This window comes from Pezoporus occidentalis, unplaced genomic scaffold (genome assembly GCF_034315485.1).
Source record: "Pezoporus occidentalis ecotype Australia unplaced genomic scaffold, CSIRO_AGI_Poc_V1 ctg318, whole genome shotgun sequence".
Lineage (NCBI taxonomy): Eukaryota > Metazoa > Chordata > Aves > Psittaciformes > Psittacidae > Pezoporus > Pezoporus occidentalis.
This window is the reverse complement of record NW_026915137.1, coordinates 154,834-299,012: the sequence shown is the minus strand read 5'-3', so window position 1 is coordinate 299,012 and position 144,179 is coordinate 154,834. Positions and strand designations below refer to the sequence as shown.

Genomic DNA, 144,179 nt, shown 5'->3' with positions numbered 1-144,179 from the left:
ATTCTTTTGGTTCATATTTAATTCATCCAATTCATTGTCATGTGGTCATTTGTCTTGGAGCAGCTTACATGGAGAACTGTGCTGTGGTGTTTTTATCTTCAAAATTTCCTGTATTCAGACAAGAAACTAAATAAAGGTGCTTCTTTTATCTTTTTTTTTTTTTTTTCCCCCAATACTTCAAAATACAAGTACTTTTTTTAGGGTTGTTTTTTTTTTTCCTGACACTCTTAAGATTCTGATTCAGGGGCAGGGGCACCTTCCTTTAAGATAACTTCAGTAGTTTCCACTGGGTTGCTGGAGGGTTGGTTTGACAGCAGCAGAGAGCAACAGTTGAACTGCTGTATTTTTCAGGCTAATGTGTTAATTGACTTTATGATAGGCTGTAATTTACATCAGTAGCTGCAGGTGGCTCAACCCCACAGCGAAGCAGAGACACGGAGATGTTGTGAAGAGGCATGGCAACGTGTGGACTGTAAGAGCAAAGCCAGGGGAGTCTCTCCACTCTTCCCATCCACCCAGAGCCAGAGGGGAGAGATGGGCAAAGTGAGGCAGCTCCATGAATTAACCTGGAAGGTTTTAAGGTAAAATGTTTGTTAATCTTTTGCATCCATTGGCTTCTTAGCAGAACCCAAATATAAAGACTAGTGCTAAATTTTAAAGCTTGCTTGTTCATTTTATGTGTGTTTTATGGGTCCAGAGTCTGGTAAGCATCCCATGAGATTACAGCCTCATGACCACAAAAACATAGCAAACAACATAACAAATGTTTTTGCAACATTTCTGATATCAAAGTATTTTTGATAACAGATTTATATGTTGTCATCCGTCACGGAGAAAGGATTGAAAATGAGAATGGAGCATAAATTGCTGGCTGCATGGGAAGGTTTGTCCTGCATTACCAAATTTTGCATTTGAAACTTTCTGCTTATTATGGTGTTGATTTTGGAATTAGACTGCCTGTGTTGGCTGAAGAAGGGCTGAGGTTACACCAGAAGCTCATCACTGTCCCACCAATATGGTACTATCTTTGGGGGATAGCAGGGGAATTAAGCTTTTCCCAGAACATCTAGCTCTGCTTCTTCCTGGGCTATAGACCAGGCAGGCAGTGAGACTGAGTCTCTTGCTGCGGTCACCATTGCCCTCCTCTGTGCTGCCTCTTTGCTCTCCTCTGCCAGGGGAGATGCGGTTTTGGACAACCAGGGAAGCTGTGGGCATCATCATAGAGGAGACGATGACAGTCAAAGAATCATAGAATCAATCAGGTTGGAACAGAACTTTAAGATCATCACATTCAACCTTTATTATAGCACTGTCAAGGCCACCACTAAACCAGGTCACTAAGGGTCTTGTCTATATGGTTTGTGAACACTTTCAGGGACAGTGACACCACCACTGCCCCGGGCAGCCTGTCCAATGCCTGGTCACCCTTTTAGGGAAGAAATTGTGCCTAATTTCCAATCTAAACCTTCCCTGGGGCGTTTTGGGGCCATTGCCTTTTGTCCTATCACTTGCTACTTGGGAGAAGAGACCAGCCACCTCCTGGCTCCATCCTCCTTTCCGGTATTTGTAGGGAGAGATAAGGTCCTCCCTGAGCCTTCTCTTCTCCAGACTAAATCCCCCAGTTCCCTCAGCTGAGATGGTAAATCCCAGTTGTACATAGAATGAGAAATGTATGGTTTGCAACCCTGTGTACATGGGATGAGAGATGTAGGGTTTGCAAGCTTAGTACAGGGCATCCTGGGATGGGCAGCAGCCCTAAGTGTGGTATCTTTGTGATGTTGCAGCCTGACTGAGAGTGGTTCTGCTTAAAAGCACCTCAAGATTCTTTACCCCTGGGGCATGCAAGAGCAAGGGGTGAAGCTTCATTATATCAGCGGTAAAACGTGGCACTATGGAGGGTCGCCAGCACTGCCTCCGTTTCCATTGGGAGACATGAGACAGCTTCTGGCAATGTTTTCTGTTGTGGTGCAGCTTTCTCCCAGCGTGGACAAGATACAGATTACCAATCTGCCAAAATTTCTTTTTCCAGGCGTGTTGCTGCTGTCCTCCTAGTTTTGTCCTCCTGAGGCCACTTATGAAAGAACATGTTGAAAACATGTGGATTTGTGCTCCTCTTTGTGTGTTATATACTTTTTTTTTTTTTTTAAGACTTCTTGTAGGTTTATTTTTCATCTAAAATCTCTGAAGGAAGGTTGCTGGTGTTAGTTCTGTTTGCCATTGCTGAAGTACCTGGAGGTGGAGGGGAGAGGAATGTCAGAGATCTGCCTGGAGGACTGCAGAGAATGGGAGGTCTTCAAAGGTAAAATAACTATCTGGCTTTTTCTCCTTGGTTTTGTCCAAATAATCCAGTAGGCATTAGGGTTTAATATGTGCTAGAGAGAAAGGTTGAGATGAAAACAGCAACTGAAAGTCTTCCTTTGAACTAACAAACTTTTATCAACCATCTCTGGGGGTGTTCTGCAGATTCAACTCTTGTCCTGTTGTTTCTAAGACAGCTGACAGGTCTGCAGTTGGTGAGCAGACTCTAAGCATTATGAAAAAGCTGGTTATCTTTTGAAGATTTTTCTTTTTCTTCTCCTTCTTCCCAGCTTGCCCTTTTGCTGTGTAAAACTGAAATGTTGCTTTACAGAGCATCTGGTTTCCACTGGTTACCAAGGATGCTGAAGAGTCTGGGCTATGATAAGCACATCCTTTGGTCTTATATACCTGAAAAAATTAATTGATCACCATGGCATCAGAGCCAGTGTGTGCCTGCATACTTGGCACTGTCAGCCAGCCTTTTATTTCTAAGGCTTAACATGCAAAGTGGGGCTCAAAATACGTAATTTCCTTTAATGCATGAGGTGCCTTCTGCCTTTCTCAAATTCATTATTCAAAATGAGGCAAATGCTCACCTGTCAGAAACCCAAGTGTCTTTGACTTCGAGTGCCCTTATTTGTGGCAGAACTTCCCACCTGTAACATCTGGCAGATTTCAAAGAGTTGTATGTCCTTCCTGTGCAAGTAGGGTGTGTAGAACAACATGTTTATTTATCAGGTGGCAAGACTGCAGCAGGAATTAGTAAGTTTTTTTAGTAACAGAAACTCTTATCTGCCATTGTCTGCCTTGCTTATACAGTCTGCAGGGGGAAAATTGATCTGGACAAGCAAGTAGTCACATACAGCTGGGTTCCAATATTAGCTGCTTTGTACGTCTGTTACAGCTGAGTTACAGGCTGTGCACAAGACTAAGTATTTCATTATGCTTTTACAGTATTTGTTGGTTCTTCATATGACAGAGCTATGTTAATTTTAATACAATTTATGAAACTCTCAGCTGAGGCTAGTTTCCCAAAAAAGGACACCTAGTACAGATGTGGAAAGTTACATCAAGCTTGAGCATGCTCTTTAATTAATTGCTCTGTCATATGTTTCAATAGTCTAATAAACCCAGGGACCTGTCAGCCAGGATACTCTCACGGTTTTTTTTCAGCTTTCTGAAGAAATTCCTGCTGTCTCCCACCCCTCTGTTTTATTTCTTAGTGTTTTAATGTCAGGCCTAGCTGACTTGATAGGAAATTATTTTGCATTCTGTACATTTTTAGAGCCCAAAGTGTATTATCATGAATGAATTATTTGTGATGCTGGTAAAAGCTTTGAAGCTGATGCCTCTCTGTCTTCCTCTGGGAGTGAAGGTGATGGAAAGGTGAGAATGTGATTCCATGTGGGTCTTCTGCAGACCAAGCTGATCTTGGTCTTGCAGTGCTAGTAAAGCCTGGTTAAATAAATAGGTAGACAGATAGATAGATAATAAAAAAAGAATCAAATAGTATTTCTGCTTATGAGGAAGGGAAAGGACCGTCAAACAGTTTGGACTTGTGCTAAAGAAGAAAATCTCAACCACAAAAGCTGAAATTCCCGGAAACTGCCAATTTCTAGTGGTGTTTCTAGAATTGTAAGGCTTGTGACCTTGCACATACCCAGAAGGTATATAAAGATCTTCATACTGAAGCTGAAAGTTAAACTCAAAGATTACAGGATCAGAAAACCCTGGAGTCATGCTGCTCTGCCTTCCAGGACTGTGAAGGACTTTCAGCGCTTGAAACTGCAGGACCAGTAGTCCACAGTGCTGAGACAGATGTGAAACGAAAAGTGATGCTTTTTGGCTGGAAAAAAACTTCTGCCTGTCCCTCTTTCCAAGCAACTGCAGGCACACTGTTCTGGTAGTGTGCCAGACCCTAGGAAATAAAGTAGCAGGACATGGAATTCAATGAAAAATTACACAAGCAGTATGTTTGTTCCCTAAGACAGACTGTGCCAATCTTGACAGCTTTGTTCTAAGTAAAAGATGTGCAGTTGATTTAATCTGTTCTGGCTTGAATAAAATGCTGGCTATCATAATACATTGAAAATCAGACATAATAAATATGCAACAAACTGTAAACTTGTAAAATGGAAAGGAAGAGGGCACAAAAGAGAAGACAATGCTTTGTGTGGAAGAAACTACCGAGTTGAAGACTTACCACTGACACTGTTTTTGGAAGTGCTGTTATGTAATACTTTCATTAATGATCTCGACACACTTGTGAAGTGGGCTGATGCCAACCTCATGAAGTTTAACCATGCCAAGTGCAAGGTCCTACACCTGGGTGGGAGCAATCCCAGACACAGCTACAGGTTGGGCAGAGAAGAGATTCAGAGCAGCCCTGTGGAGAAGGACTTGGGGGCGTTGGTTGATGAGAAAATGAACATGCGCAGGCAGCGTGTGCTTGCAGCCCAGAAAGCCAACCGTATCCTGGGCTGCATCAAAAGGAGCGTGACCAGCAGGTCAAAGGAGGTGATCCTGCCCCTCTACTCTGCTCTTGTGAGACCTCACCTAGAGTATTACATACAGTTCTGGTGTCCTCAACATAAAAAGGACATGGAGCAAGTTCAGAGGAGGGCTACGAGGATGATCAGGGCACTGGAGCACCTCCCGTATGAAGGCAGGCTGAGAAAGTTGGGTCTGTTCAGCCTGGAGAAGAGAAGGCTGCGTGGAGACCTCATAGCAGCCTTCCAGTATCTGAAGGGGGCCTGTAGGGATGCTGGAGAGGGACTCTTCATTAGGGACTGTAGTGATAGGACAAGGGGTAACAGGTTAAATCTTAAGCAGGGGAAATTTAGATTGGATATAAGGAGGAAATTCTTTCCTATTAGGGTGGTGAGGCACCGGAATGGGTTGCCCAGGGAGGTTGTGAATGCTCCATCCCTGGCAGTGTTCAAGCCCAGGTTGGACAAGGCCTTGGGTGAGATGATTTAGTGTGAGGTGCCCCTGCCCATGGCAGGGGGGTTGAAACTAGATGATCTTAAGGTCCTTTCCAACCCTAACTATTCTATGATTCTATGATCTTGCCACAAAATGATCTTGGCACCAAAAAAAAAAAAAAAACCAAGAAAAAAAAAAAAAAAACAAAACAAAGAAAAAAAAAAGAGAAAAAAAAGGAGTGAAATAATGAAATCTGGTGATAATGATACTGTAAATTGGAAGCCATTACAATTTTGGAGAGCAATGCTATAAATATCATGCAGGTGAAGTGAATGGAGCAATAGGAACAGGAAAGTGCCCTGAACAAAACTAGTTGCCCATAGTGAAAGGATAAAAATGTCATGTCAGGACAGATGCATGGAAAGGTTTGGTATAGAATGGTAGTTATTTCCTTGAAGCAAAGTAATAGCCTAATGAAAGCAAGGGCTTGCGTAGCTGAGCACAGTGTGAGGGGATCTTGACCTGTAAATTCATCAGGAAGAAGAGCAAATAGGTATTTTTAACAAATGAACAAATGACTTTTAATTAGTTTGATACATTTCATTTGGAAAGGTTGAGAGAGTGGAAAAAACAATTTGTGTCTTCTTCGGGGTCAGCTTGGACCATAAACATGCAGAAAAAACTTTTCTGATGACCTCAGATACTAAAAAATAAACCGGGCTCAGCTGTAGATGCATCATGCTGTATTCTTATTGCTCTTATTGTTCCCTGAAGTAGCTCAAATAATTGCAGGAGTGGAGTTCAGTTCCTGGTCTAAGCCTTAAATGGTCTGCTAAAACCAAGTAAAAGTTATGAAACATACCTTGGCTTAAGTAAAAGTGAATATAAAAAAGCCTCTCTGAGGAGCTCATGCATGTTTTGGTCTGGGTTGCCCAAGGAGCTTTGGCAGTGGGGCTGTAGCAGCCACATCCATTGATTCTAGCTGCATGTCTTGTCAGTGAGCCCAGCGTTCAAAGCCAGCAGCAGTAGCAGGCTGTGTTGGCTGGCCTTAGAGGTTCAGGAGAACATGCTGGGATTTTGCCCATGTGGGGCAAACTGTCTGGACAAACAGCTGATTTAGCTGGGCTTGCCTTGGGAGCAGGAAGTTGGACCATAAGACCTCCAAAGGTCTCTTCCAACCTAAATTAATCTGTGATTTTAAACTGGTTTGGTTTTTGCACGTGGGAACTGTACATTTTTTCTGTGCTGATGCCTTTTTCCCTTGAGTACAGATAAACACTGGTTTGAATAAAAGTATTTGTATATGCCAAACAAGATACTGTACTTATGTAAAATGCTGCAGCTTAAAAAACAAATCATTCTGTTTTCCTAAATAATTGTGTTTGTACAAATGTGGACATGAGTTGTTCCTCATGCACTGTGAGGGTTTTTTGCAAATTCCAGCCTTAAGCTGCTCCTTTTCTTTCTCTGATCTGCATTGATGACACCACAATGATGTTCCCCATCTCCGTAGTTACTATTATCAGCCAAGGCTGCCCAGAAACTAAAAGATAATTTTAGTTGTGGCTAAGGACAAATCTTTGCAATTAATTGCTTTGATTACAGAGAGTTTTGGCCAGTAAATAGTTGTTTCTAGAGCCAAAAGCTTCTTAGTCATGCCCCTGTGAGTCTTGTGCTTATTTTTGTCATTTGGTTCAAGATAACTCTCAGAGACAGCCCAGTCAATGCTAAGTGATTTCTGACAAGACCTTCAGAAACAATTTATGGAATGCCACAGGTTTTGATTTTTTTGCTGCCTCCAGAATTGTATTTCATGACACAAGGACAGAAGTAGATGCATGGTAGAAATCAGTTGCTGTTGTGACAAGATGAATATGCTTTGCAGCAGTAAACTGGAATTGTGGCCATGATGCCTTTTCAGGTTTTTCACTACATGGCAGACACTATTGAGTTGTGAAACTAAGGAGATGTAATCAGAAGTTGCATTTATGTACAGATGCACAAATAGAAGGATTCAGAAACAAAGAATTTGCTTGCAACTTAATTAGGCAGTCTGCAGTGTATCTATCTTAGATACAGTGTATCTAAACTGTATTTCAAAGTGTGTTTTAACTTGGAGATTTTTATGACCATTTACCGCCTCTGAGTGATCAAAAATGTGTCAGGTGACCATGGCTAACCTATTGAGAGCCTTGTAAAAATCAGTTAAATTAGGAAAAGAGACTAAATTTCAGTTAGAGTAGTGAGCCATGGTTTTTCTTCAGTGTAGAATTCATAACCTATTATCCTAAGCTTAAATGATCATAGATAATACTGTCAGAGGAGCAGGCATAGTATCAAATACTGACTGTGCAGCCTCTGTTTTTCAGTGTTGGGCTCCCTGTGCCTCTTCTGCAGCCAGACCCTGTGGCACAAGAGCTGCTCTGCTTCTTTGAGCAGCTCTGGGCCCTGCCTGCCTCCACTGAGGGTGCAGGATGGGTTTTATCTGTGGCTGGGCTGACCATGTCTGATCACAGGATAAAAAGCACAAGGCTATGGCAAGAAAGTACAGGCTTCAAGGGCTTGCAAAGAGCTGTCTGGTTGCTGTCATTTAGCCACAACTGCAAGGATGCAATGTAAATGCAGCAAATAAAAAACTGGAGTGATGAGGTGCAGAGGTGGAAGAAAGATACCTGCCTCATGGCTCCTCTGGAAGTGCCCACACTTGTGGAGGAGCACAGTGCATACCTGCTCATATCCACATGCTGGCGTTCACCAGGACTGTATATTTAGTGACTGCTGCCACAGTGGTCTGCCCTTCCCTCTCTTTCTAGGCATCTGCACCTGAGTTGAGTGCATGGATGTGACCTAGCATTTACCCAAACCCACTTGGCACTGCTGTGGGTCTGTGGGTACCAATGCTAAATCTGACAGCAACTTAAAACAGGGTGTTTCTTTTAAGTTCAATTAGAAAATACATTTCTTAATCTATTAAATCTTTGAAATGGTAGAGGTGCACCTTCTGCTTTGAACATGCCATATGAGGATGGTGGTGACAGGGAGTGTGAGCTGCTGTGCCTTAGACTCCAGTGGGTGTTTGCCAAATTTATACAAAACCAATCTGTAAGATGTGATGCAGTTTGAACTTGGTGCTAGTTAATGTCCAAAGTCATGACTCAGACTGAGTTAAATCCCCAGGTGAGGTCACAGCAGAAGATAGCAATCACAGACTTTACTAGTTAACAGGCTGTGAATAAATTTCTGCAGAGTTTAGCCAAGATCTGCTAAGCAGTGCTGAAATGACTTGTCCATTTCTCCTCTGAATGACAGGTTCACAATCAAAAGTGCATTAATTCGTAGCTCCTAAAGGAGGTATTTTTTCTGGTGAAAGTGAGTCCCTACACAAACAAAGATTATCTGATCAGAGGAGTCTTGTTACTTATGACTGTTTGCTCCCACCTTACTTTAGTTTTCTGCTTTCAGGCTGTTTGGATATATTAATACATCTAATGTGTGCCACATCTCCAGCAGTCACTATGGGAGGCTGTGGAAAGAGCTCCTCTTTAGCCCAATAGATATTATAGATATATGATTAAGAGATTGATATATGATATAGAAATATCAATGATATTATAGATATATGATTAAATACTAACTTGAAAGAACTGCTATTATTGTTCTCTCAGCCTGTATTTGTGCTTGCTATGTCCATGAAGTAGTTGCAGTGAGCTCTATTCCCATCATCTTTTAAACTGAAAGTGCAGCAGCACAGGACATGGTGTTCTTACCAGGGAGAAGCTGTGCTAAGAATGCTGTCTTTCTATAATGGCAGATTTCTTATCTGTGATTATGTCATTGTGAGGCATGTGTTTAAATACTGGCTTCTTGATGACTGATTGCTCTCAATCAGCACACAGTCTAGATATTAAAAACATCTTTTTTACTTGCTACTGCGAAGCGATGTAAGAAGTTCTTTTGGACAAAACTTTGCACTGCTTCTCAGTGGAATTGGCAGATACAGCTGAACAGCAATTAAACTGTTGATTTTAAGTAGCTAAAAGGGGGAGATTGTTTAGCAATCTGCTTAAATAAAGTTGAGATGAGAGCTGTGGTCTCACACAGACAAAAGCAAAACTGTCTTGAATTTCAAGTCTAATCACTGTTGCATCCACATGTTTACAGCTTATGTCTGCCTCAGCTCTCAGCAGTGAATTAAGTTTTTCTCTGCCTCATTCAATCAGCTGGTGTGACATCAGGGAAGAGCACAGCTTTATGAGGCCAGTTCTCATTTTCCTTCTCCTCATGTAATCCTGAACAGCTAGCAGGCAGATCCCGTTCATCTGTCTGCTGGCCATCTTCTGAACTGCTACATTGCAGTGTTCTTGCCAGTTTACCACGACACTGCCTGAAGCTTCAGTTATTTCACACACACAAAAAGAGTTTTGCATGGCAATTCAGAACAGCTGAGTTTTCTAGGCTCCTGATTTGTGAAATAAAATGGCCTGCCTGAATGCATTTTTCAGGAAGCAGCATCAGTTGCTGTTTAGAAGGGACTGAGAAGGGAATTGGGCATCAATTTTATGCAGCTATTCAGCTTTATTTCTAAACATTGCTGTATCCTGAGGCAGCTTTCATGTGTAGAGATGTCTGCAGGCTGTGGTGCCTGCTGCTCAGTGAGAATACTGGCACAGTGGTGGGTTGCTATTACGAAAGTCGCGGGTTCTAGCAAATAAGCTGCTCCAAAAATTGCTTACAGCATTCTCCTGCCTGTCATTATTTACAAGGTAGCTTGTACCTCTTTTCAGGGAGGGACTGTGCAACCGTGTGCTGCAATGCAAGGGCATCTGCAAGGGAAGCTGCAGCAGCACAGTTTTGGTGCAGAGCATCCATCCCCAGTTCACCTGAGAATAACCCATGCTGTGCTTCTAACCCCAGTGATTGTGGCACTGGAACCTTCTGCAGTTGTAGATCCACCCTCGCCAGAAAATGATTCACAACATATCTGGCCATCCATTGCCATGCAAATTGTGATGCACGCATGGGAGCAGTAACATCATTCATACCTGTCCACAAGGAGGGCAGGCAGGACTACATCAGTCAGCTGCTGTGTTCTGCCCATCTGTGGATGAACACTTCCTTCTGCAGCAAGATGGAATTAAAGAGTGTCTCCTTCTTCAAAAGGAACTCCTTTTGGTAGTTTCTGCCCCAGATCAGTGGTTTAGTTTTGCTAGTACAGTTTATGGGCTGCAGGTTGGAAAAGGTCAAGTAATTAGCCCTGTCCACTGGTAAAACTAGGTATTTTTATCCTAAATCAGCTGCTTGTATGGCCAAAACAATGGCTAAATAAGGAGATAGAATCTCCATGAGAAAAGTGTCAGACTTCACTCTTGCTTTGTCCTTATCAAAGTATCCCCAGAAAGCACAAAAGGGGAGAAAACCAGACCCTCCTTGGTGTGTCTATGCTACCAACCATGGCATGCACAGCCCAACAGCAGCGTGCAGGCAGATGGGAAGATATTTTGTGTTGACAAACGTTTGTTGAAATTCCTGCTGAGTTCTTCCTCTGAATGTAAGCCAGCCAGTTTAAAAATAGGTGGAAAAGGAAGCTGAAAGTCTGAAGAACTGTGGGGCTTCCAAGGATGCCGGGAACACATGATGCCTGCTTGAGCTATCAATAACAAGCACTCTCAGGCAGGATAACAATGATTTTCTTAAGAAAAAATCCTAAAAAGCAGGGTATGTGAAAGCTTCTCTTGTTTAAGGAAATGAAACCACAGTTAAAAATGTAATGTGCTAACTTACACTAGCATGGATTCAAAAGTCCTGCACAGGAATGCAGTCCCACTGTGCTACCTTTGCTGCTGCAGCAGAAGAGACTTTTTTACTGGCAGAGTTTCGTACTGTGACCTTGCAGCTGCAGTTTATTCCTGGGCTAGTCCCAGGCAGGAGGTGTAGGAGGAGCTGTGGCATCACCAAATATTAACTACAAGAGGGAGAAACGGAAAAAAAAAATAAGAGGTAAAAAACACCAGGGGTAGCACACAGCTGTACAGGCTTGCTACTTACATGAGCCCAGTGGTGTGGTTGAGTCTTTTTACATGTGCAATGCAAGACTAAAAAAATCCTTTCTAGCCATGTACAGAGTAATGGGAGAAGCTTAGATGTTGCCCAGTTTCCTCCCCAAAGGACTGACAGCCTGAGCAGTCTGATGGAGATTCCTCACCAAGCCCAGAGTATTCTGCCACAGTGGCTTTGTCTGAGATAAACCATTATCACTTGTGCCCTGCTGGTCCCCTTTGCACTGTCTAACAGGAGATACCAGCTCTGCAGAGCTATGGCCAACTTGTCACACACAGTCCATGCAAACAGGTCTGTGCAGGGTCCAAGCACAGCTACAGTTTGGGGGAGACTGGATTAGGAGCAGCCCTGAGGAGAAGGACTTGGGAGTGTTGGGTGATGAGATGCTCCCCATGACCTCAAGCTTCAGTGTGAGTTTGAGCCAAGAACCCCTCTGTGTGCTGGGTTGCATTGTCTGAGTGTGAGCAGCAGGTTGAGGGAAGGGATTCTGCCCCTCTGCTGTGCTCTGGGGAGAACCCCCTTCAGTCCTGTGTCCAGCTCTGGGGCAACAACACGCGAGGGACGTGGAGCTGTTGGAGTGAGTCTAGAGGAGTCCATGGAGATGAGGTGAGGGCTGAAGCAGCTCTGCTCTGGAGACAGGCTGAGAGAGCTGGGCTGGTTCAGCCTGGAGAAGAGAAGGATCCCGGGAGACCTTAGAGCAGCTCCAGTGCCTAAAGGGGATACAGGAAACCTGGAGAGGGGCTTTGGACAAGGGCCTGTAGGGACAGGACATGGGGGAATGGCTTTAACCTGACAGAGGGGAGATTGAGATGAGATCTTAGGCAGAAGTTCTTCCCTGTGAGGGTGCTGAGGCCCTGGCACAGGTTGCCCAGAGAAGCTGTGGCTGCCCCATCCCTGGCAGTGTTCAAGGCCAGTTGGATGGGGCTTGGAGCAACCTGGTCTAGTGGAAGGTGTCCCTGCCCATGGCAAGGGGTTGGAACTGGTTGATCCTTAAGGCTCCTTCCAACCCAAACAATTATGTGATTCTATGTTTCTATGAAACAGCAGCCCCTGTTCCTCAGCTGCTGCTGGGTGGATGAGTGCCACCCTGCAAGGAAGCCAGCCTTCATCCTTGATTCCCAATAATCATCCCCTGAACAGCCAAAATTTCAAGGCTGTTAACTTTTTTCTTTGACATTTTTGTATGGGCACAAGGACTCCAGCCCTTACCCGCAGCACAGTGCATGATGCAGCCACCCTGGACGGCCCAGCACAAGCATAATTTGCTCCTTCCCAAATGTGCCACTGGCCACGGACCATACGAGGTATGATCCCGGTGATGGCTGGCTTTAATGTGGATAACACAGGCTTAGTAAGATTATGCTTTCCTTTGAAAAAAATCTTTAAAACTCTCCACTTCAGCCATCTATTGTACTAATTCAAATGTTCCTTTTTTTTTCCTTGCCTTGCCTTGGCTTGCCTTGTCTTCTTTCCTTCTTCTTTCTTCTTTCCCCTTTGTGACTAGACATGGGTGACTATATATTTCAAATGTATTTGTTTTGGATATTGAGCTGCATGAGACATGACTCAATGCAGCTGAAACCCTTGCTATGTGCAAAGTGCCTATGAGCTGTTACTGTCAGATATGTTTGCAGCAGATTTATAGATGGGGTTTTGTTGCTGGTGTGCAGCTGAAGCAAGAGCAAGGATCTGAATGAAAATGTACAGCTGCAGTGAGTTAAATCGTGCTCAAAAAATGACCCATATCTTCCATGCGCTCTCAGTCACTGGCAGAAAGAAATGAAGTGCATATGCTTTGCTTTCATAACTGCAGAACTTTCTCTTTCACTTCAACAGATCCTTTGCCCAAAGAGGATTAGGTGTCCATTCATTACAGTAGCACTCAGAGATGCAAATCCACATCAGAGGCTCTTTGTGGCCAATGCTGCCATAGCCCCTGTGGGCCCATGGGTCAAGGCACTGGAGATAAACCTGTTCCATAAGCCCCAGTCTGCCACTTTTCAGCAAACAGTGTAGAACAACTCATAATTCACTTCAGCAAATACTGCTGCATTATAAAAAGGTAAAGTGTCCTCTTGTGTCAGGACCCTTACCTCCCTTGCCTGACAACCTTTCGTCCAAGCCAATTACACAAACAGTGTAGAAATGGTGTTAGTATCCCCCAAATTGTACTTTGGCATTGGAAAACTACTGATGGTTCAGTAAGAGCAAAGCCTTAAATAGTAATCTGAGAGCTAGTTTTAATACCTTGGGAATTGGCTTGGATGAAAGGGTGTCAGGCAAGGGAGGTAGAGCTTGATCACCACTTCATGTGTTCCTTTAATTAATTGCCAGCAACCCTGGAGCCAGCTACGCTTTTGTGCAGCAGGCCTACTGTAATGCAACTGGGACAACATGGTGCTGGCAACCAGCTCCCGCCTCTCCCTGATTGGTTCCCATCAGGGCTGCCACCTTTCTGTCTGTTAAATCAAAACGGTCCATCAAGTCCTCTCTCTTACACCAAACTACTTTACCAACTACCATGAGAGATAACCTCTTTCATACATTCCTTTTCTGGCTAGTTGATGCAGTTAAAAAAGAAATACCTATTTTCTTTGTTCCTCTGCATCTGGGATTGGGGAGAGATGCAGTATTTGCTAGGACAGCTGTTTGTGTGAATGCAGCACAAGGGTTCTGGTCCTTGCTGGCCATTCTTGTTGGCACTTCTGTCTCCTTCATTTCCCTTTAGCTGAGCAGGAGAATTAAGAGGGCAACAGCTGAGTGGTATGTTTGTTCTTTGTTGTCTTCCAGAAATTCAGCTGGAAATTTGGTTTAGGGTTTTCTCCAAAAATGTAGCTCAGCTCCTCAGTAATTCTGTGCTATGTTGTGTGTATTTTCTGTGTGATTCCTGTCTCATGTGTTTATCCCCTGTCACCCTCAACCACGTGTCATCTTTGGACTCCAACAAAAAGAAAAAAAAAAAAACAATTCACGTAAAAATGTCATTAAGATGGGAAGTGTGTGCATGCAGAAGATGTGGCAAAAAGGAGAGCATGTGTTTTAATATTTTGAAACTAGCCATAAACAGTTGCCAAAGGCTGAACTGGCAGATTCTGTGATTTAGTGACACCAAAGTAAAGCTCCACTGCCTCCACAATCCAGAACAAACAAGCATGCAAGAAAATTATTAACATAAGCTAGCCTTCAAACAATGCCACTTTGAAGTAATTTGTTCTGAACTTTATTACTGCATGTGCTTTGCCTTGGTCAGGCCTTCCTCAGGACTGCAAGAGGCCCTGGCAAAGAAACATCCCCCACATTAAACCCCTTACACTACTGACCACTCAAATTTAGTAAGAGCAGTCAGCAAGCACTTTCTCTAGAATTTCTTTAAATTTTTGAGATTGGTAACCTGCTTATAATACTTGCATAGATTCTGCAAAATATTATTGAGAATAGTCTAAAGTTTGTGGCATTTTGCTACTCTTTTTTGTAAGACAGTGTATTGCTTCATGGCTCTTGACATTTGCCCCATTCAACAATTGTTTGCCCACTGCCAAAGAGAAGCTGTGTGTGTCCAAATCTTATTCCTTCAATTGGAAAAGCCTTATTACTGTCTTCATGTGAAATGCTGCATCTGCATTAAAGGGATGCAATCATTCAATGTATCCTCCAGAGAGCTGTGGTGCAGGGAGCCAAGTCCTGCTTTTGTGCTCAGACCATGAACAAATGTTGAGACCAATAATGATCATAAAATCATAGAATCATAGAACCAACTAGGTTGGAAAAGAACTCTAAGATCATAAATTCCAACCATTGATGTCTTGCCCTGTAGAGTAACTGCATGTACTGGGTACTCTGGAGCTTCAGAAGGTGGCGGACAGGTCACCTCTATGTCCTACCCACTGAACTCTGAGAAGGGTGATAAGCCTCCATTACCATTTTGGGGAAGTCCTCATGAATGCTGTGAGGGGAAGGATGGAGCTAGCAGTTGTGTACGGACCTAGGGGAAGGTGGCCTGACATTTGTGATGGCTTTTCTAAACTTCATAGCCTTTGTTCTTTGGCTTCTGCTTAGGAGCAGGTATTTCCCAATAGCTCCCTGCAGCCTTTTGAAGATCTCCCAAAGATTGACTTGGCTGTTTTCTTCAACATATGTTTCAATTTTTCTTGTGTTTTTTTTTTGTTTTTGTTTTTGTTTTTGTTTGTTTGTTTGTTTGTTTGTTTTTTGGTTTTGTTGTTGTTTTGGTTTTTTTTTGATTTTTTTTTAATTCACATAAAAATTAACTTCTTTGAAAGTTTAAAGACTTGAAAGGAGGTAGCAGTGATCATCCTCTCAAAAACAATATCTCTAGTTAGCATATGTTAGCCTATAGCTAATAAGGCTAATATATAGTATGCTCTTTAATAAATGTTCTTTAGTTAGGCATAAAGCTTATATTTAGCCCTCACCAAATCTGAGGTTATTAATATCCAATTCTGGTAAAGCCTAGAGCAAGCAGAATGACCCCACCCTCACCTCCATCTTGTACAGCAGTGGTAATTTGTCTAGTAAGTAATAAAATAAAATCTATACAAAGGGACACAAGCACAGTCAATCATTTCTGTGTAGTGCAGCAGCATCTTCTAGAAGAACCCCCTTTAAGGTGCTTGCTAGGAGGCATTGCTACTGCAAAATACAGCTGTGACAGTTGAATATAGTGCAGCTCTGGGCAGAGTAGAAGTTGCAGTCCCCTCTAATGCAAAGCCAGATCACCCACCACTAATTCCATAAAGCATTTCAAATGCATAAAGAACAGGAACCAAGGGAGATTTAGCCTAGATGCACAGCTTTAACAAGAGCTAGGAAGAAAGGATCTTCATGAGTGAGGTTTTACCTGGACATGTAGCACAACAAAAACAGCATAGCATATGGCACACGGTCTATTTTTCACACGTTTCTGTCAAGCTAGTACTTGAATGCGGCTGCCACTTCTGTGAGAGTGCTCTGAAGCATAAAGGGAAACAAAATGTTTCAACTTCCTGGTGCTACGCTTTGTGCTCTGCTTGACAGCTGTGAAATGGCACTTGGCAATCAAACCCCTCCGCGGTTTTACAGCTGCTCAGGAAGAGCAAGGCACAAGATGCATATGTGTGAATGCAACACGTCTATGGAGGCTTTTGGTCACTCAGTGTTCAGTGTCACCAGCAGTGTTGTGGCTGCAGGAAAAGCATGGGGCAAGCATGGTACATACCACAGCAGTGCTACTGTTGGGGAGCCCAAGGCAGGAGAACCTGCAAGGGCCATGTCCCATTCATCTTTCTGCTTCTGGAGGGCCACCTCCAGTGAGTATGTTCAAGCGTATAGCACCAACCTTCCTCTCCATCAGGAGATGCAAGGAATAGGCAGATACTGCCTGTTGTAACAGCAGTCCTGCATTTGAGCTGCTGGAGATATGCTTTTATTGCTGTGTCTCTCTGGTGAGCATCATTGACTTTGCATATAGCAGCACTTCTTGAAGAAATGCATCCTTGCATCCTCATGTTTGTTTCTGGGCTTTCCTCGGTATTTTTCTTGGTGACCTTTACCACTGGGAGAGCAAGGACTGACTGGCTGTTGATACATCTGTAGGCAGAAGCAACATGCATGGAAAACAGAATGTATGTGCTTGCCGAATTGGGGAAAATACAGAGATAAAGTATAAAGCTAAAAACGATGGGCAGAGCTGCATTGTAGTATTCACCTGGCAAGAGCAAACTGCTTGTCATGCTTCAGTCTGCTTTGACCTTTTTTGCTTATCACTACAGATATGCCGACTTTTGCATTTGTCATTGTTGCTGTGAAATAATGATCTGCAGCTCTTGAGTAATACCATTTCTTCCATTCTTATAGCGCTTAACCCAGGTTAAGGTGCTCTCCTAACTCTTTCATGAATATTGACTTGGTGTCTGGCAAGGACTGCAGTTGGACCCAAAAACTTGAAAGCAATTTTTATCCAAGAATACAAATACAGGCAATGAATCTTCCTGGAAAGGACAGATACCACTGACTGATCCTACTTTTCTTGGGTGAGTATTCTGCTCAAAATATCTTTTAACAAACTTTATGACCTGTTTTTTGAAATCATATCCGAGTTAGTACAGCTGGAACCATGTGTTGTCTATAGCAGCAGTTTTTTAAGCTGGGATGAATATTCAAATAGACTGCTAATGCAGATTGATGTCCTGAAAGCGTTGCAATGCTTAAAATAAAGTTCCTTACATTCACTTTCCAGTTTCTTCTGTTGTCTTTTCCAGCATGTCTGCACAGGCCGGTAGCAGAAGAGCAAGGGCTGTAGCCAAGTTTAACAAGGGCATGAGAGAGCAATTTTCTCTACTTATCAGTAGACATCTCACAAAGAGTGAGTTTCTTGTCTCATCATCATGATGTGATAAAATGGAAAATAACCAGGGGGCAGGGCGTGTTGATGAAGGGTGGTGTCTATGGGTCAGGTCTTCTATAACTGTGCAGCAGCATTTCAGGCTCTTGTTCTCCTAATGAGGAACTACAGGACATCTCCTCTTCCTTCTCCTCCTTTTTGAGATCAGTAGACACACACACACATGTGCGTGCATATATATATATATATATATGTATATGCATGTGTGTGTATGTGTACATACCTCCCTTTGCCCAAGCTCACTGCCTCATTTTATCTCCTCTGAACATACATCTGCTGGTGTTTTCTTCGTTTTCTTACCTTTTCAATGACAAATCGCAGTGGCTGATGTTGAAGCCAAGTGCTAGTAAGTCTGTATTAAGTACAGCTCCAGGCATCTGTTGCACTGGCAATAGTCAGCATGTACTTCATCAGCTGGAGCACCTCTGAGGTTGCTGAAATATCCTTGGGGATTGGAGTGGTGGTGGCTGGGCCCATGCTACCAGTTAACTAGCTGCCTTGGGTGGCTGGACACTCACTGTATGGACTGAATTGTGTGTGACATGTCTACAAATTGTCTGCAGAGAAGCAGAACTACCAGGATGGGTAAAACAATAATCAGTTAAATTTGGTCTCCCACCTCAGATTATGATTTCCTGTCAGCTTCTTCAGGGGGAGGTGCAGGAAAACACACAGCAAGGGGTTGTAATCTATGAGACAACCTGCTTGCGAGCTGCTGCTGGACTGAACTGCAGCTGGATTGTCAGTAGGACCTGAGGAACAGCAAAATGCAGAATCTTCACATAGAAATCCCAGATTTGCATGAAAGCCAGGCGAGAACTTTCATTAACTTCTGATTTCTCTGTGTTACAGGACAGAACTGAGAAATTTCCCAAGAGACAATGTGAAATATTTCTACCTTCTTTCTTGAACGCTTTAACCACAAGATGTTTCTCTTCCTGCTTCTCTTTTAGCACTGCCCAGCTCTCACTGAGGTGCCTGGAAAGGATGGAAGACTCCTGCAGAGGCACCTGGAACCTGGGTGGGCTTCTACCTCTGCGTTTGAGAAGGCTCACTCTTTGCCTCTGGTGGCAGAGAAGGGCATTTGGTGTTTCTCCCCACTGGATACTTCTGACTGAACCAGCCAATGCTTGGTGAATTCTGGCTCACAATGATAGGAAGAGAAGACACCGAAGGATCAAAAAGCAATGTTGCTATGAACGCTTAGCAGCTCTAAGTCAGTTTTCCCTGTGGTAACTTTTCTGATACCTCCTGCTTAAAACACAAAAAGCCAGAAGGATCGCAAGGCCCTGCTTTCACGGTCTGTATTCATTTAGACCGTCGTAAGACAGGTTAGTTTTACCCTATTGATGTGTTGTTGCAATAGTAATCCTGCTCAGTACAAGAGGAACTGCAGGTTCAGACCCCTGGTGCGTGGGCTTGGCTGAGGAGCTATTGGAGAGGGGCTATCATCTGTGGGCTTATGATTGAACGCCTCTAAGTCAGAATCCCACCTAGATGTTTTACCCTACTGATGTGTTGTTGCAACATTGGTCACTCAAGATTGACCCAGGAGATGAAGGTCTTGTTCAGAATTTTCGTGAGCGTGGGTAAAGCCCTTCCCAAATCTTCATTTGCAAAGCCAAGCCATCTTCAATCAATCCTGCTCACTAGCCTTTGGGCAACCATCCTAGGAGAAGGAACACTCTAACTTCACACCCAGGCAGATGGAGCTCGTCTAGCCTTGTAAGGCTGTCCACCTACGACAAACCTACGACCTGAGGACTTTGCTGTCACCATCCAAACTCGCTAGGCCCTGGCAGATAAACCTCAGGTGTAAAGGGTGGGACCAGTTCTGCGCACACTGTGCCTCACCTAAAAAATCCACTGCGCAGGCCCGAAGGGTTTCCTCACACCTGCAAAGCCCTGTAGTGACAGGCAAGGGACAAAACAGCAGGTGATAAAGTGCACTGGAAGCCACAGACCCAGCCCTGCATGCAGGTGGTTCAGGACACTGGTCGCTAGAGATTGACCCAGGAGATGACAGTCATGTTTGGAAACACCCTGAATGGCCGAGCAGCCTTTTTTCCAACTGGATTTGCCTATCCCACATTGCCCTTTTAGTCCTCATCACGCTTGTAGTAAATGTTGGTAAACCCCTTCTCTTTGCTTGCGAAGCCAAGCCATCAATCAATACTTCTGAGTCCATGTTTATAATTAGCAGCATTTCTAAAGGCTTTGATCTCCTGCTTTCAGGCAACAGAAGTTTTGCAGAGGTGCAGCCACCCACGCTGTCCTCCATGGAAAGAGTCCTTCTGCTCTTTTGTCAGGCCAGGTCCTGCCCATCTGTCTCACAGGAGGAGAGATGAGAGCAGACCAGGTATCTTAGCACCACTTTGGATGAAGAACATTGACATGCCATTCCACACTCGACTCCAACCCTGATCCTGAGCAAATGTCTTCATCTCCTATGTTTTATGTGTCTGTCAAATACAGGTGTTGTTCTGCTGATTATATCAATGAGCAGTTTGAGGCAGGGACACTTGTGCATGGGAAAGTGTGGCATCTAGTACAATGTATTCTTGATCTTAGCTTTATGTGCTACAACACCATGCATACTAGCAATAATGCAGAGCAAAAGCCATCAGAGTACAGCTAAAGCTGCAGCTGCATTTTTTATCCACTTCCCTTGACAGAGTTTTTAAGGTGAAATATAGGTTTTTAACAGGTGACTTCTGATTTTATTGGTTATTCCGTGTGTGTAGACTTTTCTTTGCCACGGGGGGGGGGAAAACATGTTCTGCTTTATATAGCTGCTCCGTAGCAGCCAGCTCAGTATATCCCATGGCAGGAAGAGCTGCTGTGGCTGCATGCTCCTGTCTGCTTCAGGTACTTGTACCTTCCCATGCTCCCCATGCCTGCATGTGCCTCTCAGCTCATTCCACCAGCAACGGCTTACATGCCTGTGGAAGAGAAATGTCTGTGCCTTGTCTTTCAGTAGGGCTCTTTCTGAGAGGCACAGGCCCACATGCGGGTGTTTGGCAAAATAATGTGTAGGGTTTGCTTTTGCCCCACATGCATGTCCCCCATTTGACAGCAGTGAGGGACTCACCATCAGAGGGTATCCTGACCCTTCTCAGGTAGGTTCTGTAGGGGATCCCTGTCTGTAGGCATGGCTGTTGCTCTTTTGTTTTTTTTTTTTCCTCTGTCTTTCTGAGTTCCGTTGTTTCATAGAATTGATGTCTCAATGCTGCAGCTGCCTTTTGCTCATTCAGCTAGGGGTAGTGACTGAAGAGATTATTCTCACAGAAACACAGAATCACATACTGGTTTGGATTGGAAAGAACCTTAAAGCTCACCCATTTCCAACCCCCTGCCATGGGCAGGGACACCTCCCACTAGACCAGGTTGCTCGAAGCCCTGTCCAGCCTGGCCTTGAACACTGCCAGGGATGGGGCAGCCACAGCTTCTCTGGGCAACCTGTGCCAGGGCCTCAGCACCCTCACAGGGAAGAACTTCTGCCTAATGTCTAATCTAAATCTCCCCTCTGTCAGCATAAAGACATTCACCCTAGCCTATCACTACCTGCCCCTGTAGATCCTCCCAGCCTGCATCTCAGCCATCATGGCTGTGCAACCCATGGCCAGCCCTATGCGATGTGGCTGTCCTGAGGGTCCGGCCCTACCGGATCAGCACATCTCCAGCAGTGTCCTTGTTACATTCTTCAGTCAACACATTAAAAGTTATGAGGGCAGGGCATATTCTGCCCAGGTCCACGCATGTGAGCAGGTGAGTGGCACTGTGACAAATATAACCCCATAGTTTTGAACACCAGCCCTGTCAATTCTCAGCTAAAATACACTTAATATTATGGGCATCCCAACTCGTGTGGAACTGGCAGCACCTGGAAATTTTTTTAAGAACTTGTTCTCACAGGAGTTTCAGCTGTTTTGTGTTTGGTTTTTTGGTTTTGGTTTTTGGTGTTTTTTTTTCAATCTTAGTGGTGTTGCTGAATTTGGATATATTATTGGTAAGCACCTGTGTTGGTAGATGTATCTGAAGAGGACCTCTGAATCTGCTGAGTAGATGGCACCTCTGCTGAGTTTTCGCTGTAAAAGTGACACAGATCAGCATACTTCAAGCCATAAAAAGAGACAGGGTATTTTGTTACCAGCAGTCTGCAGAGAAGTTTTCTGCTGTTCATTTCAGAATGAAACATTGCGGAGATATTGCTTCCTTCTTTTCCCTTAACTCTGTCACATTTGTATGTTCTATGGGGTTTTTTTTTCCAATGAGTTCTCATAGTTGATGCTATAGATGTTGCATTTTAATAGAAATTAATGGCTTTGTATTAGATAGTTGGTCAGGAGACCTTAACAGGAAGAAAATCCAGCAGTAGATGTTTAGCCTAGGAAAAGGCAGACTGGAGGAAGTGCGCTTGAATTCTGTAAATACACAGGGTTGTATGCCAGGAGAGCTGAAGATCAGTGTGAGCCAAAGGGACATGCAGAGGCACTGGTGGCAGGAATACGTTTGGGCAGCAGTTCCTGAGTATCTGTCCACTGTGGCTCTGGGTACATGTTGCAGCAGGGATTCTAGAGGTGGGAGTTACAGATGTGGATGGTTCAAGATGGTTTCTGTCAGGGAGGGAAAGCACTTTTGCCATCTCAAGTGAAATCTTTGGGAATCATTTTACCATGGCTTTACTTTACTAATCATTACTTTACCATGGGTGCCATTGCAAGTGGAAATAACTGGGAGCTTGCTCAAAGACACATGAGCTGGGGACAGCTAAATCAGCCTCCAGGTTTTACCTGTAAATTAACAGAATGAATCTCACACCATAGTGTAAGAGACAGGGCTTGGCAATTATTTTATATTTCTGCCCTCTCAGCAGAAATCTGTACAAGTTTTTATTCTTTAATGACTTGAACTGATCTCTCAGAGTAAATTATGCAGCTGACACTTGATTACGCACCTCCTCAGCACTTCATTTGAGGAGAGTAAAAAAAAAAAACAGAAGAATATTTGGAAGTGGAGCTGCCTGACATGAGACTTACCTGCAGTGCCTGAAAATACTGACACTACGACAGAGCTGCCTGACTCACAAAACCCACAAAAACAAACCCCAAACAACCAAGGGTAGGATTAATTAAAAACAAAAATAAAATAAAGTGTGTCATCATTCAAAAGAAATATCAAAGTATCTGATTTTAATTCTCATTCATAAAACAATGTTCCTAAGACTGTAAAGGATCCAACTAGTATTAGTCATCATTCAGAATTCTAGCAGCCTCCTAAAGGACTAATAAAGTATATTTTGAGTATGGCTAAGTCTCTCTTCTCCCCACAGAGCAGCAGTTCTGGGGCATGGGGTATCCCACCTGGCTGCCCTTTGCTTTACAAAAGGACAAATCACAGGGGAGCAAGCAAGTGACAGGCTGAGGTGGAAGAGTTCCTGCCCAGGGAGCTGTTGTCGCCTCTCCCAAACTCCTTTCCTACTCATGCTGACAGTTTTTGTGTAGGAGCTCTCCTGTCCATGTGCAGGGCTTGAGCTATCAGAGATGGGCAACTCCTACTCAGGAGATGCAGCTGAGCCTGTATCAGAGGTACCTGTGGCTTCAACCTGCATAGCAGGGACACCCTGCTCCTGTGCCTTGCCAGTTCAGTGTCCCTGGGTTTCTGGTTAAATTTGGAGCTGCAAATTGCAGTTCATTCTTCTCAGAATGTGGGGATGGTTTTCAACCAGGCAGTTGGGATCAACACTGGCTGTGCTCCAAGGGTTTGTTTCCTCCAGGCACTGCCCCCTATGAAACTATGCTACAGTCTGGCTCAAAGTTAGCATTTTTAAGAGAGCTATTAAGAGAGGCATGGGGCTGAAGGAGATGTTGTACAGCTGCACGCCTTCTCTGAGGAGCTTGTGCAAAATCCCTTTTCAGATGCTGCATGTGGCTTATGAGCATCCATCCCACAGTTTCTATGCAAAGCAAGAGAGGAAAGACTTTGCTGAAGGTTGTGAGCTGCAGAAGGGGTGACCCATGCACCTTCTCTGCAGCAGACCTCTTCACAAGCTCAGGCAACTTATTCTAACTGAAGAAGTATTCCTGTGCCTTTTTTGACAGGGACGAGAGGGTCCTTTGAGACAAAATTCCCTGCCTGCAAACGGTAGGATCAGGCTCTGGCTGGTACCTCACAGAGTGATGAGACCCAACCTGCCCCACGGCAGCAGGCATTTTATCACACATCCATGCAGCCCTGGACAAGGTGTCTGTGATGTGGCCTTGAGTACCATGCCCTGCTGTCCCCGCAGTCACTTTTAAGTTTGCTCTTAAACACAGTGGGTTTTTTTTTAATCCACAAAGTGCAGATATAAATACATCAATTTTTCACAACATGCAGTGAGGAAAAAGTGGAAGCACTTACCCATCGGGCTAAGGCGCCCTTTGCAAGCACTGTAAAGGTGCTATTATGTCAAGCTGGTCAAGCTGTGTTGCATCTGTTCCCTGTCTATGCAGAGTAGCTACCCTACAATATAGGGTAACTGTGCTGGTATGGATGAGTGAGTCTTTCAAGATTGATGAACATGGTTATCTACCCAGCATTCAAAGACAATAACATAACTCACAAATAGTGATCTATATCAATTACTTTCTGTTTTTCAGTCCTGAGGAGACCACAGAGATGCTGCGAGGGCTGCAGCAGCTCTGTTCGAAAGACAGGCTGAGAGAGCTGGGCTTGTTCAGCCTGGAGAAGAGAAGGCTCCTTAAGGGGTGACTTAGAGCAGCTCCAGTGCCTAAAGGGGCTACAAGAAACCTGGAGAGGGGCTTTAGACAAGGGTCTGTAGGGACAGGACAAGGGGAAATGGCTTTAAGCTGACAGAAGGGAGATTGAAATGAGATCTTAGGCAGAAGTTCTTCCCTGTGAGGGTGCTGAGGCCCTGGCACAGGTTGCCCAGAGAAGCTGTGGTTGCCCCATCCCTGGCAGTGTTCAAGGCCAGCTTGGATGGGGCTTGGAGCAACCTGGTCTAGTGGAAGGTGTCCTGCCTGTTGGAGGAGGGGTTCAGAACTGGATGATCTTTAAGGTCCTTTCCAAACCAAACCAACCTAAGATTTGTCATTCTGTGATTGACTATTTGGCAGGTTGTTCCATGATACACTGCAAACTCCTGTCCCAGATTACATTCTGCATATCCTGATCTTAAATATTTTTAGGAATAGAGTGATGCTCTTTGTCGTTCCCATCTCCAGCCTGTGATACTGTCAAGAGGCGTAGAGGCTGCTCTGCTCTCTGCTGCCTGTCAACAGAGCTGGAAGGCAGAGAGGTGCTTGCTACAGGCTCCAGCTTTTCCTGCAAGTGCCCTGGATGGGTTCTCTCTGACTGATCAGTAAATATTTATCTTTCTTCATTATGGAATCTGTTTTTTCACTGCTATAGGCAAGTGCAAAAGCAGTTAAGCAAAGCAGAAAATCCTTTAAGATTTAGATTTAGATTAGATAGTAAGAAGTTTACACTGTGCAGGATGGCTGGTGGCCAGTGTTTCTGACCAAGATTCTTTAGAAATCTCTGCCAAGAAAAAACCCACAGCAACAGTTACTGAGGAAAGCATAGCATCATCTGAATAGGAACAAATTAATATCTTTAACACAATACTGGTTCATTGTAATAATACATTCGTGATAGATAATAGAATATGTGCGCAAGGTATGTACATTTATGTGATGGGTATTACCTTTTTAATTTAAGCATAACACTGGTCTTGTATGTGAATATGTAGTAACCTGCCAAATGTAAAGCTGATGTTCCCCAGGTGCATATTGCAGGCAGCTCAGTGTAGAGGGTTTGTGGCCACCATGGGGAACACAGGGGTGTAGTTCTCCAGTGCATGGAAGCTGGAAGTGATGGTGATTATCACAGGTTTGCAATGTGTTTATCAGAGTCCTCTTCATATCATATTATCATACCTCCCAAAAAGCCCTTCATTAATCTCCCCCTCAAATGCAAACCATACACACACACAAAAACAAAAAACAAAAAAATACCCCCCCCCAAAAAAAACCAAGTGCTTTGGCACTTCTGTGATATTCTGTTGTAAATATTCTGAATTTCTTCTCTTGATCAAGAGGTTTTTTTTTCCACTTCCTCTGTCTTTTAGGGGACTCTCAGTAAAGGCCTCATTGTAAAATCATCATGGAATTAAATGCCATTATTCACATTGAGGAATAATGCACATTGGGGGAATAATGTCTGTCCTGGGTTCATCAGTAGCAGCCATTTTTCTGCTTCTTGGTAGCTGGTGCAGTGCTGTGTTTTGACTTCCAGCCTGGGAACAGTGTTGGTGATACCGATGTTTTTGGTTGTTGCTAAGTGATGTTTACCCTGAACAAGGACTGTGAGGCTCATGCTCTGCCAGGGTGGAGGGGAAACCGGGAGGAAGCAGAGACAGGACACCTGACCCAAACTGACCAAAGAGGTATTCCATACCACAGCACGTCATGCCCAGGATGTAACTGGGAGTTAGCCGGAAGGGCTGGGAGACTGCAGGGTTGGAGGAGGTATCGGTCAGAGCTTGGTTGGGCTGGGGGGGGGTGAGTTATCGGTCAGCTGGTGGTGAGGTGTTGTATTCTCTTCCCTTGTTATTTCCTTTATCATTATTATCATTGGTGGTAGCAGTAGTGATCTGTGTTATACCTTAGTTACTAAACTGTTCTTATCTCAACCCGTGGGAGTTGCATTCTTTTTGATTCTCCTCTCCATCCCTCTGGGAGTAGGGGGAGGGAAAGAAGGGGGGGGAAGTGAGTGAACGAGTTGTCTGACTGGGTTTAAACCACGCCAACTTTGAGGAACGGCAATTATTTATCTCTGCTCATAACTTAGCGTTTTTAGTGCCTTTACCTGTGTCCTTTCCTGGAGCAGCACTATGTAAGAAACAAACCCAGAGAAGACAAGCAACCCTGAGAAATCCTGCAAAGATTTAACCCCAGATTTCTTTTCTTTTCATTCTTACCTACCGTTACCGAGCATGAATGAATGTCCAATGGACATTACAGTGATCCGAGGTTTAGGAAAACAAAACAATTTCTCAATGAAGTAAACCTGAGAAGATCCTCTAGACAGATTAAGTTTACATCAGTTTACTTTCAAGTGTAACTTCAACAGAATTGTATCACCTTATCAGTTATGATGTATCTCAAGTTTGTATAACATACATACAGCAGGATCATGCACACTCTGTCATCACACAAAGGAATATTCCAAAGCTGTCAGCAAATCCAGTATATCACACAGGTATTTTGCTGTACATGCAGTTTGCCCATTACTCACTGACAATTAATTTATATGACATGCAAGCAATGTGAAATATTTTGCCTCAGCATGGTTTGCAGCTGACAGGGCATTCTTCAGACAGAAGACTTCCTCGGAGACAAGAATATCTTTATCACAGGAGGGAATTACTTTCTGGCCCCTAGGTAGAAAATCATGCAAAGAAAAGACCAGTTAAAAATAGACCACTTCTTGACAGATGAACTTTCCTAGTTAATGTCCCCTCCTATCTTCCTGTGTGCATATACTATATACAAGCAAAATTATGTGTCCTATAGAAGTGTCTTCCTTTCTATCTCAGGCGCTTCAAAATAAGCCTAATGTAAAATATCTGGGTATGTGAGTGAAAGGAAGACATTTCTTTATTCTCTGTCATTCATAAATCATAAACACAAGCCAAGATTCTTTTTTCATGTTTTGTATGATGTAATTGACACACAAGTGTAGGTGAAGGGAATCACTCTGATTCACTGGCTGGATGAAGAAGCAGATGAGTCAAGGCAGACTTACCTGGGCTGTGTGTCAGGGCTGCACTCAGTGGAATGAGCTTGACGGACACATAGGGTGTTCAGCGAAGGGGATCATCACTCAGCTGGCTGAAGCAGCAGAGCTTCTTATCTCAGTGTCTGACTCACAGCTCAGGGTGGGAGAAAACAGCAAGGAAGGACAAAGGCAGAAATCCCTTCCTGCCTTCCAGCATCTTCCACCTGCACTTTGCAAATTCTGTGTGAACGTGGGATATGGAACTCAGTCTTAGCAAACTCCAGGTCCATCGCCTTGTCCAAAGCCCTTCTTCAGAAACGGGGCAATGTTTGAACTGGGTTGGAAGGTGTCACGTGGACTAACACTATGTTAAATGTAACATGTGCTCAGTATAATTATGAGTGATGTACACTCTAGGAAATGTGTGACATCTGTATGTCCTAAATTTAAACACTTAGCTTTGGGTTGAAATGTCTACTCTGCAGCTGGTGAGAGGAGTTCGGTTCCAAATGAACTGCTTTGGATCTCTTTACAGAGAGTGCAGCTGTCTAACCTCCAAATTCAGACACCTCATGTAGATGGCTGAGGCAGTGGTAATGCATCTCTATTCATCATCTGATCACCCTATATTTTTATAGTACCTGTGTTTTGGGGTTTCTTTAGTGAGAAGTAACTTGTAGCAGCAAATACTCAGAGCAATTTCTATATCACTTCTGAGCAGGACCTCTACACTGGCTCAGAGTAAGTAAAATCAAGTAGACTGTTGCGAATAGTGGAACCAGTGCATCAGAATTTCACATATTGTGGACTCAGTGGCCATGTGAAGGGCATACAGGGCCACCACACGAGCTCTCTGGGCTAGACTGGGACCTTTAGTACTCAGGTGGATTTTGTGAACATCCCCATTCACTTCACTGGGCTTCTGTAAGGAGGTATGTTATTTTTTCTCAGATGTCTTGCTGTGAGCACTACCTGTCCAACCTGAGGAGCAGATTTATTCATTCAAGTTTTTTTTTAAAGCATTCTTATCTTCTGGAAGCATCTAAGTTAAAGTTCCACAAAATAAAGTCTACCAGGAGAGACAAGTAATTGAAGGCTTCTCATGTACTTCTCCAGGATGATAAAAAATGCCACATGAAATAAATCATAGAATCATATAATAGTTAGGGTTGGAGTGGACCTTAAGATCATCTAGTTCCAGCCCCCCCGCCATAGGCAGGGACACCTCACACTAAACCATGTCACTCAAGGCTCTGTCCAACCTGGACTTTAACATCTCTAGCGATGGAGCATTCACAGCTTCCTTGGGCAACCAAAATAAGATCACAAGAAACAGAAGCAGAGCTTGATGACAGTTCTTGGTCAGTAGAATTCACTATATCCTGCTTTCCATCCAAGGCTATATGATTGCTCCTACAATTGGCCTTGGAAAGGTTAGCAACTTACGGCCTCAGCGGAGCAATAAGAACTCACACATCACAGTTAAGTTGCTCAGGAGCAATGAGAGGATCCTGTAGGAAGCTGTAATCCAACATCTTATACAATCTTTACTGTAAAGTGTGTATCTGCTGACAGAGCCCCTTGACTGCCCACTAAACCAAATTTGGCTCAGAACTGTAGGGATTGCCCCAGACAATCAACTGCACAATAAATTGTTTTTCACCCTTCAGCAAAACCTGAACATATATGTGGTTTGAAGCAAAGACCTGGAAAGTGAGATTTTTGGGGGTTGGTCTTGTCGCTGCCCTTGAATGGCATGGTATGCTTGTTGATGATATATTATTGCCTCTGGGACTAAATGTGATAATCTTCAAATAGTTTTGATACTGAAGGACTGCATTATTTCAAATTTCATAGAATCATATAATGGTTCAGGATGGAAAGGATTTTAAAGATCAACAGGTTCCAACCCATCTGCTACATGCATAGACACCTTCCAGGTGACACTAAGGACACTAGATTGCTCCAAGCCCCATTCAACCTGGCCTTGAACACTGCCAGGGATGGGGCAGCCACAGCTTCTCTGGGCAACCTGTGCCAGGGCCTCAGCACCCTCACAGGGAAGAACTTCTGCCTAAGATCTCATCTCAGTCTCCCCTCTGTCAGCTTAAAGCCATTTCCCCTTGTCCTGTCCCTACAGGCAGTCAAAAGCCCCTCTCCAGGGTTCTTGTAGCCCCTTTAGGCACTGGAGCTGGTCTAAGGTCTCCCTGGATCCTTCTCTTCTCCAGGCTGAACCAGCCCAGCTCTCTCAGCCTGTCTCCAGAGCAGAGCTGCTCCAGCCCTCACCTCATCTCTGTGGCCTCCTCTGGAGTCGCTCCAACAGCTCTACATCCCTCTTGTGTTGTTGCCCCACAGCTGGACTCAGGACTGCAGGGGGTTCTTCCCTCCCTCGACTCACTCATGCTCTGGGGATGCAGCCCAGGGACTCAAGGTCACACTGAAACCAAGTCATGGGCAGCTTCTCATCAATCAACACCCTCAAGTCCTTCTCCTCAGGGCTGATCCCAATCCAGCCTTTGCCCAGCCTGTAGCTGTGCTTGGGATTGCCCAAACCCCGGTGCAGTATAAATATAAAACATCTGATTTTCACACAAAAGATTTGTTAAAGCCTTCAGTCCGTATACCTTAGCTTATACCACTTGAGGAAATGGTTAATATATTGATGGCTTGGCTTCTCAAACGAAGGGAAGGGGTTTACCTATGCTTACTACAAGCGTGATGAGGACTAAAAGGGCAATGTGGGATAGGCAAATCCAGTTGGAAAAAAGGCTGCTCGGCCATTCAGGGTGTTTCCAAACATGACTGTCATCTCCTGGGTCAATCTCTAGCGACCAGTGTCCTGAACCACCTGCATGCAGGGCTGGGTCTGTGGCTTCCAGTGCACTTTATCACCTGCTGTTTTGTCCCTTGCCTGTCACTACAGGGCTTTGCAGGTGTGAGGAAACCCTTCGGGCCTGCGCAGTGGATTTTTTAGGTGAGGCACAGTGTGCGCAGAACTGGTCCCACCCTTTACACCTGAGGTTTATCTGCCAGGGCCTAGAGAGTTTGGATGGTGACAGCAAAGTCCTCAAGGTCGTAGGTTTTGTTAGAGTGTCCTTCTCTTAGGTGGACAGCCTTACAAGGCTAGACGAGCTCCATCTGCCTGGGTGTGAAGTTAGGAGTTTTCCTTCTGCTATTAGGACAGCTTGTCTTCACTAATGAAGATTTGGGAAGTGCTTTACCCACACATTCTGAACAAGACCGTCATCTCCTCGGTCAATCTGGAGCGACCAATGATGCAACAGCACAACATCAAACATCTAGGTGGGATTCTGACTTAGAGGCGTTCAGTCATAAGCTGGCAGATGGTAGCCTTGTGCCAGCGGCTCCTCAGCCAAGCACACACACTAGGGGTCTGAACCTGTGGTTCCTCTTGTACTGAGCAGGATTATTATTGAAACAACACATCATCAGTAGGGTAAAACTAACCTGTCTCACGATGGTCTAAACCCAGCTCCCATTCCCTATTAGTGGGTGAACAATCCAGCGCGTGGTGAATTCTGTTTCATAATGACAGGAAGAGCTGACATCGAAGGATCAAAAAGCGACATCACTATGAACGCTTGCCTGCCACAAGCCAGTTTTCCCTGTGGTAACTTTTCTGAGACCTCCTGCTTAAAACCCAAAAAGCCAGAAGGATCGTGAGGCCCCCCTTTCACGGTCTGGGTTAATACATTAATTCCTAATTATCACCTGTCCTCTGAAATATCAGAGCTAATGACTTGCTGAAAGAAGGCTGAGGAGTGAACAAGGCACCTCTGAGAAAGCCCTGCCACAACAAGGACAACACAGATTGTGCGTTTTCCTGATTCTCATCATCGCAACTGGCCAGTTAGGGAGCCTGGAGGTTTGTGCACTACCATGTAACACTTTCATGCTGCTTTAAATGATATGCTAAATGATAAATGACAGAAGAGGTTAAAAGCCCTTTCATCAGTATTGCAATGTCATAGCAGTTGTCTTCATCTGTCTACTTTCCTTTAATCTGTCTCCAAAATAACTATCGTTCCATGTGCATCAAAAGGTATACCTCTGCTTACCAAGGTGGGACATTTTTCAGTAGATTGACAGGGTGGACAGCAAAGGTACATGTGAGCAAAACTCATGGATTTTTACTGGTCTAAGTGAAGTAAATTTTTCAGTGAGAGCTCTGTTTTTGCTTGAAAGCGTTGGAAGAGTGGTCACAACAGGAAAAGGTTAAAACCGGTGGGAAATCAGCCCAGATTTCTTGCCATTTGAGAAAACAACAGTAAAAATCTGGTGAAGACAACCTGATGAGTGAAAATCACATTATTTGTTGTGACATAGTATTGTGTGTCCCCAGCCTCTGACAAGGACAGGGACCAAAGGGACATTCTGCATCAGCAGGTCCATCTCCCTCTCTCAGGCACCCAGGGGGCAGATGCTCAGTTCAAATAGCAATTACTATCAAACAGCCTGGATTGCACAGTGAGACTTGCTAACTGGGCATCATGGTACCTTCTTTTGGAGGTACTGCGCTTTAGAGGAAGACAAAGAAATCTTCAAGGAGAGGGAGACAGTAAATTATTTTTTGGCACCTGCAAAAAGCATAAAAGTCTGTCAGGGGAAAAACCTAATAATCATGTTTTCAGCACGTTTCCAGCAAACTTAATGGCCTTGACACAAAATGCATTCAATGGATTCGAAGGCAAACTCAGGACTCCATAATGGATTCAGTGTGGGAAAGGTCCTCAGCTCTTGTCTCTTATAACCTTCTACTTGTGCACAGTGTAGACAGACTTTTTTATCAAAAGATAGCTCCTGTCTGAACCCCCCTCCCTTCTGTCTCCTTTTCTTTACCTTTCTCTTTTAGGTTTTTTTTTTACATTTTAAATATGAACCCATTGTTAAAATAGAGATTACCTTGTACATAGTAGTTTCTGGGAAAAAAAAAAATTGTGTGCAGCTAAAGCAGCAAATATAACAAAACCTAGTTGCATTTTATATACGTATTTATAGCATTTCTGTTTTGCATGGTCTGTAATGGTAGAAAAAATATTCCCATTTTTTTCTGTTGAAATCTTTCCATATTGGGGGAATTCTTTCCTTGAATGACTTTGACCTTGTTTATAAATGGTGTGTCCTTTACTCTGGTTGTAATTACTTTTTGCCTCATGAGAACCCTGTTTTCTTTAAAGTAGGGAGAATTCAGTGACCACAGTTAAATTTATGTGCTGAAGGTAACTTGTACTCATATAAAAGGCACATTCTGTGTCACATCCACTCCTCATGAATGACAACAAAAGCTTTTTAAAGTAACAGAAGCTGACAAATGCTTTTTGCAGATAGGATTTTATCTTTAGTTTCATATTCAGATAGGTACCTGAGTAGATATAATTTTATGGATTCACTTTAAAACACTGGTGTTTGAAAATAAGGTTGATAACTCATTTCAGGAGCATGAGAAAGAGGCACTGCATTATGATAGAATCTTCTATTGTGAGTTTTCTAGCAGTTTTTTTTTCACTTGACTTCTGTCTCATGCTTAAGTTATTGGTGGTCATCCTTCAGAAGATAACACAAAAGCCTTCGAAAGATGCTGTTAATTTATTGAAGGTTGGGCACCCAGAAGATGGCAAACACAAACTCAATGCTTTGTAAAGTGTTTGGTGTCTGTGTCTTACATGGAATCACAAAGAAAATTTACTTTTGATGAAGGAGAGCAACCACTCAGACCCAGTCCCACCCCAGCACACGAGTGCCCTTCTAGCAAGTTACCGGTAACTTCAAAGAGCCCTTTCTCCCTTTATTCTCCAGATGTTCTGCTTATATTGATTAACATCTCCCATAACAGGTCTTGATAAGGTTTTTATATTTCTGCTTTTTTTTTTTTTTAAGAATCTGCATTCGTTACAGAAGCAAATTTCCCCACTAGCTTAATTCCTAAGTTTTATGAGAAAATAAGTAAACTTCTCTGAAGATAAAGCATATATATAGTATGAGTTACTAGTCATTCTGATACAAATAGGGACAGCAATATGCTATTTCCTTGCTTAATCTGTTAGTTATTAAATAATAGAGCAGAAGCAACACAATATATTGAATAGTCCACACTGAAGAAATAGAAAATGCTTAAAATAAAAGTAGCCTGGAAATAGAAAATTTGTTGTCCAAATTATTTCACGAAGTCCTATGACCAATGAATGCAGGATGTAAAATCACAGCACTTTTCTGAAGTACTTCAAAGTTAAAAAAAATATAATGACTAATGCTACTAAATCTGTTTGGCTTTCATCTGCACTTCTTTCAAATTAAAGCAAAGCAAACAGAAAGTACTTTGCACTTCTATATTTACATCTGGCAGAGAGGAAACATCATTAAAAACGTCAAGTGCCTGCTCTCCTGTTTTGCTCATTACTCTGTCTTCTGACATCACAGCCCTGGAAAGCCCAATCTGCAGCAAATTGTGCCTGAAGTTGATCTATCAGCAGCATAGATTTTGAATTTCCAAATATATCCTGCTGGCATCTGTATCGATGAAATGAGCTTCTCTCAAGCCTGGAGACAGACCTGTGTTTACAGCACAGCCAGGCTAGTGGAGTGATGCTCTTCAAGCATTCAGGGTTTGCCACTGAAAACAGCCCTGCCTTATGACTGAGAAACCTGTTTGCTGCAAAATACGGAAGGCCTTCTCCTCAGAACACATCTAATGATAAACATCTCATTTTAAATCCATTTTGAAGGAACAACAACAACAAAATGGAATTTGGCTCAGCTGCTTGTTTGTTGTACATGGAAATTTCCATTGTGGATTTTGGGCAGCAGCTGGTTGCAGGGTCAAAATTGTGAGGTCAAAATAACCATGTGCTTTTCATTTCTCCTTGAATGAAAGGATATATTTTTGTCTTATGTCTACTAAATAGCAAGATTTACAATTCTAGCAGTGAGATGGCTTCAACAAGTGCAACAGTCCAGCTTTGGCCTGCAGCAGCTTTCCTAGCTTCCTATATAGTTTTAATTGAGTGCTCTGGTAAGTGTCATAGGAAGCATCCTTATCTATAGTACTATCTGGAGCTGTGTTTCCATGGCAAATGGAGATAAAATTCCAGCAGTGAAATACAGAACATCAGCATGGAGGAACAAGAAAAACATCTGTCTGGGACAGGACACCAGCTATTTCTGTACTGCTTTTGTTACTATTATTACCTATATTGACAACATTAGAGTTGACTTGGGGTATGCTCACCTGTATGTCCGTCATACATACATACATTCTGCAGACATCCTGAAAAATGTGCTCACACGTGTAGGATAACTTACACTTCAATTACAAGTCACGCAAAGTCACAGAAAGTTGGGTTTGAGATTTTTATCAGTACAAATTCTTGGGTATTTCTAGGAGATGCACAGAAGTTGACCAGGCAAAGGGAGTTAGAAAAATAGTATGAATGTAACAGACGTCATTTAGCAACTTAAATATCCAAAATTGCACACTAGCATTATATGAGAATCAGCAGTCCCCCAAATGGAGATTGATCCAGTCCCACATTCTGGTGAAAACACACTTGGAAATGAAGACACCCCAAAATAGTAAACACAAAATAACAAGACTCTAACTCTATGCCCATCATCTAAGGGTAGCCCCCTTGGTTCCCCTTGGACATGCTTATTGACAACTAACAACCACCTTATAGTATGATCAAGCAGCTTGTAGTTTTCTTAGGAATGATGACTGTAATTTTTAGGATCACAGGATACAAGTATTTTTTTTATCTTTTGTTGTTAAAATGTAGGCTTATATTTTATTTTACGTCACAGAAACTATTTTCCTGTTTGAAAAAGAGACATTTCTAGAGATCTTTCTCAGCCTTAGTATTGTAGTTGCACTATAATAAATGCATTTCTGGAAAAAATTGGTGTCATGCACAAACCAGTATGTGGTAGAAGAGGCTAGGTTATTAGTGTGTTATAAGTGTATGTGCATGATAGGAACTTGCTGTGCCAACAACGTGTTTTACCAAGATTCAGCTTTCAAAATGGATTATTCACTTGAATTCTTTTACAATGTCTGTATTTGTCAAACAAATTGTTCTGCTGTTACTTCTGTTTCTGTTTCTGTTGCCACTGGGTGCATGGAGGATTTCAACATCTCCTTTTCCTGGAAGTGAGACAGCTTCTCTGCCAAATGTGCCATTGATGTCTCTGGACTGTACAGTCTAGGGGTACAGGACTGCCGGTGTAAGGAGAAAGCGGCCTTCACTTCATCCAATTCCACCGTTTCTTCTTAAATCTCTGTGTGCTTGTCCTTCAGATGGGACAAGTATCACCAGTATCACCATCTTACTTCCAGGGGATATGGGCCTGCAGAGCTTCAGACCCTCTGCCCACTCTCCAAAACATGATTCCACTGGCAACCCTTCACCATGTATTCATCAGATAAGGTTTCTCTTTACTTCTGTCAGTTTATTCTACATGAAGGAAATACTTTTTCCTTTAACAGCAGTTTGGGCATCATCATGCCACACTCTTTGCTTCAGTCCACACAAACATTTCTCTGCGGTTTAGAGCTCCTCTTTAAAACAAGGCTGGTAAAACAGACCTCTTTCTTTCCCATCTGATAGTCATTTGGAAGACCACCTTGATGGCTTCTCGGAAATCACTGTGAAGGGGCACCAAAGTCTACCACAACATCCACATGATGAGCAAAACATGGTGAGAGATGAATACTGAAGGAGTGCTCAGATAAGGGTTTCTGAGTTGGAGTTACTCAGAGCTTGTGGAAAAAAAAATAATTTTATGCGTATGCCTACAAATACTCTAGATAGCTTTGAAATATTGAGGCTTTCCCTCCCATGTCTGGCCTCAGTTTTTACAGATTCAGTAATCATAATTTAACAATGTAATTTAACCACCCAAATAGTTTGTTGAACACCTTTTAGACTGGAAGTAATTGACAAACTGACAAAAATATTCTAGGGTAGATACTGTTAAAAAAAAAAAGTTCTCTGAAATTGTTTGCTTTACACAGGCTCTATCATGTGCAAACCATTATAGGCATCACTTTTTTTGTTGTTTTGAATTTGTAATTAATTTTTTTCAAATTTGGAGCAAAAGCTACAGAAAACAATACTACTGAAAAACGAAATAAATATAATTAAAATTGGGAAACCCAGCATTGGTGATGGCCAAAAATGCAGCTGTGGACATGCTCAGGCTCCCAGTGAAACAGATGTTTGGGTCAGGTATTTGGTTACTGAGCCCATTCCTCACCATGGGCTGGAGGGCACCCAGGGCTTATGGAAGCATCTGGGCAGCCCACCGATGGGGCTTGCTCCTTGGCCCATTCCAGCTAGTGCCTAGGTGATCTGCAAGTATGCTTTTGACACCACCAGAGGTTTGCTAACCCAACAAACTGAAGTCCTTCTCTTCACTCCAGAAGACCATAAACTCCCCCAGGTATGCAAAACTGTGTTAGTCTATACATTTTTCAACAAAACCTTTCACCCTCTCCCATTTCCAAGAAGTGGTTCTCTGAAGCAGAGGTGATGTGATAACACAAGCACTTCTCAGGAAAAGGTGCACCCCTCAAGCGCCACCAGGAAAAGAGAAGAACTTTCTTTCTGAAAGCTCAGACGTGAAGTTATTTTTTCACTCCCGGAATACATGAATCAAACCATTCAAAATGGAACAGATGCCTTCAAATGCAGTTGAAGGTAAATATGTTCTTTATACTTAGGAATAATACTTGTTTTACTGCGGGTTTTTTGACTGCTAAGTACTGGGGCACGGGTTTACTGGTATTGTGGTCCTCACTGGGAAAATCACTGTAAAATTCCATGTATTTGGGCTACTGTAGCAGAAACAGTACTGAATATCACATGCTATTTGTCAGCTAGATATGGAACACTCTTATTCAAATTCTGATAAACTGCTTTCAAGGCTACATGGCATGAGTGGCCTACAGCTCATCTCCAGAACTGTTCTGCTGGGTTCCAGGAAATTGCACAGGTGTTGACAAGGCCACTCACCAACTTTAGCAGGCAAACTATGCTGAGCGCTAAACATTCCCCCTGACCCTGATGAGATTTGAATGGAGCTGTATCTCTGGCTTTTTTAGTCCTGTGATCTGAAGTTGTCAGTGATTAGAGTAATTCTGCCCATGAGTAAGTGAACTTGTTACTTTTAACCATACTGAATGGCTGCACCACAGCAAAAATTTGCACCTACAATGTATTTGATTTATATTTTCATTTGTTTAATGTATTGCAATTGCAGTGTCTCTCTCAGCTGGTGAGGCTTTATAATCTCCAGAATTCTGCTGCTTATGGATGGTATAAAAATCTGCTTGAGAGAGAAGATGTTAAATTTAATATTCTTCCTCTAGATTTTTCCTCTTTTTTGTATATGCTGACATACTTCCGTTTTGTTTTTCTCTGCTATCAGAATCCAACACAGCATTATGGTTAAAGAGGTTTTCGGCATCTGTAGTTTTTATTGGCATGATATATCTATACAATATTTGCTGTCACTTTCAAAGTTCAGTAAGGGGTCTTGAAAGAATCTGCACTGTTTTAAAAAGCTGCTTGTCTAATGGTAAAGTAAATTTGATACTGCAAGAGGTTAATGAGAAGGAGTTGGGTATAAAATGTGGAGGGATGGAAAACCATAGCCAGTGGGGAGAGTCATGGAGAGCTGAGCTTGTCGAACAGGGGCTGCAACAACAACAGTGGATGCGGGAGTCATGAAAAGACACTTATGGAATTAATTGTCCTTTAAATGGAGCTTTGTCCATATGCCGTTTACTGGCTATTTCATCACTTAATTTTGTGCATTACAGCTTGAGTACACTCCCTTCACAGGTTGCTTTAAAGCACTTTGCAGCATTACGAATTTTGACTGTACTTATTAACACTGTACACGTATACCAACGTCACTGCTGACGCTCTGGCAAACATCCATTTCCATTTATCACCTTGAGGCAAAAGGTAGCAGGTGTCAGAGGTCTTTATTCTCTTGGAGAGAAAAGAGTTACTCTCTGAGCCCCAGCAATCTGTAGCATTTTTCTTTATTCTTCCTTTTGAAGCCTGTGAATAACAACAGTCTCACATCACCCTAAAGAGTACTGGAAGTTCCCTGAGGAGTTTGAAACAAGATTACTGGTGAATGACAATGAATGACCAGCCAAATCACTTCATACCCATAGCTAGGCTGAGGATCAGTAAAGTCTGGGATTGTTCCTGGGTGGATCAAGATGCTTGGACTCTGTTGGAATAAATTCCCTATTCCTTCTCAAACAAGAGTAAAAAATACTGATAGTGTCCACACAATTCAAAATGTCTTCTTCATAATTAGTATTTTTGTAACCATATTGCACAGTCAGAATCATATAATGTCAGGCTCCAATCTGCTTCTTAGCATAGTTTAGTGTACAGAGATGTACTTAGAATCACAGAATAGTTAGGGTTGGAAAGGACCTTAAGATCATCAAGTTCCAACCCTCCTGCAATGGGCAGGGACACCTCACACTAAACCATGTCACCCAAGGCTCTGTCCAACCTGGACTTGAACACCGCCAGGGATGGAGCATTCATAACTTCACTGGGCAACCCATTCCAGTGCCTCACCACCCTTACAGTAAAGAACTTCTTCCTTATATTCAGTCTAAACTTCCCCTGTTCAAGTTTTAACCCGTTACCCCTTGTCCTGTCACTACAGTCCCTAAAGAAGAGTCTCCCTCAGCATCCTTGTAGGCCCCCTTCAGATACTGGAAGGCTGCTATGAGGTCTCCATGCAGCCTTCTCTTCTCCAGGCTGAACAGCCCCAACTTTCTCAGCCTGTCTTTATATAGCAGTTGGTCCAGTCCAATGACAATCCTTATGGCCCTTCTCTGGACTTGTTCCAACAGTTCCATGTCCTTTTTATGTTGAGGACACCAGAACTGCACACAATACTCTAGGTGAGGTCTCACGAGAGCAGAGTAGAGGGGCAGGATCACCTCCTTCGACCTGCTGGTCACGCTCCTTTTGATGCAGCCCAGGATACGGTTGGCTTTCTGGGCTGCAAACGCACAATGAAGCCGGCTCATGTTCATTTTCTCATTGACCAACGCCCCCAAGTCCTTCTCCACAGGGCTGCTCTGAATCTCTTCTCTGCCCAACCTGTAGCTGTGCCTGGGATTGCTCCCACCCAGGTGTAGGACCTTCCACTTGGCATGGTTAAACTTCATGAGGTTGCCATCAGCCCACCTCACAAGTGTGTCAAGGTCCCTCTGGATGGCATTCCTTCCCTCCAGCGTATCAACCGAACCACACAGCTTGGTGTCATCGGCAAACTTGCTGAGGGCGCACTCAATCCCACTGTCCATGTCAGTGATGAAGATGTTGAACAAGACCGGTCCCAACACCGATCCCTGAGGGACGCCACTCGTTACCGGTCTCCAGCTGGACATTGAGCCATTGACCACAACTCTTTGTGTGCGGCCATCCAGCCAGTTCTTTATCCACCGAGTGGTCCATCCATCAAATTGATGTCGCTCCAATTTAGAGACAAGGATGTCGTGTGGGACAGTGTCGAACGCTTTGCACAAGTCCAGGTAGATGACATCAACTGCTCTACCCCTGTCCATCAGTTCTGCAGCCCCATCATAGAAGGCCACCAAATTGGTCAGGCAGGATTTCCCCTTGATGAAGCCATGCTGGCTGTCACCAAGCACCTTGTTGATTTTCACTGGGACTGAAGAGCCATATTTTGAGCAGCAAATGCAAGAACGATATGGACCATAAGAGGAGACTTTTCACAAAACCAATGAGAATGATCAGAGGTTTGGAAAACACACAACGTTCCTATGCTTGTCTTGAGAGCACCATGTCCACAGCAGTCCCAGGAGAGTCATCCTGCTGGGACGCCAAGTTTGGGAGCATTCTCAAGGTTCCCCATACTGTGTCCACTAGTATTTCTCTAATTTGAGTGATAAAGCCATGAAGAGATGAATTCAGTCATTTATATGTTAAGACAGATACATCATTGTCTGACCTTTACTGTTCATAAAGGAAACACGTGTCAAAGGATATTCTGACACTGAATTTTTAGTTTGGGTGCCACAAAGGATCAGTCCTTGAATTGCAGCAGACCCCAGGAAATAATAGCTTTTGTTATGGTTTCTATAGTGGTAAAATTGTACTGAAGTGCCTTAGCTTATAAAGTACTAGTCTTACACAGAGGTTATACATTGAGAAACAAATGAAAATTAGAAAGTTTTCTTCAAAAAGTGTTAGCAGGTGGTGTAGATTTTTTAAAAGAAAGTCTCGTCATTCCCAAATAATTCATGCATTTGTGCATTAAAAACCTTTCCTCCCAATGTTACCTGTTTTTTCCAATATGGCTGTAGTTCTGGGCTAAATCCAAGTGAGGCACGAAATTTCTGACCCAAAATGCACAGAGAAATATCAGGATAAAATAATTCACAATTCAAGTCCCTTTTTAATTCTTTATCAGGAACTTCATGCTGGTTACAGACAGTACTCTTCAGGGAGTGATCCCCAAAAAAATTATTTAATAATTAAGCAATTTCCTGTGCAAAACTTGAGTTCTCTTTCAGGGGGCATGGAGGACTGTGTTTGCCTTTGGACACCTCCAATTTTGCAGACCCTTTGCACAAGGGTAGCACACCTAGCAGACTCCTGTACAACAGGTTTCCTTTTGCATGGTCACAGGTAGTGGAATAACCTCCCCAAGGACCAATTGCTGAAGAAGGAATAGCAATTATTAAATAATTAAGACATGTTTTCATGTTCATCCCTTCCTATTGATGTGAATTGCCTCAAACTGCAGTTTAAATTCCAATGCCAAAGTAAGTATAGTGCTCATAATAAATACACAATTTGATGGGAAAAGTAAATTTTGGTACATATCATTACTGAATAGAGAAGCTAAATCAGCTTAAATTGTTACAAACTTTCCTTTCAGGACTTTTCATCAGTTTGAAAATTATCATGCATAACAGAGAATCCCAGACTGGTTTGTGTTGGAAAGGACCTTAAAGCTCATTCAGTTCAACCCCCTGTCATGGGCAGGGACACCTTCCACTAGACCAGGCTGCTCCAAGCCTCTTCCAGTCTGCCCTTGGCCACTACCAGGGATGGGGCAGCCACAGCTTCTCTGGGCAACCTGTGCCAGGGCCTCAGCACCCTCACAGGGAAGAACTTCTGCCGAAGATCTCATCTCAGTCTCCCCTCTGTCAGGTTAAAGCCATTCCCTTTTGTCCTGTCCTTACAGACCTTTGTTCAAAGCCCCTCTCAGCTTTCCTGTAGCCCCTGGGAGCTGTTCTAAGGTCTCTCAGAGCCTTCTTTTCTGCAGGCTGAACAAGCCCAGCTCTCTCAGCCTGTCTCCAGAGCAGAGATGCTCCAGCTCTTGCAGAATCTTCATGGCCTCCTTTGGACTTGCTCCAACAGCTCCTCATCCCTCTTGTCTGGGGCCCCAGAGCTGACTGTATAACTTGTATCATCAGAAAACACAGATCTGGAGAAAGAACGGTGTTTTATCTCATGCCAGGAGATCGACATTTGTCATTTGCAGGGAGCAATGGAGTGTTGTGCTATGAGGAGCACATGCATTATACTAGGAGGTATGCACGTACCTCGCACATGTGTACATTCCCAGGTGTCTGCTTATGCTGTTGTTAAGTTAAATGATTTTTTTTCCAAATGAGTGAAGCATGGAGTGGGTTTTTCAATAAAGGAGGACGTCAGGGACTGGCAGGGGCCAACACACAGCAGAGTTTTTAACGACGGTGAAGCAGTGAGGCTCATGACATTTGCTTTTTGTGTTGGCTTCAAGCCAACATATGTTAAAAAACATCATTTATTTATTCATTCCTGAGGCAAAAATGACCTTGAAGTCGCTTAAAACTCTTGTTGGTACTTAAAGATGCACAACTTTTGCTGCAAAAGGATGGGTTGTGCAACACAGCTGGGAGCAACAGTGTGCTCCTTGCAGTGGGTTGCATGCTGCTCACCCTGTGGGAGATGTTTCGATGTGGAGCTCAAGCCGGGGTGCCACAGCACAATGACAGGGCAAACCAGAGGTCCCTTTTTTGGTGGGACAGTTTAGGGTGCAAGATATGATCCCTGTCTTTTACAGAAAGGCTTCTAGTGTTAATTCCTCATGGATTTTCAGTGGATTCAGTAAACAGAAATTGCCCTTCCTAAACTGGGGTTTGTGAAATTTTCTCATTCCTATTTCTCATGCCCTTGCACTGAAATGCTGTGAATCACCTTGACACTACAGCATGGCTCGGTGCAAAGAGCCATGAGCAGTACTGATGCTTTTTTTCTTTTCCTTTTAGCTGCCCATCACAGAGTGGTGGCTCACAGGCACCCCAGGGTGTCCCAATGAAAAAGGGAAAGGCTAACGGCCAACTTCATGCCACTCTGCAGTATGCACGGCAGCACATCCTGGGACAGAATACTGTCACTGGCGCAGAGGATTCACGGCAGCATAGAGCTGGCTTGTGCCATCCCTCACATGCTGCCGAACCCCAGGATCAAATGGCAATTTACTCAAAAGCACACCCAAAACATTGTCTCTCTGCCACACCAGCGCTAGTTGAGAAAGGCGGGAGGACAGGTTCACCAGCAGGTGTGTGCTTAACAATCTGGTTCTGCTAGCACAAGCTGTGAGCAACCCACAGAGGCTCCTTGCTGGAAAAGCAGATTGAGGCCTGACCTTCAACACTGTCCAGGAAAGATGCTGCAATGAGCAACTGCCATACTGTGTCCAGAGGGGATGGCAAAGGCTGTGTGTAGTAGGCATGTCTCTCCACACTGAGGCAGCTCTTCCTCCCCACACAAATAGAGGGAGGTTACCTGGCTACTTTCAGAAATATTTTCTAGTATCACATTCGATCATACTGCTTTTGATTGAGCATACCAGTTACCACTCACCAAAACGAAATAACAGTGCCAAGAGTTTGATCCCAAATTGCCTGTGTGATCTACTCACATCTTCCGGTGGTTTTGCCCTGGCCCTTCCAGTTGCCCATCACTAAATGAAAGCGTCACTATCCCACATGGAATACGTACCTACCTGGAACATGCTGACATCCTGGAACAACAGGGTGACCCACTTGTGCCATATATTTTAAAAGTATTTGTCAATTTATCTGTCTTTTGGGGGAGGATTTGGTGCAAAAAAGTCATTATTGAAGATGACCAGAGTTGCTAGGACTTTGACTAGTGAGAGCTGAAACTTCAAATAAATGTCACATAAAAAAATCAGCAGTGAAACATAAGAAAACCAGGCTGCAGACCCACCCAGTCCTGTATAGGACTTTCTGATATATTGGATTTTCTGTATCTGGGAAAGGTGCAGTACATCTACAGCTGGTGGCATGGAGCAGGAGATACTCTGGGAGTATTAGCACCTATCCAAAAGCTGCAGCACCCACAGAGAGCAAAGCTGAGTCTATGGACTGGATAGGAAGATGGGGCAAAGAAGGTACCATCTTGATGTCCCTGTTAAAGGACTGTTGGTTTGTTGCTTAATATATTCTTCATATAAGGTGTAGGTATTCTTTTGGCTGCGATTTTGCTTCAAGATTTCTCATGTTGTTGTTTCACCTTCATTATGCCTGTAATAACATTGTGTCTATGTCATCATAAGCTTGTATTTAAAGGATTACTTTTTTTCCACTCTAGTCCCTAACTTGGAGCATTGGGAGAGAAATTTAGCAGCTCAGGACTCTTAACTCCTGGATCCATAAGAGCAGGGTTTGTTCAGCACATGGAGAAAAAAAAATTGTGTGTGTACTCAAAGATATCAGCATTTGCTTTACATGCAATGAAAAAGACTAGGCAGCTAAAGAATGAGTGCTGCAACAGCTGATAATTTCATACCAGGAATGGGACAAACCTCCTCACACATGGCTTGGTCTGGGAGACATTGGCATGACTAGTTCAGCTTATGAAAGTCCTAACAAAAGGAATAAAGTGAAAAAAGTATCATTCATGAGCAGAAACATGATGCGTAATACTAATTTGAATATAGTGGAAGTTAATATAGTGAATATAGTGGAAGTTAATATAGGGAATATAGTGGAAGTGCTTAGAGACTGTAGCACTTAGGTTTAAATGACCCAACAGCTTTAAAAGCTCTGGAATAGATTGTTTTATGTTTAATGTAATAACTTATTTTCTTTTTTTCTGGCCTCTGTGGCTGAGGTATTCAATAGACTAGATGTTGCCTTTCATAAGTGCATTGTCAGACTGCAGCATATGCTGCATAGCTTAGGAAGTTTTCAAGTACAAATGCTCAATAATAGTAATCAGCTGGAGACTGCCTGCTGTGTATGGTCTGTGAAAACAAACAGCAGTGCACAAAACTAATAGAACAAATTGTGTTTGCTAAACTCAGCTGTTGGCAAACATACCTTGCTTTTCTCAGAGGAAAGCATACTCAAATAGAAAGATCTTCAGCCAATAGAGAACAAAATTAAATTCTTTGCAGCTTTTACTTTAAGAATGTTTGTTTTAATAATCAAGCAATTAGTCTGATTTAACAGTGACCTCCTATGTATACTAAAGCACCAAAGCTATACTTGTTAACACAGGAGAAGAGGCACAGGGAGCCACATTAATGGTAGCCTTAATGAGCCAACAGAAATGCAAGGTCCAGGGACGGTAGGGAAATGAAATACTGACTCCTTCAAACAGAAATCTGAAAGTTTATGTGAATGACAGCCTGCATTTCACTGTTCAGGTGCTGCTTTCTTGCTGTGAAAGACAGGGTCTGATTCCAAAAGGTTTTGTGTGTCCCTGCACCCACAGTCAGCTCAGAAGCCTCAGGTGTGGAGCATCTAGGCAAGAGCAAAGCTCCTGAAAACAGAGAAATTGTGGCTCCATTTGCTAAGGGCAAGTCCTTATTTTGATTTGGAAAATGAATCAGCCTGTAAGCATTTATTTCTAGGAGATAGCCCCATAAACATTACATAAGCAACTCATCATAAGCAGCCATCAACAGGATTTTCTAGCATTACCTGACACCTTTTGCTCCTTGTTGCCTATTGTTATCCCAACATACTGACAGCCAATGAGGAAGCAGTTGGTAAATACCCATCATCTCAAGGGGATGGGAATGAAAACCCTGTGCTGCAGAGGTGCATACTCTTTATAATGTGGAAAGCTGGAAAAAGGTCAAATGAATATCTTTGTGGAGCCATTGTGTGAATTATGATTCTGGTTCTATCATACTGGTTGTGGTTTTAAAAGGAGAAAGAGCTGTTTATCTTGGACCAGCTGTTCTACATTTGATAAAGATGTATTATGGGTGAGGGCTATGGTCTGCAAGTAGGCAAGTTTTGGTTATTGCTTTAAGTTTTTACTGAAATTGTCTATCAGATCAGAGAAGCAGAGAATTTTAGATACACGATAGCCAAAAAGATTATTTCCAAAAAAGCTGGCATTACCAGTAAGTGTTTAAAAATACCTGCCCAGCAAGTAATGCAAAGAAAAACCCTGAACTGGCATGTGAAACAGACCTGAAGACAGCATACATAATTACACAATAAAACCATGCAGGTCAGTCCCCAGGCTGTGACACTGGCTGGGGCAGAGCAGCTGCCCCTGTTGTTTTTGAAAATCATAGAACCATAGAATCATAGAATAGTTAGGGTTGGAAAGGACCTTAAGATCATCTAGTTCCAACCCTCCTGCAATGGGCAGGGACACCTTACTCTAAATCATCTCACCCAAGGCCTTGTCCAACCTGGTCTTGAACACTGCCAGGGATGGAGCATTCACAACCTCCCTGGGCAAACTATTCCAGTGCCTCACCACCCTAACAGGAAAGAATTTCCTCCTTATATCCAATCTAAATTTCCCCTAAGTTTTAACCCGTTACCCCTTGTCCTGTCACTACAGTCCCTAATGAAGAGTCCCTCCCCAGCATCCCTATAGGCCCCCTTCAGATACTGGAAGGCTGCTATGAGGTCTCCACGCAGCCTTCTCTTCTCCAGGCTGAACAGACCCAACTTCCTCAGCCTGTCTTCATACGGGAGGCGCTCCAGTCCCCTGATCATCCTCATGGCCCTTCTCTGGACTTGTTCCAACAGTTCCATGTCCTTTTTATGTTGAGGACACCAGAACTGCACACAATACTCCAGGTGAGGTCTCACGAGAGCAGAGTAGAGGGGCAGGATCACCTCCTTCGACCTGCTGGTCACGCTCCTTTTGATGCAGCCCAGGATACGGTTGGCTTTCTGGGCTGCAAGCGCACACTGAAGCTGGCTCATGTTCATTTTCTCATCAACCAACACCCCAAGTCCTTGTCCACAGGGCTGCTCTCAATCTCTTCTTTGCCCAACCTGTAGCTGTGCCTGGGATTGCTCCCACCCCGGTGTAGGACCTTGCACTTGGCATGGTTAAACTTCATGAGGTTGGCATCAGCCCACCTCACAAGCATGTCAAGGTCCCTCTGGATGGCATTCCTTCCCTCCAGCATATCAACCAAACCACACAGCTTGGTGTCATTGGCAAACTTGCTGAGGGCGCACTCAATCCCACTGTCCATGTCAGTGACGAAGATGTTAAGACCGGTCCCAACACCGATCCCTGAGGGATACCACCCGTTATTGGTCTCCAGCCGGACATTGAGCCATTGACCACAACTCTGCATGCAGTCATCCAGCCAGTTCTTTATCCACCGAATGGTCCATCCATCAAATTGATGTCTCTGGGCTGACACCCAATGACAGGAGCATTCCAGCCAGGATGATCTGGCTGTGCCTTGGGCAGCCCTTTGCCATGGGCAGTGGCAGCTTGAGCAGCTTCTCAGTGTTGGCAGTAGAGCCCCAGCAGACATCTGGAGTGCCAGAGAAGTGATAAGGGGCTATGTCCCCATCCATGGGGTGTCTGCTAGGTGGCTCTCAGCATGCACCAGCCTACAGCAGGCACAAGAAATGCTCAGCTTCTCCTGGTTTCATCTGCAGATCGGGGGTCTCCAGCTGCAATGTCACTTACACTCATATTTTGCACAAGATAGTAGAGCCATGTAAAGAATTTCTGCTGCCTGCTCCCTCATTCCATGCCTTCCACACAAACCCCAGGGTTGCTGTGGCCATAGAGCAAACCACCCAAAGGAGCAATACAAGCTATAATGGTTTGTTTTCTGCTTGACTGGTCTCTTTACCTAGTTGATTACATAGAGAGAGGCACAAAGGGAGGACAGGAGTGTGTCTTTTAATGGAAATGTTAGCTTGTGTTGTTTTCAAGTACAGAATGGTCAGAGCGACCTGGGCCACACACAAGGCTTTGTTGAGTTGCCATGGAAGTAAAAAGAACCAGGAGTTCTCTATTTACAATGCTTTCTTGTTTCCTGCCCAGTTTCAGCCCCAGGAGACACATCTGAAATCTCTCAAGGATGCTGCAGACAGCATCCTGCAATTTGAGATAGAATTTGGCCATGGAATTCTCCCTCTGTCTCCTTTGCTATCCTGCTGCATCTCTTCAATATGAGCACACTTTGAATCAGATGATGCACGTTTACTCAGAACTAAGTGAATTGGACTGCTACAGCCATGCAAAGCAGCTGGAGCATCACTACACCTATGAAATACTAATTTATGTGTTGCACAAGCTTTGTTTCAAAGTTTGCACAGTTAAACTTCAGTTTGCCTAAACTTCAGTGTACCTTCCTTCAGAAAGGCACTTCAGCCAGCTTCAGCTGCCTTCACGCACGGTCAGTACACACTCTTTATTAACAGAATGACCCTGGGAATAAAGGTCACTTTTCTGGATGGGTTGTGTGTTTTGCTGCAAAGCTGCATTTGCCGAGATGACAAATGACCCACAGTAAAATTGCAGACAACACCAAGTTAGGTGGGAGTGTTGATCTGCTGGAGGATAGGAAGACCCTGCAGAGGGATCTGGACAAGCTGCCTTGAAGAGCTTTGGCCAGTGGTATGAGGTTGAACAAGGTAAAGTGCCAGGTTACCACAACCCCATGCAACACTCCTGCCTTGGGGAAGAATGGCTGGAAAGCTGCTCATGGGAAAGGACCTGGGGCTGCTGATTGACAGAACTGAACATGAGCCAGTTTGTGCCCAGGCAACCAAGAAGGCCAACAGCATCCTGGCCTGTATCAGCAATGGCAGGGCCAGGGCAGTGATGATCCCCCTGTACTGGCATTGGTGAGGCCACACCTTGAAGCCTGTGTTCAGTTCTGGGCCCCTCACTACAAGAGAGACATTGAGGTGTTGGAGCGGGTCCAGAGAAGGGCGACGGAGCTGGTGAAGGGCCTGGAGCACAGGTGTGATGGGGAACAACCGGAGGAGCTGATGTTTAGTCTGGAGAAGAAAAGGCTTAGGGGCGACCTTATTGCTCTCTAGAACTGCCTGATGGGAGGATGGAGCCAGGAGGTGGCTGGTGTCTTCTCCAAAACAGGTGAAAGGACAAGCGATAATGGCCCCAAGCTGCACCAGGGGAGGTTTAGACTGGATATCAGGAAAAATTTCTTCACCAAGAGGACAATCAGGCATTGGAACAGGCTGCCCACGTCAGTGGTGGAGTCACTGTCCCTGGAAGTGTTCAAAAGCCGTGTTGACAAAGGCCCTTAGTGACACGGTTTAGTGGTGGCCTTGGCAGTGCCGGGGTAACAGCTGGACTTGAAGGTCTTTTCCAACATAGTTGATTCTATGATTCCATGTGTGAATCCCATCATGCTTGCTCAGTGATTCCGGTGAGGGGAGACCACATGAGATTCTCTGATGCAGTAACTCTGGTCATGGATGGCTTCTGCTAGAGATCTTGTTTGCTTCTGTGAACCTTTAAGCTGGAAACCATTTGTGTATTTAAACAGGCTAATTCCCCTTTTTAAAGTCACCCTCACTAATGAAGAGCCATGAGCCCCATGCCTCCTTGATGACCTTTTGTTGTGGCATACACAGTGTTTGCTGAACATTTCAAATGCACAGCATGATGCAAGACCCACTTCTTTCTTTTGGCAAATTTTCCACTGCTGATCCTTTAGTAAAACAGGAAAGATGCAACAAGGCTGTGTAATGACAGTGCAAAATTCAGTCTTTTGTTTCTGGAAGACTGCTAGACTTTGGAGGAAAAGGGGGAGAAAGCCAAAAAAAATAGTTCTGGTGGAGCCCTGTGCAATTAAATTGCTGGGGCACGGGAGGAACAAGCGCTGTGTGAACAATGACTCAGCAAAACCTCCTGTGGCAGAACGTGACTCAGCAACCCCCACCAAGGCACAGACCCCATGTTCATCCCACAGATAAACACTCTCTGTCTTCAGTTTCCAACACTGGTCCCAGTAGATGGATGTGCCTCACTAATATGGTTTTGCCTGCCATGGCAGCAGACATATTTCCCCATTCCCTTATTTCAGCTCTCCCATACGCAGATTTTTTGGTGCTGATGTCACCTACAGCATACGGCCTGTTTTCTGCCCTTGCTTTGTGCAACCTCCACTCAATAAAAGGAAAGCAGGCACAGAAACCATCACTGTGTACATATGCCTTGTGAAGTCAAATATGTAATCCTTTCTCCTTTTTCTTTGTTCATCTTTTTTCTTAAAGGCAAGAAGAGCTCCACATAAGAACAGCAGCTCAATACATCTTAGAGCAATTTCCTACCGCTGCAACAAGAATTCCAGAAATAGGAAGCTGGAGACATTTATCACCATACAGAGTTTGGGAAATGAAAACATAAGCAAACCTCAGGGAGACAACTAGCATCTTCTCTTTTCTAAATAAAAAACAAAGGTCTCTTTGATGAAGAGCAATGTGGTGATCTGCTTGTGGTGCAGTGGGAAGGCAGGGGCCTGGGTGTCTGGATATTTGGCTTCTTTTTCCATACTCTTGTTTCTCTGCTAAGAGCAAAGTCACTTTTGATCTTTCTTCTCTGTTATTTGCCTGCAAATAATATTTGGGACTTTCTTAATACATTGTGCCTTGCTCTCTGCCACGATGAAGGGACCATAATGGCAGGGACCTTATAAAACCAAGACTGTCATCAACTCTGCCAGTCTTATCTCTAAGCTCAAAACTCTCTTTTTTTCTGGACTAATGTGATTATAAAAAAAAAAATCTAACTCATTTTTTTTTATTTGACCTCAGGGTTACAAGCAAGTACTCTGGAAAAAGCAATGCCAGGAGATCCATAAAAGAGCTCCTACTTTCAAAGAAGGAAAGAAGAGCAGAGAAGGAGAAATACTAATCTTTCACCCAATATTTTGATGGTGGCATCTGGCTTCTGAGCACCAGGGGATGATGTCATTTTGTGCAGGGGAGATGCGTGCAACAGAGACCCCTTCTCTGGGCTCCCTGCCAGCACAGCCATTGCCAGAGATGGCAGGCAGACCTCCTGGTTGGCCTCCTAGAGTCCAGCCGAGCAGGAGCAGGCACATGAGGCTTCTCTGCCTGAGCTGCGGGAGAGACCAAGCTCCAAATGCCAGAGAAGGCAAACAGCCCCCAGATCACTTCTGCCTGGCATTCAGCACTACTGTGAGGGTGTTGAGGCTCTGACACAGGTTGCCCAGAGAAGCTGTGGCTGCCCCATCCCTGGCAGTGTTCAAGGCCAGGTTGGATGGGGCTTGGAGCAACCTGGTCTAGTGGAAGGTGTCCCTGCCTGTGGCAGGGGTTGGAACTGGATGAGCTTTAAGGTCCCTTTGAACCCAACCCATGCTATGATATGACTCTCTGAATTCAGCATGGAGATATTCCTCCTGTAGGAAGGTCCTCCCTTGAGCTGTCACCCTGAGAATCAGGTTATAGCTGGCCATCCTCACCCAGGCTAAATGAGCATGAAAGAAGTTGTAATTGAGCACTGGTTTTTAAGTCTAAAATGCAAGATTGTAGCAAAAATCACAGACACTTGTGTATTAAAAATTGAGAGGTGTGACTTGAGCTATGGGTAAAGCTCTCACCTTTGCTGGAAGGTGTCCATTGCTCCATGAGCACCATGCTCCTGTAAAGAGTGCGCTCTGCATGCCTTTTTCTTTGCAATACATCTTCATCAGGAGAATTAAGCATATAGAAAGTCAAAACTGTACAGAAAGAATTAAAACTCCAAGTTTTGGCTGAGAGGTAGGAAAACTTTACACTTAAATAAGTACAAAGTGGAGTGGAGGAGACACACTCGTGTGCTCACACACCGCTTTGGCCAAGTAATTGGGAACTGCACTGGGAAGCTTGACAAACCCATTGAGACAAAGCAGAGCTCTGGACAACCCACACTTCATACACCACAGACTGCTGCAACTCCAAAATATTCCCACACTAGTGGCCACTTGATCTGGCCTTACAAACCACTTTTGGGCGTCTTCTCCAAGCCCAAACTCTCCAACCTGGGGCAAACTTCATGCATCCCTGACACAGGACCAGAGACAAGTGAAATTACAGCATCATGCCAGGTCCCAACTCAGGAAAGTGTCCATCCGTGCTCTGAAATCTCACCCTGTGCAGAGTAGCACCTCAGCATCACCTTACTACAGTCCCAAACTTGGATGTTTCCCTGATTAAGTGCCAAGAGATTATTAATATGTCACTGGGTTGAAGTAGCAGTGATAGCACAGAAAAATTACTTTTCTGAATCAAAGGGTAAAAAGCCAAGGTATATTATATAATTTAATTAAATTTTATTTTATTATTCTTATTCTGTTATGATATTTTATGATGGTTTTTTTTTCTTGGTTTTACTGAACAGTTCTAGCAGTGTATTTTGATTTCAGCACCATATTCAATACAGATTCATGATGTTTCATTTTGTACCTTCCATTTATACTGTGTATACTCTTAGTAATATGCAGGTGTTTTTTAAAAGGATACTAAAGAGACGTAGAATCATGAAATCAACTGGATTGGAAAAAAACCTTTACGATCATGAAATCCAACCATTCAATTTCAAGACTTTTAAAAGGATAAAGTCACATTAAACCTCTCTTAGTAACTCCAATTTCAAAATATTTAAAGAATGGAGAAAGCCAGACCGAATCTGCCTTAATAACAACTCATTATGTATTGGGCTATCATTATACAGTCAGTCTGCTTGGCAGTTTGTCACATACATGTCTACATCTATGCACAGGGGTACAGACTGTTACAGCTGCAGAGAGCACTCCTCGCCTGCTCTAATGGAGTCTCCAGCTTGGGGCACACTTGCTTGTTCCTGGTAGCAGGACCAGACACAGCAAATAGCATCCTTTTCTAATCCCCAGCTGGTTGTTTCTGCTTTGGTGCTTTCCCCTCTTTTCTGACAGTGCTAACATTTTAGGGGGGTTAAACCACAACGTGGAGGAATAACAACCACAAAAAAATTGTAAAAAAGAAGGTTGTATTTCAGACAAAGAAAATTCTGCTTTCAACCATGTTTTTGTTTTAAATTGCTTTGGAAATAAGCCCAGCTGAATTCATACTGTAGCAGATTATTGAAACTGTTCCCACAGCTGTGTGTTGCACCCTCCAAGCTTCTGAGGGATAACTTTTTACTCCTCTCCTGCTTCACGTGGGGGTATTGTGGCTTTGGAAGTCGAAACAAAAGCTTATCTAGCAGAAGTAAAACAAATAAATGTGCCAGGTGTGTGCCTCCTTGTGTAACAACCACAGTTTCTTCTTCAGATTTTATATTGGAAAAAATAAAAAAAAAATCCTTTTTTATAGGAAAAACTAAAAATCAGTGGAAATTCTGCATTTTGGACACAGAGTACAAGACTCACATTCACTCCATTTTCTGCTGGTGGGAACTCAAAACTACCCTGGGCAAAAAGAAATAAATAATTAAAATTGCGATAACTGGGTCAGTGCCTTTCTTTTTATAAAGGGAACTGTCTGTTTTCTTTTTTACCTTAGAAATACAGGCTCTTCTAGGCTATAATTTCCTGTATTATCTCTGGAAGCATTGCAATGTGATGGTGCAGAAGATAAGAGAGTCAAAATGGAGTGACTTAGAAAAGGATTATTAGTTAACAGTTCAGCTTTGTATCTGATTTCCTTTCTGAAACATTGACAATTGGTGTTACATGAAGGATTTCTTCGTCAGAGACACAATTCTTCTATCTCATGCTGAAGTGATAATAGTAATTACAATTTATTCTTACCCAGTGTTGCAACTAAGGGAGGCCCAGGCTTAGAGATTTAGTACTTCTATGTTGAAAAGGGAAAAACTAAACAGTAAAATAACTCCAGCCATATAATAGGTCTTTTTCTTTAATTGAATTATTAAAAAAAAAAAAAAAAGGAAAAGAAGAAAGAAATTAGAAAGAAAAAGTATATTAAAATGTGAGCTAACTATGTTTCTTTTAAAAGGCACAATCATATGAGATACCCAATTCCTCAGCAAAGAATATTGCAAGAAAATGAATATGCTTCTTTTCCTAAACTTGCAATACATTCACTGAAGCTGTATGTATGGGAAGGACACCATCAGAGTCCAGAGTTTTTCATTTTGCATGAATGGCTTTAGTATTCTAGAAACAGTGCATTCCAGTTAATTTCCACTGAAATAATTAAATCATGTCAACAGTGGCAATATATTCATCTAGCCATAAAGCCAGGCCTGAATGAATTTTAAGATCTCATATATCTGTTTATATCCATCTCTCTTCTAGACACCATATGTTCATTTGTAGGAAGAGTAAGGGCAGAAGACAAAACTGATCTGTGTGAAAATGACACACACTGCACCAAAGCGTTTTAGTTTCATAGGTTAAAGGTAGGTTATAGAATCATAGAATAGTTAGGGTTGGTAATCTATTACCTTTCTTTTATTCCCCCTTAATCCTACCGAGTCACAGTTGGACTAGATGATTTTAAAGATCTTTTCCAACCTAAAGGATTCTATCATTCTGGGGGACTACCTGGAATAGCATTGGCAGTCCCAGCAAGGAGCAGCTCCCTGTGAAAGGGCATGTTCCCACAAGGCACAGACTCATTAGTGAAGCAAATGTTGCTGCTGGAAAACTTACTCAACTTTGGTTTTTAAGGAACCAGATCACTACACTTGCAAAGAAATTTGCAAGACAAAATGGAGGCAATTGAAGACTGTTCTGGGGTCATTAAACCCATTCCTTTTACTACACTACAGGCAAGATTTTAACTCCAGATGTACAAAGGCAATTCACTGACACACTGACTCACTAATTGTCTTCAAAGTTTCATTAAAGACAGTTGCCTTGCTAAAAAGCAAATATTAGTCACATTCTGATCAAGGTGCAGTTAGACATTTTGAGCACAACTAATGATATGGAAAACAGCTGCTAATGCTGGGATTGCGTTCTCCTCTGTGCAGCTACAGTTAATACTGAGAAGAGAAAAGCACCTTGTGGAAATGCATCCTGTTGGCTCAGAACACTGAGGGAGAGGAGAGGAAGGATGGGTCCAAGCATGAACAATTGCCACTGAGTTCATTTTCTTCTTTTCTGCTTCTAATATGCAGTGATGAGACACATGTCTGCTAGAGACACATTCATGTGGGCACATTATTTAAGATTTGCAAAATATTTTAGGTTAAGACAACTAATAATGATAAGAGGCAGGATGGAAGACCTGGCATAATCAAGGATTCTGTTGTTACACCATTGTGTGTTTCACTTTATCTAACTGAGTTTAAGTGACTAAGTACTTCAAGCAATACATTTCCAGTAGTCTAATTTCTTCCACTGGATACAGGCTTTCTAGAAAAATTTTCTGCAAAACTTCTTATGTCCTTAACCCACATGTCAAATCCTTTATTTAGACCAGTATGTTCTGATGTGGCTAGGTAATTCAGCTAGTAATCACAAACTACATCAGAGGACAGGAAGAGCATCACATCAGATATGGTAAAGGATGAAAAAAGTACCAGTCCTCCGGAGGTCATGAACAAGGACCATGGAACACGCCTAGAGCCAGGTGAGGTCTAAGTACATGTCTCTACTTGAAAAAATCAACTATTCCCAGATAATTTCTTCTTCATTTTCTGCTTTTCCCCCATTTTATTCAATCTGCTTTGCAATGGGTTTAAGCTAAACTGGAATAATCCGAAGTCAAAGCAACTTAATTGATGATGAGTAGTGTAAAATAGAACTTCCCAGGATATCAGCTACCCTACAATAATTATCTGTGCTCTTCACCTAAGGAAAACACTGGGAGCTTTCCTCACTATATTTAATTTACTGAGTGGTAAAAGCACATGCACAGCTGATTTTGGAGAAGTGGAGATTTGCTGGAAAGCATTGCTCCATTTTGTCCAAGGATGACTTGTGTGCAGGCATATCTGAAGGAAACTTGTGAGAAGAACAATTCAGGAGTGATTCATATATAGGCATCATGGGCATGCTGCTAGAGAAATACCATGCAAGTATGAGCCTCTTCTCTGTCCCCTCGTGTCCCGTCCCGTCCCCCCCCCCCCCGTAATTTAATTTTACTGGGTTTTTTTAGGTATTATGGGGAATAAGCTGCTGTTTCTAAAGTTGCTTAGTGAACCATAGAGGCAAAACATGCGAAGCACCACTCATGCTCACTTAGAAAAGTGTCTCATTTCATGTCATCTGCCCAAAATGTAACATTATGTCAAGTGTTGTGCAACGTGTGACCCTGCAGAAAAGCCCTAATTTTATTTCAAAGGAAAAATGGCTTTAGCGCAAATTCTAGGCCTGTGGAAACACACATATTTCTTAAATTGTCCTAACTCTCAGGTGACATTCTAGAAATAGGGTTCAGGAGAAAGTATTTTGAGATGATCTTACAGGAAAACCCTCCAAAGGCAGCTCTATAGATGTCAAAGGAATTACTGGTCTGTTATCATCTTTACATGAGAGTAACAAGCCCTTTGCTGAAGGCCTCAGTTCCTGCAGCATCTCCCCAAGGAGTGGCCCTGGCCACCTCTGTCTCTTGCGTGGTTTGATGGCTCTCCATTTCAGACTCAGGGACCCTGATGGCACAAGAAACATCCCAGGCCTTCCAAATCCGGAGCAGAACTGGAGGTTCGTCCCCAGCCTTCCTGTACATTGGACTATGGGCTCTGAGAGTTACTGTTGGAGTGTCAGAGACTGAGTGGCTCCCCCATGGCCCAGCTGGCAAGAGGGCATTCACTCATGTAGCTCAACACAACACACAAAGCTCTTCTCCTTTCCACCTCTCCACAGCTGTGTCTGGCTCCCTGCTCTCACCTTGTGTTCCTAACTAAACAATCTCTACAGCTACTGCCTTGTGATGCACTACTCTGTTGCACCTTTAATTGTGCAAGTGGCTTGTACAAGAACATATAGTTATATGATTTTTTAAAAATTATTTTTGTGAACAGTTTAGGTCTGGGACAAAAGAATTGCAAATTCTGAGTCTTGGGCACTACCACTGAAGAGTACACCAAAACCAGGACACAGCTCCATGAGAAATTTCTGCTCTGGGAGGAAATGGCTCTAAACTGACTTTTTCGATGAAAAAAATTATACAGTTGTATACTTAGCTTTATTGTTACAAACCATTTTCTGTTTTTTTGAGGGTTTTTCTTGTTTTTGGTTTTTTTTTTTTGAGGGTTTTTAAGTTTTGTGTTTTGGTTTGTTTTTTTTTTGCATCACTCTTCTACACCTGCTCAGATCAAAATGCTGCAGTTCAGTGCAAAATTCGGATCTGAAAATGTCAAGGCATTTCAAAATAGGACTGCATTGACCTGTAATGCTATAGTGCTTCCTGAAAGGCAGAACTGATGAAGTCTCTGCCCCACCTCTTCTTCCGCTTTGATAAACAGGACTCCCATTCCTCTTCGATTGCTGTGGGAGAAGCAATTAACCTGGAAATTAGTCTGGTAGGAAGGAATGAAGGTGATGCTCAACTCAGCGTCAAAAAGCTTCAGAATAATCTGTTATTAGGAGGTACCATTGAATGTCTCTTCCTGAAAAACAACCTTTCTCAGATTTTCCATGTTTTTTCATTACATCTTTAGGGAATAACTATGTAGGGAGAAGAGGGAGAAGGAGAGGAAAATATCTGCAGAACAGATTATTCTATAGCCAAAATATTTATGTAAAGTGCAAGCAACTGAAAATGACAAATAACCCCCCCCCCCATTTCCTAGTCGTGATGGAGGCACCCTGAATACCCAGAAAAAGACGTCTCATTAACATCTCTTTTCTCATGGCATTTTTTCAATGCCAATCATTCGAGTAGTGCATGGATACTGTAGCTTGCAACCCTTAATAACTCTCTTAATGGCATAATAAATCAAACAACAGAAAAAAACAGTAACAAAATCTAACAAAAATACTAAACTCAAAGAATTTGTCAGAATTCCTTAGTGGAAGCGCACCAACTGGGCATTCACATGGAGGCATATATTTTTCTGAATCCTGAGATATCAGCCAAGGTTATGCTTATAGATGAGGAGGGCTGCGTTATCACTCTGTACCCTCCAGTTTTGTAAACACAAAGTGTGGCCATTTCCAGGTGGTTGGGAATAAAATTGCACCAATAAGGCACCATGTTCAAAATGTATAAAATAGAAAAAGCACTCCCTGTCCCATGGCTCTCAGAGATGGCTTCCACAGAGATGGCATTGGGACTTAAAGTCCCTTTCTCAGGAGGTCAAGGCTCAAGAGGGGGAGTAACTTTGTGATGAGGTAAGGGAAATGGAATCTCTGTGGTCAGAACAGAGACACACATCACTTGCTCAGGATCCTTACATTACTTATTCTTTTGGTGACTCATCTTCCCTGTCTATACTTCAAGATATTTCTTATTGCATCCTGTATGTTTGCAGGACTAGATAATTGTTGTAGGCCCCTTCCAGCCATAGCTATGCTACACTACACTATGCTATGCCATGCCATGCCATGCATGCTGTGCTATGCCACGTTATGCTATGCTGTTCTATTCTATTCTACTTTATATTGCCAAATTGAGGTGAAATTAACTGGTATTTCTCAAGAGTTCAGATACCTTGGTGAGAGTATTTTGAAGATATTTGGGTTGCGATGATCAAGTTCTGCATGGCTACCATCTGTTATTTTCCCCTGGACTGATTTATGAGGCACAGGGACACTACAGCAGTCTGGCTCTTTTCCTTGGAATACAGTCAGCATCTTTTTGTATCTTATAGCAGAAAAAGCTTAAACTTTTTCATTTTTTAAAATACAAAAGGGTACAAGATGCTTCTTTGTACTATTTGGGTAGTAAACCAGCAAATAATACTTGAAGGATTTATTACAGCACAAAAGGAGAGCAAAAGTCGGACCCACCCAGAAGCGACATGTCTAATTTAATGTGTTTCTCCTTGCTTTGTGCACCAGCAACAGGCACTGTATCAATTAAATGCAGTGTATCACCAAGGAACAAACCCAGAGCTGAAATCCTCACTGTCCCTTCTGAAATCCCATACCGTGTGCTAAAAGGTTTACAGATGCTTCCCAAAAGCCCTGTCAGAGGCATACAAAGCTGTTTTGTTAACTCTTAGAGAATTCAACCAAGTTGGATTTAAATGTATAGTATTCACATTGTTTCTACAGACAGCAAGGCATGAGTGACTGTCCTGGGTTCATCAGTAGCAGTCATTTTTCTCCTTCCTGGTAGCTGGTGCAGTGCAGTGTTTTGACTTTCAGCTTGGGAACAGAGCTGATAACAAGGATGTTTTGGTTTGGCCAAGGACCTTGTGAGCCTCATGCTCTGCCAGGGAGGAGGGGAAGCCAGGAGGAAGCAGAGACAGGACACCTGTCCCAAACTGACCAAAGAGGTATTCCATACCACAGCACGTCATGCCCAGGATGTAACTGGGAGTTACCCAGAAGGGCTGGGAGACTGCAGGGTTGGAGGAGGTATCGGTGAGAGCTTGGTCGGGCTTGGGGGGGTGGGCGAGTTATCGGTTGGCTGGTGCTGAGGTGTTGTATTCTCTTCCCTTGTTATTTCCTTTATCGTTACTATTATTGGTGGTAGCAGTAGCGATTTGTGTTATACCTTAGTTACTAAACTGTTCTTATCTCAGCCCGTGGGAGCTGCATTCTTTTCGATTCTCCTCTCTGTCCCTCCGGGAGTAGGGGGAGGGCAAGAAGAGTGGGGAAGTGAGTGAACGAGTTGTCTGGTTTGGTTTAAACCATGACAGTAACCCACAAGAACTGAGCTGTGCTTGGGTTTTTGCTGGGCCATTCTTCACTGCAGAGTGACCACCAGGCACAGGCAGAGCCATGAGATGCTTGGGGAGGTGAGCACCTATGTCAGCCAGTGCTCCATAGTTGCAGCTCCCTGCAGATGCAGCATCATCCTCTTCACCAAGCTAACAAGCTCCTGCCTTTCTTTGTTCCAGTGATGGATTTGACACATAACTCAAATTTTAAACACAAATCATGCTGGCAAAACCCCTGTACATTTGAAGCAATGAAGCTCCACAAACAGAACTGCTCCATGCTGCAGGCCCCTTCCCCCACCTCTCTCCCTGCTCCCCATCCCACTTCAAGTGGGTTTTATCACAACCCAGGCTGGGTTGGGTTGGAAAGGACCTTAAAGCTCAACCAGTTCCATCCCCTTGAGGTGAGCAGGGACACCTTCCACTACACCAGCTTACTCCAAACCCCGTCCAAACTGGCCTTGAACGCTGCCAGAGATGGGGCAGCAACAGCTTCTCTGGGCAACCTGAAAATTAAGGTCTTCAGAAATTAAAAAATCTGGGAAGATCATAACCAGATCAAATACTGAGAAACACAAGAATAGGCCCCTCAGGCGCAGGCAGTATTAAAAATCATTTTTGGTGGGGATAAGAGCAAGCCAGCACAAGCACCTGACATACGATCATGACCAGTGCAGTTTTTCAGGTTATTGCTTTGCATGTTGGGAACAGCCCCCTTAAGCCCTTTAGATACTTTTATACGCAGGAAAGGCCTGTAGAGCTATAGGGTATGTCATTGGGAGATATTGTGTATGTCATTTGCAAAATTAAATATATTCCCTCTTTGCTCTTCTGTGGAGGCTTTCATTATGAACAGTAATTATAGCAATGAACACTTGCAAGCCAAGAGATAGACAGTGGTAGCTGGGGAATCCACTTGGGGAAACAGGCATTGAAAGTCAAACAGACTATTTTCATGGGATCACATTATAAATAAGTTCAGTATACAATCAGAATAAGACCAATGTTGCATGCAAGTTGCAGGGAAAGCAGGAAGTAGAAACAGGAGTGCCATGCCATGTCTCACAGTTGAGTACTAGCCTGGTCCTTGTAACAACTGCCTGGTTTTGCCCCTCTTCCCAAGGGCCTTTCAGAAGAGCCTCCAAAACTTAGAGCATGCCCTGCCTGACTCGCTTCTTACTTCAGTGCAGGAATTCAGACACAAGAATACATTATCTGAAGAGAAAGTGATACACAAGCAACTTTACATTTAGGGAGGGATGCTGACAAACCAATGACATCACTGATTAGAAATACAAAAACTCGGTGGCTCCAATGGCTGTTGTAAGATCATGGCATAAGCAAAATGTATTAATTTTGGATGCAAATCACCTTCATAAGCTTCATCTAAAGCTTAAATGAAGCCAAAGTTTTGAGGTTTGGAAGCTCACCCAAAACTTTTTATTAATTCACATGATTTTATCTTTACTCCATCTTCCTTCATGTTGGAAAGAATATTAAAGTTAGAAGGATAGCTTCACCTGCTAAGCAGCTAAGCCAAAACTTGCCCAGCATCTCCATAAAATCGTATTTTTACACCACAGAAAGAAATCTGGGTAAGCACGTGTGTTGATCATTATTGACTGTTATCTCCCTTCTTATAGCAGCAGCAGTTTATGATAATGCAGAACAGAATATGTAGGGCAACTCACAGGAAAGATGAATTAAGTGCACATTATCCTAGAGATCTAGGTGGATCAGTGCTCTCCTCCTTATAACCGTGCCAAGTTACATGTCACCTGCAACAAGGAGAAACTTATCCCTTTTAGCAGCACTAGCTTCATCTCTGCATGGCATGATGTTCACAGCTTTCATTCCTTTATATGGCCAAAGATGTACTATGTACACTGTGCTGGGCAGTGATGAAAATCATGGCTTGTCTTGCTGCAGTAGCTGTTCCTTAAATTACCAGTCTGCTTTCTGCTAGTTTGTCTAGGTCTGTAGTCTCGATACAGGGAGGTGATCAAGTTTCTTGTGTGACTGCCAAGGAATTAATGCTGATGAAGTGAATTAGGATATACGATAACCTGTAATTTTTTTGCCCGTGTTCTTTTAATTTGCCTTTTTTGCATTTCTATCCAGTTTGCTGGGTGAATCTGTGTCTGTATCTATATACCAATATGCTTATATGCCTACATCTATATATCTGTATGCATATATATCTATATGTCTCTGTATCTACGCATCTAGGTATCTATATATATATGTATCAATACCTGTAACTGTATCTATATGCAGATATATAGACATAATAAAGAAATATACATACATACTTGTGAACAATAAAAAGAACATTACCAGTTTACTACTTGCATTACCCTAGAATTAACTGTGGCAACAACTGCCTTGGCATTGCATGAATTTTGTTTTTGATTTAAATATTAGAAGAATAAAGAGCTGCACTGAAATTTCTCCCCAATTGTTTATTTATTTTCAACTGTTTTTAAAAACTAGAATTTTTTTCTTAAATAAGAAATATTAAAAGAAAAATGTTAGTCAGCTATTTCTAATAGTTACAATTGTTTATCCTGGGGAGATGATGAGGTATGTATGCCATACTAAGAATAATAGTTCATCAAGGACGTAGGGATGGAAAACTAAAATCCTTCTGTCTGCAACTTCAGGAGCCCTGATACATGCTGGATGCTGTGACACCAATTTAAGCACCATGTAATTAGGCTTGTCCTCAGCAGGATTCAATCAGTTCGAAGCTTCCAGACTGTTGCGAATCAACAGTCTGCTGTTTGTTGCTCTGCCTTCTAATATTAACACTGAAAGTGCCAAAGTATTTCGAGCCTTGGGAGGCAGGCACGGGGCTGAAGTCAGATTTGTTGATATTTGTGCAATGGCTTCATTAGTCTTCATAGGCAGTACATAGCGTAAAGCCTCTTCTGGGACCAGCGTTTTGTGCTGTGAAAGCAGACTAGCAGCAATGCCAACCGTGCTACAGACCTAGCACAAAGCCCACAGAAAAGTGGGCAGAGAGCGCATTGTTGATACAATTAATCACCACTGCTTGTCATACAGGCTTTTTAGTTATGAAAGTGTGGTCTTCAAAAACAACAGTTGCAAGGCCATTTCCTTTTAGACTTATCTTCTTTTCCTTTCTCTTCCTCCCATAAATTCTTTTATATGATTTTAGCTGAAGACTAAGGTATCTATGATCAAGTGCTGGGCACCAATAATAACCAGGTTTCTGTATTTGGATTTTCATCTATAGAAGGAAAGGTGGTGCTGTCTGTACAGGAATGCTGTCCAGATTTGACATGGCACCCTTTCACTGCAGTGTTTGAAGCCAGTTAGAGTCCAGCTTCTTGAGGGTTTGGGTTTGTTTGGAGTTTTTTTCATAGCTAGTTTCAGAAAAGCTGCTGGCACAGACTGGAACTAAAGTAATCAATTTAAGTAAATTAATGTGGAGTGGGAAACCTGAAACAAGAGATACAGCACACAGTGCATAGATAACAGCTCAGCAGCCTCATTTTGTCAGCCCAGTCAGCCCTGAGCAGAACACTGAATTCTTCCCAGGAATGTGAGATGGGCATCAGCTATCACACATGTGGTGAAAAGGTTGCAGGGCAATGCTGGGCAGAATGCAAGCGAGTGCAGCTGAAGGAGGTCACACACAGCAGACACATGCTGGCCAGGTTGGTGTAACCCCAGGTGTTGAATGCAACATCTCAGGGCTGATTCTGCAAGTGCTACATGGAGATATGACTTCCTCATCCTCCTCCTCCTCACCGCACACTGAGTCTGCTTCCACTCCCCTGCCTGGCCATCAGCAGGCTTTGCTGGAGGGTTCTCTGTTCCCCTTGGGCAGGAGGAGGAGTGAAGCAGGAGTGACAAAGGTGAGGTGGTGAGGAGGTAAGGGGATAGTACTGCCCTGTCTCAGCCTCAATCCTGCTGCAGGAGAGAGCGGTGGCAGTCAGTGACTTATCACTCCCAGCACTTTGCCTGCAAATCTTTTCCTGTTAGAAGTAATTGTTCTTCTTTTAAAGACCCACCATGATCAGACCATGTTAAGAAGTAAGGGTTTGTGTGCCCCTGATTCCACAGTTTATAAAGTAGCTATAAAATTCCTAAGGAATTCCTGGACTACAAAACCATCACAATGGTTCCACTGTGTTTTTCCCCTTTACTCAGGAGGTTGCCTCACCATCTATAGTGGAGAAAGACTTAAGTGAAAGACTTTACTCTTTAATCAATCCAGATAAGAGTAAGATGAGGCCATCTGAAAGCTGGGAGTGGGGAGGAGTACTGGCTGCTCCTTGAATCTGTCCTCCAGCAGCTGAGACTATGGCTCTCCACCGCCTATAGCCACCGCTCCACACAAATGTTCACAGAACGTGAAGAAGCAAGGAGGCTTTTTACTGCCCACAGCAAACCAGGCTTTGCCCCTGTGGAGAGGAGTTAATTCAAATCAAATGGAGAAAGGGCAAGGGCCCCAGATAGTCCCTGAAAAAAAGCTAGAAGGCCAGCACTAGGTCTGTCTAGTTGTATTCTTAGTTACCTTTAAAGGTATTCATATTGAGGATAAATGAATAAACACTGCCACCAAAGCTTGCACAGTTTTGGCTGGAAGAAGTGGCATTCTGAAAAGCTTTTGGATAACAAGATGACTTCTCAGAGAAAAGCACACACAAAAGCAGGCGTAATTCCAGTGTAAGAGCCTAAATACAGTGAATGAAGCTTTCTGTTGGTATTCAGTCAAAAAAGGAGAGCTCCAAAGAGGCATGGGCTAGATGCTGCCCTGATGCTCCTTTAAACAGTCAGCTCTTGGGGTGATGACATGGAAAGGATGGACCCTCTTTACCCGATGAAATCCCTCTGCGGGTCCTGAAGGAGCTGGCGAATGAAGTTGCAAAGCCGCTGTCCATCACATTTAAAAAATTGTAGCAGTCAGGTGACGTTCCTGATGACTGGGAAAAGGGTGATATAACCCCCATGTTCAAGAAGAGGAAAATGGATGACCAAGGGAGCATGGATGACCATGGTAAATGGATGACCCATCCTGGAAGGCATGCTTAGTCACATGAAAAACAGCAAGGTGCTTGGTGACAGCCAGCATGGCTTCACTAAGGGGAAATCCTGCCTGATCAATTTGGTGGCCTTCTATGATGGGGCTACAGAACTGATGGACAGGGGTAGAGCAGTTGATGTCATCTATCTGGACTTGTGTAAAGCGTTCGACACTGTCCCACACGACATCCTTGTCTCTAAATTGGAACGACATCAATTTGATGGATGGACCACTCGGTGGATAAAGAACTGGCTGGATGGCCGCACACAAAGAGTTGTGGTCAATGGCTCAATGTCCAGCTGGAGACCGGTAACGAGTGGTGCCCCTCAGGGATCGGTGTTGGGACCGGTCTTGTTCAACATCTTTGTCGCTGACATGGACAGTGGGATTGAGTGCGCACTCAGCAAGTTTGCCGATGACACCAAGCTGTGTGGTTTGGTTGATACGCTGGAGGGAAGGAATGCCATCCAGAGGGACCTTGACACGCTTGTGAGGTGGGCTGATGCCAACCTCATGAAGTTTAACCATGCCAAGTGGAAGGTCCTACACCTGGGTGGGAGCAATCCCAGGCACAGCTACAGGTTGGGCAGAGAAGAGATTGAGAGCAGCCCTGTGGACAAGGATTTGGGGTGTTGGTCGATGAGAAAATCTACAGTTCTGATGTCCTCAACAAAAAAAGGACATGGAACTGTTGGAACAAGTCCAGAGAAGGGCCATGAGGATGATCAGGGGACTGGAGCATCTCCTGTATGAAGACAGTCTGAGGAAGTTGGGTCTGTTCAGCCTGAGAAGAGAAGGCTGTGTGGAGACCTCATAGCAGCCTTCCAGTATCTGAAGGGGGCCTATAGGGATGCTGGAGAGGGACTCTTCATTAAAGACTGTAGTGATAGGACAAGGGGTAACGGGTTAAAACTTAAGCAGGGGAAGTTTAGTTTGGATATAAGGAGGAAATTCTTTCCTGTTAGGGTGGTGAGGCACTGGAATGGGTTGCCCAGTGAAGTTGTGAATGCTCCATCCTTGGAGGTGTTCAGGGCCAGGCTGGATAGAGCCTTTAGTGATATGGTTTAATGTGAGGTGTCCCTGCCCATGGCAGGGGGGTTGGAACTAGATGATCTTAAGATCCTTTCCAACCCTAACTATTCTATGATTCTATGACCCCCACATCAGAGTCAACAGATTAGATTCATCCCATAAAACACCCATCTAACCTTGCTCACGACTAAACAGGCCCCAGTTCTGCAGTGGTAAAATGATGAAAACTCTTCTCAATGGGCTGATGACTTTGTGAGATGCAATGCACACACTACTTTGAAAGAGAAGAAAGTCAGGCTCCAGCTGTACACAGCTGAATTTAGAGTCAAAAGAGTTACTGCTGCTATTAAGAGGGAGGCAGGAACTATCACTTTTGAAAATGTAACCTGAAGCTCCTGGAAATGTTGCCTTCAGACTCTGGCATGTCAGAAGTTGCCTTGTCCACAAAACTCTGAGAAACCAACCTCTTCTCAGCCTGTACCCTGTGTATAACCGGCTGTCTCTACCAAACCCATATGAACCTACATCAGTTCTGCACTAATTTTACTCCCATGCTTTAAGATGTAGATGTATTCTGACTGCTTCTCGAGACAAGCTTTCTGCTATGAGGTTTTGTCTTAGGAAGAAGCATCTGCTCACAGGTGGCTTAGAGAACTGCTCATGCAGCAGGATGGATCTACCAAAGCAGATCTCACACAAACCTACCTGTGTTAAAACCCTTATTAAAAACACAGTGGAAAGACAGCTCAAATTATTTTTAATTGGTGGATAAAAGTTTTGCTGTAAGGTATCCCTAAACACAGAATACATTGCACAGCCCATGAAGTTGCTTCATTATAAGAAAAAGAGTTATTTCATGAGCACCAGAAGTAACAAGGCCAGGTTCCCTGCAAATTTGCATCTCTGACATGATTGACTTTCATGTCAAAAGGAAACAGGAGCTCCATTTGAAATTTGCCCTGTCATTAGAGAATTTATAATGTCTCTTTTTCTGCATGAATTCTCCAGGACAATAGAAAATACCATTTGATATAGTAACTTCAGCTCTGAAAGATTTTTCTTCTTGTCTTTCTCTTTCATGCACACTGTAGGTACCTCGCACAGGTACACTTGCTGTAATTGGGGCTGGGTAAGTGAACTGAACACTGCGTTCAACATGTACGATCACTCTGTGTTCATGCACAAGCTTGATTCCTGTTGGACAGTTTACCACCTGAAACTTTCAGTATTGGCCTTTTCTGAATTCCTATACAGATATGAGCAAGATCTCTGTCTCCCAAAAAGTTTTCATATAGCTGCCTATTACCTTACCCACAGGGTGACTTTCCAGTAGAAGAGGCTTAGTGCTTCTGTGTTTTTTGTTGAGTTTTTTTTTTTTTGATGGAGAACAAAAGGAAAAATGCAGGTTAACTTCTCAAGTTCTGTCTTGCTAGGGTTAGTTTTCCTTTCCTGGGGTTTCTGACTTCATTTGGATTAATGCTCGGTTAATGCATTCATCCAACCTGAAGCCAAAGGAGACTGAGAATATCTAGTCTAACTTCGAGGCTGATCCATTTCACACAGTTACTCCTCTGCAAAGTGAGATAATACATTCCTACTGAGTGACCTGTTTTCCAAAAAACAGGGTTATGGGCTCTAGCTGCATTGTACTTTGTATCTGTACTTTGCAGATACATGGTCAAATTCACATTTGCCTTAGTTACTCAATTCACTTGGCCTTGTGTCTAGACCTCAAAACTCACATCTCCATCGCAGATAAACAGCACAGGCTGCTTTTAACAAAATTATTCATCTTTGTTTTCTGTAACAAAGTGAAGACCAGGGCTAGAAATAGAGACATGGTGTGAAGGAACTGTTTGATGCCCCGTTGATAGCACTTCTCCCCAGCTGTAAGTTGGAGGCAGCACTATGATCAGAGGAAGGTCTTTCAAAGTGAAGACACCAGCATTTCATTTAGCATTGAACTTAAAAAAAAAAGCCTAGTCAGGCAGAAGCCTCTTCTTTAAGATTATTCTAGAAGTAGCTGCTGGTAGTCTGAAAGGAGGACCTTGTTATTTATGTATAATGAAACAAAAACCAAAAGAGGAATGGTTCCCAAGATGCCTCAAGCAGATTCCCATTGCAGATTTCTTTGGAGCTGGTCCTGCCTACACGCAGAATCATAGAATAGTTAGGTTTGGGAAGTACCTTAAAATCATCTAGTTCCAACCCACCTGCCATGGGCAGGGACATCTCATACTAGACCATGTCACTCAAGGGTCTGTCCAGTCTTCTTCTGGCCAAGGTGTAGACCTCTGGCTGCCTTACATGAGAGGGCACCCACACAGAGGTGGGAAGATGTCCCAGCAACTGGCAGCAGTCCCCCCCAGAGACCACTCCTACAGCTGATTACTTTTCCTGCATTAGCACACACCTGTGCTAATACAAAATCAGTTCTAGTGATAAAAGTCACAACTGCAAATACAGCTTTTTTCAGTACTTAATGCCTTTTGACAAGGTTAGACACCCAAGGGAGGCTGAAGTCTTTCAGGAGGAAGGACTAATGCTGTCTCAGCAGTGGGAAATCTTCCCAGACATCCTAAATGAAGAACTGCCATTTTAAATGACAAGTTTCACAGTCAGAGCCTTCTGCACAAATGGGTGATAAATACTGAGGTACTCTGGGATCGCGGTGCCCTCTAGAGCATTTGGACTGAAATAAGTGATCAGTTCACATCCAGAGTTTTGCATGTCTGGCACACACCCCTCACTGACCACGTTCACCCCGAGGGTAAAAAAAAAAATAAAATTTATCTATTCAAAATGCATTCGGGGATTCTGCACATCAACCAAGTCGTGCTGCCACCTCAATTTGTCTTGGAGCTTGAATAGGAGCATTGGACTTCCTACCAGAGCTGATGCTCTCTGCTAAATCAGGGTGCAGATGTATTTACTCCCAGGTTGGCTCTATGGGGCGGAAGCACGGATTGCATCGAGCCCATGAAAACCAGACAGCAGCAAGGTGGCAAGGCTTGTCAGCTCCATGCAAGTTTGGCCAACTCTCCTGCTAGCTTTTGTGGCTAGAAAGTAGTTGGTTAAGAATTTCCCCCTCCACAGAGGATTCTCTACATGACCTCTGCTGTGTCAGTTGGCCATCAAGAGCATCTTGGAACGTGTCCAGCTGGCTGTTCAGTAAGGGCTTTACTTAGTGCTTGGTCTGTAGCGACACACATCTGTACAACATGTCAAAATGAGAGTTTTGCCTTTGGAGAGGATGTGAGCTTTAGTGTATGAACTTTGCTCCAGTATCTTCTCCAAACCCTGTCATCTCAGAGGCTCTTGTAGCAAGGAAACAACACCCAGCTAAATCTATCATACACATTTGCCATGAATCTGGCTCTTAATTTAAAACATTTATCTTCCACATCCTTGTCAGTGCTGCAGAGCAATACTTTTTCTTTTCATTCTCTTTTTTTTTTTTCCTGCAAATGGTTTAGTATGGGTCTGTTTAAGGGTTCCATAAAAGAAATGCAAGTATTTTAGCTTGATAGAGCTTTAACAATAGGTGCTCACCTCCAGATATTTTCTGTCTAGAAGACTAAATTACATATCTTTTTCCAGCACAGGGTTTCTTCACTGTGGCCAGAATGCCCTCAAGTCAGCATTACTCACCACTTGTCTTGTGTTTCTCTCTTGACTGTCAACTCAGCTATTAACATCTCTTTTCTTCAGAAAATTAGTTCTTTCTACAGGATTCTGTTTACATGCTTACCACACTTCCTGGTGCAAACAGAACACATAAGTATGCTCTTTTTTGCAAGTGTTGTCCCCTCTTCTTGAGGAGCCCTAACAACATGAGCATCTGTTATTTCAGTTTTGTCTGTGATAGAGTTTATTTTCTTCATAGTACCTGGTGCAGTACAGTGTTTTGCTTTTAATCTGAGAACAATGATTATAACACACTGATGTTTTAGTTGTTGCTATATGATTCTTACCTGATCAAGGACTTTTCAGTCTCACGCTCTGCCAGTGAGGAGGGGTACAACAAGCTGAGAGGGAGCAGAGACAGGACACATGACCCAAACTAGCCAAAGGGGTATTCCATACCACTGCATGTTATGCCCAGTTTATAAACTGGGGCAGTTACCCAGAAGGAACCGATCACTGCTTGGATCAGGCTATCAGTCAGCAGGCGGTGAACAATTGTATTGGGCATCAATGCTGGCTTTTGTTTTGATTTGGGTTTTTTGGTTTCTCCCCCCTACCCCGGCCCCCCCCCCCCCCCCAACCCCCGCCTTTTACACTTTAGTTTTAGACTCTCTCCTTGTTATTCTCTTTATGACTACAGGTACTAGTATTAGTATTGTGGTTTACTTTATTTTAGTTACTTTAGTCCTTATCTCAACCCATTGGGTTTACATTCTTTTGATTCTCATTCCCATCCCACCCAAAACGGGGAAGGAAGGGGGTGAGTGATCAGCGCTTTTCTGGGTTTAAACCACAACAACATCCTTCTCTGGCTCCCCAGCCATTTGCAGCAGCCAATATCACCAGGAACCCGTGCTACTCCCCAGTACTGTCTGCATTGCCTGTTGGCAAGGATGCGGGCTGGCTGTGCCAGCCTTGATGCTGCTTTCTAAGACATACAGCAGAAGATGCATATTAAGCAGTTAATTCTTACAAAGACAGGCTGAGAGAGCTGGGGTGGTTCAGCCATGACAAGAGATGGCTCCAGGGAGACCTTATTGTGTGCGGACTTTCAATACATTAAAGGGGCCTAAAAGAAACCTGCAGAGGGCTTAGGACAAGGACCTGTAGGGACAGGACAAGGGGAAATGGCTTTAACCTGACAGAGGGGAGACTGAGATGAGATCTTAGGAAGAAGTTCTTCCCCATGAGGGTGCTGAGGCCCTGGCACAGGTTGCCCAGAGAAGCTGTGGCTGCCCCATCCCTGGCAGTGTTCAAGGCCAGGTTGGACAGGGCTTGGAGCAACCTGGTCTAGTGGAAGGTGTCCCTGCCCATAGCAGGAGCCTTAGAACTGCGTGAGCTTTAAGGTCCCTTCCAACCCAAACCAGTCTGTGATTCTATGATGATTCTATGATTACATGCTGTGCTTAACTGACAGCCTGCTACTGGCTTTTTCCCCCACAGTTAGCAATGGACACATACCTGGTAGAGACCATTTCACACTCTCCAGCGGCTTTGTTCTAGTTCTTTCTGAAGCAAATGCTGTAGATTATATGCTACAACACCGTGACATGTATCAGTCTGCATTTCTTAGCTGACATATGGACATCGCACATCTTTTAAAGACCTTAGACAGCTGAACATGCCTCTTGAAGGATCAGAGAAGCATCTCAGCATAAAGATTTAAAATGTTTGCACAATAAATATTTTAGACAAACCAATTCTCTTGCATGACAGAACAGAAAGACTTAGCAGATGAACCTTGTGGACTTGGGGTAGGTCTGTCAGTAACTCCAGCATGGTTCTATAACACCTGTACTGTGTTTATCAGCATTAAAAAGTAATAATAAATGACCAACAAGAAGTACGTCCGTGTCTCAGCCAGCCTGGTTCAGGTCCAGACATAGAAGAGGTCTGGGGGACCTCAGCATCCTGAGCAGCAGAAGCTGCTGGTAGCCAGCATCCACGAGATGGAGCTCCAGGTGTTACAATAAGAGCAATGAGGACGCTTCATCTTGTATTTTAGCTTGCCTTTTCCCTCTTCACTTAGGTAGAATTGCAGAGCTGTGGGTGTGCAATACATTTTCTTAATAAATGAGTGCTTATTTCAAAAGTAAGCTTGAGGGTTTTGTTTGCCATCTGTTTCCCTGACTTTACCTAATACCGATTTGGTCGTTTGTTCAATTGCAGGACCTATTAGATGCAAAACAAAAAAACCAAGTGTCTCACTAGAAAATGGAGCATAGTTGTGAATGAGCAGTGTTAGGTCAGCTTTGCTTTCCTCTCATGCTGAAAGCTCCAGAAGGCAGAGATTATTGGTAAATTCAGATGGTAGGTAATAAGGACAGTTAATGGTAATCAACAGAGGCAGAACCATGTTCAAGAATTTCAGGTATTCTGCTGAAAATATTTAGGTACTTTTACCTAGCCAATTTCTCTAATTGTGGCAGGAATGTAAATTTCTTTCCTGCAGCTCTGGCACAAATGGGTCACAGAAAATAAGTAATTACAGTAATCCTACCTTTACAAGGGACAACTTTTTTAGGGAATTTTTGCTTGTTTTTCTCATGAGGTTCTGTCGTGGTTTAAACCCAGTCAGGTAACTCGTTCACTCACTTCCCCCCCTTCTTGCCCTCCCCTACTCCCAGAGGGTCAGAGAGGAGAATTGAAAAGAATGCAACTCCCACGGGTTGAGATAAGAACAGTTTAGTAACTAAGGTATAACACAAATCACTACTGCTACCACCAATAATAACAATGATAAAGGAAATAACAAGGGAAGAGAATACAACATCTCACCACCAGCCAACCGATAACTTGCCCCCCCCCCCCCCCCCCCAGCCTGACCAAGCTCGGACCCATACCTCCTCCAACCCTGCTGTCTCCCAGCCCTTCTGGGTAACTCCCAGTTACATCCTGGGCATGACGTGCTGTGGTATGGAATACCTCTTTGGTCAGTTTGGGACAGGTGTCCTGTCTCTGCTTCCTCCTGGCTTCCCCTCCTCCCTGGCAGAGCATGAGGCTCACAAAGTCCTTGACCAAACCAAAACACCCTTGTTATCAGCTCTGTTCCTGAGCCAAAAGTCAAAACACAGCACTGCACCAGCTACCAAGAAGGAGAAAAATGACTGCTACTGGTGAACCCAGGCCAGGTTCAGAGAGCAGTGCCTGCGTACCTCAGGCAACCCAGAAAGTTATCTTTCTTACTACAGATTACTGAGAAGTTCCAGTGTTTCCATGAGCATTATTGGGCACCCTGCCCCTGTCCAGTTTCTGGGAATGTGAGCACAGGTAGATGTTCTCAACCTGTTATACCAGTGCTTGCCAAGCCTCATGGGTGGGCTTCAAGCCTGGAGTCCCAGCCCTTCTGCAAATGTTTGGAGTGGGGTGTTGGTCTGCATTAAGACACTGAGTCTGGAGTATAGTGAGTTTGGGGCCAGAAGGTACCAACCCCATTGGGCTCTGCCCTAAGTGTTGGCATTTTAGTAGCATTATATTGCTTTGTCAGACACAACTGAGCCAGTCATAGAATCCCAGACTGGTTTGGGTTGGAAGGGACCTTAAAGCCCATCCATTTCCAACCCCCTGCCACAGGCAGGGACACCTTCTACTAGACCAGGTTGCTCCAAGCCCTGTCCAACCTGGCCTTGAACACTGCCAGGGATGGGGCAGCCACAGCTTCTCTGGGCAACCTGTGCCAGGGCCTCAGCACCCTCATGGGGAAGAACTTCTGCCTAAGATCTGATCTCAGTCTCCCCTCTGTCAGGTTAAAGCCATTCCCCCTTGTCCTGTCCCTACAGGTCCTTGTCCTAAGCCCTCTGCAGGTTTCTTTTAGGCCCCTTTAATGTATTGGAAGTCCGCACACAATAAGGTCTCCCTGGAGCCATCTCTTGTCATGGCTGAACCACCCCAGCTCTCTCAGCCTGTCTCCAGAGCAGCTCCAGCCCTCGCAACATCTCCATGGCCTCCTGTTGACTCCTGTTGACTCCTGTTGGAGTCCCCAGAGCTGAACGCAGAGCCAAGATCCTTGACTTAGCACACTGCTTTTCCTGGTAACTATAATTGCTATAAAATAAAATGTTAGAGCTAATTTGAAATCTGATGGGTAACCACCATCCAGCTCAGCACCCCATGCTAAACCACGTTAACACCAGGTGATTTGAAAGAACCTCCTTGCAGGCTGCTGGGCTGAGGGTGTGGGGTTGCTCAGTGCCAGCCCACCACCCTGGGGCACCCTGGGGACTTGGTCACTCCAAGAACATGGCAGAAGCAAGACCACTGCTTCTTGCTGCAGCCCCATGCACTAGCGTACCACCCCATCAGCCCTGCCTGAATTCCTCTGTTGCTATTCTGACAGAGGTGATGATTTTCTTATAGTTTTCTGGTGAGTGACCTTTTTAGCTGGAAAAGCAACTGTTGTTTTCATCACCTGGCTTTCACCTTCTGTTATGGGAATAGTGACTCACTGGAGGACAACAATGTAGTAATATATGAGGCCACCACATTACCTGTAGGGTACATCCCCATTAAGGCTCATCAACTAGGGTGCTAATTCACTTCCATTTTCAGCTTCTGGAAAATATGAACATTTATTCCAGCCTCTGGGGGAGGGCAGGTTTTACCCTCTGAACAAGACCTGCTGCCTCTCACAACCTGGGTCCTCCTCCTACATAATGACCTCTGCTCTTCAGTTGGTGTTTCAGCTCTCACCCAAGTCCTGACACATGGGCTACACCATTTTCCTAGACACTATTCCACCCTGACCCACATCGTCACTCATGGCAGACCTTGTGCCCAATCCCAGATGCTTTGCTCTCAGGGGTGGTTTCTGGCCAGAGAATAGCAACTTGCACTTCGTTGGCTCTTGCTCAAGCCCTCTGGCTGATCTGGTCCTCAGAGACCCAGTTCACTGACTGCTGGATCCAGGTGCACTGAGGTCCTGCCAGACCCTTGCAGTACAAGCACACTCATACAGATGCACTGGAGATTTGTACCTCTGACTTCCTAGAGCTGCTCAGAGCATGACTACAAAACTAAGGAAAGGGCTGAAAAAGCCTCCATAGAAACACAAAATAAAATCAGCTAGATGCGATATTGGAGAAGGAAGTCAAAAAACTGTAAGCGTGGGCATAAGAGATACTCATGTCTCTCACACACACACTTTTACCCTACATATTACAAGATACACATATTGAGATTGAGAGAGATTAAATATTTTATAAATAAGGAGTTACACTATGCGCTTAGCCCAGAAAATAATGTTCCTTGGATTTCAGTAGCAGTCAGTGATGTTTAAGCAGGGGTACTGAAAAGCTGCCTCTTGCTGTTGCAACCAAATTTGATCACATCTTCCCCTCCAGTACCCATGCTTGTGGCACTGATGAGGGCAGGCTGGCAGACAGGGCATGTTTTAGCAAGGAAAACAGCTCCTTTCCCCAGATAAGCACAGGAGGCTGAAGTCAAGGTTAAATGACCCTAAAACCCGTGGCTGTGACAGAAATTTAATCCCCACAAACACAATCTAAGAGGTAGGGACATGCTGCCTAAGAGAGACAGGACAGAATAAGGGGTTTTCCCCCATCCCAGGCACATACCTCTGCTTTGTACCTCCGGCTGGACCAAACAGATCCCTCCAGGAGCTGATTCACCTGCAAACTGGCAGTATTTGGATCTGCTCCTCACACCAGGTGAGGGTCTCAGAGGAGAGGAAGGGATAAGGGGTTGGCAGGTTGAATTGGAAAATCTTCTTTTTTTCACAGCTGAAACCACCCCACCTTGGAGGAGTCACTGTTGTCCTTGATTTTGACTTCAAGTTTTGGTGCTTCAGCCCCAGAGTTTGGAGGACAAGGGCAGCATTGACTAACCCCCCCAGTGCTGGAGAGATGAGCTGCTAAGAGACAGACCAAAGAACTAGCCTCTGCCCCTCCTGTGGCTCTCATCAGTGGTTTGCTGAGCTGCAGTTTTGAGTCAGGCTCATCCCACTTACGTCAGGCACCAGCACCAGTCCATGCACAGGAGCCAGTGCTGATGCAGTTCTCACTACCTAACTTCTGCTCAGGTAACGTTAAAAGCATGGCGGGAACAGCAGCAGTTCCTGGCTTGGAGCATAAACACAGAGCAGGGGGTTGTCAGTTCTTTAGGGAGTGTTTGGAGAGGGGCTTTGGACAAAGGCACACAGGGACAGGACAAGGGGGAATGGCTTTAACCTGACAGAGGGGAGACTGAGATGAGATCTTAGGAAGAAGTTCTTCCCTGTGAGGGTGGTGAGGCCCTGGCACAGGTTGCCCAGAGAAGCTGTGGCTGCCCCATCCCTGGCAGTGTTCAAGGCCAGGGTGGATGGGGCTTGGAACAACCTGGTCTAGTGGAAGGTGCCCATGCCCGTGGCAGGGGGTTGGAACCGGGTTGTGTTTAAGGTCCCTTCCAACCGAAACCAGTCTATAGTTCTATGAACTCAGGTTTTGCAAGTAGTGCTCATGCTCTGGACTGGGAACTTCTCAGTGGCAAGTCGGAGAGTTTCTGACCACTGTCAGGCACCTCCCTATAGAACAGGATTAGGTGACTTTGCTCCCTGGAAGCAGGATTTAAAGCTAAACCCTTTCCAAGATTTTCTGTTTGGTATAACAACTCCAAGATATCCGACCTTTCTGTCCCAATTCTCACTGTGTCTCTAATTTGATGCTGTGCTTTTTGCCTCAGGAGCTGGCTGATGAAAAATAGGCTGCTGAGCATTTCAACGTGCAAATTAGTAGAATCTAACCCTAATTTATCCAATTTATAACTACCTTGTCTTCATGGGGATTTCTCCTCCAACAAGATACATAAGCACAAATCATTATTTTTCCAAGGGAATTCAGAGCAGCATAGTCCTCTGGAAGAGCATGTTTTTTCCTGGCATTTTTTTTTTAAAGGATTTATCCGGTGTGGCAGCCAGAGCATGTCACTTGCAAGCTCCGGCCTAAAGGTGGGCCTCCACAAACAGAACTATTAACCTTCAAATTCTCAATAGCTGGGTCTTGCTGCGGGAACAATATCTCATGTGTTTTGTATGCAAGAGTGGCTATCAATTTGCTGTTTATTTTGTGCCTCATTGGTTTAGGTTGTGCTTAATGGCAGCATTTTTTACTTCACTACCTGTACAGAAGACTTTTAATAAATTTCTAATTCTCCTTACTCATGAACCTGGTTTTAATGTACTTAGAGTTTTGAGAAGATAATTTAGTAATGGTTGAATAGATTACCTGCTTAGGAAGAACAGGTTACAGAGCAGAGATAAAAAGTTATTAGTACTGTCTTCGTTCCTGCCACATTAGTCAGTAAATCAGAAGTTTTGATCCAATAAACATATATTAATACATGCAGGACCAAAATATTTTGCACTTCGAAAATCCTGCTCGGAGGATAAGTACACTTTGTATGTAACACACACACACATACTTCCTTCACACCCCATTATCCAGCCAAAAGTTTCCTTTCTCTCATGTAATGGGCTTTCATTTTAACTGAAGGTTGTTAAAGCCTTTCAATCTTTGGCACAAACACAACCAAATAGTTGCAAATAAATGTGGACTTTGGCTGTTGATTCAAATGCAGTTCACTTTCACACTTTCTTACACAGTAAGATTAAAAAATAAAAAATAAAAAAGAAATGGGCTACCAGAACCTAAGGTAAAGGGAAAAATGCTCCAGCTAGCAGGTGGCCTGTCAGCCTTAGATAAATATGGAAAGATTGATTAAATCATGGTATTTATGCACCTAAGGAAGTCAAGACGAACACTTCAAGCTACTAATGACAAGGCCACTGTCACCCTCATTGCAAGGTCATGTTTTAATTAGAAACAAAACGGACAGCCTTGAAGAGCTGAAGGAAAACATGCAATGCTACAGAGCAATTCTTTCTGAAGATCACAAGGTGATATGAAAATTAAAATATAATTTTCAATTTTTCACAGTAATACTGGATTTTCCTCCATTTAAGTGATGGCAAAATCAAGTCTACTCTTGAACTTGTATGCTGTAATTATTACATCAATAGATAACATGATTTGGTAAAAAAAAAGAGCAAGAGGTTTTCATGCTATTAGTACTTCACCATTGACTATTTCAAGCTTTTATCAAGTAGTGGTAATCAACCTTTTTATTTGCTTAATACATTCTTATCCCGAAGGGTTGATTTTATGAAAATTACCTTCTCAGTAAAGGTGTAATTTTCCCGTGGTAAAATGAAGGATGTTCTCAACACTGGTAATTGTCCAATTATTTTGTACTATTTTTATGTTTTAACACGCTCAGTGAGTTTCAAGGCAGCCTGAGAGCTCTGCATGGTTTGTAAGCATGCTAAATAACAAGGCACCTGGCAATGCTATAATCATACATGGTCTTCTTGCTAACTATGAAAATAAGACCAGAGCATGTTTTTTCTTGCTGAATGTAAGAAAAAACATCACATTTTCACACACCAGAATACAAAACAAATATTATTCAATTCACTTTGCACCAGAAAAAACGATGTTATTTATTAGTACCTACCAGAGCACAAGATGAAACCCAGTGAAAAGAGCTCTGCTTAGTTCAGTGGGGACAGATAGCACCAAACTCACAAGGATTCCTGGTGCAGTGTTAAAACTAGATATGTGCTATACCACTGGTAGACTGTAAATCTGTATTTCATATTAATTTATATATGTTACACATATTAATATCATACCTATCTAATATAAAAATACATAATATTAAATTTATAAATATATGCTCTGCTGAAGGACGCACCTATCCCTGGAGAGGCTGATGTTTCCCTGGAGCAGAAGGAGGAAAACTCATATCCTGCTTTCAGTATGGTCCCTCCCATCAGATTATGGTTAGATGGCCACACTCAGAGAGTTGCGGTCAGTGGCTCAATGTCCAAGTGGACATCAGTGACAAGGGGTTACCCCCATGAGTCAGTGTTCAGACTGATCCTGCTCAACATTTTTGTTGGTGACATGGACAGTGGGACTGATGCACCTCAGCAAGTTTGCTGGTGACACTGAGCTGTGTGGTGCAGGCAACAGCTGGAGGGAAGGGAGGAGATCCAAAGGGACCTGGACAGGCTTGAGAGGTGGGCTCATGTGAACCTCATGAAGTTCAACAAGGCCAGGTCCAAAGTCCTGAACTTGGGGTGGGGCAATTCCAAGCACAGCTACAGGTTAGGAGGAGAATGGATTGGGACCAGCCCTGAGGAGAAGGACTTGGGGGTGCTGGATGAGATGAATCTGCCCATGACCCAGCTTCAGTGTGATGAGCCCAGAACCTCCCAGTGTGCTGGGCTGCATTCTCAGAGTGTGAGCAGCAGCTCAAGGGAGGGGATTCTCCCGCTCTACTATGCTCTGGGGAGAACCCCCTGCTCTGCAGTCCTGAGGCCCCAAACATAAGAGGGATGTGGACCTGGGCTGGCTGGAGCAAGCTGCAATGCACAAAGCAGCACACAACAACAGGAACTCTAGCAAACATTTCACAAAACCTGAGCTGCAAACATCAGGATGTTTAAGTGAGCAGGCAAAACCTCCGTGCATTTATGTACTCATTCACAGTCACATTTCCATCCTTCCTTTCTCTGTTCCCATCCCAGTTTTTTTTGCATCGTTAACTGGAATGGCAAGGAACAGGGGCTTGCAGCTGAACGTGATTTAAAATAAACATCTATCCAAAAACCATGTTGTCCTCTACTCCTATGTTCCTGTGAATATATGACATCTGCAGCAGGCTGTGCTTAAGGAACAGTACACTGTACCAGATAATCGTCGTCACTGGAAAGAGCAGCTGAATCTTAGCACAGAAGTGAAACGCAGCTAACATGCAGTTGTTTGTAATGCCAGTAATTTAGATGACGAAACCTCTGAGCAGTGAGAAACAAGTTGTTACCTGACAATGTTACTGATTTTCTTATTTTGAAAGAAACACCAAATAAGCACTAGAGGTCAAGGCTGAAGGAGAGCAAAAAGCAGCTGGACTGGATGGCAGTGAAACACTTGACACATTAGTAAAATTTCCTTCTGATAAATCCAGCTTGGAAGGAGCACTAATTTTAAAGTTGGCTGAAAGACTGAAAACAAAATGATAAGTTATAATATAGCAAAATGAGGAGGGTTCGTTCAATATGATGGCAAAGGGATGGGTGTCAGGGCTCAGTCTATTTAAAATCCCCGTTAATGATCCAGAAGAAGAAACAAGCAGCAAGTAATGAGACTTGATACTTGAGAGGATTAGTTAGCACTAATGAAAACTGCTGATTAATGCAAAGCAACAGACACCAGAATCATGGGCACAGAACAAAAGGCACAAAGCTCACTGGTGGAAATCAAATTTAATAAAGAGAAACCTGAGGAAACTGTAGCCAGAGGAAACATCACTTGGGTTAAGAGGAAACCTGGGAAGCAGTAAGAAGGAAAGCAATTTCTGCAGAAGAACAGATGAGTTATCATGCACTATGCTGTGCTGCAAAGGTGCTGCAGCGAAAGCCGGAGTCACATAAGGCTGGGTCGTCCAGTGGGGAGCCTAGCAGCCTCCACATCTCAGCACCATTTTGGAGAGCACCACTGTGCTAAGCTGCTGTGACCTATGCATCTCAACACTCCCAGAACCCATAAAACACCAATAAAAGCAGTGGCAAAGAACCTAGGCATTTCAATCTCTGGGAAAAGCCTGGAAGTGCTGCAACTTTGCTGCTGTAGCACAGGTTAGCAAAGCCACAGCTTGGAAAGCACCTGTGGGGGGCAAAACCATCACCTCTATTGGAGGAGGCATAGGAAGACAAAATGCGGCTCAGAGCACTGAAACCACAGCTTCACCTATCAAGCAAGGAAGATCATAGAATCATATTATAGAACAGTTCGGGTTGGAAGGGACCTTAAAGACCACCCGGTTCCAACCCTCTGCCACAGACAGGGACACCTTCCACTAGACCAAGTTTCTCCAAGCCCCATCCAACCTGGCCTTGAACACTGCCAGGGATGGGGCAGCCACAGCTTCTCTGGGAAACCTGTGCCAGGGCCTCACCACCCTCACAGGGAAAGAACTTCTTCCTAAGATCTCATCTCAGTCTCCCCTCTGTCAGGTTAAAGCCATTCCCCCTTGGCCTGTCCCTACAGGCCCTTGTCAAAAGTTCCTTTTCAGCTTTCTTGTTGGCCCCTTTAGTTACTGGAAGGCTATTGGTATTGGAAGATATATTCTGAGGTATTGGAAGACATCTCTTCACAATGTGTTTGGGCCATAGTGTATAAGGAAATTCCCATATTTGAGAATATAAGAGCAATTTGAGTAAATTCTATCGAAAGTGATAACCTGTAAGATTATACATAATCAGCAAGATGGCTATGATGCAACATTAATACCTGCTTGAAGAAAATCAGCTTTACACAAGTAAGGCTTCTTATTTATCTGAGCTCAGAATAGCAGAGACAGCATAGAAAGAGTTCCAGGTGATTACAGATTCTGACCATACTGTTATACCATAGAGTAATGTAAAAGGCTGAGTAAATGCCTTCAGATGACTTGGAGGCAGACTGCAGCCCCTCTTTACCATACTAGATGAGCAACTTTTCATTAGGCAGCACTTGCTGAGTTCCATGGAAGACCTGCAAAGGGAGCAGCTGCCTGTAACATGGGTCCCACTCTTTAGCTTGTCTGCTGCCCTCTCTTACAGACAGTGGCATCCCTCAGTGCAGTCTTATGCACTGTGCATGTTTTCACAAGCAAATGGCTAGCTCAGAGAGCAGCAGGGCTTTATAAGCAGTAAAAGGAAGGGCATTTAGCATCCAAAACCTCATAGGCAATTTGCTGGTTCATGATTTGAGCTGCAAGAGGAATAAAGTGTTGGTTTACCATTCTATTAGCTCCACTCCCTTGTTAAAAAACTTTTTAAAAATCCCAAACAAGTTCAGTGACTTCCTCCTGACAGTTTTGTCAGGTAATTCATATGCATCACAAACCCATTTCCCATACTCTCACCTCTATTTACCTTGCTCTGAATTTCATCAGGGCCATAGCAGTACAGCAGCATAAAAGAAGCGTCCCTCCAGGTACTCCATGTGTCCATGTAGCTGCAACAAGACTCTTACATTAAACAGTCAAAAGAGAAGGCAAAAATACTGCAGGGTTGGGTTTTTTTAATCTCAATGGAGCCAGGTCAAATGGAAATTAAAGCGCACAAAGAGTACTCTATTCAAGTTCGTAGGAAAAATCAGGTACCACAAAGAATTAATTCCTCCACATAGTAAGTGCAAGAAGGAATCCTCTGGTACTGTTGGTTATTTGTAATGTCAGAAATAGTGTCTGACCATCGCTTGTCCAAGGCTCAGCTCACACCAGGACCACCTGGGAAGCTCAGGAGTGGTACCAGGTTGGAGCCTGATCCTCTCCTGGGCTGGATGGGACTGAGCCCCATCAGCAGGCAAATGGCCAGTGGCAGAAGTCCAGGTAGCTCAGCAGTGGTGGCTCACCCATCTCTGCTCACCTGGCCCAGACTCCCCACCTTGCTCCCAGAAGGGAGCAGAAGGCTTGCTGACTGGAACAGTGCAGGAAGTGAGCTGCTACCTGCCTAGACACAGTTGTGCAGAGGGGTCCTCCAGCTTTGCTGCAATGTCTAGTACCCAATGCAAGCCAAGTCCTCACAGACACACAGCTGTGACAAAACCAAGGATCTGGTGGGCTCTGGGGAAGTGAACACCAGGCTAACATCTTGTTCCCCAGTTTACTCTCTCTACAGAGCATGTTGAGTCCTTTGTCCATGGCAGGTGTTGGCAAGCAGTGCTACCTACAGGTCATCATAAATCATAGCTGTTTGCAGATATTCTTTTTCAGACAATCTCTGTATGGCAAGAAAGGACTCAGGCAGATGTGCTATCACAAGGGAGCTCCTTGTCTGAAACTGCCAACCCTGCAAGGCAGACCCTGCCCTAACAGAGGAGCAGCAAAAGCTGTGAGGATCTTTCTGCATCTGGATGTCAGTCAAACATGGGTTTCTCTGCCTGTCCTGGGCAGAAAGCAGAACTGAATTGAGGAAGGTGCTGAGCAGCATCTGGGGAACAGGAGCTCTGGAAGATGGCGGGTCCCTGCAAAACTTGCAGTCTTTCTGTTTACAGCAGAAGAAAGCAAGTCATTCTTGCCAAGAAAATTCCCAGGCTGAGTGTGATTCGTCAGAAAACAAAAAATGCTTTATTTGCATGCAAAGGATCATGACAAGCGCACCAAACTTGAATGCCATGATCACAGGCATGGTCTTTGCCATTCCAAGTTGTAGTGAACAGTTGCTGGGCAATCAGACAGAGACAAGGAGTTGTGATTACTGCTATTACTGCAAGACTGGCTAGATGCTCCATCCCTGGCAATGTTCAAGGCCAGGTTGGACAGAGCCCTGGGTGACATGGTTTAATGGGAGGTGTCCCTGTCCATGGCAGGGGGGGTGAAGCTAGATGTTCTTAAGGTCCTTTCCAACCCTAACTATTCTATGATTTTATGTATACGCGCAGAGAAGTCTCTGCCGAAGTATTCAAATGCTGTCTGACATTCATATCATGGCTTCGCTCTTCCCCTTGCTGCATTTTGCTCCAACTACAATCTGCTCAGAGTAGGGGCTCTCCTACACAGCCTGTCATACAGCTGTCTCATACAGCACCTTGCTCAGGTTGTGTCATTAAGAGAAAAACACTGCTGTGGATTATATAATACCTAAACCTATAAATATCACAAATAACATTTTAATCTCTCTGAGAGACTTCTGAAAAACCTGTTTGTCAGTGGCAGTAGCTGGGGCATGCCAAGAATAATCCCGAATAGGAAGGTAGGAAGGGTTTTGAACAGCAGTCGCACATTCGGCACAGCCAGGCCCTCAACATGCAGTGTGCCTGAAGATGACTCAGCCTGCCCCTCTTTCAGAGTAAACAAAAGGTGATCTTGCCTCTTCTGTGTTACTTTTCTGGTTAGCTGAAGTGCTAGTGTTCTTCTTTCTCCTAGCCATCTTCAGGATGGAAAACATTAAAACCCAGGGCAGCTTGGTGAATGAGGGAGCTGCAGCACTCTGCTCTCCTATTGCTGCCTACAAATGAGTGTCAAACATTGTCACTGAAGGAACACTAATGCTACCCAAGGGAGGAGTTAGTGATGCTTATTTTTATAAGGTTTGTATTGTTTTATACAGAGGTACATGAGTGCTTGTATGCGTATGTTATCAGTAATTCTAGAGGAGAACAACCATTACTTTCAGACTGGGTAGTTCTGTTTCACATCTCACAGTTCTTGGCTAATTTACAGGTTTCTAGTCCTGACAATGCCCTTATTTCAGGCTGGAGTCTGTTTTGCAAAGGAACCAGTAAATCCCCGCATGGTACAGGACCTGCAAAGCTTGCACACAGCATGTAGATCTTATTGATGGTAACAAAAATTAAATACATGAGATACTGTGTTTTGTCATTAATTTCACTACACAAAAAATGCACTGGCATCCAAAACACAGTGTTTCTGCTTATATGTAAAAGAAACAAGAAGTGTTTGGACTGCTAGAATGTTTTGGTGAAAGCATAGACCAGGAAAACAAGTGCATTTCTGCTATAGTTTGTTCTGTTCGCAGAATCAATATGAGCTATGCTGCAGAATCACTGTTTCACTGAAATAAGTGCTCCTGGACTAGCAATACCAGAAAACAGTGCCCAGAACAGATGAAATCTTAGGTGATTGTAGGTAGAGTGGTGATCAGCAAAGAGACCTTTTATTTGGGCATTTTGGCAGGAGACTTCAGGCCAGGCAAGACTGGGCTGGATGCGGGTTAAATACCAGCCTGTTTCTGTCAACACTGCAAGAATTACTCTGGGTTTCACAGGTTATTCAAGTATCCCCAGATTAGGGAAAAAGATGCATTCCTGCTAAATTGTTGTACATCATGTGATCAATTCCCTGCAAGGAGCTTCTAGTAGAAGGAAAATCACCTTCAACCACTTACTGAGGGTTGAGAGGGCAAGGAGGATGTCTCTCTGAAGCAAAAAAATGTATATAGTTTGTAAACTCTTTTTCATCACTCTATTCTTTGAACAGACTGACAGCAGTACTGGTGGATGAAAACAAAGATTATGAGTGGATGAGCTCCATTCATGGCTCAGGAAAGGGCATGCTGATTGACCTCCATAAGGAGAGAGGGTGAGCTGGGCATCAGGCTTCTTTATGTGCAAGATGAGCTGCAGTAAATCAAACCTCTTGCACTGTTACGTCCACCTACACAAAGACACTAATTTTATGACTGCATGCTGCAGATGCAGGCAAACAGAAGACACTTGCAGGCTCAGCCTCAGCTTTATGCTAATAGGAGATGATTACACTCAACTTTGTGCATAATCCCCCCAGCCACACTCCACAATCTGTCAGGGATATACTGTTCCAGAGAGATGCAATGTAGGCTGGGGTTTAGCAAAAATCCTAAGGGATTTAGGTCCTTGGATGCCATTGACAGGTGAAGGATGTTGAGTCCCTACTTCCTTCTGTTCCCTTTTAAAGTTTCGGCAATGACACATTCGTCCATCAGCCCACCTCTGCAAGAAAAAAGAGCTGTGGTCACGCTTTGAATAGGTGTGTGTAGGGGATTTTGAATTGTGCAACAAGCTGAGCTGACACAATCACCATTAGATTTGCTGAGAAAAGTAAATACTGAGTGACTTCAAAGGTAAGCACACGCTGATGAATGTTCTTAAAAATGAATAATGCCTTCGACTTTCAGTGTAAAATTACAGATGCCAAGTCAAGGAACTGAGCTGATTAACTCAGATCAACTGCAGAGCGGATGAACCTTGAATATCTGAAATGCTGGGCTTTGGATTTTATAATCAGAATTCTGGCAGGAAAGGGAGATGTGAGAGATCAAGAAAGCAATGAATTTTATTACAAAACAAACGATATCTGACTTATCAACAGGACCAGCAGAAAGATCTTAAAAATTTGTCCTTTGAAGCCAGAGTAATGCAACTGAGAATTGCTTGAATAAAGAAAGCACAAAATTTGATCTTTTTGGGGTCTGTCTCAACTCTGTTGTTTTCCTCTTTTCCTTTCCACTGCTGTGGAACAACACCCGACTGAAGTTATTTTGCTCTAGTTTCATCTGTCAGGTACACGAGAAAATTTGGAGTGAGCCTATAAGGACAATGGAGTTATTCAAAATTCATGCAAAGTAACAGCACATTAATTATTATAATAATTAGTTATATATATAATATATATAACTAATATATACATATATATGTAATATCTTCTATCTATTCTATCTTCTCTATCTCCTCTATCCTCTATATCTTCTCTCTCTCTTTCTCGTATATCTTCTCTCTTGGGCAGTAGGGAACCTTCTGTTAATAGCTGAGACACGGGTCGGTAGATGTGGGGAGCAATTGTATTCTCTTCCCTTGTTATTTCCCTTATCATTGTTATTATAGATGGTAGCAGTAGTGGTTTGTGTTATACCTTAATCACTGGACTGTTCTTATCTCAACACATGGGAGTGACATCCTTTTCCATTCTCCTCCCCATCACTCTGAGAGCATGGGAGAAAGAAGTGGGGGGAGTGAGTGAGTGGCTGAGTGGTTCTGAGTTACTGGCTGGGCTTAAACCACAACAGTTCTTTGACCTGTGTGGGGAAACCCCACTGGATTTTTGAATATATATATGTATAAAACATATATATTATCTATATAATATATAGATAATAATTATTATTATAACTAATTTAGTTTCAGTCTAGCTTCTTATAAAGTGGACAGCATTCTCTGAACCTCATAAGAAGACTAAGACCATACAGGTTCGATGTAGAACCATAGAATCATAGAATAGTTAGGGTTGGAAAGGACCTTTAGATCATCTAGTTCCAACGCCCCTGACAAGGGCAGGGACACCTCACACTAAACCATCTCACCCAAGGCTTTGTCCAACCTGGTCTTGAACACTGCCAGGGACAGAGCATTCACAACCCCCCTTCACAACCTATTCCAGTGCCTCACCACCCTAACAGGAAAGAATTTCCTCCTTATATCCAACCTAAACTTCCCCTGTGTAAGTTTTAACCCGTTACCCCTTGTCCTATCACTACAGTCCCTAAGGAAGAGTCCCTCCCCAGCATCCCTATAGGCCCCCTTCAGATACTGGAAGGCTGCTATGAGGTTTCTGTGCAGCCTTCTCTTCTCAGGCTGAACAGACCCAACTTCCTCAGCCTGTCTTCATACGGGAGGTGCTCCAGTCCCCTGATCATCCTCGTGGCCCTTCTCTGGACTTGTTCCAACAGTTCCATGTCCTTTGTATGTTGAGGACACCAGAACTGCACACAATACTCCAGGTGAGGTCTCACGAGAGCAGAGTAGAGGGGCAGGATCACCTCCTTTGACCTGCTGGTCACGCTCCTTTTGATGCAGCCCAGGATACAGTTGGCTTTCTGGGCTGCAAGCGCACACTGAAGCTGGCTCATGTTCATTTTCCCATTAATCAACACCCTGAAGTCTTTCTCCGCAGGGCTGCTCTGAACCTCTTCTCTGCCCAACCTGTAGCTGTGCCTGGGATTGCTCCCACCCAGGTGTAGGACCTTGCACTTGGCATGGTTAAACTTCATGAGGTTGGCATCAGCCCACCTTACAAAGTGTGTCAAGGTCCCTCTGGATGGCATTCCTTCCCTCCAGTGTACCAACCGAACCACACAGCTTGGTGTCATCGGCAAACTTGCTGAGGGTGCACTCAATCCCACTGTCCATGTCAGCGACAAAGATGTTGAACAAGACCGGTCCCAACACCGATCCCTGAGGTTCACCGCTCGTTACTGGTCTCCAGCTGGACATTCAGCCATTGATCACAACTCTTTGTGTGCGGCCATCCAGCCAGTTCTTTATCCACCGAGTGGTCCACCTATCAAACTGTCTCCAATTCAGAGACAAGGATGTCATGTGGGACAGTGTCAAATGCTTTACACAAGTCCAGGTAGATGACATCAACTGCTCTACCCCTGTCCATCAGTTCCACAGCCCCATCATAGAAGGCCATCAGATTGGTCAGGCAGGATTTCCCCTCAGTGAAGCCATGCTGGCTGTCACCAAGCACCTTGTTGATTTTCATGTGCCTTAGCATGCCTTCCAGGAGAATCTGCTCCAAGATTTTGCCAGGCACAGAGGTGAGACTGACTGGTCTGTAATTCCCCCGGTCATCCATTTTCCCCTTCTTGAAAATGGGGGTTATATTTCCCTTTTTCCAGTCATCGGGAACTTCACCTGACTGCCATGATTTCTCAAATATGATGGCCAGCGGCTTCGCAACTTCATTCACCAGCTCCTTCTGGACCCATGGACTTGTGCACGTTCAGATTTTTAAGATGGTCTCGAACCAGTTCCTCTCCTACAGTGGGCTCAAGCTCTTCATTCTCGCAGTCCCTGCATCCATCTGCCTTCCAAGACTTGGGTGGTTTGGTCAGAGCCTTTGCCAATGAAGACCGAGTCAAAGAGGTCATTCAGAACCTCAGCCTTCTCCAAATCCTGCGTAGCCAGTTCTCCTGAGAGCTTCCTGAGGGGGTGTACGTTGTCCCTACTCTGTTTTTTATTTGCTACGTACCTGTAGAATCCCTTCCTGTTATGCTTAACATGCCTAGCCAAGTTTAATTGTAAGTCTGAATCCTGAAATGTTTAGTAAGACTAGAAAACCATATAATCCCAGACAGGTTTAGGTTGGAAGGGACCTTAAAGCCCATCCAGTTCCAACTCCCTGCCACAGACAGAGACACCTTCCACTAGACCAGGTTGCTCCAAGCCCTGTCCAACCTGGCCTTGAACACTGCCAGGGATGGGGCAGCCACAGCTTCTCTGGTCAACCTGTGCCAGGGCCTCTCCACCCTCACAGGGAAGAACTTTTGCCTAATGTCTAATCCAGATCTCCCCTCTGTCAGTTTAAGACCATTCCCCTACATGTTGGGAGAAAAAATAAAGTTAACCTCTATGAAGTAAAGTCTCCACTGTACAGAGCTCACCTGAGGCTCTGTAAGTATTGCCTCCCTGATAAAGAATGTCTTGTGCACACTTCCCTGAGGGAAAGTGATTCACCACACCAGGCTGAGACACAGTACACAATGTAATCAACCCACAAAACTCACTTGCATGTTCTAAGAAAATCTAAGCTTCACTCACAACATTTAATACTGAATTGCAAGCAGACGTTAGCAATAACTAAGCAGAACTTTAACATCACATCCCCTTACTCTGTGCAGAGGCACCCTCAAGGGGCAATCCTTTTGGATTCAGACAGGTATTTGATCTGGTAACTATACTTAAACAGGTCAGGAGAGTGATTGAAGCAAGCAAGTAAGATTAAGCACAGGTTTAATGTCCTTACATCACTTGCAGCACACGCTTACACAACTTGATAAACTGAAGAATGCCCATTGTTTTCTGAGCTGATTTTCCTCTAGCCTGGCAGGGGTCATATATGGTGTCTCTTTATGCACAGCTGCACTTCACTGACATCCTTGTAAATTTCCTGTAGCCACCACTGGACTGGAGAGCCCCTGCTGACTGAAGGGATGGTTTTTTTACAGCTTCAGCTTAGCCTTTCAAGCAGTGTGCAGATAATCCAGCAATGCTCAGCATGGCTCAGCACCGGTCTGCGAGTAAGAGTGGGAAGGGATGAGGACAGCATCCACACTGCCTAATTTCAGAGACATAAATTCAGCACCTGAGTTGGGCCATTCAGGAGAGAGCTACTGTGTTCCTGGTGAGACAGCTTTCTCCATGGCGTGGTGCAGAATAAACCCTGTATCCTAATAGATGCTCTAAAAGAGACACTTTCTATTAATTTTAAGGGAAATCTAAAGAAATATTAAGAGTACTATAAATATCCTCCCCTAGTGAATTTCAAACTCAGTGCTCAAAGCCAAGAAGGAATTCTGACTGCAGTGTTTTCACAATAGAGCCAAGATCCACCATTTACAGAGCCTGATAAAATACTTACCTGTTGGCTTACAAAAGTCAGCATTACTTAACTGTCTAAACTGTTCAAAGCTCCCTAGAGAGTTATAGCTATTTTTATGAGACTAGGATTATTTTTCCATTGACACAGCTGCAGAAATACAGAATTCTTTGGCAAAATGCACTCCCGCTTTTAAAAGGATTATCAGTGTCGTGGTTTAAACCCAGTCAGGTAATTCGTTCGCTCACTTCCCCCCCCCCTTTCTTGCCCTCCCCCTGCTCTCGGAGGGACGGAGAGGAGAATCGAAAAGAATGCAACTCCCACGGGTTGAGATAAGAACAGTTTAGTAACTAAGGTATAACACAAATCACTACTGCTACCACCAATAATAACAATGATAAAGGAAATAACAAGGGAAGAGAATACAACACCTCAGCACCAGCCGACCGATAACTTGCCCTCCCTCAGCCCGACCAAGCACCGATCGATACCTCCTCCAACCCTGCTGTCTCCCAGCCCTTCCGGCTAACTCCCAGTTACCTCCTGGGCATGACGTGCTGTGGTATGGAATACCTCTTTGGTCAGTTTGGGACAGGTGTCCTGTCTCTGCTTCCTCCTGGCTTCCCCTCCTCCCTGGCAGAGCATGAGGCTCACAAAGTCCTTGGCCAAACCAAAACATCGCTTGTTATCAGCTCTGTTCCCGAGCTGAAAGTCAAAACATTGCACTGCACCAGCTACCAAGAAGGGGAAAAATGACTGCTACTGCTGAACCCAGGACATTATCCACCCCTTATTCCATACCATTCACGTCATGCTCAGATCCCACATTTTCAATATACCATCACTCTTATCTCAGTGCATGGACCAGTCCCTATAAAGCTGCTGAGTCCATCTGGTCCATGATGTCAGGCTCCATCTCTTGTAACAGTCTTCCAGAGCAGGAGAGACTGTGTGCAGTGTTCACACTCGTGTATAACCTGGGCAATAGTGTCCATTGCTAAGTCCACCCCTCGATCATGAGTCCATCTCTGTGTTGCATCTCTGCTCTGATGGCCTGAAGTGCATTGGGCCCACCAGGCTCAAAATAATTCACTGTCCCCTTCAGCAGTTTCTGCAGCTTGTTGCTGGGGACTCCATACAGCTGCCTTCCATCTCTGATGCTTCCAAAGCACTGGAGGGGCCCAGTGGACTAGATACTTGCCCATACTGTCCCACACACCCTGCCACTCATGACTGTCCAGCTTTGGGGAAAATCTCTTGGTCCCCCTGCATCGTTGTCTAACCTCAGACAAGACCCAAACCCGACTCTGCTTAACTTTTGAGATCAGACAAAATGGTTGTGGGTAGAACACAGCCTGTGTGTGTGCCAACATGCTGATCCCCATCACAATCAGCAGGCAGGTCCCAAGGACACCCAAAGGCCATTCAAAACCTTCAGAACTCTCAGTTGATGCTGCTGTACTTGTCACTGGGGCTGGTGTAGCTGCTGTACTTGTCACTGGGGCTGGTGTAGCTGCTGTGCTTGTCACTGGGGCTGGTGTAGCTGCTGTGCTTGCCGGCTCTCCCACCGCCAGCTTCTCTTTTCCTGAGTCCAGCTCTTCCTCCTCCGCCTTGCTGGGAAATGCTGCGTGGTCTCCTGCATCCTCCTGGGGCTCGGCGGGCGGCTTCCGGGAAATGCTCTCGGCCGTCGCGGGGCTGGGCTCGGCCGCGGGGCTCGGCTCCTCCGCGGGGCTCGGCTCCTCCGCCGCCTTCTCCCGCTGCTCGGCAGCCGCTTCCTTCTGCTCCTCGACCGCCCCGACCTCCTCCACCGGCAGCCGTCCCCTCGCGGCCTCCGGCCCCGCTCCCGCCGCCGCTTGGTCCCCGGGGCCGCTCCCCCTCGGCTCCCCGCAGCCTCACGAAGATGGAGAGTAGGGTGAGGGCCAGGACGGTGAAGAGCAGCCGGACGGCCAGGTACAAGTCCACGGCCACGTCCGTCCCGCCCTGCTGCTGGAGCCCGCCCGTATTACAAGCCATTGCCAGTGAGACAAGAACCTTAGCCCAAGCCCCACACTTGATAAACACTATCACAGCAAATACCGGCTCTACGTAAGTTACAACATTCTGAAGCTGTGAGATCAAGCGAAACAACTCTGAGAGCCAATAAATCGTCATTGTGACGAGTGACTATTAATCCAGTCAAATCTGTCGTTATCTCAACCCTTCGTGCCCCACGTTGGGCGCCAAAAAGAACTGTCATGGTTTAAACCCAGTCAGGTAATTCGTTCGCTCACTTCCCCCCCCCCCTTTCTTGCCCTCCCCCTGCTCTCGGAGGGACGGAGAGGAGAATCGAAAAGAATGCAACTCCCACGGGTTGAGATAAGAACAGTTTAGTAACTAAGGTATAACACAAATCACTACTGCTACCACCAATAATAACAATGATAAAGGAAATAACAAGGGAAGAGAATACAACACCTCAGCACCAGCCGACCGATAACTCGCCCCCCCTCAGCCCGACCAAGCACCGACCGATACCTCCTCCAACCCTGCAGTCTCCCAGCCCTTCCGGCTAACTCCCAGTTACCTCCTGGGCATGACGTGCTGTGGTATGGAATACCTCTTTGGTCAGTTTGGGTCAGGTGTCCTGTCTCTGCTTCCTCCTGGCTTCCCCTCCTCCCTGGCAGAGCATGAGGCTCACAAAGTCCTTGGCCAAACCAAAACATCGCTTGTTATCAGCTCTGTTCCCGAGCTGAAAGTCAAAACATTGCACTGCACCAGCTACCAAGAAGGGGAAAAATGACTGCTACTGCTGAACCCAGGACAATCAGATAAACAAATCTGCCTTTGTTCTATGCTCCTCTTCAAAGTAACCTGCATTATCAATACTACTGTGATGCAAAATCTGAGCTGAAATTTAGCTTTAAATTCTCGTCTAGCAAATTAGTGCTGCAGCTTCTTACTTCTTGCTGTTCCCACTAAAAGTTGCTAGGTTCTGCCATCAAAGAGAGCTTACACGGAGAGAGGCGAGCATATAATTGCTATTTTGTCATGGAAAGGTATAAGCAATGAATTGCATGGGCTTCAGACAGCCTGGTGTAACCCACAGCTTAAGCAGCGATTTAAGTGCTACAGCTATTTTCATAGAATCCTAAAATACTTTGAGTTTTACTTACTTTGAAGGGACCTTAAAGCTCATCCAGTTCCAACCCCCTGCCATGGGCAGGGACACCTTCCACTAGACCAGGCTGCTTCAAGCCCCGTCCAACCTGGGATTTCAGAAAAATTTCATTCAACTATGGTGCATCCCTCTAAAGCAGGGTAATTGAAATGCAACATGAAAGAGGAGAAACTCATACCTACGTGTTTCTTCTAAATTTTCAGATTTTAATACATCCCTTACAAACTGTGAATTAGCATGAAGATGATTGATTTCACTACTGAACTGTGGTACTTAATGGTGCCTTGGCTTCTTGGATGTCAGCGATGCTCCACATCATACCATAGCTATATTGAAGAACAGGACTAATTCAATAGGCCTAATGGAGCTCGCATATGTCTTTCCTCTTCGTCTAACTTTTACGTTAGGTCTTTTTCTACATGAGCAGTTTGTGCACTGGCATATGCAAAGCTGCACGTCCTCAGTTCTACGTGCATTTCCTTATCAGAATATATGGCATTGCTTTATGATGCGTGTTTATGATTTGAAACATCAACTAATAATGTGGGCATAGTCAAACAAAATGGTACATGTAACAGCAACCAATTCAGCTGTTTTAGGGAAAGCATACAACACCAGAAAGAAAGATGTATATGCTCAGCTATATTTGATTGGAGGTAGTCAAATAGCTGAAATCATATAACCATTAAGATACATTTTCCTGATAATTACCCATACTCACATATTATCTATTTATTTTTCCCTGCTATCTTAGTGGAACTTGGAATATATCTGACCTATTTTTTTCCAGTGGGCATTTACTGCATGGCTGGAATCAAAATTTCTCATTCTTTCTGGTTACATTTTCCTGCAATACTTCCTGCAAATTGCAATAAGAGAAGCAATATTTTTAATGAATACTTGTGTAATTAAATAGAAAAGTGTTTACAGAAATCATCTCTATTAGTTGCCTAGCAGTGTTGGAGTTTGGGCCTTTTGTAATTTGTAGTCAGAAATATTAGCTGCAGTCAGAATATACGTTTGCAGTCAGAAATATTAGCTGGCCATGTAACTGATTCAGAACAAAATACTCATTTCTGGATTTGTTGCTTTCTACAGTGTTGTTGTGAAAGACATGGTTCCTAGGAACTCTGGAAAGGAGCTTCCTGAAGCTTTCTGAAAGGAAAGACATCAAACAACATCAAACAGAAAGGCTTTAGGCTGCACAGATGTTCTGTATCTGCATAAACACAAAAGTGGTGTTGCATAATGACTATTTTTTAACCTGTAATTTTTAAACTTTTTTTTTTTTTGTCAGAGCTGAACTACTTCAGGAGCCAACTTTCCTTGTGTTTGCAATGTCTGCAGTGGTGGAGGTTGGTTTGCTGTTGCAGAAGGAGCCTCTCAGGGACAGCACTGCTCCTGCTGTTTTGCTGATGCATGTGCTGTTAAGCATGGCTGTCACCTCCACGGTGTGATCTGCACCTAAGACATGTTAAAAGCTCATAAGCAACATGTTTCCCCTTCCCATGAAGTACTCTTTGCATGAACAGACTACATCCTCTCTTAACTTCTGATACTAAGATGATTCTAAAACCTATTTTTGAAGTCCCCTCTTCTCTCTTAAAATACCTTTCTTACAGAAAATGCTTGTGATTGTTTCCAAATTTCAAAAGTGACTTTGAGTGAGGTAAAAGGATGCTTCTTTTGGAAACTACATTTCAAGTTTGGAGGTACAAGACATGACTGATCAAAAACTCTGCATGGGTAACTCAAAAGAGCTGTGGCATGAAATTTAAAAGCCCAGCCAACCTGAAAGAAAATCCATTGTTCAGTGTGGAAGCCAGTTAATACTGCTCAAATGTAAACTTAGATTTTTTATTTTCTTTTCCTAATGCTATTGCAGAAATCTATTTTTACATTTACTAAAAGGATTTCTGGAATAGAAATGTAGCTTATTGAAAGCACAGAAAATGTTTTAACTATCCTTACAGCACATGACAAAGCAGGATTTTTGTAATTGAGCAGTAGTTAGCTGAGATTTCAGGAGCAAACTGAATAGGTGCATGATCCATAAGTCCTCAAGATGTTAAAGGTTTGGAAAGCAGACTCGTTCATCTCTGCAGTGTTTGCTCTTGATGTCCTTTCAGCTTAACAGTGGGAGAATGAGGTTTCATGAAAGCGGAATTTTCTGGTTACGTCTGTACATCAGTGCAGGTTAGAGCCCACAGAACACCCCAAATTGTGTGCATGGACACATGGTCCCCACAGAGCCCACTCCTTGGTACAGGCCAGCACACAGGTACACTACAAGCCAGTTCTCCACAATTATTTCCAGTACATAATGGTATATAAGGTCTTGAAATGCAAGCAGTGGCCGGTGGGGTGGAACAACAAATATTTTTACTGCTCATGCTTTGATGCAAGAAGTAAAGGTCGTCATATTTAATGCTAAGCCCCTGTATCATTCTGCTGTATTATTTCATTATAGCGCTTCTGACACACACACCTGTATGTGAAAAAGGCAGAATTTTGTAATTAAGAGCCATGGGATCTTAATTACAGACAGTACTGCTGCCACTGATGTCTGCAGCAAATCTTACTTTGGCTGCAGTTGTGAAGAGTAAGCACTCCAGTGTTCCTGCCATTCATATGCAATAAATCATACACTTTCTCCACCCAATCACAGATTATTTCTTCAAGCCATTATTTTTATTTCTAAACTGTATTTCCCAGTCCTTTTAAGTCAATAGCTTGACTTTAGCTTATTGTTTTCTTTAAAAATGTTAAGACCACACACTGAGCTCTGCTAGCACACTGTATTAAATCACTGGTAGGCAAATCTAACACATTACATACATGTTACAGTTGCTATTGGAACATGCCTTTTAAAAAATATCTTTATTGGATGAAATTGTCTCTTTCCCAAGAAAAATCTGTTTCTTCAATATAATTTATTATGCCTTTTAAAATTCTGTCTGTTCAATAAAATCTTTGCTATATTATAAATACCTGTAATGAAAATATAATTTAAAATTCTGAGAGAAAACTTTTTTTTTTCCTTTTACATTTTTCACAAAACCCACACAGGCACCAAGGAAAGACTAACAATAAAAATAATTTACTCCTTTACAATCTACTCTGTGTTGGAAACATTCAAAAGAGAGATTTTAAACTTGTCCTCTGATAAAACTTTGGCTACAATGTGGGAACTAATCTTAAAAGAAAGGAAGGTCTTATGTTTTCCACCTGTTTTATCTGAAAACCTCTTTCAAGGCATGATTTAGTGTCGCTAGTACTTTCCTTTCTGTAACACACCTGAATGAAGACTGGTTACAATCACTGTTATCTGAGGGAACCAGCCTCTAAGTTTCAATGCACAGGACTAAAAGTGGTCTTACCTCTCCAGATGGGAATATTTACCATGGAGATAAACTCCTAGTTCTGAAAATGGAACATTAGTGGAATTAAGTTAGTGCCCTCACTCTGCAACGGCAGCAATTACAAATTTTTATGGTTTTGCTTGTTCAATAGCTATAAATTGCCAGAAAGCTTGTATATGTAAGGGACAGCAGAAGAAAGCTTTCTGATCTGGACCACTTATGGGGAATTTTTTAATGACTTCTCATCCTAAGCAAATTTTTTTAGTAGTAGAGAGGGAATGATTCAGTATCAGAATTGTGTAGCTGTTATCCTTGAGTATGGACAAGAAATATGGAAGAGTTATTAAATCAACTAAGCTAAATCTATCTAAAGCTGGCAATAAAGCACACTAAGCCCATGACAGGCATGAAACTATCACAAAGAATAAATAAGCAGAGATTTTTAAATCTCCAGTTTGGAAAGACAATTCTCAAAATTGTCTTTAGAGGAGTCCCTTCTTTCACAGAAGATGACCTAAATATTGTTACAATAAATAGATTTGCCTTTAAATTACAGAATTTACTGTGAAGTATGAAAAATCACTATCCAAACTGATGAATTGTGAGCAAAAAGCTAAATTCCTGACTTAGAGACATGTGCATCATCTTTTAAAGAGTAGACAGTGAAGGAGAATCAAATATTCTAGTGTCTGGAAAACACATTTCAGTAGTAGATGAGAGAGAAAATAAAGTAAAAATCATTCAGCACTTGTTTGGATTATCTTAGGCACTGCAATGAGAAAAATATCCCCTGGGAATCTCCATTTCCTTGTTCTAGATCCCCGTTAATTTCTGAGCATCCAACACTGCATTATTTTAATTATGAAAAGCAAAATAATATGTCAGTCTTGACTAACTTTAGAGAGCTTTGTGTGGAAAATTTCTGACTCCATTCTTGGAGTATTTTTTGTATCTCATACCTTTCCCCTCCATTTTGCCTTAACTTCCTAGATACTTGGGAAATGTTACAATTTATCCCAGACACTGAAAAATCCAGTCTTTAAATGGGATCTGCTGGCACAGTTACCCTTTCTATTCCATCTCAGCTGCAGTTCAAAGAAAGGACAAAGAGATCCCACTTTGTTGTCCTAACTACTGCAGACATAGGCATCTCGTTTATATTACTTAATTTTAAAAATCTGACTGAGGCTCCATAGGTAGGTGGTTGGTCTTCAAAGCTCATATAACTGATACGAAAAGATCAGTACACCATCCAGATAATTAAAACCAGCATAAAGACTATCCAAGTGCTCTGAAGTGCTAACTATAGGAGCCGCTGTCCTCATTAAATACAGCCCAGAACGACTAGGTTCATAATACAGGCACTTCACTTAGGTAAAGTTAGGTGGCGAGAAGGCCATCCTCATTTGGGGATATTTTATGCTAGTGTCTGTCTGTATTTTAAATTGTGAATAACGTCATCAGTGTCCACTGATGCTCCAGTCGAACTCCAGCCTCTGAGTTGCTCCTTTATGGGAGAATAGAATGGTAAGGGAGCACTGTTGTTTGAAGAAGAAACATAAAGCCTATGATGGAAGCAGTACTGGATACACGTTAAATCTGTGATAAATTCCAAATATAAGACTTCAATATTTATTAAAAATCCAGGGATGAGAGTACCTCCCCATAGCTCTGGTAGTTTGCTTCAAAACTGCTTGGTAATTCAAGTTTTGAATAGGGTAGAAGAATAAGTAATGTGAAAATCATTTAAAATAGAGCATTCGAGTTTTCAGGGGAATACTACTTGGATTTCATGCCTGAGGGGGCAAATCTACTCTTGATGGTAATGAAGAAAGGCTTTGAAAAAAGCTATTACTAAAAAGCATCAGTTTACTGGCTTATACTCCCACACACTTTTTTTTCTTCTTTGATATTTGTATTAAATATGAAGCAATCAAAGCAGCAATCACACAACTAGAGCATACAACAGACTTCTGAAAAAAGCCTACAAGTGAAGTGGGGAGAATGAATATATCCAACTCAGTGACAGACCCTATAGTTTAGTTTCCTTCATTTATAATATCAATCAAGGCCTGCAGCAGTCTATCATCTCTATGCTTGTATGGTTTGGCATTGTAAAAGATATCAACGTAGTCACTGTACAGACTTTCTTCTGAGTCTCTCATCTGGGAAGGCTTGTTTAATTTTTCAAGGGCTTGATAGAAGTGCTCATACGGAATGTTTAACTTCTCACTTGCAGTCTTCTTTGGCAGTTGCTTCTGAGCCATCTGTCTGCTAAAAGCGCTTCGCAGTAAATGTAGCATAGCCTCTGATGGGATTTTATCTTCTGCTTTGTCACTGCTACTACTGGTATTTTCTGTGACATTGGGTTTTTCACGCAGGTTCTCTTGTGTGGGATGGTCCTAGAATACATATTAGCATAAAAAAGTTACGTGACAGAGAAAACCAACTGGATTCAGATTTGCTCTGGTTATCTATTTCTATCTATGTGTGGGTAGATGCTGTTTCTTCACCCAGGAGCCACTTAGCATCTAGAAAAGAAATAGACAATTGTACACAAAAAGAGACTATCAAAGCACTATATTCTACAAACTACCAAATCCCTCCACCACACATCCAACGTAGGAAGTTATAAATTCAGATTCCACACTGGCAGGTTACAAAACGTCATTTTATAGAAGGATGTGTCCCAGTCTTGAGAGTTACTTCTGTTTGTACTGTGGGAGACAGCTCCTCAGCAGTGTACCTGAAGGAAGCTTATACAGTAGTGATGGCAGCTCTGAATGTGTCACATACTGTTGTGCTTCCATATAACATTCTCTGCAGGTAATCTCACCTGAGAAAAGATGGTGAAATATGGCTAACAGTTGGCCATGACATATATCTTGGAAATCACAGAATCATAGAATCGTTAGGGTTGGAAAGTACCTTAAGATCATCTAGTTCCAACCCTCCTGCCGTGGTCAGGGACACCTTACGCTAAATCATGTCACCCAAGGCCTCGTCCAACCTGGGCTTGAACACTGCCAGGGATGGAGCATTCACAACCTCCCTGGGTAACCTATTCCAGTGCCTCACCACCCTAACAGGAAAGAATTTCCTTCTTATATCCAACCTAAACTTCCCCTGTGTAAGTTTTAACCCGTTACCCCTTGTCCTATCACTACATTCTCTAATGAAGAGTCCCTCTCCAGCATCCCTGTAGGCCCCCTTCAGATACTGGAAGGCTGCTATGAGGTCTCCAGGCAGCCTTCTCTTCTCCAGGCTGAACAGACCCAACTTCCTCAGTGTGTCTTCATATGGGAGGTGCTCCAGACCCATGATCATCCTCGTGGCCCTCCTCTGGACTTGTTCCAACAGTTCCATGTCCTTTTTATGTTGAGGACACCAGAACTGCACACAATACTCCAGGTGAGGCCTCACAAGAGCAGAGTAGAGGGGCAGGATCACCTCCTTCGACCTGCTGGTCACGCTCCTTTTGATGCAGCCCAGGATACGGGTGGCTTTCTGGGCTGCAAGTGCACACTTCCTGCACATGTTCATTTCCTCATTGACCAACACCCCCAAGTCCTTCTCCGCAGGGCTGCTCTCAATCTCTTCTCTGCCCAACCTGTAGCTGTGCCTGGGATTGCTCCCACCCAGGTGTAGGACCTTGTACTTGGCATGGTTAAACCTCATGAGGTTGGCATCAGCCCACCTCACAAGCGTGTCGAGGCCCCTCTGGATGGCATTCCTTCCCTCCAGCGTATCAACCGAACCACACAGCTTGGTGTCATCGGCAAACTTGCTGAGGGTGCACTCAATCCCACTGTCCATGTCAGCGACAAAGATGTTGAACAAGACCGGTCCCAACACCGATCCCTGAGGGACGCCACTCGTTACTGGTCTCCAGCTGGACATCCAGCCATTGACCACAACTCTTTGCGTGCGGCCATCCAGACAGTTCTTTATCCACCGAGTGGTCCATCCATCAAATTGATGTTGCTCCAATTTAGAGACAAGGATGTCGTGTGGGACAGTGTCGAACGCTTTGCACAAGTCCAGGTAGATGACATCAACTGCTCTACCCCTGTCCATCAGTTCCACAGCCCCATCATAGAAGGCCACCAAATTGGTCAGGCAGGATTTCCCCTCAGTGAAGCCATGCTGGCTGTCACCAAGCACCTTGTTGATTTTCATGTGCCTTAGCATGCCTTCCAGGAGAATCTGCTCCAAGATTTTGCCAGGCACAGAGGTGAGACTGACTGGTCTGTAATTCCCCCGGTCATCCATTTTCCCCTTCTTGACAATGGGGGTTATATTTCCCTTTTTCCAGTCATCGGGAACTTCACCTGACTACCATGATTTCTCAAATCTGATGGCCAGCGGCTTCACAAGTTCATTTCCCAGCTCCTTCAGGACCCACGGATGGATCTCATCAGGACCCACGGACTTGTGCACGTTCAGATTTTTAAGATGGTCTCGAACCAGTTCCTCTCCTACAGTGGGCGCAAGGTCTTCAGTCTCACAGCCCCTGCATCCATCTGCCTTCCAAGACTTGGGTGGTTTGGTCAGAGCCTTTGCAAGTGTAGACTGAGGCAAAGAAACCATTCAGAACCTCAGCCTTCTCCAAATCCCGTGTAGCCAGTTCTCCCGAGAGCTTCCTGAGGGGGCCTACATTCTCCCTAGTCTGTTTTTTATTTGCTATGTACCTGTAGAATCCCTTCCTGTTATCTTTAATACCTCTAGCTAAGTTTAATTCTAACTGGGCCTTAGCTTTCCTAACCTGGTCCCTAGCTTCTCGGACTATATCCCTGTACTCTTCCCATGCCACCTGTCCTTGCTTCCACTTACTATAAGCCTCTTTTTTCGACTGAATTTTCCTCAGAGGCTCCTCATCCACCCAAGGACGTATCCTGGCCCTCCTGCTGCACTTCCTTCTGGTTGGGATGCAACACTCCTGAGCTTGCAGCAGGTGATACTTGAATATCAACCAACAGTCTTGGGCCCCTCTGCCCTCTAGGGCTGTATCCCATGGAACCTTCTGAAGCAGGCTCCTGAAGAGGCCAAAGTCTGCTCTCTTGAAGTCCAGGGCAGTGAGCTTGCTTCACACTCTTCTCACTGTCCTGAGGATCTCAAATTCGAGCATCTCGTGATCGCTGCATCCAAGGCTGCCCTGGAGAGTCACATTTCCAACCAGCCCTTCCCTGTTGGTGAGCACGAGGTCAAGCATGGCACCTCTCTTTGTTGGCTCCTCTATTACTTGCAGAAGGAAGTTGTCTTCTACACAATCGAGGAACCTCCTGGATTGCTTGTGCCAGGCCGTACCGTCCTTCCAACAGATGGCAGGGTGGTTGAAGTCACCCATGAGAACAAGGGCCTGCGAGCATGAGGCTTTTCCTATCTGTCTATAGAGTGCTTCATCCGCAGGTTCTCCTTGATCAGGTGGTCTGTAACAGATCCCCACAGTAATGTCTCCCATAGCTATATTCCCTTTAACCCTGACCCACAAACTCTCTGTGGACTGCTCACCTGTCCCCAGACAGAGTTCCATACTCTCCAGCCTATCCCTAACATAAAGGGCAACTCCCCCTCCCCACCTGCCAGGCCTGTCTTTTCTGAAGAGCCTGTAACCTTCCATTCCAACACTCCAGTTGTAGGAGCCATCCCACCATGTTTCTGTGATGCCTATTATATCATACCCCCATAGACGTGCACACATCTCTAATTCCTCTTGTTTGTTCCTGGAAGACTAATGCCAGATACAGATGAAAAGAGAAGTTGGTGAGAGGCATAACCTTGTTTCAACAGTGTCTATTATGCCTGCCATACTGACATATTTCTTCCAATTTATTTTCATGTACATGGCTGCTACACCTGCAGACACTTATATAATGTGTTTAAAGATCATAATCATGTCTCCCTCAATCTTCTCCTTCAAACCCAGCTGAAGAAGGTTAACCCCTCTATACTTTATGGACATTATTGTGATTATGTGATTAAGTATTCTAAAGATGTTGACATAATCAAGTGTTGTGAAAATGTACAATACTACCACCCTATGTATCTAGAAACAAACTGTCACTCTCACAAGCCTGGAGCTTGTTTAGAGCACGCTACCTGATATGTAAAGCAAGAGTGACAAAGGAGATAATAGCAACACATCCATTTAAGCAAACCTTCTGAGTCAGTGAATTCCTGACTTTTGTCATGTTTTCTGTTACTAACTTCCTTCCAAACATCCTGGGAACACTCCAGCAGGCAAAGCTCCTTTTGGATGTGACACTTGTTCTTACTAGAATTACATAAATTTAGTGTGTCTGTCCAAGGTGTCCTCCTCCTCCTTGTATCACTCAATTGCATTAGCTATTGAGTTTACTGCTTTAGTAACAATACCATCTTGCTTTAGTAACAATATCCTCTTATTATCCTAAACCCCTTATATATTGGCATATGAAAACAGAGACTAATAAAAATATCAATTGTGGACATGGACAAAATTACGATACAAAACTCAAAAGTGGTTAGGGGCTAGATGACATAAATACAGAATGAGTACATATCTTCCTACTAGCAAAAAATACCATTTTCTTATAAATTGTAAAATAGATAGGGAAAAAACCTAACTGAACACTACCTCTACAAAATCTGTCATCTTCTCCACTCCTCTTCTGTCGTTTTGCACAGCATTGTAAGATGTGTATGTACGTGGCTGCTTCATATGTTCAGGCTGTGTAGCAGTGCCATGCAAAATCAATTTCCAATTTACAATCCTTCCTTCATTTTCTATTCGTCTGGACTAAAAGACATGCATGGCATTAGCATAAGTTCTCAGGACATAAGAAGAGGAAACACGACATTTGATTGTAAAGTAGACAGAAGTGACTAAAATAAATTATAAGGCTTTCAGTATCTAAATGAAGACAATTACTTATAAGCATAAAAGAGATATATTAGAGACAGGATATATCAGAAAGTAGGATTTAATCCAATGGTTTAACTACTCCAATTATCACACTTCGATGCAACATAATTATTAATTAATTGTGTGAGCATCAATGGAATTTTGTTATAACACAGAATGCTAAAAATTACTAAAGTAATTTTGTGTTATTACTATTTATTCACTAGGCCATTCCTTGGCAATTTCCTCACAAAATTTACCACTGGAACAGTAATTTGGAATAATATTCTGCAGTGATGTACAAAGCAATCTGAAAGACAGCTTTAGGCCCATTAGGTTTGGCAGTGGTATTTTAGCAGTAGAAAATGGAAGAGACAAGTACAGAGACTGCTAAAACTTTATTTTACCGAAGCTTCTTTCAGAATTTTTGCTCTATCATTTAGTGACTGAAGATAGAGACTGAAGCTCTTCTTTCTTAACAGAAGTCTATACCAAAGTTAACATACACAGCTCTCATGACAACTAAGTTATGAGTAACTTTGTATGGCAATCTGTGATTTCTGCTTATTTCAGGAATCACAAAACACTACAAGCTGAAGAAAGAGTACATGACATCTTGAGGACAAAATGCTTGGTTTATTATAAGTTTCAGAAAACTCGCAGTTGAAAATTGAAAATGAAAGATAATTGTAAACAAACTGCTTTAAACTTTTTTTAAAAATGCACTATATTGATTACAAAGAGCAGGGTATCTGTAACCATGGGGTTATCTATAAGCCTGTAGCAATAACACCACACTGTTGACACTGATATTTACTTCTACTGCCTTGTCCATTGGCTTAGTATTTGGCATTATCCTCCTGTTTATACAGTCTGAGGCTAATAGGGACTGGAGGTTCAGTGTCTGCTAGGAAGCATTCAGTTTCTGTCAGGATCTGACCCCTAATGACAAGCTTATTAACAGACAACTTCAGTGAAATCCTCCAGAGATGAGTGTGCTTGACCACTCTCTCTTTGAAGAGAATGATTTTTCAGCTGCCTATCAAGCAGCTTTATTCCAGTGTTTTGCTGTTGTAATCCATATCCCCAGGTGGTTCTAGTAAACTTATTTATTTCCTATCTGTAGATTCCTTGTCTTTAATCCTTAAATGTTGTTCAGCAGTAATTACTCTAAGAAAGAAGTCAGGGAAAGGTATACATCAGAATAGCTCTCTGAGGTTCATTTTCAACTAATGAATTTCACATGAGTTTTGAACTAATGAAAATTACGTACACACCAAGAAAAGACTAGATATACCCTGTGTTATTTTCTGCAGAAAAAGAAATATTATTAACTAAATAATAGTTAATCATATGTTAATTTGATTACATATTTCACTCCATGAATCACAGAAAATTATATGAAGCAATTCCTTTCATTGACATATAATGTGTGAGAAACACAGGCATGAAATTTTTTTGACAGGTACATGTTGGTGAAATGAGGCTGGTTCTTTGCGTTTATGTAAAGAACAAGAAAATTTGACCCTATTTTTTTCTTTTAATCATAGAATCCTAGAACGGTATGGGTTGGAAGGGACCTTAAAGTTCATCTAGTTCCAGCCCCTCTGTCATGTGCAGGGACACCTTCCACTAGATGAAGTTACTCAAAGCCCCATATCTTTAATACAGATGGTGATTTAGTTTGAATGAATTCTTGTAGTTTGCTTAATGAGAAGAGTGGCTAATGATCCTTTTACCTGTGTTAGCTTCCAAATGTAGCTAGTTAACATACAGACATACTTACCATATCAGTAATTCTTAGAACCCAGGTGCCTGTTGGATTCTCTCCCCATGTGTGAACAGACATGAAGTCCCAGTTCTTAAAGCCATTGGGAGATCTATCTCTCTCTCTCTCAGCCAATAAGACAGTGCTGGTCCCTGTATTAGTGCAAGATCAACAGTAGTGACTGTTCATGTGTGACTGCTTTTACTCTTCACATTGCTCAACGTGCACACTATCTAGTGCATAGATAACCTGGAAAATGCACTATTGCATAATTGCGTGTGGAACAGGAAATGTGCTACTTCTGATTAGTGGTTCCTTTAGTTATTTTCACAGCAGTATTTAACAGCATAAAAACTATCATATTAGATCATGCTAAAAGGTACATCTTGCTTAGTGTTCAATCTCCAACACAAAAAAGCAGTGGATGCACATAAAGAAACATAAGAACAGAGGTCAGATGCAATCAGCCTTTTCCACTGGTGACTGGCTCAAGAAACTTCTGAGACAGAAGTTCTGAAGGCAAACCAGTTTACACAGTATTGTGAAACCAAAGACTTATCCTAAATTTATCACAGTTGGGATTTTTTGTATGAGTTACAGCCTGAGAAACTCAAGTGAGTTTCACTTCAAAAGGGTGAAAAGAACATGCATTGATATTATTATAACAAAAATGCTGCAGTTCACAGAATATTTCTGCTTCAGAAAAGATCCTGCTGCATAGTAGGAAATTTCTTGAGCTTTTCTGCATATAATGGGAGAGCAAGTGAGTTATATTTACATAATAAAAAGCAAAGAAGCCCCAGGGAGCCTGATCACAAGCTATAAATATATTTAAAGGTAACATCATAAATACAGAGAAGGAATGACAAACATTTGGTAGTACTGTTTTGCAGAAAAGGAAAAAAACAGCAAGAACCAAGGGAAAAATAGCTTAACCATGAAGGAAACATGATACTATAGTGGAGGCAGCAGCACTTGACTATCTCAGCTAAACTCTTAGAAATATATACAAAGATGAAGAACATATTACTGTCGTCAGTCTTTCAAAAAGAGGTGTTTTTCTAAGATGAAGCCATGCTTCCTACAGATTAGCAACAGAACAGTGTTCTGGGAGAGAAATACCTCTATGAAAGTAGAATAAGAGTTACTACTCCTGTCATCTCCATGAGGTACCTAGAGACGGATTATATATTTACTTCCAAACTAAAACTTAGATAAGATGGAATTGAATTTGAAAATACCACCAAGAGTCAAGGGTAAAACACCTCACAATGACATTGCTCCTGTAGCACAAAAGGTAGACTCAGAATAGGAAGAATTAAGGTTAGGCGTAAAAGGAATCCCAGACAAGGTAGGGTTTTGAAATACACTGCATGTACAGTATCTTAATCCTGCTCCCTAGTGAGATCCTACAGTAATAATATGAAGACTCTAGTAGTTTACCTCTGAATTACTAGATTAGGCTTTAACTTCAGTAAATTAGATCAGCCTCATGTTAAATTCATACCTGAACACCTGTCTGTCTTTCTCCTTCTAACACCAGTTCATCTAACAGATCTTAATCTCTACCAAGTTGTTCATACTAATTCTCTTTTTTTTTTTCTTCTCTTCATGGTGTTTTTCTGGGCATTGTCAAGATGGCTTGCCATATTCTAAAACATTTAGTATAGCTGTACAAAGGTGCCTGACAGAGACACCATGTTATTAAATACACCAGTGGGAAGACACAGTTACACAAAATCTAGGGAGTCAGATTTCCTCAGTTTTCCATTAGTCTGTTTAATTGTAGTAAGGCTGATAAGCACTATTGAACTGTAATTTTTTGTCTGCCAGGAACTCTCAGTTTTTATAGGTCCTGTTCCTAAACAGAAACCTATTATAAACAGTTCCTTCATTTTCTGAAGTCTGATTTTCAAACCTTTTCTCACAAATATAACCCAGAACACTTGAAGGCTAAAAAAGGGTTTCAGAGAACCAGTTTTCTGGTTCCCAGGGTGCTTTGTACTCATGCTCTCCCACTGGAGGTCACTACATTTGTCTGATGATGTATTTAGCTCTTCCTAAACCACTGAAAAACACAGAGGTAGTTTTTAAGGAAATAAATGTTACACACCACAGCAACACAAATAGAGTGTGCAATTGCTTCCTGTACCTGCTGGAGATACCAGAGTGACATGAAGATCACCTCTACGGGAATACTCAATCGTTGCCACCAGCTGCACATGCTCCAGAGATGAAATGAAGCTTTCTTGAGCCTCGCAGGCTTTTGTAGGAATTTCAATGATGACTTCCTCATTTGCTCTTAATAATCTGGCAAAATTACAAGAGTTCTTTGATCGTGCACAGAAACTTTTGATTCTGGATCATTATGTTAAGTGCAAATGACACATTTAACACCCATTTCAAAATTATAAGAAAGAAAGAAGTAAAGACAAACTGTACATTCATTATTTTTTTGAATGCTCCAGTAAAAGCCATGGGGAGCTCTGGAAGCACAGACAATACTTAAGTGGACCAAATGATAAGAGCTGCTTAAGACAGACTTGTGCAACATACCCTGGAAGCAAGCAAGTCTGACAACTGAGGGTTTCTATCAAAACTTTGTTGTCCAACAGAGACTACAAAATACCAATCTTTGCATCACATGACTGTATGTCATGGCTTAGTCTTAATTGCCTCAAATATTCAGAAGAGCTGTTACCATGGAGTTAAAATACTGCAGCAGGCACAGCTGTTTTAACCTTTTGTAGTCAGCACCATCTCAAGAAGGAAAAGCTAACATCTGTACAAAGAGCTACTATGCAAACCTCTCCCTGTACAAATTTCATTACTTCTAAGGAGAATGAGGTATCCAAATCTCCACATAAATTATTCTAAACTCAGAATTGTAGGATCTTTGTTTTTATAATGTAAGATAGAGGACTGCAATACGCATACATAAACAGAAAGTATTACATACATCAGTACTGGGTCAACACTCTTTGGAAAGGAGAGCTCACAAAAGTAAATTGGTAGTAGAACAGTATAAATAATAAGGTTACCAAGAAGTGACACTCCAAAACACAGTAATATATTTCTGCCGAAAGATTTTTAATGCACTCACAGAGTATAATTTCAATCTTTGAAATAGCTGTGTTTTTAATAGACAACAAATCTGTAAGTGAACAAGTGGAGACAAAAAATTATATCCTTCTTAATTAATCAGCTTAGTGACTAATTACAACTTACCTGCACGTTGAGCTCAGTTAGACCCACTACGCTGGGAGCACTTCTGAATGTGGCTGGTAAGTCTTTTTAGTGAGCCTTTGAGATTTGTGTTTCATAAGAGACATGCCACATGTGACTAAAGCTCAGTCTATCACCTTGACTTCAACATGCACTGTGCCTACCATGGGAGAAGAATTGCTAAGACTGATTACAGATTTTATTTTTTTTTTTAAATCCCTGGGAGTCTTTGGTATCTTTTTACTCATCTTTTGACAGCACTCTAAACATTCATAGCTTACCTGATTGCTTTCAGTCTCACAGCATCATCCATCCATACACTGGCTGCACAAGCAGACATAATTATCTTTGTTACAGCTTCATGCTAGCAATTTCCATCAGTCTTACACTAAAAAAAGCAAGCAAAGAAATGCTCCTTGCCTGCCCCTGATGAACACAGTAAGGCAAAATTAAATGAATCAAAAGAAATCTCTTAGTCTGGTTTAGAGCAATCTGTGCAGAATACTATCCTTCAGGCTTTAATAAAAGAGATATAAGCTTAGTTACTGCAATGGAAATTCTTACCTTGGTTTAAAGCTTTTGTCTTTGACAATACACTCTCTCTTTTCTGGCACACCTTTCCATCTTTTGGGATCAGCTAAATCTACCAATGCATTGGCGTTGAGTAGTCCAAACCCAAATCGACTGTTGACCATCAGTCCCGCTCCATTCTTTTTCCATCCTGGATTTCCAGCCAGTGGATCGTATTCTGAGGTCCACACTACCAAGTGCTGCATATCCCTCCATGTTAGATTTGGGCTGTTGAGAAAATGTTCCTCGTTAATTGTTTCAGGGCTATTTTTCTCTCAATTATTATTATAGTAATAATAGTAACATAATATCAATAATAATATAATTAATAATAATTACAGTTATAATAATACATATAAATAATAAAAATAATAGCGTGATTATTATTAATAATGATATAATTACATTATTATTATTATTTAGTTTGCAACAGAATGCAATTTGAATGTATACGGTATTCCATTATTTAAAAATATACAGTGCTTAAAATATACATGCTTATCCTCACAATGCTTCTCCAGGTAGACAAGGTTTCCGTGTAAATGAAGAATAGTTATCTAGCAAAATTAAGAGTCAAATTCTTCCAAATTATTCAGGCATTTCAGTATGTCCCATCAGTCTTTATGGGACATGGACTTTGAAAATTAACTGGGTGTTTTGATTCTATCTGTGGTTAACTCTATGGCCCTACCTATCTTGGCTTATGCCATCAAAGGAGTATGCAACGGGAACTGGAGCTGAACCCACACCATTCAAGCACTAAGCCTATGCCTTAATGCATGACGTGTTTTCTGTGAAAAAGCCATTGTCTTGTCTTATCCTGTTCTTTCTTATCCTCTTTAAGTCCTACATTCTGACTACCAGCCCTACAGGATCTTAACCTGTCTGCTCCCAGCCTGCTCTGACAGTCAAGGTTGGGTATTTTCCATTTTATGCCTCAGCAGCAGCAGAAAAGCTTCAGTAAATTGACTAAAGACTTAAACTCCTCCAACCTATTGTCTTCAAATTACGTTCTGATACATGTGCAACCTCACTGCTTTGAAGTGCAATTGACAGAATTTAGTGAACAATTGTGGCCAATGCATGAAATGGACTAAAATTCCTCTGTCATCACATATTACTTATGTTGGTTCTTCTTTACTCGGAAGGTGTTGAGGCAAAGAGCTGCTTATTTTTGTCATCAGCCTGAGCAAGTCTGACTGACAAAGTGGAGTTGCAGCATGAGACGGTGCCACTTCATACAGACAACACTTCAGGGAAGATGGTGGGGTGGCTGAGAAAGAGGAGTTTCAAAGGTAATTGTGTGGCATCTTACTTTGCTTCCAGTGCCAAAGCAAAAATTCCTGCTGCCAGTGGTGCAGACGCAGAGGTCCCAGTGTGAGTCTCTGTACATTCATTGTGAAGATCAGCACTTGTCTGAGCAAAAAAACAGCAACAAAAAAAGACTGCATGAATAAACAGTTGTAAATACAGTCATATCCACACTCACAAGCATAACCATATATCCTTTACTTGGTGCACATCAATACATTTCTCACCAGCGCAAAAGTGAGGGATGCTTAAATCTGTTCATATTTCAATCCACTCTTTTTACTTCAACTATAATTTTTGTATCAAAACGCTTTGTGTTGGAACAAAATACTCCCACACTAAGTACCTTATTTTATTCTCAGGTTTCACAATGAGTGTTTCAGGCTTACTGGTGAATCATAAAAACAGATCATTGTGTTGGGCCTAGAACATTTAAAATCACTGCTTCCTAGAAGATTATTCATAGGATTAGTATTGGTGTTCTGCTCCCTCTTCAGCAGAAGAACTATAATTTGCAATGAAACATGTGCTTTATTTGGAAATTAAATACCAAGCTCTTTTACCCGTGTATCTACATGTCAGGTATGAAGAGAAACCACTTAGGAAGGACACATCTCCTGGCTAACTTGGAATGACATTTTAAGCCCCATCAATGTAGTTTATAGTAAAATTAGCATCCACCAGGGCTGAACAGAAATTATAAGTACTTCAACATTATTTTATCACATGAACTTTCTTCAGTACAAGCTATTTCTTGCACAGGAATGAAAGCATGGAGACTGATATGCCTGTTTGCTGAGGACCTTTTAAAGGTTTGCAAGCAGTACTATTGCTGTCACAATCTTACAAAAGGTAATGGCAAGGTATAGAGAGATACTGACTCACTAAATTCAAAGGTTCTTTTTGCCTTTCCTCTAAAACTCCCTTCATTTATCCTTTCTGAAGAGTGAGACCATATAAAGCTTCATGCAGAGACCTCTGCAATACAAACAGCAGGCAAATTCAGCAAGCTGATTTAACTGGATCAACGCAATGATTTTGTTTAGCTATTGCTTACAGTCGAAGATGTTCCAGGAATCCAATCACTTTTTGAAACACAAACCCCTCTGTTTTCCAAGGCAAAAGCACTAAGCATGTAACACATAACACAAAGCAGGTACTAGAAAACAAGCATTTAAGAGCTCTCACTTATTATTTGCATATGAAATACATTTTTATGTTTGTTCTGAATCTGGTAAAAACAACCTACAATTCTTTGGTCTGTATAATCCCCACTGCTGTAAGCTGTGGCCAGAGTTGAAGAGCACTTCTCTGCATACCAGGGAGAAAGGCCCTGCTGAGAAGCACTGCTAATGGAAATAGTGTAGATACTATCAGTGTAACCATCACAGTCACAGTTGTCACCCTGACGGCCTCCGTTCCCAGAAGCCCATACGAAAATGGAGCCTTTCCCATTTCGACCCTAGAGAAAATGGAAATGAGCAGTTATCAAAGAGATTTCGGTCTCTGTAATGTACTCTCAACAACCTCTCCCCCCCAGAAAAGCCTGATAAATAAAACATTTTCAGATAGAAAAGGACAATTTTCCATGCGCACCGTAGAAGACAGAGACAGAAGAAACCAGCTACTTGAGGTATCCTACTACACACCCTACAGTACATATCTTAATTTGACTGGTCGAGGGTTAGCGTTCCACGTACAGCAACTTTCCTCAGAATAGGATTTTAAGTTAAAAACAGAATCTGTATTCAACAGGTAAGTTTTCCCACACACTGATGTTTTAGTTCGGACTACTTCTATGAAAAAAGCATTTTTTTTTTTTTAAGAAATGGGAAGTAAAAACTTCTCTATTTCACTTATTTCACTTGCCTTTCCTGCAATCATGGAGCTATGTGTAAACAGTATGAATTATGCACATGATAAGACTTCTCCATCCATTCATTTTTTGTAAGGAAGCCTTTCATGGTTGGCCTTTACTTGCTGAAACACAGGACACCAGCAAGCACATCTCACTGAAAATCCTCTTACAGGCCTGTGGGCTACCAACACCAGCCTCCAGATGTAACCATGTTCATTCCCTGCTCTGATCTCCAGTATGTAAAGAGGGAGCAGCAGCTAACAACTGATGCTGGCAGCTGACAGCATGTAAAGCATCACAGCTATCGTAGGGAAACACGTATTACCTTATCCAGTCTTAAGCTGTGCTAGTCCTTCAGGAAAAAAAAAAAAAAAGGATTCACATGAAAAGCAAAAGTTCATATGTTGCTCATTATTGATTTATGCACATTCATTAGAAACAGCAGTTAAATACAGATTTTTATCATCCCACTCAGATGAGATTTGAAATTATTCATGGAAGTGTTAAGACATTTGCAGCACTTAAAATACCAAAAATAAAGAAAAAGCAAACTGCACTCTTTGTGATACAACTGTTAAAATGGGAAGAACAAGCTATGTCAGTTACAGAAAATTAGATCGTATCTTACTTTGAGAACAAAGGCTGCAGTCCAGAAAAGCACCGGTATATGTAAATACTTGCTTTGGTTTCACTTAAGAGTACTGCTAATGCCCCTTAAAACACTTAAGACTAAGCATACAGGCCAGCAATGAAGGTGACAGGGATGAAAGTCACTGGTCACCCCAACTCTTTCTGACTTTAAGCTGAGTGGAGATCATCCAGCTCCTTGCCAAAGAAAGCCTGACAAATGAATGGGCAAATTTGCTCCCCTTGAGAAATAATACGAGCTGTAAAAAAAAGCTACTTTCTCCACCAAAGAACCTGCTTTTTCAGAGTAGGCCCACTGACACACTTCCTCCCTAATTATTGCCTTTAATTCTCCCTCTTCTCTTGCTGCCTATCTATGGACATAGCTCTGTTTATCGCCAGCCCACTCCTCTTGGTCTCCAGTCTTCCCTCACAGTATGCCTGTCAGTCGTCAGACTCTTCTTTCTTCTCTCCTCCCGTATGCTAATGTTAATTGCCCTTCTTCCAAAATCCATTCTTTTTGATTCTGTCCTTTAAGCTTCCCTCCATTTCTCTCCTCTCTCATCTCTGAATTTGTCTTCCTCTCTGTATTAGTAGCTGTCCATCTTTAGATATCTTTTTACCTCACTGGCAAGAGCAAGGTAGTATTAATACATCCCCAGTAGCTCTCAGTTTGTACCCTACTTACCATCCAACCAGATCTGAAGAGGATAACGTTAAAAAGAACTGTAAAAACATTGTTTCCAATTCCCTTCATAATGCATTTTTACTATCTTCCTTTTAACTGGATCATGATATGCACCAATTTATAAACTAATGCAATTAATACAAAACAAGCCCAACCACAGGGTGCTGAAATCCATCGCTATTTCTCACAGAAAAATATTCACAAAGCCGAAATTTTATATTAAATTGGATGGGCTTTCAGTGCAGAAATCCAATTACTGTTCATTGCAGAGAAGGGTGGCAGGATGAGACAAAGGCAGAAAAAGTGAGGATGGAAAAAGAAAGCTTATCTGTGGAGAATAACAGCTTAAAACCAGTTAGAAAGCTTCAACGGTGCTTTTCTAGCTGGTAATTTCTCTGACCTGTACTATTAAAATACCTCTCCTCCTTTTTAAATACACTTGAGCAAAAAGAGCACAAACCATGGTTTTGTTTTTTTCCCCTGGTGTCAACCATTTTATAATTCTGTTCTCTACCACATTTTATTCTTTCTCTTAAGCATCGTACCTTCTTTATTCCATACTCAAAAGCCTTCTGTGCCAGTCTCCCAGGTCCCTCTACAGTTTTACCATCATCATTAGGGCCCCAGCTTGCGCTGTAAATATCCACATGTTCTGGATTGAAACCAATTGAACTGGCTTCAATAGCATCAGTGACTATTCCATCCAGCATTCGTATACCTTAATGAAGAAAAAGAAGCAAACTGTATTTACATTGTGTTCCCTCCTTTGTTAACTGTGAAATTTCCAGCCAAATTAATACGCAACTACTGCAAGCACAGCCTACTGCTCTTCATGTAAGCAACATTCATGTCAGTGTGAAACAGTATAGTTACCCATTATATGCAGAGCTCAGTGCTCTCTACAAACACTAAAAAAAACCCTCTAAAAATCTAAGTTGACTATTATTTACTTCTATCTTTCTACATAAAGCCAAGATGTTTTCTTTACTCTTCCTGCTTTTTCCTATTGTATTGAGCTCTTCTTTTACTCTTCCTCTCTGTTAAATCTGTAACAAACTAAAACTGCTAGCATGTCACTAAAATGGAATAGGTTTTATAACAATTACTTTTATCTTTAAGAGTTCTGAGAATTTTAGTTCAAAGATGTAGTTCCCAATGTTCCAACTAAACCACTCTGTCCTCACAGTTATTAATGGGTTTGCTGTCTTTGACGCTGGTATCTCACTAGCTTTTCAATCATCACCACAAAAAATTCCCACTGTTGTTTTCCCACTGACCATTTTTTTTCTCCTGTATGTAATACCAAAATGCTAGAGACACCTAGCCTTTAACATTTTATTAAGAACTGCATGAACTAATCTTCTTCAGAGCAAGCCTGATCTCAGCAGTACGGAAAATTCAGTGGCAGACAGAGGTTCATCAGCACTGGAGCTCTGCAGTAGGACTGTTACCTCTGTCCACAGCAGAAGTCTGGCAAAATTCCCACTATGTCATGGTTCTCCCAGCAACAGCAGCAATGTAAGAGCCATGGTTGTCAGGATTAAGCCTCTTTGTCAGGCAGTAAAAATGAAAAAATGTCTGGGTTCTCTTGAACACAGGAAGCTGGTGCTAAAGCAGCTGCACCATTACTGGCATTCGTGAAATGCGAGGATTCATTTTCTAATGTTTTCCACAAAATGGGGATTTTTTTTTTTTTTCCCCCAAAGGATAGTAGGAAAAATGTGATCATTCTATCAAAAAAAAAAAAAAGGAGAGAAAAAAAAACATAAACAACTTTGCTCTTGCAGCTCAGTGCCTTGTTATTATTTTCATAGTATAAAGCAGGAAAAAAAAAGAAGACTGTAAGCATAATCCTTTTCCCACATGGCTGGCCTCTAAGACTCAGACTACTTCCGAGATAAAGCTTGGCTTTATTATTTCATTTTAATTAGTATCAAAAACAGACAAAGGAGTTAATCTACTCAACCACTGCTAATCCACTATCACTCACAAAATTGGAAAAAGAATCAAAGTATATCCATATCTCCTGTGCCTCAGGTACTAAAAATACCACTTACCCTGGATAGGCTTAAACTCATAACATTTTGAATACTCATTTTTCAGTTGGCTCAGAATTGTGAGATGCTCTCATAGTAGTGCACTGTGAGCAAAGATCTGCCTACATGGAAATATGACTGTGACGTCTGGGTTTGAGCATGAAACACATAATGCAGTGCTGAAAATGCAGAGTAGTGTACAGATATTTCCCACAGAAATAGACAAAGCCAACTCTGAAGATAAATACTGTAATAAGGGAGAAAACAAGAACACTGACGACACACTGATGAAAACAGTGCAAGGAAAAAATGAGCCTTGTCTTTGTGATCACCAAAAATCCTGCTTGCTTAAGTCAACTCAGGATTTGATAGCTGCAGTGATATTTCCCTAAGCAGATTCAAATTATTTCCTATTGCCTAAACTCTTTTATATTCTTGCACATGCTTGCTGCCATCATCAGTCCCACAAAATCAAAAGCCAAAGCCAAAGTAATTTCAGACACATACATGTATCTGCCTGGCAGGCGGCTATTTTTAGCAACATGTCACTGTGCAGGATCTCTCAGCTCAGTCCTTTGTAAAATGAAGCTTCTTAATCATTTGGTTTTCATGGTAGCATCATGGAAATATCAGAGCACAGTGCTATGGTTAGGTACATGTAAAAAAACATATACACCCTGTTTTACTCCAAAAGCGATTGATACACATGTATTTCTTAGCACTACAGAGAACAAGAAGTGAATATTAAAGGACACTGAAAGGCGTCACTTGGAAAACTGGTATTGAGAGCCATTTTTATTTTTTTTACAGAGCACAGTGAAAAGCCTATGGGATTCACAGGCACAGAGTACTGAAGAGACTAATCATGGTTTCAGAATAGATCCAGACATTGATGTTACTAGTGAGAACACTCAGGGCTACTAAAGACAGTATTTTCATGGAAAACAAAGCATTCTGAACTGAATGTTTTGTTTTCACCCCTCAAGACAAAGTTAAAACAACCTCTTATGCTGAAGGTTAAGAGAACACAGTATTCCACATCAGGGTTTCTTTCCCTAAAGCAGCTACTGCTGACTATCAAAGAGAAGCCATTGGCTGTGGACCACTGGATTTATTCAGTATGGCAACTGCTACAAGCAAAAAGCCACTTAAAGAAGTCATCCTGAACTAATACCAAATAGAAGTGTGTAGTGTGCCAATTCATGGATTTAAAAAAAAAAAAAGGAAGAAAAGACTGTGAAGAAATTAATTAATCCTGTATAGCCCAGAACATCAAAAAAGCCTTCCAATGTTTAGCCACTTCAAATTTACATGAATATTTTGAAGACTTCGCCTATCTTCCACTGCTCTTTGAACACATTTTTGTTATGTACCTATCTTAATCAAGCTTGTTGTATATAACAGCTTACAATTTCTGTCAACTTTTCCATTCTTCCTCCTCTGCAGCCCAGGTATAAGCAGCTTTCTGTGTAATTCGGATTCCTGGATTGCTTTTCATCCTGTTATTTTCCTGTCCTAGACAAATCACCCTGCATGTATCTGTAGTTTGCATCTGCAAATGAACACAGAGCATATGCAAATAACTGGAAGAATCTTCTCTGTAGATGCAAGTGCCTTAAAATATGGGCACAGCGGGAGTTCAGACATCTTTTCAGCTTCATCCATTTTCCCCTGCTTTGAAACCTTGGCGTCTTCCTCTTATGAGTGAGGTATTTTACTTAAACAGAGCATGACAGCATAATGTTTTATGGCAAAGGCAGACTGCAAAGCTGACATCTATGACAGCTCAGTAGAGTAAATGGGAACCTACAAGCCTAAGACTGAAATGGTGGAATGGCAGTTATGGCTGTCAATTGCCACTCATCATCTCTTTGTTTAAAAGGGAAAAAGGGAGTAATGGAAAAACTAGCTCTGTACAAGTATCTTCCTCTGAGCTAAATAACCATTTGCCACTGATGCTTTGATCACAACTATTTCATAGACCTCTAATGGATTAAGCTTTCAGTCACCACTTCAAAAAAAAACAGCAATACTGATGGACGGGCAAGCAAGAATACTTATTTTCAAAATTAACTTAGGATGATAGTATAGAGGTAAGCTGTTGAAACAAAAGCCACAGCAGTTTGAATATCCTCACTGGTATGACATTTCAAATGCAATTGTGTAAACAATACTCTGCAAGCAAGCGTAGGTATAAATTTGTGTATTCTTACTTTCACTCTACTCACTCCTTCTTCCTCAACCCACCTCCTTCCAGGAGAAGCAATTGTAAGTGTGTCTATCATTCCTTAAAAGATATAGTCTTATCTCTCAGTACAATATAGGTTCTTGCTATTGTTGTTGGGTACAATATAGGTTCTTGCTATTGTTACTATTATTATTACTACTACTACTACTATTATCACCATCATCATTACCACCACCTATATTGTTGTTGCTGTTGTTATATGTTCTGCCTATATTCAACTGACAGCCAGGTTCCAGACAGTGTACTGATATTCATGAAACATTGTCAAATGCAGTAACACTCTGCAATATGGCCAGACTTGGGATTTTGTAGCCTAACACTGCAAGATCGATGTTTTCTGAAAAGGAACAATCATTGGTGTTTCAGATTAACGGTAGGTGAAAATGCTCAGCACTTCACAGGATCTGCCTGGTTTCTGTTCATATTAGGCATCTAATAATTTTTGTTTTCTTACCTCCAACTTTGGAATTATAGGCAACTCCAACTCCACATTTTCTGTTGTTGGCTTGCATGGCAATTTCTCCTGCACACCGCGTTCCATGCCTGAATAAATATAGCAAGAACAAGCTACGTCTCATAGTATCTCTGTGTAATGTACACAAAAGAGTCATCAGTGACTTTGATTTGGCGGAGGTCTTCCTTTAAATGAATGCAATGCAGCTACAGTTGTATCTGCGTAACACAAAAATACTTGTTTCTCATAGGCTTCAAGCAACTTAACTTCATCTACTTCATGATCAAAGGATCATTGTGAGGAGATGATAAATACCTTACTTAAAACACACTGAAGTCAATAGACCTGTTAGATGCCAGTACTTAGGATTTCAGAAACTAAGCTTTTAAAGTATCTTCATCATCTCCAAATTTTTCTTGTAACCAACTACTTTCTATGCAATTTTTTTTTCTCCATAGGTGATTCTGATGCCACAATACAGAGTATCTTCATATAAGTGTAAATTGTAGAAGAGCTGTATTATTTAATAGTACAGACTGCTATTCAATTAAGTGTTTGAATGCTTCTAGGCAGAATTGCATTTACTTATTAACGAAGATTAGAGGTAAACCAGGTAGATTTAAGAGATAATGTCATCAGAACAACAGGATAATGGGTTCTTGCTCTTAAATAACACTGCAACAAAGTAGAAATGTCATTTTTCAGATGTCTTATTCATGAGATATTTATCCTTTGATTAATTACTTGGGTTTTTCCCCCATACACTGATTTATGTTGTGGCTGTCACTGTGTTGTCTGAGAGACAACAGGGAATCAGTGCATTAGTTTCCTGCTGTACCTGTATTGAGTAGCAGCATCCTGTTTTAGGAAATTGACTTCTTCCAAGTACCAGCTTTTAAAAAAAGTCCATTCTCTTCCCTTTCTGATAGACAAAATCCCTCCCTGAAGCACAACAGAAATGATTGGATATGACAGACCCATCCAGGCGTTCCAGAGAGTATCAGAAAGGTAGCTCTACAGAGGGCATCAGAAAAAATTTCTCTCACCTTGCAGGCCACTCAAGTCCACTAAGTGAGCTGGCTGGTTCTTAGAATCATAGAATAGTTAGGGTTGGAAAGGACCTTAAAAGCATCTAGTTCCAACCCCCCTGCCATGGGCAGGGACACCTCACACTAAACCATCTTACCAAGGCTTCGTCCAACCTGGCCTTGAACATTGCCAGGGATGGAGCATTCAAAACCTCCCTGGCCAACCCATTCCAGTGCCTCACCACCCTAACAGGAAAGAATTTCCTCCTTATATCCAATCTAAACTTCCCCTGTTTAAGTTTTAACCCATTACCCCTTGTCCTGCCACTACAGTCTTGTGTTCAAGCATTTTGTAACTTCCTAGGTTATTACATTGAGGATATTTAGGCCACATCTGGTCTAAATAAAGCTTCCATATGCCTCAGAAGAGACAGAAAGTTTGTCATGGGAGTGAAAGTAACCTACTTCAGTGTCTGACCATGTGTCAAATTCACGAGGTCAGAAGTATGATTTCACCTGTGGCTGCGCACACTGAGCTAGAAGCTATGCTATTAGTTCAAAAGGTACTGCCAAAACTGGAGTAGAGTGTCCTTGGCTACAACAGCTGACCTCAAGGAATAGGTTCCTTGGTAAATTAGATTCCTCTAAGATACAGTCTCTTTCAGAGCCCTTTTAGCATATTCTTCTAAAATTCCTGGTGCAAAGCAAAGAACTGAAGTAAAACTCTACTTAGGGAGGTATCATTCTACAATCACACACAGTCACATGAACAGATAGTTCCCTTCAGTTTACAGAAACATGTCAGTAGCTTACCTGACAAAGATGAAGAAACTCAGGGCACATCTAGGGAGATTACTAAAACAACAGAGGGAGATTACTAAACAAAAGAGGTTCCTCCCAAACACCAAGAAACACTTTTTCCACTGTGAGAGTGAGGGAGCACTGGCACAGGTTGCCCAGGAGGTTGTGGAGTCTTCCCTCCTCCTCAGAAATATTCAAAAGCCATATGGATGTGGTCCTGGACAATTGGCTCTAGGTCTCCCTGACTGAGCAGGGGTTTGGACCAGATTACCTGCAGAGGTCCCTTTGAACTTAAACCATCCTGTGATTTTGTTACACAAATTCCTCCTTCTATTATATGACTGCCATAAAGGACATATACAGGTATTTCTGCATTTGCACATTCTAAGAAACAAATTAACACTGTGCTGTTTTGTTCTGTTCACGCAGCTAGAAGGCTACTCACTTGTTTTCATTTGTTGGATCATATCTAGGAAAGGGATCGTGATCATTGTCATTGAAATCATAACTTGCCCTTGGATCCTACATGTAAGAAAAAGAACAACAGACTTAATTTGGACAACTACAAAATGCATTTTAAAATACGTAACAAAATGGGTTCTACAGTCTGTGTTTATTTATCTGGTGTGCCTCATATTGACAGCAATCAAGTTGCTAGAATTTGATGGGCATTAGCAATTCCATAAATTTTTCATGGAGCTTTAACTAACATGCCTGGGAACTAAATCCACCAAGGGAAAAACAAAACAACAAAAGAACCACCCCACTATCATTGTTAAGTAACATTCCAGTTCCTGTGACACAGACCAGGTTCCAAATTATGCCTAAGGCAAACATTTCAGTCTCTGTACTGCAGGAGCTGACTTACAGAACAGACAGCAAGATGAGTAAGAGTGTCTGTATATCAAATTTACAGTTGATTAATTTATTCCATAGCATTTTAATGGCCAAACTTACATAGTTAGAGAAGATGTCAGTGTGATTCCACTCCAAGCCATCATCTAATACTGTGATGACAACGCCCTTGCCTGTTATCCCTTTCTGCCATACAGGAATAACATGGAGATCCAGTTTGGGCAGGGATGGAGTTATTCTTGTATCTTGCTGGGAGACAGAAAGGATTAAAACACGTCAACATTTTTATCCACTAACACTACACAGGTCTAAAGCTGTATTTTAAAGATGCTCTAAACCATCCCAGCCTGAGCTTGTAGATTTTGCGTATATTTTGCAAAGATAAAATAAAAATTAGTTGCAGCACTTAAGGATTTATGCCCTTAATTAAGTTCTGTGAAAACCATCTCTGAACAAAGAGCATCCTGTATTTACTGGGCATAAGGCAATAGAAACATGGAAATGGTGAGGATGCACCAATGAACCTTGGAACGTTGAGTTAATAATCAGACCTGCTAATGTTTAGCTTTTTCCCTTGATGAGAAGCCAAGACAGTACCCCACAGTACAGTAAGCTGCGCTTTCTCCAAATGCATTTTCTCTTTTGACATTCAAGTTAGCCAGAACAAAGCAATTAATGGATAAAACAATTAAGGTAGTCCTTTGATTAGGAACAATTGCTGAATCACAAGTTTCTGTTTACTATCCTCATTACTGCTCCTGTGGTAAATCAACTGGAAGCATGAATCATCTATAGACTTCTCTTCCACAGCAAATTCTTTGAAGAGTAGCTCCTAAATGGGTAATTTTTCCTCTTCAATATTAGATGTGCAGTGCATATATTTAATTTAGATTACTTCCTTACAAAACCCATAAAAACAAAGGTGTAAAAAAAACCCCATTTTTTTTGTTTCTCTGTGCATAATTACATTAGTTGATCACAAGTTATTCATTTCTTTGTTTCCACAGGAATTCTGCATTAAAGTATGAGGCTTAGAAAAAGAAATTTATTACTGAAACGACCTTTCTTTCATTTTATGCTTTCTATTCTCACTGCTGCCATTCAGGGAGTTATTTGAGGTTTCACATTTTGTTCTCTTGAAGCCATCAAATAATCCTTTTTTCTGGTGATGTGTGAAGGTACACTGAATGAAGCTAAAAACTGCTGCAAATCATAATAATAAGGTAATACTAATTTATTTACTACAAAGCAAGAAATGTATTTTGGAAAAAAATATTTAACGGATTTATGCATTTCATCAGAAAAAAAAAAAAATCATGTACACTGCAAACAAGGGTAAGCATAATGTTCCTGTTTCTCATATGGGAAAACTGAAGGGAAGTGAAAAACATAGAAAGGTGGAAAAAGGAGCTATGCCTCCTGAAGAACAGGACATTGTTTTTTTTACAATTTGCTCTTTTGCTCTTTGTGTGTGTTTGCATATATGTCTAACACAGACATCTTGGAAATTTCCTGCTCCCTACTGGAAACAGGCAAAGGAGCAAACAGATACTCAGCTTCAAGGAAAAGTTAAATTCTTAATGACAATCTTTTTATGTTGAAAAGAAATCTGCAGGAATCTTCATGGAACTATCTTATGCCATGCAGTTTCTAATTTATTTTTCCTAGCACAAACAAAAGAAAGGAAGGGCAAAACATAATACAAACAGCATAGAGTTTGGTCTGTTTTCTCTAAGCTGAGCTGAAGAAGAGAAAAATATTTGCAGCCAACTGGGGCACATCATTGACCTTTCTTCTTGATTTGTTGCACTCACCTTTGATCCCACCCCTATTCTGAGTAACAGCAATGAAGCCTAGAACAAAGGTACAGCTAGAATGCACAGTGGAAATACAGATTCTCAAAAGAAACCATATAAAACATAAATGTTCAACTGTATTTCTGAGTTGTCAGATGCAAACAAGAACTATAGAACTCAGGAAATTTGACTTCCTTGAAGTACTGAACGTGTGAGCTGTAGAGACCCGCTTCTACGTAAATCCTAGTCCAAGAGGCTGAAGATGCCTGTCATATGCATGTGTATGCTTTTGTTCTCATCCGAAGCATGCACTCTGCACTACTAATTTTAATAAAGAAATACATGGCCACCTTCAGACATGATAAGGGATGACTAATATGCCAATAGTAAATATTTTAAAATTATCATAAAGGTAGCTTTTAACTGCTACGCTTTCTAACATCAACTCCCATCCTAAGCAGCTGCCTGAATTGGCTTTTAGAGTCTTTGTACAAATGACACTTCAGGAAAAACAGAAGGTTGCCCAGAAATATTATGTGCAGAGATCTCTCATTTTTATAGCATATGCTAATGAGGGGGACTCTTCATTTACTCCCTTCACTGCAGTCGCACTCATACTAGTAAAATAAGGCAGCTGATAGCACAACTGAAATTCACCATTCCCCAGTTCCATAGCGAAATAAATTCTTACCAGATACCACTGCTGATTCCACATAGGATCATTGAAAAGATTATCTGCTGAGTCTCTCACGATGGCACGCTTAGTTCTCTTTTTTTCATATTGCTGCTCTGCCCATGACACCTACAATTATTTGCATAGATATGACAAGTAAGCCTTTATGGGTTATGGCTTTTTTCTTTTAGGGGATAAAGGTTTTCCACACACAGCAAAATTTTGATGCCTAAAGCAAAATGAGCAATGCTTGATACAGAAGAATTGTTTCTATTTTAGCACAGTGTGCTTTGGGGAAGAGGACTCAGTGAAATCACAATACTCTAGAATCAATTAATAGAAAATCATTTAGTACAAGTGAACAGTAGAACTCCTGTGAGTGCCACACAATGCAGGCTTTTATTACCAAATGTTCAATACAGTTAGAAGGTTATCTAAGCAATGGTGGTTACTGAAACAAGCAAAACCACAGCCTGCTTCTTTCTCCCACCTACATTTTAAACCCCTTCCATTTCTACTGGGATTTAAAAGGAAAGCAGAAAGATTATGTCTGGCTTTAGTATAGCAATCATAACTCATAGCTCAGCTGGACCTTCAAGTCTCCTTCGCAGTGGTGTTTTGAAGTGCAATCAATTAGTAAGCTATGAATATTGGACTAAATTCATCACAGCAGAATTCAACTTCAGGAAAGTGAAAGCCAAAATGCTTCAGCATGTTTTGCCGGAGCATCAGTACAAGTGGCACAACATTTGTCCACTCACACAGCAATCTTTAAGCCACTAGGCTGCATTTTAAAAATGCATCCCACTTAGTTCCCTTGAAGGTATTATTAAACCCAGTCAAAACCAAATTCTGATTCTAATACCTCTTCTGTGCTGTGTGCTCCTGTTCAAGTGGGTATAAAATGCTATTAATTGCTAGCACCTGAATGGTCACTCTGACACAGATCAAGTTGGTGCTTTTCATCCCAATTTCAAAATGAGCAAAGCAAACTCAGGTTCAGTAGATGGCCAAGATCTTGCTATAAGCCTAAAGCAGAGGACGACTTGTATTTAACTTTTTGTTTTTAATGTCTGAATAGATTTCATTACTTTTCTCTCTGATCCTTACATCTGTCACCATATATGAAACAATAATGAGTGACTCAGAAACTGTAATGATTAAAAATGATACTGATTTGATTAAAACGTGATTTCCTAGTGAGAGTCTAATGAAAATTCATTACAATAATATAAATCCTTGAAAATGGTAACTACTCCAAGCATGCTTACTGAAAGTTCCCTAATACTGTTCCCCTTGCTATATATTCAGTGTTAAAGCCCCTATAAACTGCAGTTAGTCACAGAAGATGAATATACCTGTGCAAGTATAAGCATTTTAAATTGTCCTATTTACACCCAGGGCCACACATACTTGTGAACAGGTTAGACCAATTACCTTTATCTCTATTCCCTGCCCACAGTAAAGCTTGGCCTCTTCACCATCCAACAGTAATTAACAATTGACAACTTGCATGCTTGTTATTTTTTTTCACGTGGACAACTGCACTGAGCGAAATGAGATGAAACTACCAAGCACATATGTCAAACAAGCCAAATGTTTGTCACTCAGCAACTGGGTGAGGTTCCAACCATCCATCTACAGCAAAAGCTGAAGGCCCTATGCCAAGCTTCCAGTCAAAGATACATAAAGCAGTGAAAATAACCTTGCAGTATCTTGCAAGAAAGTAGACTGTGGAACTAGTGCAAATACTGGAAGAAGTAAGGGAACCAGATCATTATATCCCTTCAATATATTCAGTCTTTATCTGTTTTACAACAAACATGGGGATATCTATAGGAAGCAGATAAATATTCAGATGAGAGCCAAGTTTTACCCCAGCTTTCACACTTAACATACCGTAAAATTCATGAACGCGTTACTCAAACAAAAGTGCTGTTCCCTTCTCTCTCCCTTTTTGAAGACTGAATTTAAATATTTTTAAATAGGCAGTTACTGAAGAAGAGCAGCTTTTTGGAGAAACAGTCATAGCACCACAGAATAGACAGGGCTGGAAAGAACCTTTTAGTTTCAACCCCCGTCATGGGCAGGTCCATGTATGCAGTACACATGACGTATATGTGTTTATATTCTACATGTAGTACTGCATACTAGTTGGTAAATAAAAGTGAAATTGGAGTAAATTTATCAAATCACCTCCAGCACTTTGAAACTCTGGTTTTGAATCTATGTAAGTCTGCAATAATGTTTGGCAGTAATGCATGTAACACAATTGCTTCCATTCTGCTTATGGCATTAGAATTTGGTATATTAAACATAGTCATGCTTCCCTCTTACAGAGATAGATTTGATATAGTTAGTCTGAAAAAGGGAGGAACTGGAACCAAAACTGTTTTTGAACATTGTACTATGACCACATTTAACATCTGGTCATGGGTGTGGATATTAGGTAGAATTTACACTAAAGCTGTGGTCTTGAACATCCCCAGTTTAGAATAGTTTCACCAGGAAGACTTTAACTGTTAAACCAATGTTTGCATGGATATATAGATGGGAGTGTACCATTTTGAAGCAGAACAGGCAAATAACCCATCTCACCCCCTCCTTTAATTCTTCTAGCTACATATAGAATATTTCTTCCTAGATGACACTTGCGTCTAAAACCTCCATATAACCAATTACTTGTCAAGTGGTTTGCCCTTATATGATAAATTGCTGGTTTTCACAACTGGGTTACTTCATGTTTTGGGCGATCCGTATTTTTACAATCACTGCTGCAACAATGCTGATTTGAAATTAAAATTTCATTGTTCTGAAATTTGCCAGAAACTGGTTTTAAGAGGGGTTGACAGCATTCTGGTGTGTTCCTTAAATGTGCCACCCACCCCAGTTTTCCAGTACACTTACAAACAGACATGCTTCTCTCTTAAATAAAGTCAGATAACTGGGGTGTCTACTGCACCAGTGCAGACCCTTACATCCTGGCTCTCCACTGTGCCTGTTCTCTGTCTGCCATGGGATCCCACTGTACCTAAGGACTGCAAGTCTAGAACGTGTGATGGATCCTTTGAGAAGGGGTTTTAAGCTGTCACAGAAGCGAATCCAGCAAAACCTCAGCCTGTTTCACCTACTTTTTTTTTTTTATTTAATATTCAATCACTTCAAATCAAATGTAATTCCCATGGTAATTGCACAGGGGTGGCCTGATTAAACTTAGTGCATCCATGGGTTTTTACTTTGAATCAAGCCCTGTGGTTGTTTGTACTTTCAACAGTAACAAACATCTGAAATTCTAAGCCTTTGCATTGCTGCATATTTTAAATCTTAATTTAGAAAGCACTTGCAAAAATATGGTAAGAAAGGGTCAGACTTTGCTTGTTAATGACAGAATAATAAAGTATTATTCAGCATGTCTGAATAGCTTAGACTTGCAAAACAAGGAAAGCCTGCTTGTGACCTCATCGTAAAGCCAGCAATAAGGAGACAGAATAAACACAGAGCATGACAAGGAGTAAACTTAATACTCACCCGCTCATCATCAGAAAGTCTTTTAGTGATGAGAATGGCACTTCTTCGGGACCTCCTTGGATGGCTTTTATGTCTGAACAGGTAGTGATTTTTGAGTGATCCGATCTGTAAGTCACAGGTGTACTTTAACTATCAAGAGGTATTTCCATACTGCAAACAAGTACCAACTATTGCAACCTGACCAAATTAATTCTGCTTCAAAGACAAAAGAAAGGAAACAAGCATCTGGAGAAGACAAGGCTGAGTGCAGACCTCATAGCAGCCTTCAGTATCTGAAGGGGGCCTACAGGGATGCTGGGGAGGGACGCTTCATTAGGGACTGTAGTGATACGACAAGGGGTAACGGGTTAAAACTTGAACAGGGGAAGTTTAAATTGGATATAAGGAAGAAGTTCTTTACTGAAAGGGTGGTGAGGCACTGGAATGGGTTGCCTAAGGAACTTGTGATTACTCCATCCATGTTGGTGTTCAAGGCCAGGTTGGACAGACCCTTGGGTGACATGGTTGAGTGTGAGGTGTCCCTGCCCATGGAAGGGGCTTGGAACTAGATGATCTTAAGGTCCTTTCCTACCCTAACTATTTTATGACTCTATTTTAATCTAAACTAAAAAACACTCTTCAAGTATTGAGTGTTTATCACAGCCTGCATGCTGCTAGAAGCTGGGGGAATCATCTGAGCTAGTGAGGTAGCAGTCATTACCACTACAGTACTTGGTAACACAGTTACTTATAGTAGCTACCAGGATGGACATACTTTGTCATGGACATACCTTGACATGGCCACATTTCAAAGGACAGGTTTTAATGCAATCACACACCAGTTTCAGCTGCTGAACATGTGTAAAAAACACCGCGTGGCTTCAGAAGCCCCACTGCAGGATTGATTTGTATGGGCACCTTCCAAACAGGCATTTTGACAGGCACAGTACCCGCTCACTCTCAGATGTGGGTTTAAACATCCCTCTTCCCCGAGCAGTGCTGTTTGAAATTGGTAGGGGCAAATCCCCTCACTCCAAAGGCGGAAAGACCAATTCCACAGCGGTGCGATCACACCCCAGGTTTGAGCAAGGCTGTGGCCGCCCGCCCTCCCGGGGAGCAGCCAGGAATGGGCTGCCCTGAGGCTCACGGCCCTCCCGGGCAGAGGTGACTCCGCCGCTCCCGGCCTGCTCCCGGCGCAGGGCCGCGGCTCGGCGAGCGGTGCCAGGGCCCCCAGCGCTCCCAGACGCGCTGCCCTGCGAAAGACCCCCACCTGGGGACGGGGTGTGGGAGGAATACGGGACTATCACCTAAAGGCGGTTACTCATCCTTGACAACGCTGACGTCACAGCATCCCAGAAAAGCGCCGGGAGGGCCTCATGGTAAGGAGACCCACGATGGCGACGGAGCCTCCGGGGTGGGTTGCCCGCGGCCTCCTCTTGCCAGGGCTCCCGGCGGGGGGGCAGGGTGCACTGCGCGGTTCCCTCAGCAATAGCCGGGTGCTCTGCCCAGTCTTCTCAAGGAGGACTGGGGTGCCCTGCCCGGTGCCCTCAAGGAGAGATGAGGTGCCCTGCCCGGTCCCTCGGGGAGAGCAGAGTCTCCCTGCCTGACTCTCAGCTCTCCTCAGGCAGAGCCCGACTCTGCCCGGCCCCTTCGGGAAAAGCAGTCCCCGGCTGGGCGCCGCTATCGCGGGGCTGCCGCCCTGGGGGGACCCGGGTCCAGGGAGGGGGCGGGGGTAGAAGGCACTGCAAACTCCCCGGAGCCTTGCGAACAGCCGCCACACGCAAGTTTCGGGGCAGCTCGGAGGAAGGGACAGAGAAAGGGAGGGACAGAGAAAAGGAGAGACTGAGGGGACCCCGGCGCGGGGCAGCCCGCCTGTGTGCGCAGCCGTACCTGCCCCACGAGGTCGTAGTTCAGCTCCTCTGCGATGGCTCTGGCGGCGGCGTGGCCCGCGGGGACCTCCGCTGCCCACTCGTTAAGGAACTGGCGCTCAGAGCAGCCGCCGCGGGGCAGGCAGCAGACGGCCAGCAGCACCAGTGCCAAGCACCGGCTTGCCCAGTGGCGCCGGTCCATGGCCGCGGGGAGCGGCGGCTGCGGGGCGATGTGTTGCTAAGCGAGCGCGGCTATAGGGGTCCCTGCTGCCTGCTTGCTGCCTGCTGGCGCGGCTGCCCGGGGCCGCGCGGCACCCAGACCCTCTGGAGTCGGAATGGAAATGAGTGTTTACACGTCAAAACGACGACAGACATCCTGACGTCAAGTGTACCTGGCCCCCGAGCCGAGAAGGGGGTGGTAATTCCCGGGAGAGGGGTGGCGGCGTGCGCGGAAGCGAGCGGGCGGGACGCGAGCGGGCGGCGGGGGCCGGCCCTCCTGCTGCCGCTTGCGGCCCCTTTGGGACAGGGATCGTGTCCCTGCGGGCAGCACGGTAGTTGCCGCTCCGCTGTGCCCTGCCGTGCCGGCGGTGGGCTAGGAGGGGCGCCTGGAGAGGGGTCCCCACCCTCGTCCTGCAGCTGTCCGCTCTCCCTCCTCACTCCCGGCGCAAGGGCAGAGCTAAGTGAGCAACTCCTCTTCTTTCCGATCCATCCCATCACCCGGGACCTGCGCGGTGGACGCGCTGCATCCCCCTGTACTTGCGACCCCAACGTAGCTATGCGGTATTCACTGGCACCGCTACCATGGCTGGTTATGTAACGGCCACCACCACCCCGAACTACAGTCACTAGCTCTAAAATTATATCAAATTTTTTCTAAAAAAAAAAAAAAAATTCTATTTTTAATCACATCCAGTAGTCTGCACGTTGCACTTTCTAATCAAACGCTGCGGTTTGTTCAAGACTCACTCATTTCCCTATTTTCATTTTGCATCTGCATTTCCCTGGCTCCTTTCTGTCTCGTTGAGCTTTCCCACTAACATTTCATTGTCTTTTCCCACATGTAAAAAAAAACCCGCCTCCAAAAAATTCCCTGATGCGCCCTAAATGCCTCTGCCTCTGAAATAGACACTCTTAAGAGCTTTGGGTCATACTTGACTATATTTCACTGCTCAATTCTCCCAACTTTTAAACTTGAGATTTTAATAAGTTGCATTTAGGTGTCAGAGACGCCCTTCAATACTGCTTTCCTCTGTGTATTACAGACGGACAGACATGTGCCTCACTGGCTTCTAAAATTGGGAGATAAGGGAAAACATAAATACCACAACCAAAGAGTGGAAAATATTGTAAATGGCCAGCACTCCAGTCTGGAATCTCAGCCTTGGATATCATTCTGCCTGGAAGGGTCCAGTTCCAAGAGCCTCCTGAGTATGCATGTGTTCTGTAAGGATGAGGGGATTTTAACCACTGCAGCTAAGGACCAGCCATGATGTAGGCAGGAGACCAAAATAATGGGAATTCAAATAGCCTCAAAGGAGGCAGAAAAGGATGAATATGCAATCACTATACTGGAAACACCAATATAAAATCAATATCAATATCAAATAAAACACCAATAAAATCACAATATAGCACCATCCTGGTATCCACCCATACCCATTTTCTGCACCGTGGTAAGATGACAAAAGAGAGTTTATCAAAGTCAAACCAGGGACTAGGAAGTGTTTTGTGTTAATTTTACTTTATTGTATTCACTGCATGATTTTCTCAGCGTTCACTGCCAAAAATGTATTTTCCTCCATTCCATTTTTAGCAATGCTTCCGAGGCTTTGTTAAAATGTGGTTGTCTCACCAAGCGACTGCTGGGTCCACAAAGGTTTTTCCTCTGTCCGTTTTACCATTGCTGTTCTACTCACAACACAAAGGGCTTTTTGCCTTTTTATTTCTCATGACTGTGACTGCAACTTGGCTTGAATTTTACATCTTGTATTAAGCAACTGTGCAGAAACATCATCTACATACAGAAACTGAGTGACAGCCATGTATATATAATATATATATTATAATATATACATTATATATATAAATATAAATATAATAAATATATATAATTTATATTCCCAACTCAAATAGTGGCTAGAACATCTACATCCCAAAGAGTGTTTTGAAAATCTTGGTACGCTTTTCTAAGTACGGGGCTTTTGACAAGGGCATATACTGATAGGACAAGGGGAATGGCTTTAAGTTGACAGAAGGAATATTGAGATGGGATCTCAGGAAGAAGTTCTTCCTTGTGGGGGTGGTGAGGACCTGGGTGAGCTGGGGTTGTCAACCTGGAAAAGAGAAGGCTCCGGGAGACCTTAGAGCAGCTGCCAGTGCTTGAAGAGGCTACAAGAAAGCTGAAGAGGGGCTCTGGACAAGGGCCTTTAGGGACAGGACGAGGGGGAAAGGCTTTAACCTGACAAAGGGGAGATTGAGAGATGCTCTTAGACAGAAGTCCTTCCCTGGATTAGACATTAGGCAGAAGTTCTTCCCTGTGAGGGTGGTGAGGCCCTGGCACAGGTTGCCCAGAGAAGCTGTGGCTGCCCCATCCCTGGCAGTGTTCAAGGCCAGGTTGGATGGGGCTTGGAGCAACCTCATCGAGCGGAAGGTGTCCCTGCCTGTGAAAGGGGTTTGGAACTGGATGAGCTTTAAGGTTCCTTCCACCCCAAACCAGTCTGTGTGGAGCTATGTGCTACACAAACTCAGTTATCCCATCAATCAGTGAAGAATGCTGTAAGCTCCACTACATTCCCAATTAATAATAGCATGACAAAAAGGAACAGCTTGCTCAACAGCATCAGGTGCATCCAAAGAGAACTGTTTCATGCTCCACAAACAATTTAGATTTGTTGTTTATCAGTGAGAGATTTATTTAGCCCCTAATGCAACCAGTGGTATTCTGCCTGAATGTAAAATCAGAAATGAACACAAGACCTATTGTAAAAATATTATTTCTAGTGTATAACTTCATTTTAACATTCAAGTCAGATGTGCTTCTATGTGATCTACATCCTGATAAGAACTTCTTTGCATCTGGTGGAGAATTGTTACTAAAGCAGCTCTTCCAGTGCATAGCAGCTGGGTGGGAATCATTATATTTCCCAAGCTGAACCGCCTTCTTGCTGATCAAGCACAAAACATTACCTGGCACATAATTAAGGTGTCCATCAATACAGTGTGAAAGACTGAGTATAAAATCCTAACCCACAAAGGCCTGTAGCCCCTGGCTGCAGGAGTGCCACACGTGAAACTTCTCAGTCCCGATATTGACATAACAAGGTTGTAAATCACCAGTAATCCCACTAAATAAAACGTTTTATTATGAAAAGTGTATTACAGCAACATAAATGAACCCAAATCAGAACCCATGGTTCTTTTCTCAAATCCCATATTGCTTCAGCAAGTATAAATACGTATCTTCATTGTTTATGTTCTGGATGCCCACCTTACGACGCTTAGCTTGCAGGGGTGCTTTGGTACCATGTTTGGTAACTTGGTCTGTAACATCTGGATGAAAATCACATTGAAAATGTCCTTACACACCCCATGTGAAAACTTACTCCCATTACAGCCAAAGGCAGTGTTCCAGCTCTCTTATGCCTAGGAGTTTAACTTACTGAGTTTTATTTCCTTGTTGTCAAAGGCATGTAAAGGTTTCAGGCCACAGCTGTTTCTGTACCTGCATTTCTGATCCTGCCCATTGGAGAGGGAGGCAGACCGGCTTTGAAAAGCCAAGCATTTACACAAAACACCATGTTTCCTTGCTCGTTATTTGGGCCTAACACATTTTAAAACTAGCAATTCCTATTCAAGGCTCAAGTTCATCTTCTTGAGCCCAGCTCTCCACTTCAGCTCTGTGGCATTTCTCTAGACAGCCACTCCCAACTGCTGTGGGACTTGGTGTAGGGAGAGGGCTGTCTGCAAACGGGGTCCTGGGAAGAGCAGCAGGGGCTGAGGCTGGCTTGGGAACTGCTCTCTGCAGCTGGTGCTGTGTGGCTTCACTATGTCCCCACCATGCACAAACCCACCCCATCAGTCAGAACCATGCAGTCAGGTGAAATCTGTCATGTGGGAGAAGGCTGGGGATTTCAAAAGCTTCACCGCTTCTGAATGGCAGGTGGCACCCTGAGAAATATACCGATTACAAGGCAGGAAACACAGGCATGAAACCCTGCAACTGGTGAAGTGACAAAGCTGTCACTGAAATTAAAGCAGTGCAGAAAGAGATAATGTTGCATTCCTTCATCTTTGTGCATATTGTAGAAGAGGATTAATTGTCTTGATTGCTGCAGCAAATAATGAAAGAGCAGAGATAAACAAGAACAAAGCATAAGAAAAACCAAAGGCAGATAAAAAACCCCTCAAGTTTATCTGAAGAAAAAAAAACAAAATATTTCAGGGGAATGCCATTATTTTATCACCTTATTATTTTGAAAGTTGTTTTTTTTTTCTTTTTTAATGAAGAAGGGTATTATGTAGTCACATTTCATTTTTAATCAGTAACAAGGTAAAAGCCAGGGAGCAAATTCATCTCTGATGTCGCTTCATGAAGGGAAATCAACCCACTTGATTTTTAAAAATGAAACTAAGCATTTTTTCTTTAACCACAGGGCTTTCTTTCAAGATGTATCCTAAATTAGGTTAAAATATTGGTCGTTCTTGGAAGGTAAACAACAAGTCCTCACCTTGAAAGCCAGAAGAAGCATGTTTATGAAGCAGGAGGAGCATGGCCTGAACATGTTACTGCGTCCCTGTACTCTGCTGCTGAGCTGTCAGAGAAAGATGGGACCAGGTCTCAGTGCTGAGTATCTTCCACCACTGCAGAGAGCCAAAGCAGAGACCCGTCCTCTGCAAGCTCTGAAAGAAATAGTGATGCAGAGGCGGGAACACTTGTTTGGGAGAAGAGATCAATGCACAGGGATCAAAGATCAGCCCAATCCTAGACTAAGTGTTTTGGCTGCTGTGTTTCATGACTTGAGGGTGGCTCTCAGCCTATTCTTCTGGCTGGGTGTGCATGGAGCAGCTCCTGGGTCATGCTCAATGCTGGTTTTGTAGAACACGACTTCTACCCTGACCACTGAGGAGCTGCTCTTATCCTCATGGAGGATAGCATATCCTCTCATCTTTCTTTCATTCCTCCTCCAACTGCATTCACTTAGAAGAACAATACATCACAGAAAACCTGTTATATAAAGTGACCTCTGATATATCTGCCTGTGTGCCATTATAAAATCCACCCATTATTAGCCCTGCAAGGTTAGTAGATCTTACACAGCTGTCAGGAGCTGAACACTTTTGAAAGATAAAACTTCAGGTTGTAAAGTATAAAGCTAACTGATTTCCAGGTTTCAATATGATTTTACTGACTCTACTGTTCAAAAGGTACAATTTGGGAATGTTAACCATTTAAATGGGAATTTGTGTCATGTGTAGCTTTAATTTACCAAGTCAGAGCACCACATTTTAAAATAAGAGTAATTGGAAATGCAGTTTGATGTCTAAAGTGGATGTGGTAGCTGCTGTAGTTTAATTACTTAAATATTAAAATGAGCTGTGCTGCTTATATTTAATTTGCAGTGGACCAAAGACCAGTCTTGAAACCCACTCTTTTTTGGTAAGACTATTTCTGTAGGAGCCAAAACTGCAAAGTAATTGAAGGATAGTATAAAAGGAGCCATATGTGTAGGCAATCACAGAGAACATGGGAAACACCTGTTTTTCCATCAATTACTGCCTGCAAACTAGCTGGCATGTTTATTTTGGGGGCATTACATTTGCCTGGGTAATATCGCATGACACATTTTCAGTTTTATGGCAGACGAACATTGAGAACAGCTAATCATATCTGTATAAATGAAACACAAACATGACCTCCAAGCCATACGTGCGCTTAAATAGGGGCCTAATGACACAAGCCATTGCCTGCGCACACTCTCAGGCGAGCAGGAAGCAGTTGATGAACAACCGTCTGTTTGTAGCAACCTGGCTACCTAGCTACTTCTGTTTATTCTATAGCTGAAACTAATTCAAGCAAAAAGCCTGGAAAACATGCTGCCAGTATTGTTGGAGAGGTGGAAAAGCCCAGGAAAAAAACAGCAATAATGCCATTACTTGGAAGAGACAAAGTCCGTCCCTGGAAGTATTTTACTGCTGGCATTAGAAAGAGGCACAGTTGCACTGTTTGTTCATAATGGAGATAACAGAGGTGATCAAAGAAAAGAAATATGTTAGGGGAATGTTTTATCATCTTCAGCTACATAGATATAACCTCCAACATTTATAAATTCTACATCTTTGGGTTATACTTTTAACAGTATTTTACTTACAGTAAAGTCCTTTATTGTCCTGAATTGCAAGCTTTTCCCTAAGGAGGACGAATAAATGCATGAATCATGAATGTATTTTAATAACAGCACAAATAGCATTGATGAAAACACTTCTGAGAAAATTACTATTTTCATTACATGTTCAATTTAAAGGGGGTGGTTTTGCAGAAATCATTTAGAAGGCTAAGTACATTGATTAATTATTTTTAAATGACTATTATACAGTGTTCTTCCTCTTCGTGTTCCATTTCAAGTGTGATGAAAAAGAGAAAAGACTGGATAGTACAGAGAGCATGAATATAGAATAGTATAAATACATGGGTAAGCAGATTAAACCCCACTCAGAGCTATATAAAAGCTGTGTAGAAGAATTCTCCCTTTTTTTTTTTTTTTTTGTACTTACGAGTAAGTAAACATAAAGTGACAATAAATGGTGATTTCAGGTTAAAATTTCTTGTGTTAAGAAAGGGTAATCTCACTGAAGAAAACTGTGAGAAACTAAGTTAAAGTGCTTCCTACCAAAGTCAGCATCAGTTCCATAATGTACACATGAAAGCAAAAATAATAAAATAGAGTAGAATAATGGAATAATTTCAGTTGGAAAAAACCTTCAAGCTCATCAATTCCAACCATTAACTGGCAAGGCCACCAGTAAACCATGTTCCTAAGTGCCATGTCTACATGCCTCTGGGGATGGTGACTCTACCAGCTTCCCTAGGAAGCCTGTTCTGGTACTTGACAATCCTTTCAGTGGCAAGTAACGGCTGATGTTAGGTTGTCAGACCATTGCAGAAGACAGCAGTGCCTGTGCCCTGTCAAGTCCCTTTTGGTAGTGACCCAAGCACAGGTGAACATGAGGTAAGTGAAAGCATGTTGGGTTTACCTCCATCTTCTCAAGGCATTTCTTTATGTTACACCTGAATGGGGGGGATGGCACAGACTGCACATCCCACATCAATGTCCAAGGTCACCTTGCCAGGAGATGCGCCTACCCTCTGTAAAACTTGCCCGAAATCAGGCTGATTTATTCAAACAGGGGAAAATTTCTCTCATCATTGTTTCGTCTTAAAATATCTACCTGTGGGTTGCACTAGAATCATAGAATAGTTAGCATTGGAAAGGACCTTAAGATCATGTAGTTCCAACCCCCCTGCCATGGGCAGGGACACCTCACACTAAACCATGTCACCCAAGCCTCTGTCCAGCCTAGCCTTGGAGACCACCAGGGATGGAGCATTCACAACTTCCCTGAGCAACCCATTCCAGTGCCCCAACACCCTTACAGTAAAGAACTTCTTCCTTATATTCAGTCTAAACAAAGGCCACCTGGTTAGTCAATACTAGAGGATCCACCAACAGGGCTGGCCCAGCCCAGTCAGAACTTTTGCATACTGTAGAGGGGGACAAAGTTCCTGTGGTGCACATAAAGAATTTGCTGGGGAAGACAGTCTGGGTTATTCCTGCTTCAGGTAAAGGCAAAACCACTCGTGGGATGGCTTTTGCTCAGGGACCTGGATATACTTGGTGGGTAATGCGGGAAGATGGGGAAGTCCGATGTATACCTTAAGAGGATTTGTTTTTAGGGGAAAACAGCCAATGAACTCAATTGTATGCTGTTGCCTGCTATACAATATTTTTATATCCCATCAACTAGATCATCAGGTCACCAGTGACTAGCCCTGACTTCCCTCTAACCATCATCCCAATAGAGAATGAACTTGGATAGAACCAGATGAGTTCTGAGGTAAAGGAATGATCAGCATCAGCAGGCAACAATCCAGCACTGCACACAGCCTTTCCTGCCCTGAAAGACTGTTACAAGAGATGGAACCTGACATCATGGACCGAATGGACTCAGCAGCATTATAGGGATTGGTCCATGCACTAAGAAATGATCTTTTTCTCTCTGTCTGTGTATGTGGATGTATATATGTAAGAGCGATGGTATATTGAAAATGTGGGAATGTGGTATGGAATAAGGGGTGGATACTGTCCTGGGTTTAGCAATGGCAGTCATTTTTTCTCCTTCTTGGTAGCTGGTGCAGCAATATGTTTTTGACTTCCAGCCTGGGAACAGAGCTGATAACACCAATGATTTTAGTTACGGCTCAAATGTTTACCGTGACCAAGGACTTTGTCAGTCTCATGCTCTGCCAGGGAGGAGGGGAAGCCGGGAGGAAGCAGAGACAGGACACCTGACCCAAACTGACCAAAGAGGTATTCCATACCACAGCACGTCATGCCCAGGGAGGTAATTGGGAGTTACCTGGAAGGGCACTCTCTTCTCAGTTGGGCTCATTTCGGCAGGTGGTATTGTATTCTCTTCCCTAGTTATTTCCCTTATCATTATTACTATTGGTGGTAGCAGTAGTGATTTGTGTTATACCTTAGTTACTGGACTGTTCTTATCTCAACCCATGGGAGTTACATTAGGAAAGAAAGAGGAGGGGGTAGTAGTAACTATGTGGCTTACTGGATTTAAACCATGACACCATTATAGTTGGCAGTGTTAAATTAATTTTCACAAAGTCATGTCTGTTTTGCTCATGGTGGTAACTGGCAAGTGATATCGCTGTTTTGTATCAACTCATGAGCCTTTCCATCTCATTTCTCCCCTGCCCCATTGAGGCAGAGAGCAGCTGGGTTGGCATGTGACAGTCAACCGAGGTCAACCTACCACAGTCCTTCTTGGTGCCAGCACTGGCTGGAGTGGAGGTCACTTACCTCATAGCAGCCTATGTGATGCTGTGCTTCATGTTTGTGGCTAAACCAGTGTTGGTAACATACCCATGTTTTCGCTGTTGCTGATCAGTGCTCACACAACATCAGGGCAGAGTGGGATGGAGGCTGGGAAGGGGACATGGAAATGTTATAGCTGACCAAAGGGATATCCCATGCCATATGACATCATGCTGAGTAATAAAAGCTCAAAGAAGGGAGTAAGATGCAGGAACATTAGTGATTATAGTATTTGTCTTCACACGTAGCCATCAATTGAGCTGATTCAAATGTCACTGGATGGTTTATTCTCATCCTTTATTTGGGGGAAGCAACAAAAGAAGGAGAAAGGTGTATGTCTCAAAACCAATCTTCCCTAAATCTCCTTTCTCATGCCAAACAATAACAGACATTTCTTGCTGCTGCATCCAAAAGGCATGTTGTGATTTCCCTAGCTACTACTGCTGTGTCCAGGGAAGAGCAACCTTCCAGCCTCTTCTCTAAAAAAAGATGGTTCAGGCAGAGCACAGTACCATGGACTGGAAGAGATAGGAAAGACAACCCTGTGAGGCAAATGAGGCTGCTTGTGTAAGGAAAGAAAATTCAGCTCCCAACAAGCTAAACAGTGACAGCTTGAAACTCCAGTGACAGCTTGAAAACATGAAGCATCTTCCAGGATGATGGTGTCTAGCCATGGGCAAAAATGTGCTTTCTGGGGAATGCACTCAATCGAGTATCATTAGAAAAGAGACATAAAAGGTTAGTGCAGCCAAAACAAGTGCATTTGAAACTTTGGGCCAGTCATCTCAGATAAATGTTTCAATAGTCCTGCGACAGCTGCCAGATTGGGTGTTATTTAAAATCAGAATATCCTAGGCCAAAAGATATGCTACCATAACATTGTGGGGAAGTTGCATGGAACTACATAAATATAAATATTTGTTTTATCTTGAAATAATATTTATTAAACCCTCTTCTCCAAAATATGTCATTATGGACAGCCCGCCCTTCTAAGCCACTTTCCATCAACCCATCTCCTTTGTCTTCTGTTGCCCATTATATGTTTGAACAGGACTCACTATAAAGACTTATTCAATCAAATTGAAGAAAAAGCCTTTTTCAGATACAAGCAAGTGCTTCCAGTTAGTTCCCCACAGATTAAATACTTTGGCTTTGTATTTTATTGTTCAGACCTTCCAAGTTAATAACAATTCATCTAAAATTAATACCAGCAACATTTCTAGATCAGGTTATCTTAAATAATTTGGTTGGCTGTTCGTGCAACAGCAAGAGGATATGTGCAGGTTTCTCTGTATTTTTATATAACCAGTATGAAATCCTGTTGCTAAGCAGAAACCAAAATCAATATAGAAAGCAAGCCATACCAGCACATCTTTAAGTTGCTGTAGACATTTCACTTCCTTGTAACCTCTTCTCCTTTAACAGCTTTCTTCTGTAAAAATCTGAAATTACTATGTGACTGGTACTTTATACTTCACCGTGTTCTAGAATATATCACATTAAAACTTGTGCTATTTGACTAAAAGGTATCATTTTGATTAAACTGCTAAACAGCTTCCACTATTAAATGACCACCTTGGAATAATATGTGATACAGGCTGAATGTTAAGTAGAGAGTCCTTCCACTATTCTATCAGTACATGGATGGCTCTTTCTCTTCCAGTCAAATCACAGCAACTGAAACTTTTGCTGAAATGCTCTACTGTAAAAAATTCCTTATGTTCACTGTTGTGAGAACCACTTAAATGCTTACTCTCCATGTAAGGAAAAAAAATCCAAAACATAAAATGTCCTTTCACTTGCATTTAGTTTCATTTTATTTTGTGGGGAGCCCTCAGTGAATGATCACTCTCCTGCCTCATAGATGCAAGGGAGTGAGAAAGCTGATGATGCCTTGCAGTCTGGGAATGGTCTTGCAGAGAAGTGGGCTTTTTCTCGGTGGCTTATTCTTTCTCCTTGTGGTGGGTCCGGCAGAGGTGCCCTGTTCAGCTCAGCTCAGCACACAGGTGGATTTGTCATTACCCCCAGTGGTTTTAGTAGTGTCACTCTATTTCTTACAGGTCACTGTAGTTCTGGAACTGGGTTTTGTGTATCTTCTCCCTCTCATTGCAGGCAGAGCAGTCAGTGCACGTAAACCTGTCCCCATGTCAGTGGGCTGAGATATACACCCCTGGTTCTCATGTTGGGTTTGGAGGTCTTCTGACATTTGTGTATTTCTCAGCAATCTGGCTGCTGCCCTGGTGCAGTTCAGGAGCAGGAACCAAACAGGCACATTCACCCAGTGCTCAGGAGCCCTGATGTGTGGTGTGCACCAGTCACTTATCGTTGTGGACAGGGATGCTCAGGTGGTACTGGCTGTGTCACATCCACCTGCCTGGGTCATCCTTGCCCACAGCTCTCTGTACCACACTCTGTGCCATAGACTTGTCTTAAATGACATGCCAGAATTCATGTCATGATGGCTGACTGCATGGTCCAGTATGCCAACAGCATGATCAGAATGCTTAATGACATGCAGTCCCGGGGCTGGTGCCTGTGTGGTTGTATTGCTCACTGTCAGCCACACCAAGGAGACATGGTGGAGTAATGGTCCTGACTACCTGGTGTGTGCGTTGAACTCAGAGCTTCAAGACAGTGTGCTGTTTTACTTGGGTGCTTTGAAGTTGTGTGAAGCTCTGGACTAACTTAACCAAACAGAAACAGCTCCCGTCTACCCTCTCCCTAAGACAACTATTCTGCTAAGTGTTCTCTGCACTGCAGGCTGTGAATCTTGCAAAAATCAAATGCTTCTCTTCCTTTAAGCTGGAAATTCCTCCTGGCACTTGTGAAAAGAAAAAGAATATAACAAAAATACTCCATACTGAATAGTGAGGACAGAAATAAATATCTCATGATTGAGCAGATACAGCACAGCTTTTGCTGGATTAAAAGGATGATTAATTCATACACTTTACACATATAAAAGTTATTTCAGAAAGAGCATGAGCAATATATGCCTGGAAATTCCCAATTCGATTCAAGAGCATGTTGGAGTGAGTAAGTGCACACCCACTGGAGCAGATGTTTGTTTGCAGTATCGCAGTGCTTGTATCACATATCCAACTGACTGCAGAGACAAGAGGGGGTGGTGAAAAGATGCTGCTGAGTTCAAAGTAACCATGGCATTCCTTTTATTGTCACCCTTCCCTTCACTTCCCTTCACTTCCCTTCACTTCCCTTCTCTTCCTCATTTTACTGATAAACTGTAAGAGATTTTTTTATCAGAATCTTGGTATTTTATCTTGCTTCCTTCAGTAAAATCCATCCTGTTTCTAGAGTAATACATGTTTCCAGGTAGGCAGTTTAGGATATCCTCTACCTGTGCCAAGCTCATCAGGCATTCATGTGCCCAAACCATGGTTGCAGAGATTGGTACAATGTCCTGTCTATCTGTCTGGGTGCCTCATTGGCTGCAGATACAGAGCAGATGATGGTCTTCAGTAAGGCAAGCGTGGGAGATGTTTTCAGTCTCCATTTCTACCTCTCCTTTTGGCTCATGCAAACAATGAAAGGGGACTAAGCACTGTCAAACACAAAGCTGCCATGCAGAAGCCTCACACTGGTGTGAGAATTAAAGAAAAATCAAAAAGCCCCAAATCTATTCAGACCTGAGGTTCCACCACCATTTCTAAGATCAGTTTGTCAGCTCTTAGTTTGGAAAGAAAGTCAAAAATTATAGATCTGTTTCTTCTGAAGAAAATAATGACATGTTCTGATTTTAGAGATGGGGGGGTGGGATGTTTTTTTTTTGTTGTCTTTTTTTATATATATACTCTGACAGTCTCATATGATTTCCTTTGGGAGAATGGTAAGTTAAGAGATCTAGCTTTAAGGCAGCATGATTCATCAGCTTACACTTTACAGTGAGGAACAGAATTGTTATTTCTTTTTTATGCAGAGGGAAACTGGAGGAAGAGGGAGATGCATTGACTTACTAGGGACCATGCTGCCAGGCAGACAAAATCTAGGCATCCCAAGTGCCAGGCCAGTGCTCTATGCAGTCAGTGAGTTAACATAAAAGATCCAGAGAGGTTTTCATTCCTCATATTCATTGAAAGTCAGTTTTCAAGCTCTGAAATAGCTTCCTTACAAGTTCCAACCCCCTTCCACTAGATCAAGTCGCTGAAAGTAACTACTTCATCAGTACCTACTGAATATGTTAAGAGAAGAAATTTCAGAAAGACACAAAATTTGTAATGATATACAGAAAGCTTCTCTATAACCTGTAATTGTTCTTAGTTATACCACGTCTTCAGCATAAATTGCTTTGATGCCATTGCATTTTCACTGAGCTTTATTATTATTATTTATTATATAATATATATTATATCTATATAATAATATATATAATAATATATATTATTATAGAGGTGAATAAAGGATAGGGACCTCATACACCTTTGTAAGTTGCCTCCCCACCACTGTTTCTACAGGCAGAGTGGTAGAGGAGGGCAGATGATAGCATGTTATAAGGCTGTTAACATAGCTTACTGCCACAGCTCCAGGGAGAACAAGTCAGAGATCTGAGTTAGCTTATGTTTCACACAGTCATGAGGGTAACTCAAACACCCTCTTCCCTGTGCCACAGAGAATAGGCACATGTGAGAACCACAAACACTACCTGACTGGTGACATGAATTAGAGTATGGATATGGGGATCCATCTGCCAAAATAAATCAAGTTTTGATTATTATTTAAATCCATTTGCATCCTGATTTCTATCATTCCTTGAAAACCTTTTTCAAGAGCAGGAGATAACATGCTGTAGATGTCAAGTTCTGTCTCTATGATCATGTAGGTATCATTCTGAGGAAAAATAATTTGATTTACCCATCCAAATGTATATGTCTCTTAAACAAAGGAAAGGAAAGCAGATGTTTAAAAATGGAAAAATTGATGGCTGTGTCACCACAACAGTCCAAATTTTAATGGGATGGCCCCAGAAGCTGCCCATGCTTGAGGGTCTGCACCCCACGGGGAAGACAGAACCCACTTCCCCATGTCCTGGGGACACATCAGGGATGTCCCTCCTGGTTCCCTGCATGCAACAAGGGGCAGGGACAGTGCCGGGGTAGGGGTGTCTGCTTCAGGCAGCAGCCTAATTGGAAGCCTACTATTCTCTCTTCTGCACTCCTCCAGCATAAAGAGGTGCTTGATCCTGGTTTTTGGTTGGATTTTTTTTTAAAGGACCCAACACAAGAGTATTAATAAAGGCTGGAGAACAAAGCACAAGTAGGAAGGAAGAAAAAGTAATTGCATGTGGAAAAACAGAAGCTCTGAGGGCAATTTTTTTGTGTCCAAGCATTTGTTGGCTGCTTGGTTTGAGGGTTTCAATTTAATCAATATACAAAAGGCACTGGCCTGATTCCTTCCAGCTGGAGCTTTGGGGAGATCAAGGAAAAGTGCCACAGCTGCTGCAGCACTGTGCTGCTAAGATGCTCTCCAATGTTCTGGTCTGAATCTATTTTTAGAGATGGAAACCTCTGCTTTCCTATGATACTCAACATTGCTGCACCAGGAAGGTTGTCAGAAGGAATTCAGCTTTTGCGCTTTTTTTTTCCTGTGACCTTAAAATCTACAGCTCTGAACTCTGCTTGACATTTCCAGGAGAACCTTCTCCAAATTGTTTTGATTTTTTTTAAGCATTGACGTCACTCATAAAATTTTGGAAAAAAAAGAAGATAATTAGTGGTGCTTGTGAGTAACTTTTAGGGAAATGTCAGCTGCTTGCATTCAGCATTCATATGCTGAAGAAGTATTCTTCAAATGCTTGAAATTTTCATCTCCAGTTTCCCGTGGATGAAGAGGTCACATCCAAGATGTGTGATGACTGATTTCCAGTGGCATCAGAAAATCACAGATACCAGCAACCTGCAGACAGTGTTAAATATGGAAGACTAAAATTACCACTGAAGGAAACAAGGAAGATGAAGTGACTTTTTTGATGAGAGCTTTGTGCTAGTGGAGGATGCCTTTTACCACTAATTTTGTAATGATAGGACAAAGGGTGATGGTTTAAACTTAAATAGGAGAAGTTCAGATTAGATATAAGGAAGAAGTTCTTCATTGTGAGAGTGGTGAGGCCCTGGAAGAGGTTGCCCAAAGAGGTGGTAAATGCTCCATTCCTGGCAGTGTTCAGACAAGGCTCAGGACAGAGCCTTGGGGAACATAGTCTAGTGCGAGTTGTCCCTGTCCATGGCAGGGAGTTGGAACTGGATGATCTTAAGGTCCTTTCCAACCCAAACCGTTCTGTGATTCTATGATTCTGAGAAGAGTTTATTTACCAGAAATTGTGGTAACAGCCCTGATCTCAGTTGCTGTCTGCCGTGACTAAATGGTGAACACTTGTGTGCCTCCCCTGTGTGAGTGCTGGGTGAGAACCACCTCTGAACCCTTTTCCTTCCCAAGCTGGTTGACCACTCTTTGAGAGTAAAGGTGCAGGTGAAGGAATCAAGCCAGAGAATGGCAACCATTCGTACGGCGTGGAGTCACTGCCAGCACCTCCACCATCCCATGAGCAGCCCCTCTGGGACCCTGGCCTGGGAGAGCAGCTGCCTGATGGGCCATCAGCTTCCACCGCAGGATTCATAAATACTGTTTCATCCTTCTCAAATGTTGCAGTTGGCCCTGTGCTCCTCCATGAATCCTTGAAAATGATAAAATCCATTAAAAATTATGTTCCCAACATGAAGGTAAAGACAGTAATATCAGTTGTTTATTGCTAAGCAAGCTGACATATTAATAATGCTAATTTATATTTCTCAGTGAGCCCTGATTTCATTGAAATCAGCTGTGAGCTCAAAGGAGGAAAACATTTCTGTCTGTATATTGAGTTTTCTAACTAAAATAGCTAATCCATTTCAAGCAGACTACATTTCCCCCACCCACTGCATACTCCCCCTGGGAGAAACACCAGCTTGCTTTTATGAAGAAGCATTTCTCTTGATCTCTGCAGTGCCTCTCATCCTAATTGTAGCTATCTGGTTTCAACTGTCTGATTGTCTTACCAATTAGAAATCAGCAACTGGGTTTGATTCCTGTCTTCCTTGCTCCCCGGCAGGAGGTGGAGGCTTGCA

The 144,179-nt window shown here is 42.8% G+C and overlaps 1 protein-coding gene across 1 annotated transcript; it reads right to left on the bottom strand.

Moving 5' to 3' along the window:
• Positions 1-95,260: 95,260 nt before the first annotated feature.
• On the bottom strand, positions 95,261-128,381 carry PCSK1 (proprotein convertase subtilisin/kexin type 1). Its single transcript, XM_062628481.1, has 14 exons — positions 127,980-128,381; positions 126,111-126,215; positions 122,601-122,711; positions 120,216-120,362; positions 119,704-119,780; positions 117,430-117,518; positions 113,237-113,409; positions 110,768-110,980; positions 109,523-109,623; positions 108,202-108,435; positions 106,565-106,722; positions 104,431-104,564; positions 102,378-102,539; positions 95,261-98,163 (listed from the first exon to the last, which is right to left on the bottom strand). Exons 1-14 carry the CDS (start codon positions 128,157-128,159, stop codon positions 97,801-97,803), a joined length of 2,247 nt encoding a protein of 748 aa, XP_062484465.1. The 5' UTR covers positions 128,160-128,381; the 3' UTR covers positions 95,261-97,800.
• Between the last annotated feature and the right edge of the window lie 15,798 nt (positions 128,382-144,179).

Bases quoted from the DNA above. Each gene is read 5' to 3' on its own strand.
- PCSK1 (XM_062628481.1), bottom strand. From the start codon at position 128,159: ATGGACCGGCGCCACTGGGCAAGCCGGTGCTTGGCACTGGTGCTGCTG. The intron at 113,410-117,429 runs GTAAGAAAACAA...TTCTTCATTAAG, and splicing joins CTATAATTCCAAAGTTGGAG to GTATACGAATGCTGGATGGA. The intron at 109,624-110,767 runs GTAGGTTGTTTT...TTTTTTGCTCAG, and splicing joins ATTATACAGACCAAAGAATT to ACAAGTGCTGATCTTCACAA.